The sequence below is a fragment of the Mchenga conophoros genome, linkage group LG23 (genome assembly GCF_057382185.1).
Source record: "Mchenga conophoros isolate Kocher_MC1m ecotype Shallow Benthic linkage group LG23, M_conophoros_male_GT1.1, whole genome shotgun sequence".
NCBI classification, from domain to species: domain Eukaryota; kingdom Metazoa; phylum Chordata; class Actinopteri; order Cichliformes; family Cichlidae; genus Mchenga; species Mchenga conophoros.
The window spans coordinates 40,912,058-41,054,064 of NC_140547.1; the positions used below are offsets into that span (position 1 = coordinate 40,912,058).

At 41.5% G+C, this 142,007-nt stretch overlaps 7 protein-coding genes and 12 non-coding genes across 25 annotated transcripts in view; 5 read left to right on the forward strand and 14 right to left on the reverse strand.

Moving 5' to 3' along the window:
* Nucleotides 1-3,893: 3,893 nt before the first annotated feature.
* On the forward strand, nt 3,894-12,447 carry LOC146547832 (uncharacterized). Its single transcript, XM_085265007.1, has 7 exons — nt 3,894-4,012; nt 4,168-4,255; nt 8,986-9,040; nt 9,673-9,705; nt 9,825-9,858; nt 10,360-10,555; nt 12,377-12,447. Exons 1-7 carry the CDS (start codon nt 3,894-3,896, stop codon nt 12,398-12,400), a joined length of 549 nt encoding a protein of 182 aa, XP_085121133.1. The 3' UTR covers nt 12,401-12,447.
* LOC146547833 (copper-transporting ATPase 2-like) lies at nt 12,138-41,024 on the reverse strand. 4 transcript variants are annotated; one of them, XR_014890732.1, is made up of 8 exons: nt 40,953-41,024; nt 34,873-37,040; nt 32,315-32,536; nt 32,075-32,238; nt 31,801-31,962; nt 31,619-31,711; nt 27,086-27,141; nt 26,900-26,918 (listed from the first exon to the last, which is right to left on the reverse strand). XR_014890732.1 is itself a non-coding variant. In XM_085264837.1 (7 exons), the coding sequence occupies exons 2-6, from the start codon at nt 35,321-35,323 to the stop codon at nt 31,643-31,645; spliced, it is 1,068 nt and encodes a 355-aa protein (XP_085120963.1). In that variant the 5' UTR covers nt 35,324-37,040; nt 40,953-41,024; the 3' UTR covers nt 12,138-12,832; nt 31,619-31,642. The 4 variants fall into 4 exon arrangements, 2 of the variants coding, with proteins under 2 accessions (XP_085120963.1, XP_085120962.1); XR_014890733.1 differs by having other exon boundaries at nt 26,904-26,918; nt 29,454-31,711; XM_085264837.1 differs by lacking the exons at nt 26,900-26,918; nt 27,086-27,141 and adding an exon at nt 12,138-12,832.
* LOC146547834 (interferon-induced protein 44-like) lies at nt 12,428-13,518 on the forward strand. The gene is made up of 4 exons (XM_085264838.1): nt 12,428-12,526; nt 12,619-12,791; nt 12,892-12,991; nt 13,187-13,518. The coding sequence occupies exons 1-4, from the start codon at nt 12,443-12,445 to the stop codon at nt 13,361-13,363; spliced, it is 534 nt and encodes a 177-aa protein (XP_085120964.1). The 5' UTR covers nt 12,428-12,442; the 3' UTR covers nt 13,364-13,518.
* Nucleotides 41,025-42,767: 1,743 nt separating the features above from the next.
* On the reverse strand, nt 42,768-42,840 carry trnar-ccu (transfer RNA arginine (anticodon CCU)). The gene has a single exon. It is a non-coding gene; the product is annotated as a tRNA-Arg (tRNA).
* A 677-nt stretch (nt 42,841-43,517) lies between these two features.
* Nucleotides 43,518-43,589, reverse strand: trnam-cau (transfer RNA methionine (anticodon CAU)). The gene has a single exon. It is a non-coding gene; the product is annotated as a tRNA-Met (tRNA).
* A 6-nt stretch (nt 43,590-43,595) lies between these two features.
* trnar-ccu (transfer RNA arginine (anticodon CCU)) lies at nt 43,596-43,668 on the reverse strand. The gene has a single exon. It is a non-coding gene; the product is annotated as a tRNA-Arg (tRNA).
* Nucleotides 43,669-47,631: 3,963 nt separating this feature from the next.
* On the reverse strand, nt 47,632-47,704 carry trnar-ccu (transfer RNA arginine (anticodon CCU)). The gene has a single exon. It is a non-coding gene; the product is annotated as a tRNA-Arg (tRNA).
* Nucleotides 47,705-48,374: 670 nt separating this feature from the next.
* On the reverse strand, nt 48,375-48,446 carry trnam-cau (transfer RNA methionine (anticodon CAU)). The gene has a single exon. It is a non-coding gene; the product is annotated as a tRNA-Met (tRNA).
* Nucleotides 48,447-48,452: 6 nt separating this feature from the next.
* On the reverse strand, nt 48,453-48,525 carry trnar-ccu (transfer RNA arginine (anticodon CCU)). Its single transcript has one exon. It is a non-coding gene; the product is annotated as a tRNA-Arg (tRNA).
* Nucleotides 48,526-49,202: 677 nt separating this feature from the next.
* Nucleotides 49,203-49,274, reverse strand: trnam-cau (transfer RNA methionine (anticodon CAU)). The gene has a single exon. It is a non-coding gene; the product is annotated as a tRNA-Met (tRNA).
* Nucleotides 49,275-49,280: 6 nt separating this feature from the next.
* Nucleotides 49,281-49,353, reverse strand: trnar-ccu (transfer RNA arginine (anticodon CCU)). The gene has a single exon. It is a non-coding gene; the product is annotated as a tRNA-Arg (tRNA).
* A 675-nt stretch (nt 49,354-50,028) lies between these two features.
* Nucleotides 50,029-50,100, reverse strand: trnam-cau (transfer RNA methionine (anticodon CAU)). The gene has a single exon. It is a non-coding gene; the product is annotated as a tRNA-Met (tRNA).
* Nucleotides 50,101-50,106: 6 nt separating this feature from the next.
* Nucleotides 50,107-50,179, reverse strand: trnar-ccu (transfer RNA arginine (anticodon CCU)). The gene has a single exon. It is a non-coding gene; the product is annotated as a tRNA-Arg (tRNA).
* A 678-nt stretch (nt 50,180-50,857) lies between these two features.
* trnam-cau (transfer RNA methionine (anticodon CAU)) lies at nt 50,858-50,929 on the reverse strand. The gene has a single exon. It is a non-coding gene; the product is annotated as a tRNA-Met (tRNA).
* A 6-nt stretch (nt 50,930-50,935) lies between these two features.
* Nucleotides 50,936-51,008, reverse strand: trnar-ccu (transfer RNA arginine (anticodon CCU)). Its single transcript has one exon. It is a non-coding gene; the product is annotated as a tRNA-Arg (tRNA).
* Nucleotides 51,009-73,924: 22,916 nt separating this feature from the next.
* On the reverse strand, nt 73,925-93,760 carry LOC146547847 (rho guanine nucleotide exchange factor 7-like). Of its 3 annotated transcripts, XM_085264534.1 has the most exons (22): nt 93,273-93,760; nt 91,852-91,935; nt 88,316-88,400; nt 88,060-88,184; nt 87,669-87,873; nt 85,847-85,938; nt 84,619-84,713; nt 84,022-84,117; nt 83,138-83,260; nt 82,896-83,034; nt 82,662-82,721; nt 82,237-82,383; nt 81,855-81,941; nt 81,638-81,716; nt 80,307-80,437; nt 79,970-80,191; nt 79,718-79,811; nt 79,052-79,141; nt 78,488-78,646; nt 76,898-76,994; nt 76,550-76,604; nt 73,925-75,919 (listed from the first exon to the last, which is right to left on the reverse strand). In XM_085264534.1, the coding sequence occupies exons 1-22, from the start codon at nt 93,435-93,437 to the stop codon at nt 75,797-75,799; spliced, it is 2,553 nt and encodes an 850-aa protein (XP_085120660.1). In that variant the 5' UTR covers nt 93,438-93,760; the 3' UTR covers nt 73,925-75,796. The 3 variants fall into 3 exon arrangements, with proteins under 3 accessions (XP_085120660.1, XP_085120661.1, XP_085120662.1); XM_085264535.1 differs by lacking the exon at nt 78,488-78,646 and having other exon boundaries at nt 73,926-75,919; XM_085264536.1 differs by lacking the exons at nt 91,852-91,935; nt 93,273-93,760 and adding an exon at nt 89,615-89,636 and having other exon boundaries at nt 73,926-75,919.
* Nucleotides 93,761-101,684: 7,924 nt separating this feature from the next.
* LOC146547848 (protein-tyrosine kinase 2-beta-like) lies at nt 101,685-123,540 on the forward strand. The gene is made up of 30 exons (XM_085265156.1): nt 101,685-102,196; nt 102,293-102,624; nt 103,028-103,206; nt 103,763-103,850; nt 103,923-104,002; nt 104,091-104,153; nt 104,561-104,615; nt 104,710-104,850; nt 105,074-105,145; nt 105,309-105,410; nt 105,746-105,860; nt 106,428-106,467; nt 106,732-106,763; nt 106,864-106,911; nt 109,228-109,322; nt 109,475-109,556; nt 111,006-111,106; nt 111,195-111,310; nt 111,550-111,650; nt 111,770-111,859; nt 116,004-116,208; nt 116,309-116,414; nt 116,828-116,875; nt 117,319-117,438; nt 117,605-117,637; nt 118,468-118,492; nt 118,739-118,773; nt 118,890-119,024; nt 122,664-122,744; nt 123,041-123,540. The coding sequence occupies exons 2-30, from the start codon at nt 102,421-102,423 to the stop codon at nt 123,287-123,289; spliced, it is 2,841 nt and encodes a 946-aa protein (XP_085121282.1). The 5' UTR covers nt 101,685-102,196; nt 102,293-102,420; the 3' UTR covers nt 123,290-123,540.
* Nucleotides 123,541-130,471: 6,931 nt separating this feature from the next.
* LOC146547849 (uncharacterized) lies at nt 130,472-137,498 on the forward strand. 2 transcript variants are annotated; one of them, XM_085265537.1, is made up of 8 exons: nt 130,472-130,539; nt 130,937-131,117; nt 131,227-131,406; nt 131,879-131,990; nt 132,090-132,226; nt 132,385-132,462; nt 137,073-137,189; nt 137,267-137,498. In XM_085265537.1, the coding sequence occupies exons 1-8, from the start codon at nt 130,472-130,474 to the stop codon at nt 137,417-137,419; spliced, it is 1,026 nt and encodes a 341-aa protein (XP_085121663.1). In that variant the 3' UTR covers nt 137,420-137,498. The 2 variants fall into 2 exon arrangements, with proteins under 2 accessions (XP_085121663.1, XP_085121664.1); XM_085265538.1 differs by lacking the exon at nt 137,073-137,189 and having other exon boundaries at nt 130,474-130,539.
* A 99-nt stretch (nt 137,499-137,597) lies between these two features.
* LOC146547850 (uncharacterized) overlaps nt 137,598-142,007 on the forward strand; it is a 12,159-nt gene continuing 7,749 nt past the window's right edge. Inside the window, exons 1-3 of the mRNA XM_085265541.1 lie at nt 137,598-140,248; nt 140,927-141,038; nt 141,135-141,202. Of these exons, the coding sequence (XP_085121667.1) occupies nt 140,069-140,248; nt 140,927-141,038; nt 141,135-141,202 (360 nt within the window). The 5' untranslated portion in view covers nt 137,598-140,068. The remainder of the gene's footprint in view (nt 140,249-140,926; nt 141,039-141,134; nt 141,203-142,007) is intronic.

Below are 142,007 nucleotides of genomic sequence, written 5' to 3' on the forward strand. Positions count from 1 at the left end.
GGCAAGCAGCCTCCAAATCTCCCCATTTTCACTGTTACAAAAGCAACAGTTCAACTAAGAATTTTATTTTGGCTTGACCCATTTTCACATGCACGCAGACACAGACAGACACACACAGACAGACACACACACATACACAGTCCCCCCAAAAACTAAAAAGGTGGAATGTTTGGTCAAAAAAGTGAACTTTTTGTCAAAAAAGTAAACTTTTTTTTGTCATAAATCATAAGGTGTATGTTCCTACTCTAAAGTGGAATGAAAGTGATTGGTTGAACCGGTGTTCATGATGTCTGTTCTGAGTTATCTGCACTTCCATCAGCGTAAAAAACTCAGCAGCAGATTAGAATCAAACAGAACATCTATTGGCCACATTTAATAAATCACCAAATTAATACATGCATCTGTGACAATGCTACGCACTGTTTGCCCTTCAATCAGTGATTTTAGTACAGCAGGCTCCATGCTGCTCATTTTAAACACATTCCCAAGTTTTAAACACACAAAACATGCGGTAAATAAAAGGCTGAGTGAAAACATGGCACTTCCAGCTGACTTATAATCAGTGTTGGGAAGATTACTTTTAAAATGTATTCCACTACAGATTACAGAATACATGCCCCAAAATGTATTGTGTAACGTATTCCATTACGTTACTCAATGAGAGTAACGTATTCTGAATACCTTGGATTACTTAACATATTATCATGCTTTTTTACAACTATATGAATGTACTATTACCGTGTGATTTATTAGTATTACTGAAGGTTACTCGCCATACCAATACCAACTAGATATTTAAATCTTAATATAAAATGAGTAACAGTAAGGAGGACATTAGGTAAGGCTGCACTTTTTGCAGTGATCTCGTATTGAAAACTATTGATCCTGTGCACGAGAAAATGCTAACTTCCTGGTTTGAGACCGGATGTAGGGTTGTACATTTCCTGTTGCTTTACTGGAAGCAAAGTAAAGCGGGAACACCCCCGCTGTTGTGTCATAAAAAATCGAATGATCAATTTTGACGTTTAAAGAGTTTAGATCGATCAGTTGTTTACATCACTCAACACAAGCAGAACTGCATTACTGCATGCAGAAGACACATCGTCCACATTCAGAAGCACATCTCTGTATAGTGACTGGTCTCATGATTTAAACAGGTAAATGTTCAGCACTCAAACTACAGGTGAACAATAGTCAAACCAGATGTTTCCCCCATTATGTTGAGATCAGCTAGTCAAGTACACACCTACACAGCATGTTAACAAATTGTGAAAAAAGCCACACAAAAAATGAATGATTGCTGGTAAGGGTTTCTATACATTAGTATTTAGAAGGGTATGTTGTGACTTACCTTCAAAATTACAGTGGTCCCTTGCTAATAACGCGGTTCACCTTTCACCTCGCTGTTTCACAGAATTTTTTAGTGCAAGTTTGCACGTTTTTTTTTTTACGTCACATTGTGTCCTGTGTCCTGATCGCTGTAGACGATCTCCTCCGTGACGTCTCTCCTGTACAGTACAGAATCACTGCATCGATCGCTAGAAGTGTGACTCTGAAGTGCAGTACTGGATGTCCACGATGTCCACCAAACGTTTTGCACCGTCAAAAAATAAAATTGGCTACTTGATTTCACCTATCGCTGGTTATTTTTAGAACATAACACCCGCGATAAACGAGGGACAGCTGAGAAATATAACATTTGAATCCCTTTTCTCTTTTGCTCTGAGGCGCAGGGAAAAATATCGACAAGTTGATGAACATCATTTACAGCTATATTGGGTAAATGCCCAAGACATCTATAGAAATGTAAATCGCCGCTTGATTCATTCATTTGTTTAACTTGTTTTGGACCGTAAACCAGGCGCAAATAGGACACCGGAAACAAAGCTCCCCACAGGAGTTTCCGCACCGGAAGTAGCATATGCTAACGTGCACATAGTCAATTCCGCACGTATTTAAAACAGGTCCGCGGCTCCGAACCGTAGTAAAGAGACCTATGGCTAATATGTTGGGCTCGTAGCCGAAAACTAGCTTTACTTTGTTGTCTGGGTCAATTTTGCTAGCGAGAGACAGAGAGAGGCGTTGAAAAGCTGCTCCAATGGAACTTATTGTTTCGGAGGAAAACACGAAAAATGCCGAGTCTTAATAGCTTACTTACAACTGGGCTCGTCAGGCACTCTTTTTAGCTGCAGTGGTTATTATTTACATGCTTCCAGCTCCCGTTTCTGCTCGGTGACAGCTCATACTTTTCGACTCTCCTTTTTGTTCCTCCCTGGCGCTCACAGACACATAACAGGTATGGCAGTCCATTCTCCCTGCAGCACTACTCTGCCCATAAGGCTACATTCTTTAGGGCGATGCCTGTAACACTCTGCCTATTTCCTTCATATTAAATCATTTTTAAAAATATTTCTTCAAGTCATTATGAGAAGCGAGATTGAGACACAGGCATTTGAGCCTCTTAATGCGTGTTTTGTTTGGGTTTCCACCGATGTGGAATTACCAAAATAGAGAGGGGATAGCCTCTCCTGAAACAGGAAGAGACCGCGTGTAATCCCTTTATTTCAACAAAGTAACTGTATTCTGAATACCACTTTTTTTAAACAGTAACTGTAATGGAATACAGTTACTCATATTTTGTATTTTAAATACGTAACGGCGGTACATGTATTCCGTTACTCCCCAACACTGCTTATAATGGAAACAATCAAACCTGCTCCGAAAGTTTGAGTTTGTATTCTCTCAGCTGCAGACTCGCTGCTGTTTAAAGATTTGAGAGCAAAGTTTAGACATAAAAAGAAACGTCAAACATGGGCTCAGGATATGAGGTCAGTAATTACAGTGTCTGTGTCCTGTTTTAAGATCGATGTAAAATGTATGTAAAATTGTTTTCAGCCAACATGAGAAAATTAAATAAACTTGTGCCTATGATTTTATTACTGATGCCCATCAGGGAAACACAAAGACTGTAGAGGCAGACACGCTATTTTCATCATCAACACGTTTCCATTTGTTTTGCAGTTTAGATCAGAACTGTCCATCCCACAGTGCAGTTGGAGGATAGAGGGCAAGCTGGCTCAACGTCTACTGACCCTGTGGTGTCTGGTCCCAAACCAACAACAACTGCTGCAGAAGCTACTAGTGCATCAGCCCATCTTACTGCAACTCAAAGCACAATAAGTCAGTTTATACCAAAGCAGATGACCTCAGCCAAACAGCACAGTATTGATGAGGGGTTGGCTAACATGATTGTCACTGATTTCCAGCCCTTTTCCATTATGGAGGATAAAGGTTTTAAAGGTTTTGTCAAAGCCTTAAATCCCACATACACTCTACCTAGTAGGAAAACACGGTCCCTAACAATAATCCCAAAAGTATATGGCACAGAACATGCATTATGGCAAGACAGGGTGAAAAAAAGCTCCATCGGTTTGCCTGACAACTCACTGCTGGACCTCTTGAACCACCTGCTCTTTCAAGTCTGTCACTTGCCACTTTATTGAAAATTAAAAGATGACATCTTTGTCTGCTGGACTGCTTTGACATCACTGACAGACACACTACAGAAATGTTGGTAGAGGAGCTATTAAAAGTGGAAAATGAGTGGCAAGTACAGGACAAAGTGGTGTGATGTGTGAGTGATAATGCTGCAAACATCACCAAGGCCATAAAAATTCTGAAGTGGACCCACCACCCATGTTTGGCACATACATTAAACCTGTTGATAAGAGATTCCCTGAAGGTGGTGAAAACAACCGTGGACAAGGTAAAGGCTAATGTGGAGTTTTTCCACAGAAGCACAGTAGCTGCAAAGAGGCTAAAGTCCACACAGCGCCAGATGGAGTTACCTGAACTGAGGCATTCTTGAAACAAAAGATGCCAGTATCTCCACCATGGCCCTGATCAGTGCACCTGTTGATACGTTAAGTCAAGAGGAATGGGAGCTGGTGAAAGACGTCTGCACCGTCCTGCAAACATTTGAGGAAGTGACCGTTGAGATAAGTACAGACAGGTACCTTGCACAGTTTTTTTTTCTCTACTATTCGGTCACTAATATACATTGCAGAAACAACACATATGATTGACAAAACTAAATTGAAAAATTAAATATGCCACATAATTAAAAAACAAAACTAATTTTAAAAGTTGCTGTTTTCTCTCCTTCAGCTATGTCACAGCCTCCAAAATGCTCCTGCTTAGCAAAGGTCTTCAGCCAGTGACAGCCCAACACCAACTGACAGTAACCGTGCAGAAAGTAAAGGAATTGGTTGCGGATCTTTGTTCAACCATGGATCGAAAATATCTGCGTATGGAGTTCAACACTGTCCTCTCAGAAACTGCATTACTGGATCCTAGGTTTAAAAAGCTTCCATTCAGAAATGAAAGAGCTACAGGAGATGCTACAAAGAGAAATACTACATGTTACGACCCGTAAGGGTAAACTTACTAGTTTCATGAGTAACAGTCTGGCTCTTTCTGAAAGTCAAAAGAAAATAGCTCTCAATTGCCAAGACAAAGAAAGGGACGTCTAAGTACTTTGATTGGTCGATTCCGATTGGTCTGTGTGGGGATCACACTTATCCCACATGTGCTGACAGGAGGGTTTTTAACAATTCATACATTCTATATTTCAGTTTCATTTTACATGCTAAGAGGCTGTGGTTGTTACATTCTGCCATCACCTAAGAAAGTAAACTTTGAATGATGAAAGATTAGCCTGATTCATCCATCCATCTTCTTCTGCTTATCCAACTCAGGGTCACAGAGGACTGGAGTCTCACCCAGTTATCACAGGATGGACAGGTCACAAGCTGATTGCAGGGCTAAGACGTCATTGAGGATAATTTATAAAATAAATGTGACTTCGAAGCACACCTTAAACATCAAAATGATGAGCTGTATGTAATCTGATTATTTGTTGTGAATGTATTTAGCTGAACACATTGGAGTTAGAAAGAACTTGAAATACCATAAATTGCTAATATTAGCAATGTTTTGTCCGTTTTATTAATACAATAAGTTGATTACTGAACAGATTTAATTACAGTTCTAGAAAGAAGAAATTAGCAGATCAAAATCACCACTCCTACATGCCTACATGCACAATTAGGTGCACGATCAGGTGGTGCCAGCCCAGGCCCCTAATTTGTCCCAGCTGTGTTCCCACCTGTTCCCCGTCCTCTCATTATCTTTCTGTGTACTGAAGTCTTCTGTCCTCCTTTGTTCAGGGTCAGGTTTTCTCTTGTCTTTTGCGCCATGGCTCCAATTGCAAAGTATCTTTGTATCCACGCCAAGTTTCATGTTTATTTTTAGTTTCCCCAGTTTAGGTTATTGTTTTTTCTTGTCTTTGTTTACCTTATGCATTACTCTGCATTTCTCCATCAGCCACATTAAACGGCTTGCTTTTTGCTAATTCAAGTTTTGTTCCTTCGTGTCTGCATACTGGGTCCACTATTCACACAGTCTGCTTCGGCACACTGTGACATTTGTACTACCAAATACAAGCGTGTATTTGGTAGTACAACATTAAGATCATTCAATCCTGCCTGGTACCGCACATGACCATGGCTGGAGTACTCTGTTGTGCGGGATGCATGCTTCTGTTTTGCCTGTCAGAAATAAGGCAGCACTGTTAATGAGAGGGATTTAGTTTTTACCTTAACTGGTTTTAACAACTGGAAAGCAGCACTTGAGACAAGGGGCTGCTGAGTCATGTGTCCAGCCACAACTATGTGCATGCTTCAACCATCTGGACTGAGCATAAAAGCAGAGAGGCCACAGGGGCTGCTTTGGATTCAGTGTTGGTTGGTAAACTATAACCTGGAGGAAAAAAAACATTACTATGTCTTGAGTATTGGTAGTGCTATAACGTTTCTCTGTGTAAATGAGTTGGGGCTCTGTGGGACTGCAGAACCCTTGAGATATGATGCAGGGGTTAACGATAATGACATTGCTTAAGGTATTTTTCTTAAAGTGATGGAATATACCTTAGAGAAGGATGAGGAGCTGGCAAGCATTACTAAGGGTATCCCAAAAAAAAGCAAAATACACAATTTTGGATAAGGACGTCCGAAATGAAATTATCCAATCAGTGGCTGGAGAGGTCAGGAAAAAATATGACCTCTCAGTCAGTTGGTCTGTGCAGTGTTTCTGAGGCTCTTAGTGCAGCACCTTAAAGAAACGTGAGGTTTTTCCGTGAGGATGACTGCTGGGGAGTGTCTTCTCCTGATGAGGATGAGTCACATCCAACAAAGAGAAGGAAAACAGTGAGCAAACACCTGGATCAAAGTATTGTGCTCTGAACTTTGGGCCATACAGACTCTGGTGAACTTACCATTTCTCCCCATAAGTCTCTGAAAAGATCCCTGCTCATCATCCTTGACTGGGGCCATTTCAGAAATGGAAACTAGATTTTACCATAAGAATAATGACCTGATGAGAGCCATATCTAGTCTTGCACCCAAATCTAGCACATTTCTAGACCCCACCCTGTTGCACCCTCTGGCTGTGATGGCTGGCACTGTAGCAGATGTTGTAAATCTGAAAAATGAAGTTCTTGTGGCAAAACAGATGCTGCTCAAACAATGTTCAAAGGAAACAGACCTGTCCACTGTGTGTAAAGTCCTACAGGAGTACAAGAAGCTTTTCCTGAGTTGCATAACTTGTGTGTAACAGCCCTGGTGATTGGTGTGTCTTCAGCATCATGTGAGAGTTCCTTCTCAACTTTGTCACAGGTCCTAACCTGTCACACCATGTTACATAAAAGGAAGAGGAATTGGTGATCTTGATCCATAAGAAGTCCATAATGAATAACTTTGGATGAATTTGTAAGAGTTTTTGGAAAGGGAAACAGGAGACTGTTGTTGTAGAGTGGACTGAGGAGAAAGGACAGTGGAGCTGTTCAGTTGCAAAAATCTGTTGTATTCTACAAAATAGTTTTACAGTTGTAGGGAAACATGGTGAACTGTGTTTTTTTTAAATTGCCAACCCTGTAAATATTGGCTATATTGAGAAGTCTTATTTTATTCTTACTTTATTTTGCAAATTTATTTGAGAATTAGGTCATCCAGTTAAGATAAATTTTATGTTCTTGGTTTTAAAGATCTAGATGGATATTTTATTTTATTCTGTATTTTATTTTATTTTTTTATTCTATTTTTCTGTTTGTTTGTTTTTTCAAGACTTGGTGAACTGAGTTTTTTTATAACTCAGCCTAACCCTTTTTAATTTTGTTAATATGAGCAATACTGAGAAGTGTTATTGTTGGGTTTTAATATATCTGATATCGAGTATCTCTTTGTGAGAAATTTCACTTTTGTGAGATACTGTTATCGAGCACACCACCCCTTTCCCGCCTCCATTGCCACCATGTGCCATCTTTACATTTCTGTCTGCCCCCTCATTTATGCCTGTCTAGAACCGGCCCAGAAAATTGATGTAATTGTACTTGACCCCAAAAATCTTTGAAATATGGTATATAATCAGTTGAGTACTCTGGATGGCATTACCTTGGCCTCCAGCAACACTGTGAAAAAACTTGGAGTCATTTTTGATCAGGATATCTAAAATTAAATCCTGTCTCAGGGTGACGCTGAAAAACTAGTTCATGCATTTATTGCTTCTAGTCTGGACTACTGTAATTCGTTATTATCAGGATATCCTAATAACTCACTGAAAAGGGAGAAAGATACCATCTGTACTTTTAAAATGAGGCTTTGAAGGAAATGTCAGTAAATAGTGCAGATGATCTACTGTCAATCTATAGAATTTTCTGTTTTACTAGTTTTGGAAAAGTCTGTGAAAGTCCGATAAAAAAAAAAAAATCTCCTGGCAAAAAACTAACAGGACATTTTCTTTTTTTCAATTGAATTTATTTTTACAGTTTTTAGTGCTCACTCCTTCTTAGGTTAAACTCTTTTCCCAATCTGGTGATTTGAGGAGAAAGACATGGTGCAATTGATCCAGCAATTTTTGGTTTGGCCTGGGATAGATTGGGATTGGTTGCTCTTAAAGCTTGTTTTTCACAGTCAGAGTAGGGTGGAGGTGAAGCTGTGGAAAACTTGTCCAAATCTGGCCCTGGTTTTACGTCTGATGATGTTGACCTTGCTGGTCTGTCATTTTGCTCTGGCCTTTTTTTTTAATGTGGTCTAGACTAGTGTGGACAAGAGAGGAAGGAATTCATCAAAGTGACCCAAATAAAACTGAAAGCATGCTTATATAAAACAAACTTGGTCTATATCAGTGGAGGAAACGTAAGAGAACCACTTTTTTATAGCATAATGGATATTCAGGTATGCTAATGTGTCAATATTGTAGGAAAAACAATCACTGCTGGTCTGTCATTTTGCTCTGGCCTTTTTTTTAATGTGAGTTAATTTAGCTTCACATTTTATTTCTGCAATTTTTTTATTTGTAAATTGGAAGTTTGGATTATTTTAAGTTGTACTTACTTTGAGTTCAGAACTTGGAACACATGGAGATTCTGTAGAATACATGTAGAGCAAACTGATTGAGTGGCTGATATGCAAACTCTGATCCAGAAAAAGCTGATGCTTTGATACTTTTTTTCTTCCACAACCAAAGGTTAAAAACTTACATTTAGAACCAGGTATTGTGTACACTGTGGTAATTATTAGCATTAGTCATTAATTACCACACACTAAGAAGCTACTTTTGAATCAATAATTCCATTCTAAGAAATACGTGTGTATGACACATACAAACAAAGAAGCTATAACGGACTAGTGTGGACAAGTGAGGAGGGAATTCACAGAAGTCACATGACTCAAATAAAACTGAAAGCATGCTTATATAAAACAAAGTCATACTCAGCCTACATCAGTGAAGGCAACACCAGAGAACCACTATTTTTCCATCACAATTGGATACTCAGGTATGCTAACATTGTGTTATCATTTCAGTACTGTAAGAAAAACAATTATTAAATGCAACTGGCATTTAATCAACTACCTGTTTTATTCACAGGTAGTCAGTGCAAAAAACATGAGCTTCATTAGGAAACTTATAAAATTTATTCGGGGTAAGCAGATTTTTTTTGGGTAACATTTTTATGGCTTAAATATTTGTGATGGTTTGCTTGTTTGTTTGTAGCTCTGCTTTAATAAGTTCTTAAATTTTGAGTTTTTTTGTTTGTTTGTTTTCTGTTTTTCATTTACTCCCAGTATGTTTTCATGCATATTAAGCTCTTTGGGCTTTTTCATATTGCTCTTTACAGATAAAACTTGCTTGACTTGACTTACCAAATAGCTTGATGATATTTACGTTTTGGGGGGTTTTTTTTCTGTTGTTATTTCAATTATATTTGCATGTTCGAAATAAAATTATATCTATCTATCTGTCTGTCTATCTATCTATCTACATACCTACATACCTACCTACCTACCTACCAAATAGCTTTTTGAGGTGTGTAAATCAAAGCTGCTAAAATAAGAAAATCCTCGATTCTCGTGTTATCTTGATCTGGATTAGTCATAGATGTTTGCAAAGTGATTTTATAATGCAAAAGATACCATCATGTACTTTTGTTCTGAACGTGGAAAATGGTAACATTTAATTTGACATAAGAAAATGAAATAAGTAAATTATATAAGTAACACTGAATATGGAAAAGTGTTGCAAAAATGTTGCTACATTGTCATATTTTAATTGCAGGTACTCCACCTCCCCCTCCACCTTTATCTCCTCGTAAGATATTTCAAATATAATACAAAATTGTTTAAATATTAAGATTAAATCATCACATGATTATTTTTTTAAAATTCCCTTGTGTCGTTATTCACAAAATTAACATGTTCACTTTACAGTTTTACAGAAAGAAGAAAGGAACATACCATGGATGTGAGTATTATGGGCGTGGTTCTTTTTTGTGTTCCAGAACTTTGATGTGACTCGTGTTTTTTACACATGCTTGTTATTAGATGTAAATGTCAGACCAGATTATATAATGTATAAATGTATCGGTAGAGAGTTTCAGACCTCCAATGTGCAGCTGTTCTGTTGGCAATGAATCACAGTGCTGAGTGTGCACTGAGTGCTAAAATAAATGTATTAAATTAGGAATTCAAAAGATTAATCATTTTCTGCTACTTGTTTGTCTCTTGCTGTTATACTTATTATAATCTTTAGAAATCAGCATCACATTTTCCTCTTCCGCCTCTTACAATCAGACCAATGAGTTACATGAAACATCAAATGCCTCATTTATGTAACTTCGCACACTGAGGCAGAACGCTTGAGTTATCAGTTTATTGTGTTATTTTGTGTTTGTTTATATTACTGTTGTATAATGTTAAACTGTAAGTGCACACTAAATCCTATTGTAATTTTCTTAATGAACAGTGAAAGAGAGCGAGACCTGCAGCTTGTCAGAGATTACAAGCCTCACAAAGATGGCCAGCATCTCAGAATTATGCTTTATGGACCACCAGGTGCTGGAAAGTCCAGCTTCATCAACTCTGTCGACAGTGTTTTAAGAGGCAAAATCGCAACTCGAGCTTTGGCAGCAGCAACCTCTGGTGACAGCTTCACCATTGCAGTATGTATGAGGATGTACAGTGGCTTGCAAAAGTATTCGGTCCCCAGGGCTTCTCACATTTAGTCACATTACAGCCACAAACATGAATCAATTTTATTGGAATTCCACGTGAAAGACCAATACAAAGTGGTGCACACGTGAGAAGTGGAACGAAAATCATACATGATTCCAAACATTTTTTACAAATAAATAACTGCAAAGTGGGGTGTGTGTAATTATTCAGCCCCCTGAGTCAATACTTTGTAGAACCACCTTTTGCTGCAATTCCAGCTGCCAGTCTTTTAGGGTCTGTCTCTACCAGCTTTGCACATCTACAGACTGAAATCATTGCCCATTCTTCTTTGCAAAACAACTCCAGCTCAGTCAGATTAGATGGACAGCATTTGTGAAGTTTTCAGATTTTCCCACAGATTCTCGACTGGATTTAGATCTGGACTTTGACTGGGCCGTTCTAACACATGGATATGTTTTGTTTTAAACCATCCCATTGTTGCCCTGGCTTTATGTTTAGGGTCATTGTCCTGCTGGAAGGTGAACCTCTGCCCCAGTCTCAAGTCTTTTGCAGACTCCAAGAGGTTTTCTTCCAAGATTGCCCTGTATTTGGCTCCATCCAGCTTCCCATCAACTCTGACCAGCTTCCCTGTCCCTGCTGAAGAGAAGCCCCCCCAGAGCATGATGCTGCCACCACCATATTTGACAGTGGGGATGGTGTGTTCAGACTGATGTGCAGTGTTAGTTTTCTGCCACACATAGCGTTTTGCATTTTGGCCAAAAGGTTCCAATTTGGTCTCATCTGACCAGAGCACCTTCTTCCACATGTTTGCTGTGTCCCCCACATGGCTTGTGGCAAACTGCAAACGGGACTTCTTATGGTTTTCTGTTAACAATGGCGTCCTTCTTGCCACTCTTCCATAAAGACCAACTTTGTGCAGTGCACCACTAATAGTTGTCCTATGGACAGATTCCCCCACCTGAGCTGTAGATCTCTGCAGCTCGTCCAGAGTCACCATGGGCCTCTTGGCTGCATTTCTGATCAGCGCTCTCCTTGTTCGGCCTGTGAGTTGAGGTGGACGGCCTTGTCTTGGTAGGTTTACAGTTGTGCCATACTCCTTCAATTTCTGAATGATGGCTTGATCAGTGCTCCGTGGGATGTTCAAGGCTTGGGAAATCTTTTTGCAGCCTAAGCCTGCTTTAAATTTCTCAATAACTTTATCCCTGACCTGTCTGGTGTGTTCTTTGGACTTCATGGTGTTGTTGCTCCCAATATTCTCTTAGACAACCTCTGAGGCCGTCACAGAGCAGCTGTATTTGTACTGACATTAGATTACACACAGGTGCACTCTATTTAGTCATTAGCACTCATCAGGCATGTCTATGGGCAACTGACTGCACTCAGACCAAAGGGGGCTGAATAATTACACACACCCCACTTTGCAGTTATTTATTTGTAAAAATGTTTGGAATCATGTATGATTTTTGTTCCACTTCTCACGTGTGCACCACTTTGTGTTGGTCTTTCACGTGGAATTCCAATAAAATGAATTCATGTTTGTGGCTGTAATGTGACAAAATGTGGGAAAGTTCAAGGGGGCTGAATACTTTTGCAAGCCACAGTATCTATTCTTATGGCATTTGCTGTTAGAGCATTACATGAAAAAACAGATTTTCTAGCACTACACACTGCAGTGGTAACTGCCATATAGACACTGAACTAGAAAAAGTAAGATAGTAGGTACAACTAGACTGTAAATTATTTGGTAAACTTTTTAGGGTCTCTAGTATCCTGAACTAATGTAACAACACTACATTTTTTATTTACAGTTCAGGACATATAAAATTCAGTAAGGAGAGCCAGGAACGTTTTACCCTTTTGTCTTCAATGACACCATGGGCCTTCAGTCCAGTGACAAAGGAATTCATGTGGAAGACATCAAACTTGCCATTAGAGGACATGTAAACGAAGATTACAGGGTATGAAATCTTCATTCAGATGCTTGTACACAGTGCTGTGATACAGAAACTGTATCATGCAAAAAGGTTTCAGTGACTTTGCTTTTTTCCAGTTCAATCCCACATCTCCGTTGCCTGAAACAAATTCCAGCTACAACAGTTTTCCCACTTTAGATGACAAAGTCCACATTCTGGTTTTAGTTATTCCTGCTGACACAGTGAGCATAATGAATGATGAAACTGTCAGGAAGATGAAAGATGTCAGATCAGCAGCTCGTGACAAAGGTGAGAGCAGTTGTCGTTCATATGATGTACAATTTCAAATACCTGAAAAACATGAGATAAGAATTAATCAACATACTTTATTAATCCCTAAGAAATTATGTAATCCCACAAATAGCTATCATGACTAAAATTGATGAAGCCTGTCCTGAAGTCAAAAAAGACATAAAGAACGTCTACAAGAGCAAGTACTTGAATAAGCAGGTGAAGTAACTTTCATGCATATGTAGACAGTTTACACATGAATATAACATCTCTAATTTAGCTGTACATTTCAGTATATTTGTACAGAAACCTCAGCTGGAATCAGTACAAATAGTTCAAGAAGTAATTTATAATTATGTCACTAGTGCAACAATACAGTTTCAGTTTTTAAAATGTAATTTTGTTTAAACTTAGATGGAAACAGTGAGCATGAACCTGGGTATTCCACTGAACTGCATCTTCCTCGTGAAGAACTACCACACAGAGATTGAGACGGAGAACGATGTGGATTCACTGATACTGAGTGTACTGAAAAAGATCATTGACTATGGAGAGGACTACCTGAATGATCAGGATGATCCTGACCTATAATCAGTGTGTGAGGGGGATAGAAAATGAAAATGTTATACAAAAAAGTCACACAAAAAGTTAATTTCATGAGAAATCTAATCCTACTGAATTTTTGTCTTGTTCTTGTTTTCTTTAACTTATTTTCTTTTGCAAATTAAATCCAAATAACCTTCCTGGAAAATCAATACATCTACTTTTTGTTCTTTACTGTATAATCAAAAATGTTAACTGCAGGAAGAATGACAGATATATGCATGTAACCTGTTGTCTGCTGTGTAACTCAAATAAATCATTGTAAGGCTGTCCTCTGTGAATCAGTGCATTAACACAGTGAATCCAAATTTTGCTAAGAAAATTAAAAAGCTAAAAAGATACACATGCACAGATGGAAGGTAAATGGAGGTGTGCTGATTTTGGTGGTGGTGACTGTGATCTGTTGAGTTGATTTCTTGTTTTCTGAACTGTAATTACATCTGCATCTTCTGCATCCACACCCATTTTCACACCTTGGCTCGTGTGATTAGGTAGAGGATCAATAAGGGGTCTGTTGGCTTAAATTCTGGGACCTTTACAAATGTTGACATATTACACGTGACTAACATAAACGCAACAGTTGTGTCACAAATAAACATCTTACTTTTCTAACAACATATAAAATACAAATTGCATGCTGCATTAACTTGAAGGGGTTAATCAAAACAGATCTTGCAGTGCACACTCTTTAACCACAGCTGGAAAACTTCACTGCTGTCAGGAGCCTGGGTCTCCTGACCCAGCGTTTTTAGTTCTTTGTGATTCTTGTATTTTGTACTTGTGTGATTTATTCTATGGTTTCTAGCTTTGATCCCTTGCCCTTCATGTTTCTCTGTGCCCCCTCTGTTCTGTGTACATCTGTGTCTTTGCATGTTTGAGCTTCTTGTTTTCTGTCACTCTGCAGTGGCGTGTCTAGAAAATTTTTGTTGGGGGGGCCAGGTAGGGGCACAGATTTGGAGAAGGGTGGCAGATGTAATTGTCAGATAATGTTAAAAACAATTCTACCAACCGTTAACCATAATTCAATAACCCTATAAACCTAATAACCGAATGCGCTTTTAACTCTTATTAGAATGAGATTTTAACCACTACGGTGCAAAGTTTTTAGATACTGCGTTGATAAAGTACAAGAGATACAATCAGTCAGTGTTTATTCAGCAGTCAAGGACATCAATATTTGCATAGTATTTTTACTGACATGTAGTGCACATATGTTTTGGGCAAAAACATTTTTGAATATTAAAATACGAACATTTTAACATACAATTGGCAAATTAGCCAATGCCAATGCAAAACCAATGCCTATTAAAAAAAGAAGATAATCTTCTCACAAACTGGTGTTTGATTTTGAAACAGGAAAAAAGTGTGGAAACAAATGAAAAGACTAACATTTGAATAACACCTGAAAGCAAGTAAATACTTTCTATGCTGCCTTATGGTAAACTTTGGTAATATTGATGTATAAAGAACAACACTGGCTGATGATGAAATACAGTCAGCTGGCATGGTGACACTGCCAGTATTAACCTGCAGGGCTGGACTGGGACAAAAAATTGGGCATTTTCACTACAGACCAGCCCACCAGGTATTAAAGCCATAAAGCCTTTGAATGAAAACAAACGCTGTTGTGACAGCGATGTACACTGTCTTTTTGGTATATGTATGATCTCTATACATTTTACGTCAGATAAAAACTTTGTTCGCAAGATTCAGATAATTATTTAATAAAAGCTAAATATTTGAAATGAGAATAAGAAAGAAAAGTATTTCTTTGTGCCCCCCTCTCCCTGTTAATGCCCTACCTGGCCCCCTGGCAACACTTTGCTAGATCCGCCCCTGCACAGTTACCAGCTGTCAGCTACTTAGAAAAAGGATGCTGGTGTTATTTGTCTCTCAGAAACAGTTCATAACTTCCCTTCAACTCATTCATGTCACCTAAAAGGTAAACCTGTTTCTCCATCACTGTTCTGCTCTGATGATTCAGTAAGGACATCTCCTGGTTTCATCTTCATGTTTCCCTCTCACCACATATACGACCCATAGTAAGACCACATCTGGATCCCCTTCACTTCGCTTATCAGCCTCGTCTCGGAACTGAGGACGCCATCATCTACCTGCTCAATCGTGTCTACACCCATCTGGACCAGCCGGCGAGCACTGTGAGGGTCATGTTTTTTGACTTTTCTAGTGCTTTCAACACCATCAGGCCGACCCTCCTGGGTGATAAGTTAGCAGCGATGCAGGTGGATGCTTCTCTGGTGTCCTGGATTGTTGATTACCTGACAGGAAGACCACAATATGTACGTCTCCCACAGTGTGTGTCTGACAAGGTGATTAGCAACACAGGGGCACCACAGGGGACTGTCCTCTCCCCCTTCCTCTTCACCCTCTTCACCACAGACTTCAGCCACTGCACAGAGACCTGCCATCTTCAGAAGTTTTCTGATGACTCTGCGGTGGTTGGATGCATCAGCAGATGAGACAGAGTACCGGGCTGTGGTCGACTCCTTTGTCACGTGGTGTGAGCAGAATCATCTGCAGCTCAACGTGGCAAAGACCAAGGAACTGATCGTGGACTTCAGGAAGACCAGGAAACACTTGACCCCTGTTTCAATCCAGGGGGTCAGTGTTGACATTGTGGAGGACTATAAATACCTTGGAGTACACATTGACAATAAACTGGACTGGGCTAAAAACACCACAGCACTTTACAGGAAGGGCCAGAGTGGTCTCTATTTTTTGAGGCGACTGAGGTCCTTCAACATCTGCCAGAAAATGCTGAGGATTTTCTATGAGTCTGTTGTGGCCAGTGCGATCCTCTATGCTGTTGCATGCTGGGGGAGCAGGCTGAGGGTCGCAGATGCCAACAGACTTAATAAACTGATCCGTAAGGCCAGCAATGTTGTGGGGATGGAGCTGGACTCCCTCAAGGTGGTGTCGGAGAGGCGGATGCTGTCCAAGATAAAGACAATGTTGGATAACACCTCCCACCCACTCCATGACATGTTGGTCAGTCACAGGAGCTCGTTCAGTGAGAGACTGAGATTACCGAAAAGCACCACTGAACGACACAGGAAATCATTCCTGCCTGTGGCCATCTCCCTGTACAACGCATCCACTTAACACACTGTTTGCTGCTACAGCTACACATGTTTCTTTTCCAACTATTTATTTATAAGTGACTTATGTATGTATGTATGTATATATATGTATATATTGTACTATTCTTAGTTAGCGTATTGTCTGTCTTGTCTTAATGTTGGTTTAAAATGGAGCACTGTAACAAAAAATAATTTCCCCCAGGGATCAATAAAGTATTCTGATTCTGATTCTGATACAAACCGATATCATGACCAGCAGCTTTACAGCTGTGGCTCCAGCAAACATCAGCTGATACTAGAAATTAATATTCAATAAATTCTAACAACAGCTGATCAAGCTTAAACGTGCTGCTGTTGTTTAGCGCGACATCCGCTGGTTTCCTGTTTCTGGCGCAAAGTGGGAAATAAATAAACAAGAGAGAAAAGCCGATCAGCTGATCATTGATCAGTTTCATGATCAAAGTAGCAACAGAAGAGGGAGGGAGGGGGGGGGGGGATAAGAGAAGAGGCAGCTGTGCAGCGTAAAGACAGAATAACTCCAGCTTTTTGTCTTTTCCCATTCTAGCTAAAGTACGGGACAAACTGTGTCTCTTCTCAGCTCAATACAAAACACATAATATTTTCTCTGAATGAGGGACCATTCCATTTTTTAAGGAGCCGTTGGCAACTCTACTAACTAACCTTGTGAATAAAATAAAGTTCACTATCAGTAACATCATGCTAGCTCACGCAGTACGAGTTATTGTAACTGACTGTAAAAAGTCAGCACAACGAAAATAAACTCCACCTAAACTTGGTTTATATCTGACCCAGATAGACTGCAGGTCATAACTTCTTACCTCAAGTTCAGTTCACCGCCTCCGGCCTCTGCTCCTCGTGCCTTTCCATCATCCACCTGCCAGCGTGTTGCATCTGCTGGCCTCCACCACTTGCTAATGTTACTGAATCTGTGGAAGCTCCGCAATAGCCACCACCAAACAATTGAGTTATTTTTACACATCTCCCAGCATCTGGCCAATCCACCACCTTTCAGTGTTTATACTGTTACGGGGAAAAAATGAAAAAAAAACCCATTGGCCCATAAAAACGAAAAATCACCATCGGCCCACCGGGCAAATGCCCAGTATGCCCGATGGCCAGTCCAACTATGTCCTCTGGGCTGGAGGGTGGCGGATTAAAAGCTTTGGTGCATTACCGTGAGGCGAAGGCCATCCATCACAGCTTTTTTGGGTTAGATAAATGAAAACTATGTTTTTGTAATAATTCCTGTGACTCCTCCTGCTTTTTCAACTCAGCCCATCACACGTCTATGTCTCTCCTTGTTTCGTCTTTTATTATGAAAGGGTTGTGTTTCCATGTTCAGTGTGTTTCATTTTGCTTCCCCTGTGGTGTCAGGTTCATTTGTGTCAGCTGTGTTTCCACTTGCCCTTTTATTTTCTGTGTATTTAAGTCCGCTGTCTTCCTCTGGTCAGTGCTGGTGTGTCTGTTTTCCTCCGTTCACGTTATTCCGGGTTTCAGGTTATCTCCTGATTCTGTTTAGGTCCATGTTCATGTTCATGTTTTTTCATCAGAGTTTCTCGCATGCACCTCCTCGGATTCATGTTCATGTTTTTCCTGTCATAGTTGTCATAGTCATACCGAGTTATTCCCAGTGTAGGTTTTAGTTTTAGTTGTCGCCCCTGTTTGCTGGGCCTTGTTTTGTGTTCATGTTTTTTCAACCTAATAAATGATTTGCTTTTTGTTAAGATTCAGTTCCATCTCTCCCTTGTCTGCTTCCGGGTTCATATTGCAATCACATCTGCCACCGTGACAATAAACTTATTTTGATTTTTAACTTTCTTTATTTTTTCAACAATATTATGTATATATAAACATTTTGCATCTTACAATATAAAGCCTGGATCCTGCACATATTGCACTTTGAACTTTAACTGTGTTGTCTGTTTATTGGAGATTGTACTACTTGAATTCATTATCCTGGTGATATAACACATTAATTCTCCATTTGGAATCAATATAGTATATAATACAGTATCTGTCTATCCATCTATATAGCTATTGAATTGAACTGGAGTGAATGGAAGAGAATTAAATAATGGATTTCATGTTCATGTTTATCTATGTTGTAACAGTGACGACTTGAGACATCTGTTTGGCACTATATGAAGAGAATTAAATAAAATTTGAATAAAAATAATATTAACTGTATTTATACATTTTCTTTTTTTGGATGAGACACTGTCAGTGTGCTGTTATATAACTCAGGTATTTTTAAGGCCCAGTGGCGTGTCCAGCGGGGTGGCCTGGGGGGGCACAGGCCACCCCCCCAACCAGACTGGCCACCCCAAAGGCAAAACAATAAAATTCAATCAAATATCAAATGTCCGATTATGTTTTCATGGTGAAGTTCAGATATCCGAGTGTAAGTGAATGCAGCATCGGCTTCTGCGCTATGTGCATCACGTTAGCAAAGGTAGGAGAGCCAAGCACGAAAGACGGCACCGCAGGAAACAATTTTTCGGTGAAAGAAAATGAGGACAGAATAAATGTCTCGGTAAGTAATATTAAGTTTGTTGAGTTTAGTAAACTTCGGTGAAATTAGAATACCAAGGAAAAAATAACACTTATTATTGCAGCCGTCGAATATTTCAGGCAGTATGCTACTGAGGGGAGCTAACATAAGAGTTATGAGTTATAAGATATAATCTAAGTCGTAACATTGCTGTATGGAGCTGCAGATTTGGTTGCAGGTTAACATACCTGGACTGGCCATCGGGCATACCGGGCATATGCCTGGTGACTTATTTTTTTTTGTAAGGGCATGAACAATGAGAGGTGGTGGATTGGCCAGATGCAGGTCGATGTGTAAAAATAACTCAGTTGTTTGGTGGTGGCTATGGCGGGGCTTCCACAGAGGCCAGCAGGTGGATGAGGGAAGGGGAGGCAGGAGGAGAGCCCCGAGGCAGCCGCCAGTCCGAGTGTCAGGTGAACTGAACTTGAGGTAAGAAGTTATGACCTGCAGTCTATCTGGGTCAGATATAAACCAAGTTTAGGTGGAGTTTATTTTCGTTGTGCTGACTTTTTACTGTCAGTTGCAATAACTCGTACTGCGTTCTAGCCAGCTTGACGGAGTTTCTATACAGCTGTTCTGTTGCTATGATGTTACTGATAGTGAACTTTATTTTATTCATAAGGTTAGTTAGTAGAGTTGCCAATGGCTCCTTAAAAAATGGAATGGTCCCTCATTCAGAGAAAATATTACACGTTTCGTATTGAGCTGAGAAGAGACGCAGTTTGTCCCGGACTTTAGCTAGAATGGGAAAAGACACAAAGCTGGAGTTATTCTGTCATTACGCTGCACAGCTGCCTCTTCTCACATTCTCTCCCCCTCCCTCTCCTGTTGAAACTGATCAATGATCAGCTGATCGGCTTTTCTCTCTTGTTTGTTTATCGCCCACTTTGCACCAGAAAGAGAAAACCAGCAGATGTCGCGCTAAACAACAGCAGCACGTTTAAGCTTGATCAGCTGTTGTTAGAATTTATTGAATATTAATTTCTAGTATCAGCTGATGTTTGCTGGAGCCACAGCTGTAAAGCTGCTGGTCATGATGTCGGTTTGGATATGTGGTGAGAGGGAAACATGAAGATGAAACCAGGAGATGTCCTTACTGAATCATCAGAGCTGAACAGTGATGGAGAAACAGGTTTACCTTTTAGGTGACATGAATGAGTTGAAGGGAAGTTATGAACTGTTTCTGAGAGACAAATAACACCAGCATCCTTTTTCTAAGTAGCTGACAGCTGGTAACTGTGCAGGGGCGGATCTAGCAAAGTGTTGCCAGGGGGCCAGGTAGGGCATTAACAAGGAGAGGGGGGCACAAAGAAATACTTTTCTTTCTTATTCTCATTTCAAATATTTAGCTTTTATTAAATAATTATCTGAATCTTGCGAACAAAGTTTTTATCTGACGTAAAATGTATAGAGATCATACATATACCAAAAAGACAGTGTACATCGCTGTCACAACAGCGTTTGTTTTCATTCAAAGGCTTTATGGCTTTAATACCTGGTGGGCTGGTCTGTAGTGAAAATGCCCAATTTTTTGTCCCAGTCCAGCCCTGCAGGTTAATACTGGCAGTGTCACCATGCCAGCTGACTGTATTTCATCATCAGCCAGTGTTGTTCTTTATACATCAATATTACCAAAGTTTACCATAAGGCAGCATAGAAAGTATTTACTTGCTTTCAGGTGTTATTCAAATGTTAGTCTTTTCATTTGTTTCCACACTTTTTTCCTGTTTCAAAATCAAACACCAGTTTGTGAGAAGATTATCTTCTTTTTTTAATAGGCATTGGTTTTGCATTGGCATTGGCTAATTTGCCAATTGTATGTTAAAATGTTCGTATTTTAATATTCAAAAATGTTTTTGCCCAAAACATATGTGCACTACATGTCAGTAAAAATACTATGCAAATATTGATGTCCTTGACTGCTGAATAAACACTGACTGATTGTATCTCTTGTACTTTATCAACGCAGTATCTAAAAACTTTGCACCGTAGTGGTTAAAATCTCATTCTAATAAGAGTTAAAAGCGCATTCGGTTATTAGGTTTACAGGGTTATTGAATTATGGTTAACGGTTGGTAGAATTGTTTTTAACATTATCTGACAATTACATCTGCCACCCTTCTCCAAATCTGTGCCCCTACCTGGCCCCCCCAACAAAAATTTTCTAGACACGCCACTGCTCGTTTACGGAGGGTACAAAATGCGGCAGCTTGTGTTTTAACTGGCACTCGAAGGTTTGAGCACATCTCCCCTATTTTAGCTTCACTTCACTGGCTGCCCATTTCTTTTGGCATTCATTTTAAAATTCTTTTATTTGCCTTTAAAGCTCTCCATGACCTAGCTGCATCTTAACTCTCTGAGCTGCCACAGTCTTATAAACCCACCCGCTGTCTCAGGTCAGCTGATCAGCTGTTCCTGAATGTTCCCAGGACTGAGCGCAAACTTAGAGGACATCGTGCTTTTGCTGTAGCATCTCTGAAACTGTGACACGATCTGCCTTTAGAGATTAGACAGGCTTCTTCTCTGCCTGTTCTTAAATCACTCCTGAAAACTCATCTCTTCACCCTGACCTTTGACACCTTGTAAGATGTTGGTTTTTAGTTTGAGTTTTTTAGTTTATTTTTGCTGTTTTATCTTGTTTTTAAATATAGGGCTGTTTAAATTTTTTATGTATTATGTGTTTTATTTTTTTACTGTTATGTTTTATTCTATTGTTCTTAACTCATTTACTGTACAGCACTTTGGTTTTGTCCTGGGTATTTTAAAGTACTTTCTCTATAAAGAGGGATTGGATTGGACTGGAAGATAAACACTTTAGTTTGCAGTACTGTGGTGAGTTCACAGTAAAGCACTGTGTTGGACTGGCGCACAGTGATTGTGGCGTTCATGGTCAGTGTTAGGTTACCTTAGAGCTGGGCGATATAAGATTTTTTCATATCACGATATGTTTTTTTCATTTCAGGCGATAACGATATCTATCACGATATAAGCCAAATAACTATATTTGTAAGATTTAAATGTGCCGTTGCTCACAAGTAAAATGTGAAATAATCAGCAGCTTGTTTTTATTTAAATATTTATTTCCCATAATAAGTTCAACAGGGTAGATGTACTTAAGGAACATGAGACTTTTTCAGATAAATAAAGGCAAATATTGCAAACTACACAAAAGGCAGCCGTTAAAGCGTTTAAGTTTCAAAATAGAACAAACGAAACAGACGACTAAATTGTCAATTCCACTTAGCAACAAAATATTAATTCTAAAAATAAATCTTAGTTTGTTTTACAGAAGAACAGACAAAACTCACTAACTTTTGTCAATATCAAATAAACTGAGAACTAAAAGGAAATTCTCAATCTCTCCTTGTTGTATAGCTTAGCTTTTCAAACAGTTTTAACAGTTACTTTAGTCTGACAAAAGCCGAATGACGAATTAGCGCTTCCAGTCAGAGACTGAGGCTACGTCCACACGTACACGGGTATTTTTGAAAACGGAGATTTTCAGTTTTCGTTTTAAAAAATAATCCCGTCCACACATAAAGGAAGAAATGAAGGAAAACGCTGCTATGAACATGCCAAAGCAGCAGGTGGCGCTAGATTCCTAACTGTGCAGAAATGTTGGCCAATCTGGGGCCTGTTCTTCGTACGTCGCTTACTACATCCAAGATCAAATGACACATCCAAGACCAAACCATCCCGCTAACCGTGAGCTCGCTAATCCGGTTCCCCGAACACGCCTGCTGTTGACGATTAGTACAGCTGGACGCAGTAATGTGACATCACTGGGTGTCGTAAAAGGGGCTACGCATCGATAGTAGAAACATTGATCGGCAACCCGCTGATTGGTCGGCGAAAATGTCGAAGGGGCGTGCTCGGTATTTTCCGGCAGCAGAGCAAGAACTCATGAGTGAGGGATTTCAGGAGTTTCAGAGTTTAATTAAAATGCAAGAGAACACTGCAAAGGCTGCAGAAGCAAGGAGAGAGGGCTGGCAGAAAGTTGCTGACAAATCCAACTCGTAGGTAATTTAATAATAATACTAATAATAATGGATTGGGTTCATATAGCGCTTTCCAAGGCACCCAAAGCGCTTTACGATACCACTATTCATTCACTCCAACATTCACACACTGGTGGAGGCAGCTACGGTTGTAGCCAGGCTGCCATATCGCGCCATCGGCCCCTCTGGCCAACACCAGTAGGCGGTAGGGTAGATCTATCATATGACACTATATTGTCCAATATCATATGGCATTATATTATATTATAATATGTTATATTATATCCCCTTTCACATTAGAGCCACAACAGGACCCACAAGAACATGGGAACAAGTAAAAGTGGAATACAGGAGTATTCTACAGAATGGTAATATTTATCTCTTAGATTGCTTTTCGTCTCTTGGCAAGGTAATACTGGCCTGTAATACTCTGTTAGTTTGTTCATAACAGCAACCAAGAAAAGGGCAGAGGAAAAAAAGACAGGTGGTGGTCCTGCACCCCCTCGTCAACAAGTTGGTTAAGTAAATAATACCCTCACGGGAATATCGATATCTCTCAATGAGCACACTGTCGCGCTGAGCTAAAGGATCCTGTCTATCCCGCAATATACGCTGAATTCTGAGGACTCTCCTTATCAATCTTGCACCTTCCGCAATGGGTTGGTCGCGTATACGGACAGGACATGGCTGCGACAGGCTTCCCAAATCCACTTTCGCTTTTATAGCCGTGGTCTCTCATCTTGATTACACGAAGTAATTTACAATTACTACTCTGAAATATGAATTACATCTGTAATAATCACATACATGTAATAGAATGTTAATAGTTCATTTCCCTTTTTTAGGAAATGACCTGTATGTATCTGTGTGACATCATTAAAAGGATCAAGTGCTGCATTATCTTTAGTTACATTGATGTTATTTATTTATGGTGAAACAGTGGTGGAATATCGCTGTTGCTTTCGTATAAATGAAGCGGACATACCTGCGTGGCCGCGATCTAATCCTGTTTACATAAAGTAAACCTGCTCCCGAGCAGGTTTACGCTTACGGCTCTGTTGCTATGACAGCAAGTCCCGGATGAGCTTCGGGGAACCGAACGATCTGGGATCACGCGAAATCGTCAACAATCTAATCCAGCTAACTTACTTAGCGAGGTACGAAGAACAGGCCCCTGAAGTCTAGAAGCCTCGGTGGGAAAAAGTAAACAAAGCTGGGGCATAGAAGCAGAACCGAGTCGTATGCGTGGAGGGACAGTAACTGTGTGTATATGTAAGCATTTAAACACTGCAGAGAGTAGAATTAACAGTAACAGTATTGTAGAAATTCATTTCACCCAAACAATAACGTGGCGCACAGTGTGACGTCAAAAAATGCGCACACCTTTGACGCTGCGTTTTCTCCGTTTTTCTAGTCCACACGTAAATGCAAAAACAGAGTTTTCAAAAATCTTCGTTTTCAGTGACCAAAAACGCCGTTTACGTGTGGACGAAAGGTGCAAACGCATAGAAAAATCTGCGTTTTCAAAAATACCCGGGTACGTGTGAACGTAGCGCATGCACCAGTTTATTGTATTTCCAGACTTGCTTTCGGCACAATTTACAGTGCACGCTACTCTGTTTTTTGTCAGACTTGAAATAGCCGAAATACCTTCACACTACGGAACTTCTATGGCTCTTCTGTTCGACAATCTCTCCGGCATTGGAACCATCATCTGTTTTTTCTTCGGTCACGCTCGGTTGATTTTTCTAGTCGGCACACTCATTTCCTCCATTACCCGGGGGGTACGGTGGCTGGCTGCTTCCTAAACAAATACACATGTGCGGCTTGGCACTTGTGCTGTACGTAACAAGTCACGTGACGTGACGCTGCGGCTGTGATTGGTTCGGCTCTGCGCTACTTAATTTGGATTGGCTGTTCTCTTTTTTTTTAAGAGGACAAGAGCGGCGAGGTCTATCGCGATAGTTTAATTTTTCTATCGAGAAAAAGTTATATCGCGATACATATCGTTATCGTTCTATCGCCCAGCTCTAGGTTACCTCAAGTACAGTGGATTCATTTGCATTTAAGCTGATGATGCTTAGATTAAGTCATCAAATTTCACCTTTATATCAGCTGTATAAGACAATTCTCAGGATACCGTTAGTGTAGGAAATGGAAAGACAACCAAGATATCTGTGAAACGTCTGCTTACATCTTGAATTCAGCTCCGGCGTATGTGGTAAGTTGTTAATGAGTGACTTTAATTTATTCTTTCTTCAGATGTGGCTATACACTCTACTGAGAATAAGCATACTGTCATGATATGAGTGGATCTTCAAAATAGACATCAAAATAGTTCATGGAGAAAATAAGTAGAAAAAGTAAAGATCTTCTTAGGAACAATACTGTTTGGATAATTATAACCATCATAAGCAACTGAATCATTTCAACATGTATTTGCTCAAAAATTTATTACAAACACGTATTTAATTATCAACACAAGGAAAGTCAACAGTTTCTAGAACTCCAACAGGGGCAGGACTTGGAGGTACTGGGATTTCAGGAGGCAGCAGAATGGTACACTGGTCAGTGTCATTATTATTGACCTGTGATGGTGGATGGCCTTGGGGGGAGCTGAGAGGTAACTCAGACCTCTTATCTTCAGGACACGGAAAGCAAGCATACTTCTTTTCAGCAGCTGGAGACTTAGAGACATCCCAAGTCATCAGCCTCATGCGTTTAGGCTGAGGCAAAGGTTCCTCTTCATCCTCCACAGAAAAAACGCTTGAATATCTGCGCTTTCTGCCCAGACCTAACTCTGCAATGGGTGGAGGTGTCAGAGGCAGAGGAGACATTAAAAAGGCCAAATCATCATCCAGGGATGAACAATCATATTTAAAATCTGGATGCATGATCTTGTCTGTGTCCTTTGACTGAAAGCTGGCATCAGCAGGTGGAGGAACTGAAGAAACTGGAACATCAGAACTCATCAGCCTCATGCGTTTAGACATCAAATGTTCCTCTTCATCCTCCACAGAAAAAACAGCAGAATATCTTCGCTTTCTGCAGAGACGTAACTCTGCAGTGGGTGGAGGTCTCGGAGGCAGAGGAACATCACTAGGACACATGAAATACGCCACTTCATCATCCAGGGATGAACGATCATTTTTCAAATCTGGATGAATGATCTTGTTTGTGTCCTTTGAATGAAAGCTGTCATCAGCAGGTGGAGGAACTGAAGAAACTGGAACATCAGAACTCATCAGCCTCATGCGTTTAGGCATCAAATGTTCCTCTTCATCCTCCACAGAAAAAACAGCAGAATATCTGCGCTTTCTGCAGAGACGTAACTCTGCAGTGGGTGGAGGTCTCGGAGGCAGAGGAACATCAGTAGGACACATGAAAAACGCCACTTCATCATCCAGGGATGAACGATCATTTTTCAAATCTGGATGAATGATCTTGTTTGTGTCCTTTGAATGAAAGCTGTCATCAGCAGGTGGAGGAACTGAAGAAACTGGAACATCAGAACTCATCAGCCTCATGCGTTTAGGCATCAAATGTTCCTCTTCATCCTCCACAGAAAAAACAGCAGAATATCTGCGCTTTCTGCAGAGACGTAACTCTGCAGTGGGTGGAGGTCTCGGAGGCAGAGGAACATCAGTAGGACACATGAAAAACGCCACTTCATCATCCAGGGATGAACGATCATTTTTCAAATCTGGGTGAATGATCTTGTTTGTGTCCTTTGAATGAAAGCTGGCATCAGCAGGTGGTGGACTTGGGAGCTCACATGCAGGTGCACTGATAGGTCTGAACATGAAAGCGGGAACTTCATTGTCCAGAGCACAACGGTCTCCACTGGATGAGTGTGGGAGCTTCTCCTTTGCCTGTGGAGGAGGCAGACTTTGAGCCAAAGGGATCTCGTGTTGCAGAGGAACATTCAAGTCATCTGACGTTTTGCTCTGTTACATATTATTGTTGTTGTTGTTGGATTTTTCTTTAAAAATTCACACGATTTAATGTTTAGAAACAGACACAGTGAAGGGTAACTTACCACAGCTCGAGCCATTTTAGGCGTCTGTCAAGGCAAAGACGCAGGATTTGGTTTCTCTGTGTAAGATTACAGGACAGTTGTCAGTTTCATTTTCAAGTCAGTTGGATAAATTCATATCAAACTTCTCAAACTGTATCATTAAAGCATTGTTTAGGTGGACAAATATGAAAGATATGAAGATAAAAACAGTAACAGCTGGCAATCAAGGGAAAACAACCTTATGAAAAAGGTCTTAATCATTATTGTTTAAAAGTAAATCTTTCAGTCCTTACTTCAGTGATTGTTTGAAGTCTCTGTGCTTGTTGTCAGTCGCAGATTTGTGTAAAATAGTTGCAGTTTGTGAATAAAGTTTGCAGGAGCTCCAAAGTTTGTCTGTTCAGTACCAAAGTAATGAGGAGACTGAGTGCAGGTTTGGAATCCTCAGTGACAGAAGAATGCAGCAATGTTTGAATTTGAATTTGTTATTGTTTTATTAACAACAACTACCAGGATCATGCCATAGCAACACAGTGATGCCCAGTCAAATGTCAGGTACAAGGGATAGCCCACATACACATCCAACAGCACAGTAAAGCAATGGGCACCAATGCCACCAGTCAGGCCTTAACAGTGGCGTGTCTAGAAAATTTTTGTTAGGGGGCCAGGTAGGGGCACAGATTTGGAGAAGGGTGCCAGATGTAATTGGCAGATAATGTTTAAAAAAAATTCTACCAACCGTTAACCATAATTCAATAATCTTATAAACCTAATAACCAAATGCGCTTTTAACTCTTATTAGAATGAGATTTTAACCACTATGGTGCAAAGTTTTTAGATACTGCGTTGATAAAGTACAAGAGATACAATCAGTCAGTGTTTATTCAGCAGTCAAGGACATCAATATTTGCATAGTATTTTTACTGACATGTAGTGCACATATGTTTTGGGTAAAAACATTTTTTAATATTAAAATACGAACATTTTAACATACAATTGACAAATTAGCCAATGCCAATGCAAAACCAATGCCTATTAAAAAAAGAAGATAATCTTCTCACAAACTGGTGTTTGATTTTGAAACAGGAAAAAAGTGTGGAAACAAATGAAAAGACTAACATTTGAATAACACCTGAAAGCAAGTAAATACTTTCTATGCTGCCTTATGGTAAACTTTGGTAATATTGATGTATAAAGAACAACACTGGCTGATGATGAAATACAGTCAGCTGGCATGGTGACACTGCCAGTATTAACCTGCAGGGCTGGACTGGGACAAAAAATTGGGCATTTTCACTACAGACCAGCCCACCAGGTATTAAAGCCATAAAGCCTTTGAATGAAAACAAACGCTGTTGTGACAGCGATGTACACTGTCTTTTTGGTATATGTATGATTTCTATACATTTTACGTCAGATAAAAAATTTGTTCGCAAGATTCAGATAATTATTTAATAAAAGCTAAATATTTGAAATGAGAATAAGAAAGAAAAGTATTTCCTTGTGCCCCCCTCTCCCTGTTAATGCCCTACCTGGCCCCCCTGGCAACACTTTGCTAGATCCGCCCCTGCACAGTTACCAGCTGTCAGCTACTTAGAAAAAGGATGCTGGTGTTATTTGTCTCTCAGAAACAGTTCATAACTTCCCTTCAACTCATTCATGTCACCTAAAAGGTAAACCTGTTTCTCCATCACTGTTCTGCTCTGATGATTCAGTAAGGACATCTCCTGGTTTCATCTTCATGTTTCCCTCTCACCACATATACAAACCGATATCATGACCAGCAGCTTTTTTACAGCTGTGGCTCCAGCAAACATCAGCTGATACTAGAAATTAATCTTAAATAAATTCTAACAACAGCTGATCAAGCTTAAACGTGCTGCTGTTGTTTAGCGCGACATCCGCTGGTTTCCTGTTTCTGGCGCAAAGTGGGCAATAAATAAACAAGAGAGACGATCAGCTGATCATTGATCAGTTTCATGATTAAAGTAGCAACAGAAGAGGGAGGGTGGGGGGATAAGAGAAGAGGCAGCTGTGCAGCGTATAGACAGAATAACTCCATCTTTGTGTCTTTTCCCATTCTAGCTAAAGTTCGGGACAAACTGCGTCTCTTCTCAGCTCAATACGAAACCCGTAATATTTTCTCTGAATGAGGGACCATTCCATTTTTTAAGGAGCCGTTGGCAACTCTACTAACTAACCTTATGAATAAAATAAAGTTCACTATCAGTAACATCATAGCAACCGAACAGCTGTATAGAAACTCCGTCATGCTAGCTCACGCAGTACGAGTTATTGTAACTGACTGTAAAAAGTCAGCACAACGAAAATAAACTCCACCTAAACTTGGTTTATATCTGACCCAGATAGACTGCAGGTCATAACTTCTTACCTCAAGTTCAGTTCACCTGATACTCGAACCGGCGGCCGCCTCAGGTCTCTGCTCCTCCTGCCTCCCCTTCCCTCATCCATCTGTTGCCTCTGTGGAAGCTCCCCCATAGCCACCACCAAACAACTGAGTTACTTTTACACATCGGCCAGCATCTGGCCAATCCACCACCTCTCATTGTTCATGCCGTTACAAAAAAAAAAAAAAAAAGTCATCAGCCCACTGTGCAAATGTCCGATGGCTAGTCCAGCTATGTTAACTTGTTAATCTTTCGCTGAAAAAACGTTTTCTGTGGTGCCGTCTTTCGTGCTTGGCTCTCCTACCTTTGCTAACATGATGCTCATAGTGCAGAAGCCGGTGCTGCATTCACTTACCCTCAGACATCTGAGCTTCACTGTGAAGCCATAATCGTACATTTGATATTTCATTAAATTTTATTGTTTTAGCTTCGGGGTGGCACCTGGGGTGGCCAGTCTGGTTGGGGGGGTGGCCTCTGCCCCCCAAGGCCACTCCGCTGGACACGCCACTGTAAACGAGTAACGTATGAAGCACTGATCCCTATATAAAGTGCATTACAGTAATCCAGCCGAGTGCTAACAAAGGCGTGGATAACTGTCTCAAAGTGCTGCTGTGAAATAAATGTCTTTATTTTATCAGCTGCCTGAGCTGAAAGAAGCTTGATTTTACCACTGCCTTAATCTGGCTGACAAGCTTCAGGTCAGAGTTCACTTTGACCTCCAGGTTTGTCACAGCTGGTTTAACGTACTGTGTCAAGGTATCTAAATACACATTGGGGGTCTCAGTAGGGCTGCCAAGAGATTTGAACCCTGGTGGAGGAGACCTTCTCAATAAAAAAGTGTTTAAAAAAACGTTTACAGGCTGCAGTCAGTATGTGGTGCACTAAGAACAGAGTTAATGGTTTTAAATAAAACATGCAGGTTGTGACAGTTTGATGAAATAATGTCAGATAAGTGTTGTCTTTTGGTATCTTTTACAGTTTTTTGATATTGATGCCAACAGTCCTTTAGCATCTGGAATGACACTTGTAGCTTGTTTCCATTCACGCTCAGCTCGACAGCACTCGCGTCTGACAGCCTTCAGCCAGGGGTCAGATTTAGTTTTAGGCTGCCTGGTTCTTAACGGAGCCACAGTGTCCAAAGCAATCTGGTAGGTGGAATAAAACCATGAGCTCAGTTCCTCAGTCTGGCTGCACAAAAGCTCCGGGATTTTACAGTTCTGGTTAAAAACTGTTAAAAACTGCTCAGCAGTGGACGGGTCAAAAATACGACAGCAGCGAGCAGCAGCGCGGTTTAACTGAGGTACGGGCAAGAGGAACTTGAAGCATCACAGGACTGTGGTCAGAAAACACAGCATCACAAATCTCTACGTTAAAAACAGAAACAAACAGAAGAACCATGAGATAAAACAAGATCAAGTGTGTGTCCATGTTCATGTATGGGACTGACTGAATAGCACAAAGTTAGAATGCTTAGTCTGTTTTTTAGGCTATTTCACAATATGAAAATAAATAACTTATTAAAACAGATCATATACACATCCAATAACTAAGTGAAAATGATTGTTTTTGTTTTTTTATTTGCTAATCAAAGTGTCAGTGCAGTCAACCATCGTTTTTGTCCTCGTGCATTAGTTTTGATTTAGTTATCAAGTAAAATTTAATAGTAATTTTTTTACTTTGATTTTTGGGATGTAGGATGATCATTTTCATTTCTGTCTAACGCTGTGACATCTTCTTGTTCCAGCATGATTTCTTTCTCATTGACATTTGATGGGTTTTCAAGGTGTTCCATTAACATTACATCTTATTTATTTTAATTTTATATGTGCGTGACTTGGAGCATGAACCAGAAATATGCAAGCCTCGTGGAGGTTTTTTGTCTCTAAATGATCAAAATTAAAAATTTCGGTATCATCGGGACCTCATCCATCTAGTCGAGGAGCTGACCGCGGTCTAGACTACACTAAGCAGCAGCAGTGTACTCCTAGTATGTACAATGCATCACTATGAGACATAAATGCACACTTAGTGTGATGTATTCTTAACAACTTTGAATGATGGGGTATGAAGTGAGAGGCATTTAATGAACTGGAAGTGCTTCTCTGAGCCCTCACACACCCAAGACAGATTAGGAAGAGAGGGGAACCACCTTGCTGCATGAGTAGCTACGCGGTCAGGTTGACTTCCACATGGTTTGCTGGGGACGCTGCCATGTAGCCAGCCTGGCCTCAAATCCAAGACCCTGAAATGAGGAGAAACTCCAAGGTGTGAAATTGCATGTGTAAAAAATTGTAGGTTTAAGATAGCTTTTAAAAGTCCTGTGATAAACACCTGGATGAGCTTGATAATATCCCGAGGTCCGAGCACCTCTGGGTCAAACTCAACCTGAGCTTTGTTGGTTGCCAGTGCGACCGAAGCCATGAGGATCCCTCTGGTTAAGTTGAGCTTGGACTCGATGTTGTGGACACATGATGCGCACGTCATGCCTGTTATCTGCATGTGAAATACATGTGATGTGGAATTTGCACAAAATTCTGCATTATCAATAAAGATCAATAAAGTATTCTGATTCTGATTCTGATTATATGGTGTCCCGCAGACTTACAGTGAGGTCCAGCTTTCCATGTGCTACTGCATTATCCTCAATCACTTTGGCACCAAAGCCCAAGTCTTTGATGAGCTCAGTCACTGCAGTAGCATCCAGGACATGTGAATCATACTTCACCTCTGCCTTACCGGCCATTAGCGACACCAACACTGAGAAGATTCCTGGTTAACAAACACAGTACACTTTATCAACAATCTTCATCTCAATTCAAATGCCTCATCCCTGGAAGTCGCTCACCTCTGTGTTTGAGCAGGTTCCTCTCGATGTTGGACACACAGGAGGCACAGGTCATCCCCGTAACGCAGATGAAGCATTTCTGTGCTTTTATCTCAGGCGAACTTGCAGATGGTGCCTGTGAACCCGTCCCATTGCTGACTACAGGCCTGTTTGTTGACATGTCAGAAAGTCCAAAGCTTACAGGCTGGGACTTTTCATGACTCTGAACACTCTTTATAGGTTCTGAAAGGACAAAAAAATATGGAGGCGCCATATAAGTTTGTAGCTCTACAGATTTATGAGGCTCAACTTAGAATCTTCAATCACCATAGTCCAACTAGAAATTTTAAAAACTCATCCTATTCTCTTCCTGAAGGGAGGGAGGATATAATCTCTTTCATTCATTTTTTTTGTCTGTTTGTTAGCAGTGTGGCAACCAGAGTTTTCGAATTTTGTGTGATGGTAGATAGCAATAACCAATAGATACCAATAACAGCTCAAGGTGATTAAATTTTCAAGAAAATCGGTCAAAGTCAAGGTCATACCAGATGTGAAAGTTAGTAAAATCTTTATATCACCCATAATTTTTCAGATTTCACAGCAATACACTAGGCCCTGTGGGACATGAGTACCTAGGTTGGCTAAGTATTTAACATTGACATTTATTGTTTAAGGTCAAAGTTGACCTTGGAAAAAACACTTCAAGGAATAATATCAAGTAATATATCCTGTGAAAAGGCCTGGAGAGGCATCACAGTGACGCCATAAAGTTTTGCAAAATCACGCATGCATGAATATATCTTAAAATGTCAAACTTTCACAACTTATAGAAGACAAGGGTAAAGATATAAAACTTTAGTATGTAATGCTTCAAGGTCAACGGTCAGGTTCACACAAATTAGGAAAAAGCCTTATTTTCCATGGGTCATCTCCAAACTTTAAAGCAATAGGAACATAAGTTACTTGTTTGCTTGAACTCTTTAAAACATTGTATGCCTTCACAGTGAAACAAATGGATTAATGGATTGGATAACATGGTAGGAACTAACAACTCGGTCGTCAGAGAACATCTGCAGGTGGCATGATTCCCTGTTGTACTGGAAATATAAGGCGCACAAAGTAAACAGGAATGATTTTTGATTGTTTAATTCTCATATAGCTTCAAAGCACAGAATTGGAAACGAGCATGAATGGCATTTCTAAAGCAAGCTGGATTTATTTTATTTTTTTTACTTTAAGTCCACAATCTTCTCCCACACCTTCTGCTAAACAGATAATGCAGAAGAGAAAATAACCAAGCATTTGCTTAGTTTGAGAAATTTGGATAGACTTTTTTACAGCTCACTGGCATATGATATACAACCACATGATATATAACTTCTATCCCAATAAGAGGCCAATAGAGGCCAATAAAACCTGACACTGAGAGCTGAGCAAGATAAAGAGAAATTAAAGAATTTGTTCATAATCTGCCTGCATTAATCCCTCATCTTGGCAGGCTGTTTCTGCAATTAAAGCCCTGGTAAGGATAAGGGCTCTCAGAGTTTCACTGAGGAGTACAGTTGTCTGGTTCCCAGAGTAACCGTTGAGTTTCTGGTTTACTCTAAACAACATACCTCTTCTAAGAAACCCTTTAGATAGCATGTACACGATTTTACGGTTAATGGCAGACATTTCCTAAATGAAAGCAAACCCCTCCAAGGACATCAAACAATGAGTGCTTTTATACCTCGGGTGTAAAAACTAGTTCAAAGATACTTGAGTTCCCAACTCACTCCTTGCCTGACAGAAATACCAGATGAAGAGATGAGGTGCCACTGAGGCATGAGAGTTGTTTTTCATGTTCATCCCATTGGTCTGTGTATGCCTTTAATAATAATAATAATTATAATTATTATTATTATTATTATTAATTATTATTATTATTATTATTATTATTATTATTATTATTATTATTATATTGCATAAAATGTAGACTTTACTTTTTTACTTTTTACCTCTTGTTTCTGTCTTGCCCTGACACCTGAGATCAGCCAATACAGCAGTGGGCCATAACAAATTAAAAATTGGTCAGATGATCCAGCTGTGCTACTGTTCTTGCATCTCTGGTGAGAGGCACTGAGACCAGATGAGAGGATTTGGGGAAATGATGTACAAACTCAGAAATGGAAAGATAGGGATAGGGAAAAAATGCACCAACCTGTGCCAAATTCTACCCAAAATAAATTAAAATGCACAACTTCTTGTCCAAACCTGATCAGCTGGAGTCAAGCTAACACCTGCTACCATGTGAACTAATGGGTAAGGTATCTAGTTCCTGAGTGTTTGTGTCCCTTTATGTTGGAGAAGTTTTGGGATCTTTAGGTTGTGATCTGGACCAAGTGCTGCGGAGCTCAAGTAAGATGTTAAAGAAAAACAGGATGGCAAAAACAAATGCTAACTGTTCCCTGGATGTTCAGTCAGTTGTCACCCTCACTATTTATTAAGATTTGACACACTGAAAAAGAAAACTGAAATAATCCTAAAATAATATATTTTTTAAAAGCTTCATTAAGCAAACATTTATTTTTGTTACCTACCTTTAAGTGAGGCGTCAAAGCCCATGTCCTCAATAGCTGCCCTGAGCTGCTCTGGCTCTGTCAAATAGGGATCAAAGGTTATTGTTCCCTTTTCCGCCTCCAGGGACACCGCTATGAACCGCACTCCAGTCATCTGAGAGATCCTCCCTTCTATTGTCTGCACACAAGAGCTGCAAGTCATCCCTCCAATCAAAATGGTTACAGTCTGGGTGGAGGCATCCACCTCCTTTTTCTGCCAGAAACTTAAATCTTCTACTGATGGGTCCTCAGATAACAAAGCAGTATCAAAGCCCATGTCCTCAATTTTGTCTCTCAGCTCTTCATGTGTGACTAGAAGAGGCTGAAAAACAATCAGCGCTGCTTTGTCCTGAAGAGACACCTGAATATGTGAAACCCCCTGCAGCTCCCCGATCTGTCCCTGAATGGACTGCACACAGGACTGGCAGTGCATACCATCCACCCTGATCTGCACCACAGACTCCACGCTGTATCCCAAGGTCTGTAGTTCCAGGGCGATCTCTTTGGTTGGAATAACTGAAGCATCATAGTCCACCTTGGCCAAACTGTTGGGTACAGACCATGTGACAGTAGAGCTGGGCGATAGAACGATAACGATATGTATCGCGATATAACTTTTACTCGATAGAGAAATTAAGCTATCGCGATAGACCTCGCTGCTCTTGTCCTCTTAAAAAAAAAAAAAAAAAAAAAAAGGTCAGCCGATCCAAATTCAGTAGCGCAGAGCTGAACCAATCACAGCCGCATCGTCACGTCGCGTGACTTGCTACGTACAGCACAAGTGCCAAGCCGCACGTGTGTTTGTTTGGGAAGCAGCCAGCGGGTAATGAAGCCAGCGCATAATGGAGGAAATGAGTGTGCCGACTAGAAAAATCAACCGAGCGTGACCGAAGAGAAAACAGATGATGGTTCCAATGCCGGAGAGATTGTCGAACGGAAGAGCCAAAGAAGTTCCGTAGTGTGAAGGTATTTCGGCTATTTCAAGTCTGACAAGTAGCGTGCACTGTAAATTGTGCTGAATGCAAGTCTGGAAATACAATAAACTGGTGCATGCGTCACACTGTGCGCCACGTTATTGTTTCGGTGAAATGAATTTCTACAATACTGTTACTGTTAATTCTACTCTCTGCAGTGTTTAAATGCTTACATATACACACAGTTACTGTCCCTCCACACATACGACTCGGTTCTGCTTCTATGCCCCAGCTTTGTTTACTTTTTCCCACCGAGGCTTCTAGACTTCTGATTGGCCAACATTTCTGCACGGTTAGGAATCTAGCGCCACCTGCTGCTTTGGCATGTTCATAGCAGCGTTTTCCTTCATTTCTGCCTTTATGTGTGGACGGGATTATTTTTTAAAACGAAAACGGAAAATCTCAGTTTTCAAAAATACCCGTGTACGCGTGGACGTAGCCTCAGTCTCTGACTGGAAGCGCTAATTCGTCATTCGGCTTTTGTCAGACTAAAGTAACTGTTAAAACTGTTTGAAAAGCTAAGCTATACAACAAGGAGAGATTGAGAATTTCCTTTTAGTTCTCAGTTTATTTGATATTGACAAAAGTTAGTCAGTTTTGTCTGTTCTTCTGTAAAACAAACTAAGATTTATTTTTAGAATTTATATTTTGTTTCTAAGTGGAATTGACAATTTAGTCTGTTTCGTTTGTTCTATTTTGAAACTTAAACGCTTTAGCGGCTGCCTTTTGTGTAGTTTGCAATATTTGCCTTTATTTATCTGAAAAAGTCTCATGTTCCTTAAGTACATCTACCCTGTTGAACTTATTATGGGAAATAAATATTTAAAAACAAGCTGCTGATTATTTCACATTTTACTTGTGAGCAACGGCACATTTAAATCTTACAAATATAGTTATTTGGCTTATATCGTGATAGATATCGTTATCGCCTGAAATGAAAAAAACATATCGTGATATGAAAAAATCTCATATCGCCCAGCTCTATGTGACAGCAATTATTCCATTCAGGCTGCAGATTCTGGTTTGGATGATGTGGACCTCATGCTCAGAGGTGATCCGCTGAAGTTTAAAAGATGCTCTTGAGGCAGCTTTAGGTGGAGGGCAGAGCTCAGTTTGGCTCCCATACTCGTAGGCCAGGTTTTCAAAGCCTTGTTTCTCAATGTCATGGTCATTCTCCTGGAAGGACAACAGAAGAGCATATCAATTCAGCATTTTTTTTATTTTTGGAAATGTAGGGAAAATAATTATTACAATTTATCTTAAAATTACAATATCTTAGGTCATATTTTAAGAATAAAGGCCATCTTTACAGAATGTTATTATTAAGATATGTAGTAAGACAGAAGGATAAGATCCAGAAACCGTAGTGTAAGGTAATTCTATCAGGCTTCTGCTATTTGACGTCTGTGAGCATCTGAACTGGAACATCACAGCAACTCTGACCTAAATTATTCAGATGACACAAAGCTCTACATATAAGCGTCACCACACATTTAAAAGCCCCTAAAAAGTGCTTTGCACATATCAGTTATGTATGTATATATATATATATATATATATATATATATATATATATATATATATATATTAGGGGTGCAACGATACACAAAATTCACGGTTCGGTTCGGTTCGATACTTTGGTGTCACGGTTCGATATTTTTTCGATACAAAAAAATGTTCATGCATTTTTAATTTGTCATTTATTAAAATTATAAATATATATTTTAACTCAAAAGTACAGTTTTTAAATTTAACCCTAACCCTTGTGCGTGTTTTTTATTTTGACAGCGAATGCGCACCTGCGGACCACTTATGTGCAGCCCTGGTTATTTAGCTCGTCATATTGCAGCCACAGAAATTATTTTGTCCATGAAACCATAAAGCTGCACTTTCTTTTTGCCTTATAGTCTGATTTGTCATAACTTCTCCGTTTTGTGGTAAGCTTTTCTTTGGCTGTCACTTCTTCACCCTGACCTGTCTTGTTTGGCTCAGCAGAACTGAAATGCTTTTACACACTCACTCACATAAGCTCAGCGATTCTCTGCGCGATCAACCTCTCACATGTTTAAGCTTGCTGCGGGAGATTTCACTTGTCATGTTTGCATAGTAAGCTAACGATTAATAAGACGATGTCAGAGGAATTGGTGCACAAATTATCATCACTCACAGATCAGTGCTGTCGCTCTCTATACACAGTTCGCACGATTGCAAAGTGAAAGCAAAAAAACAAGCGCAAATTCAAACGCGATTTCAATATGTCACATATTGACAGTGGCTCACCGATGCCAATGACATAATTACCCAGCTACATTTCTGAAAGAATGCAAAAGCATTGACATATATTTTTCCTACAATAGCCCGACGGGCAGGGAAGAGAAAGATTTTGGTAGCCCGACTGAAAAAATCGCTAGCTCCGGGACGTCGGGCTAGCGATATTGCAAGCCCTGTATCTGATTGAGGAATCACTCATCTTTGGAAAAGAGAGTTTATTACAGAGAAATGTCTCTTTCCAAAATAAAAGCTATACTATCCGCTTCTTCTGGGCTATATTCTCAGCAGCATAAGGAGAATCATGTGCTAACAGCTGTCTAAATGACTCGGCTAAAGTTAGTAGCATGCTTGTTGTTTTTGTCTTTGCACTAGGATGATGTCGGCGTAAATGTGCAGTCATATTCGTTGTGTTCCCACTAGTGCTTTCAGGTTAATCTCGTTGAAATGACCTTAACACCACAACACGGCAAATCTCCGTTAACGAGCTACCGCCGATCGCCCCGTGCATGGGGCTAGACGGCCAACACGTTAACGAGCTAACTGCGCTAACACACTAGTTCCCACCCATGTAATTGAGCATTGCATGGCACATCCAACATACTGTTTTACTTTAGTCCATGACTCGCTTACCTTCAGGGTCATACGTCACATGAAAACCAAAATAATTCCAAACGCCAGATCTGAATGAGGGTGGGGGAGGTGCCCTGCGCTCTTCCTTCTGACTATGCTGTCTGTGTGGAGCACTCAGTGGATCTGCGCTCGACAGTGCAGCCTAGGCGGAGTAGTCGAACGCAGATTCACTGAGCGCACAGACAGCATCGTCAGAAGGAAAGTTGATAAAATAAATTACAAATGTTGTATTGTTCGATACATATGCGTACCGAACCGAAAGCACTGTATCGAACGGTTCAATATCGATACGAATATCGTTGCACCCCTATAATATATATATATACATCCATCCATCCATGGACCACTTCTACTTTTAATGCTACTGCAAATAACCACAAACCCACAATCCCTGGCTTACTTTGTCCATTAGATCACTGGGGCCACACATTAAGCCACATTGCTGGGCATTGTTCAGTACACAGCTTATACATTGCAGAATGTGGGGAAATACCAACTGTTTTCCAACTGTCATGAGATTCTTGTTGGAACTTGTCTTGTTGTTCTTTCTTGGGATATAGATTTTCTCAGATAAAGTGAACTCATCAAGTATTTAATAAGTATTAACCACATTATATTAAGCTGCATTTTGCATTTGGTTTGTTGACATGCCACATTTATGTTAAATTCCTTGGTGCTTCATGTTGCATATTCATGTTGCTGTTGTGACTGTATTAGTGGCTCAAGAACAAAGACTTCACAAGACCTCAAATACACTTGTAAGTATGACAACCCTGTTTCTGCTAGTCTTTTAAGTCCTCAGCTGAGAAACAACATGAATTTTTACTTAGCTTTACAGTTCCTAAAGCCAGCCACTGTTTAATCCTATGAAAAGCCCCTGTCTGACCCCAGTAAGCTAACAGAAATTATTTACAGGGTAAGACCCTAAAAGCAAAGTTTTATTTATATGAGTTTGACTAAAAGCCTTGGACCCTGACCTGGTGTATTTTGTACTTTTTTAACTACAATCTTAACATTGTAGTGAAAACCAACAACCACAGAATTAATTTGTAGTCCTATTGTTAGTCACGTTGTGCATTCAGATTGTGGCCATGTCAGAAAAGAGTCAACAACTTTCCAAAAGCAAATATGTGAGTCAATGTTTAATCCTGGGTGAATTGGCTTCTTCTTTACACAGAAAACTGCTTTAAAATAAAAGTTTTTGGTACCTCTCAAGTGCAATCTAAGACATTTATGGATTGAAAAATGAGATGCTAGATAGATGGCTCAGACACTACTGGACACTTTAAATCCACTATAAGGCTGTCATGTCAGGAGACCACATGATTGGCCCTTCACCTAAGCCTCCCAGCATGACTCTGCTTAAAGACATCTCATTGAACTGAGGGGAAAAGCCAACCCTTATAAAAAAGAAAATTAAGCAGAGTTGCACTTGCATTAACATCATTTTATCCATTTCATCACAAACACAATGCACAACAATTTCTATTACAACACAACAGATGTCTCTGATTTAGAGAATAATCAGTGGGAATCTGTGCATTGAGTTCAACTTCTATTTTGTGTTAAAGCAAAAGCAAACACTGCAATGTTGACTCATGATCAAAGTGCAGCAGCACTGAAATAAATCACACAGGAGAAATTTTACAAATTTCACACCATCTTTTACATTTCCAGTGTTCTCATACCAGTCCATTACTGTATACATGCTGCAAAAAATATACAAGTGCATTTGTATCACAGTCTACTTAAGCTCAATGCAAAGCTCACTGCCTGGTAAATATAGAGAATTTAACTGACTAAACTGACATGTTGTCATCCTTTTCACATGCTACATAACTACTCTTTGTAAATAGGCCTACATACTAACTGCATCATACGGAAGACTATTTGAACGTTGACACTGAGGATTGGAAAATGTTATTCCCATGTTAACCTTGATTCTGTGATATTTAAATGAGAAGTTAATAAACAATAATCAGATGTAAGTACATTCAAGCAGAAATAAGAACCTCCAAGTACCTGTTAAACTGTGTTATTTGTCAAATGACAATTTTTAAAAAATCTTTAATCAAAAATAAATAAATAGGTGATTCTACCCTTTGGGAAAAGGCAAGCATTTTACCCTTATTTAAGTGAATAAGCTTAAATAAACTAACATTCCAAAATGCACAATCTGCTGCCTACCTGCATCATGAGCACCTGCGTCACGCCGTAACTGCATGTTATGTAAATATGTTCTTTCAGGTGTCATGGTCTTATACCAGACTTTTTTTTTTTTGGGTTTTTTTTTAACAGGCACTATTGACTCGGTAGATGTTGCACCAATCAGATCCATCAACTGAGGTAATCTACCTGTTAACATCAGGCTCATGTCATTGATTGGTTTTAGGTTTAATATTAAGGTACGGGGACTGGAAATGTTTGTTAGTGCAGTAATCAAAAGGGCCAGTTTAGTAGAAAGTGATTAATATATTGCAGTTATTAACAAGAATGCAAGAGGAGCATTGGTTTCTTTTTTATTTATTTTTTTTAGTAATTTAATTAATACTTCAGTTTGAAATTCATAAAGCTCATGTCCATCAAACATATAACACCATTACCATTTGAGAAATGAAAAACGCAACATTGTTGCCATTAAGCATGACAAGTATCTAGCTGACAGGATAAAGGTATGTTTATTTATCTACAGTTCTGTTATTTTAATTACTTTTAGTTCCACTAAAAGAGGGGGAGTAGCAGGAGTATGTGTGACGTGCTCAAACACAGCTGGATCAAATGCCTGAATTAGCTCTTCAGCATGGCATCAAGTTTGGCAAAGGCCTGACAACAAGCCATTCATTTGATTCAGGTGTGTCAGAACAAGGATGCGTCTAAAAGCTAAAGAAAAAAAAGAAGTTCTCCAGGACTGGAGCTGGAGTCCCTGTGCTAGGCTCTATGTACACATAAGGAGTCGCCTTTGGTGATCGGGCGCAGTTATCGTACATGACTGACTCACTCGGTGGCTGTACTACAGGGTAACTTGTCTGCGTTTTTGGGGAAAAGGACCTGACTGTCGCCTGTTTTTGGACACAGTTCAGAGAATCGGGCCATCCAAAACACATAGCAGAGGATGGTTTCGATCCATCGACCTCTGGGTTATGGGCCCAGCACACTTCCGCTGCGCCACTCTGCTGGACAGCACCCTAGATGGGACTCGAACCCACAATCCCTGGCTTAGGAGGCCAGTGCCTTATCCATTAGGCCACCGGGGAAGATGAGCGCTTGACTTCCTTTCTTTGGAGGTTGTTTCGGGGTTCGAGTGAGAGCCATGGTTTCAAGCTGGTTTTTAGTTCAAAGATGAAGCTGTATTTATGAACATTTGAGAAACGCTGAGAAAATAAATTACACTCTGGGCAACTCAGTGTCCAGAACTCTGGCCAGCCAACACGCTGTGCTTATTGCTCCACTTTATTTGGGGGCGTTTATGTTGTCTGTTGAGACTTGTGAAAACACATGAAGACCAGAGAGTACCAACGATTTGAATCACTGAATCTAGTTCCACTAAAAGAGGGGGAGTAGCAGGAGCATGTGTGACGTGCTCAAACACAGCTGGATCAAATGCCTGAATTAGCTCTTCAGCATGGCATCAAGTTTGACAAAGGCCTGACAACAAGCCATTCATTTGATTCAGGTGTGTCAGAACAAGGATGCGTCTAAAAGCTAAAGAAAAAAAGTAGTTCTCCAGGACTGGAGCTGGAGTCCCTGTGCTAGGCTCTATGTACACATAAGGAGTTGCCTTTGGTGATCGGGGGCAGTTATCGTACATGACTGACTCATTCGGTGCCTGTACTACAGGGTTACTTGTCTGCATTTTTGGGGAACAGGACCTGAGTGTCGTCTGTTTTTGGACACAGTTCAGAGAATCGGGCCATCCAAAACACATAGCAGAGGATGGTTTCGATCCATCGACCTCTGGGTTATGGGTCAAGCACGCTTCCGCTGCGCCACTCTGCTGGACAGCACCCCAGATGGGACTCGAACCCACAATCCCTGGCTTAGGAGGCCAGTGCCTTATCCATTAGGCCACCGGGGCAGATGAGTGCTTGACTTCCTTTCTTTGGAGGTTGTTTCGGGGTTCGAGTGAGAGCCATGGTTTCAAGCTGGTTTTTAGTTCAAAGATGAAGCTGTATTTAAGAACATTTGAGAAACGCTGAGAAAATAAATTACACTCTGGGCAACTCAGTGTCCAGAACTATGGCCAGCCAACACGCTGTGCTCATTGCTCCACTTTATTTGGGGGCGTTTATGTTGTCTGTTGAGACTTGTGAAAACACATGAAGACCAGAGAGTACCAACGATTTGAATCACTGAATCTAGTTCCACTAAAAGAGGGGGAGTAGCAGGAGCATGTGTGACGTGCTCAAACACAGCTGGATCAAATGCCTGAATTAGCTCTTCAGCATGGCATCAAGTTTGGCAAAGGCCTGACAACAAGCCATTCATTTGATTCAGGTGTGTCAGAACAAGGATGCGTCTAAAAGCTAAAGAAAAAAAGAACAGTGCCTCTCCAGGACTGGACTTGGAATCCCTGTGCTAGGCTCTATGTAGACATAAGAAGTGGCCTTTGGTGATCGGGGGCAGTTATGGTACATGACTGACTCACTCGGTGCCTGTACTACAGGGTTACTTGTCTGCATTTTTGGGGGGAACAGGACCTGACTGTCGTCTGTTTTTGGACACAGTTCAGAGAATCGGGCCATCCAAAACACATAGCAGAGGATGGTTTCGATCCATCGACCTCTGGGTTATGGGCCCAGCACGCTTCCGCTGCGCCACTCTGCTGGACAGCACCCCAGATGGGACTCGAACCCACAATCCCTGGCTTAGGAGGCCAGTGCCTTATCCATTAGGACACCGGGGCAGATGAGCGCTTGACTTCCTTTCTTTGGAGGTTGTTTCGGGGTTCGAGTGAGAGCCATGGTTTCAAGCTGGTTTTTAGTTCAAAGATGAAGCTGTATTTAAGAACATTTGAGAAACGCTGAGAAAATAAATTACACTCTGGGCAACTCAGTGTCCAGAATGCTGGCCAGCCAACACGCTGTACTTATTGCTCCACTTTATTTGGGGGCGTTTATGTTGTCTGTTGAGACTTGTGAAACCACATGAAGACCAGAGAGTACCAACGATTTGAATCACTGAATCTAGTTCCACTAAAAGAGGGGGAGTAGCAGGAGCATATGTGACGTGCTCAAACACAGCTGGATCAAATGCCTGAATTAGCTCTTCAGCATGGCATCAAGTTTGGCAAAGGCCTGACAACAAGCCATTCATTTGATTCAGGTGGTTAACAGGCTTTCAAGATGGCGGCGCACGTAGTTGCAGCAGCTCAGTGTTCTACCGATCGATGCTATGTTTGGATAATTTTGTACGCCTTATGTTTGTTTTTGTGTTCTACCAGCCAAGCGAATAACATCTATAGCCGACATGATCTCCTCAAGATTGGAGTAAGCTACCGCGAGAGCGTGACTAGCAAATTTGTCCGCTTACACAAGATACCGGTGGAAATAGCGAGGAGTCCGGGCTCCCCATGGATTGTTATCCCTTCGGGGTGGAGGCGCAGGCGGCGTCGAGAGAGAAGGAGACGGCGAGGCTGCAGGGCCGGCGCGCTAGCCAGGCTACGGAGGCAGCCACTCAAACCACCGCTCCCCAGCCTATTCATCACAAATGCCAGATCCCTCGCGAACAAGTTGGACGAATTGAGATTGCAAATAGCAGCAAATAACTTCATCAAAGACTCATGCATCCTTCTTATCACTGAATCCTGGCTACATCAATCCATTCCAGACTCTGCTATTGAGCTAGCAGGCTATACCACACAGCGACATGACCGAACCGTGGACTCCGGTAAGCGCAAAGGAGGGGGGCTCTGTATGTATGTGAACAACAGCTGGTGTACCAACACAGTGATAATAGACCGTCACTGTTCACCGGACATTGAATATCTGACTGTTAAATGCAGGCCCATCTACCTACCTAGGGAGTTCACCGTTGTCATAATAACAGCTGTTTACATACCACCAGATGCTAATGCTAACTCTGCGATCGCACTCCTGCATACAAACATCAATAATAAACAGAGCACTTACCCTGACGCTGTACATATCGTAGCAGGGGACTTCAATCACGCAGACTTAAAAAGAGCAATCCCCAAATTCCACCAGCACGTCAAGTGTGCCACTAGGGGTGACAAGATTCTGGACAAAGTTTATTCCAACATCAAAATGGGCTACAGGGCCAGACCTTTGCCACATCTGGGTCAGTCTGACCACTTGTCACTGTTTCTAATCCCTGCATATGCCCCCCTCAAGAAAACTGCTCTTACCATCACAAAGAATATTACCATATGGCCAGAGGGTGCCTCTCAGCAGCTGCAGGACTGTTTTGACAGGACTAACTGGGATATCTTTGAACATCAGGACTTGGAAATGTTCACAGACGGTGTCCTCTGCTATATAAAACACTGCATAGACACTGTTACAGCAGTCAAACGGATCCGGGCTTATCCCAACCAAAAGCCCTGGATGACCCGGGAGGTCAGGCAGCTGCTGAAGGAGAGGAACATTGCGTTCAGGTCTGGCAACAGGGATTACTACACCACAGCCCGATCCAACCTGAAGAGAGGCATCAGAGAGGCAAAGGGGGACTATAGGAGGAGGATCGAGGACCATTTGAAGAGTAATACCAGCCGGCAGGTGTGGCAAGGCATCCAGCACCTAACCAACTATAAGATCAATCTCGGAGCTGCGGACGGTGACCTGGAGCTGGCAGAGGAGCTGAATATCTTCTTTGCCCGCTTTGAGACCAGGGTACCGGAGGTATTGGAGCCACAGCAGCAACACGCCACCCATAGCAGCACCACCCTCACCCTGGAAGAGCACGAGGTGAGGCGTATGCTGCAGGCTGTTAACCCGAGGAAGGCGGCGGGTCCTGATGGTGTGCCAGGTCGAATATTGAGGGATTGTGCAGGACAGCTGGCTGGGATCTTCACCAGGATTTTCAACAAATCCCTCGCACAGGCGACTGTCCCACTCTGCCTGAAGTCCTCCACCATAGTCCCCTTGCCTAAGAAGCCCCACATCACCGGCCTGAATGACTACAGACCGGTGGCACTCACCCCAGTGGTAATGAAATGCTTTGAGAAGCTGGTCCGCAGACACATCACAGCAGCCCTGCCCCGCAGCCTGGATCCACACCAGTTTGCCTACAGAGCAAACCGATCCACGGAAGACGCTGTAGCCACAGCACTCCATGCTGCATTAACTCACCTGGAAGAGCATGGTAGCTATGTGCGGATGCTCTTCGTGGATTACTGCTCAGCTTTTAACACCATCCTTCCACACAAACTGGTGGCCAAGCTACAAGACCTGGGGCTTCCATACAGCACCTGCATGTGGATCAATGGCTTCCTCTCGGGCCGTAGACAGAGAGTCAGAGTTGGCCATCACACATCCTCAGCCCTGAGTCTCAGCACTGGCTCACCCCAGGGCTGTGTGCTCAGTCCACTGCTCTACTCTCTCTACACACACGACTGCACTCCTCGCCACCACAGCAACATCTTTGTGAAATTTGCAGATGACACCACAGTGGTGGGGCTCATTTCCAAGGGAGACGAGTCTACGTACAGAGACGAGGTGGAGCAGCTGACGTCATGGTGTAAGGCCAATAACCTCCTCCTCAACACTTCAAAAACCAAAGAACTCATAATAGACTTCAGAAGGAAAAAGGCAGAGATCCAACCACTATTCATAAATGGGGACTGTGTAGAAAGGGTGGCAAGCTTCCGCTTCCTGGGAGTCAATATAGAGGAGAACCTTTCCTGGAGTGTGAACACCTCCGAGCTGCTGAAAAAGGCCCAACAGAGACTGTACTTCCTGAGAATTCTCAGGAGGAATAACATCACACAGAGACTGCTGGTGTCCTTCTACAGAGCCACCATTGAGAGTGTTCTAACTTACTGCATATGCATCTGGTACACTAGCTGCAAAGGGGCTCAGAGGAAAGCACTCCAAGGGATCATTAACACCGCCCAAAAGATCACTGGCTGCCCTCTCCCCACACTGGAAGTTCTACACAACGCCCACTGTTTTAAAAAGGCCCAAAACATCATAAAAGACACCTCACATCCTGGCCACTCCCTGTTCGAACTGTTGCCCTCAGGCAGACGGTACAGGGCAATCAGAGCAAGGACTAATAGACTCAAACACAGCTGTTATCCAACTGCAATAACACATCTGAATACTACAAAAAAATGTCCATCACGCCACTCTTGTGTTAATCTATGCACGGTCTGAAGCATGTGTGTGGGAATGTATGTGAATGTTTTACTGTTATATCTTATTAGTATTTTAAGTATTCTATCTATTTTATTTATTGAATTTTATTGTTTTATTTATATTTTGATATTGCTAGGGATGATGCAATGATCGGGGACCATTCTTAATTTCGTTGTTCTCATGACAATGACAATAAAGTTTCTGATTCTGATTCTGTGTGTCAGAACAAGGATGCGTCTAAAAGCTAAAGAAAAAAAGAACAGTGCCTCTCCAGGACTGGACTTGGAATCCCTGTGCTAGGCTCTATGTAGACATAAGAAGTGGCCTTTGGTGATCGGGGGCAGTTATGGTACATGACTGACTCACTCGGTGCCTGTACTACAGGGTTACTTGTCTGCATTTTTGGGGGGAACAGGACCTGACTGTCGTCTGTTTTTGGACACAGTTCAGAGAATCGGGCCATCCAAAACACATAGCAGAGGATGGTTTCGATCCATCGACCTCTGGGTTATGGGCCTAGCACGCTTCCGCTGCGCCACTCTGCTGGACAGCACCCCAGATGGGACTCGAACCCACAATCCCTGGCTTAGGAGGCCAGTGCCTTATCCATTAGGCCACCGGGGCAGATGATTCCTTAACTTCCTTTCTTTGGAGGTTGTTTCGGGGTTCGAGTGAGAGCCATGGTTTCAAGCTGGTTTTTAGTTCAAAGATGAAGCTGTATTTAAGAACATTTGAGAAACGCTGAGAAAATAAATTACACTCTGGGCAACTCAGTGTCCAGAACGCTGGCCAGCCAACACGCTGTGCTTATTGCTCCACTTTATTTGGGGGCGTTTATGTTGTCTGTTGAGACTTGTGAAACCACATGAAGACCAGAGAGTACCAACGATTTGAATCACTGAATCTAGTTCCACTAAAAGAGGGGGAGTAGCAGGAGCATGTGTGACGTGCTCAAACACAGCTGGATCAAATGCTTGAATTAGCTCTTCAGCATGGCATTAAGTTTGACAAAGGCCTGACAACAAGCCATTCATTTGATTCAGGTGTGTCAGAACAAGGATGCGTCTAAAAGCTAAAGAAAAAAAGTAGTTCTCCAGGACTGGAGTTGGAGTCCCTGTGCTAGGCTCTATGTACACATAAGGAGTCGCCTTTGGTGATCGGGGGCAGTTATCGTACATGACTGACTCATTCGGTGCCTGTACTACAGGGTTACTTGTCTGCATTTTTGGGGAACAGGACCTGAGTGTTGTCTGTTTTTGGACACAGTTCAGAGAATCGGGCCATCCAAAACACATAGCAGAGGATGGTTTCGATCCATCGACCTCTGGGTTATGGGCCCAGCACGCTTCCGCTGCGCCACTCTGCTGGACAGCACCCCAGATGGGACTCGAACCCACAATCCCTGGCTTAGGAGGCCAGTGCCTTATCCATTAGGACACCGGGGCAGATGAGTGCTTGACTTCCTTTCTTTGTAGGTTGTTTCGGGGTTCGAGTGAGAGCCATGGTTTCAAGCTGGTTTTTAGTTCAAAGATGAAGCTGTATTTAAGAACATTTGAGAAACGCTGAGAAAATAAATTACACTCTGGGCAACTCAGTGTCCAGAACGCTGGCCAGCCAACACGCTGTACTTATTGCTCCACTTTATTTGGGGGCGTTTATGTTGTCTGTTGAGACTTGTGAAACCACATGAAGACCAGAGAGTACCAACGATTTGAATCACTGAATCTAGTTCCACTAAAAGAGGGGGAGTAGCAGGAGCATGTGTGACGTGCTCAAACACAGCTGGATCAAATGCTTGAATTAGCTCTTCAGCATGGCATCAAGTTTGGCAAAGGCCTGACAACAAGCCATTCATTTGATTCAGGTGTGTCAGAACAAGGATGCGTCTAAAAGCTAAAGAAAAAAAGAACAGTGCCTCTCCAGGACTGGACTTGGAATCCCTGTGCTAGGCTCTATGTAGACATAAGAAGTGGCCTTTGGTGATCGGGGGCAGTTATGGTACATGACTGACTCACTCAGTGCCTGTACTACAGGGTTACTTGTCTGCATTTTTGGGGGGAACAGGACCTGAGTGTTGTCTGTTTTTGGACACAGTTCAGAGAATCGGGCCATCCAAAACACATAGCAGAGGATGGTTTCGATCCATCGACCTCTGGGTTATGGGCCCAGCACGCTTCCGCTGCGCCACTCTGCTGGACAGCACCCCAGATGGGACTCGAACCCACAATCCCTGGCTTAGGAGGCCAGTGCCTTATCCATTAGGACACCGGGGCAGATGAGTGCTTGACTTCCTTTCTTTGGAGGTTGTTTCGGGGTTCGAGTGAGAGCCATGGTTTCAAGCTGGTTTTTAGTTCAAAGATGAAGCTGTATTTAAGAACATTTGAGAAACGCTGAGAAAATAAATTACACTCTGGGCAACTCAGTGTCCAGAACTATGGCCAGCCAACACGCTGTACTTATTGCTCCACTTTATTTGGGGGCGTTTATGTTGTCTGTTGAGACTTGTGAAACCACATGAAGACCAGAGAGTACCAACGATTTGAATCACTGAATCTAGTTCCACTAAAAGAGGGGGATTAGCAGGAGCATGTGTGACGTGCTCAAACACAGCTGGATCAAATGCTTGAATTAGCTCTTCAGCATGGCATCAAGTTTGGCAAAGGCCTGACAACAAGCCATTCATTTGATTCAGGTGTGTCAGAACAAGGATGCATCTAAAAGCTAAATAAAAAAAGAACAGTGCCTCTCCAGGACTGGACTTGGAATCCCTGTGCTAGGCTCTATGTAGACATAAGAAGTGGCCTTTGGTGATCGGGGGCAGTTATGGTACATGACTGACTCACTCGGTGCCTGTACTACAGGGTTACTTGTCTGCATTTTTGGGGAACAGGACCTGAGTGTTGTCTGTTTTTGGACACAGTTCAGAGAATCGGGCCATCCAAAACACATAGCAGAGGATGGTTTCGATCCATCGACCTCTGGGTTATGGGCCCAGCACGCTTCCGCTGCGCCACTCTGCTGGACAGCACCCCAGATGGGACTCGAACCCACAATCCCTGGCTTAGGAGGCCAGTGCCTTATCCATTAGGACACCGGGGCAGATGAGTGCTTGACTTCCTTTCTTTGGAGGTTGTTTCGGGGTTCGAGTGAGAGCCATGGTTTCAAGCTGGTTTTTAGTTCAAAGATGAAGCTGTATTTAAGAACATTTGAGAAACGCTGAGAAAATAAATTACACTCTGGGCAACTCAGTGTCCAGAACTATGGCCAGCCAACACCCTGTACTTATTGCTCCACTTTATTTGGGGGCGTTTATGTTGTCTGTTGAGACTTGTGAAACCACATGAAGACCAGAGAGTACCAACGATTTGAATCACTGAATCTAGTTCCACTAAAAGAGGGGGAGTAGCAGGAGCATGTGTGACGTGCTCAAACACAGCTGGATCAAATGCTTGAATTAGCTCTTCAGCATGGCATCAAGTTTGGCAAAGGCCTGACAACAAGCCATTCATTTGATTCAGGTGTGTCAGAACAAGGATGCGTCTAAAAGCTAAAGGAAAAAAAGAACAGTGCCTCTCCAGGACTGGACTTGGAATCCCTGTGCTAGGCTCTATGTAGACATAAGAAGTGGCCTTTGTTGATCGGGGGCAGTTATCGTACATGACTGACTCACTCGGTGCCTGTACTACAGGGTTACTTGTCTGCATTTTTGGGGGGAACAGGACCTGACTGTCGTCTGTTTTTGGACACAGTTCAGAGAATCGGGCCATCCAAAACACATAGCAGAGGATGGTTTCGATCCATCGACCTCTGGGTTATGGGCCCAGCACGCTTCCGCTGCGCCACTCTGCTGGACAGCACCCCAGATGGGACTCGAACCCACAATCCCTGGCTTAGGAGGCCAGTGCCTTATCCATTAGGCCACCGGGGCAGATGAGCTCTTGACTTCCTTTCTTTGGAGGTTGTTTCGGGGTTCGAGTGAGAGCCATGGTTTCAAGCTGGTTTTTAGTTCAAAGATGAAGCTGTATTTAAAAGCGAGACATTTTAAATAAGAATAAGAAAGAAAAGTATTTCCTTGTGACCCCCTCTCCCTGTTAATGCCCTACCTGGCCCCTGGCAACACTTTGCTAGACCCGCCCCTGCACAGTTACCAGCTGTCAGCTACATAAAAAAAGGATCTTGGTGTTATTTGTCTCTCAGAAACAGTTCATAACTTCCCTTCAACTCATTCCTGTCACCTAAAAGGTAAACCTGTTTCTCCATCACTGTTCAGCTCTGATGATTCAGTAAGGACATCTCCTGGTTTCATCTTCATGTTTCCCTCTCACCATATATACAAACCGATATCATGACCAGCAGCTTTACAGCTGTGGCTCCAGCAAACATCAACTGATACTAGAAATTAATATTAAATAAATTCTAACAATAGCTGATCAAGCTTAAACGTGCTGCTGTTGTTTAGCGTGACATCCGCTGGTTTCCTGTTTCTGGCGCAAAGTGGGAGATAAAAAAACAACAGACAAAAGCCGATCAGCTGATCATTGATCAGTTTCATGATTAAAGTAGCAACAGAAGAGGGGGGGGGGATAAGAGAAGAGGCAGCTGTGCAGCGTAAAAACAGAATAACTCCAGCTTTTTGTCTTTTCCCATTCTAGCTAAAGTACGGGACAAACTGCGTCTCTTCTCAGCTCAGTACAAAACACGTAATATTTTCTCTGAATGAGGGACCATTCCACTTTTTAAGGAGCCGTTGGCAACTCTACTAACTAACCTTATGAATAAAATAAAGTTTACTATCTGTCACGGTCTGGCTGGCAGACCGTGGGGATGTGTGGTGAAGGAGGACCCAGGCGCGGTGCTCTATGTATAAACAGTGTATTTATTTACAGTGTGCAACAAAGTAACAATAAATCCCCGTGTTTTCCCAGACTCCCGTGTTGTGTCTCTCCGTGAATAGTCCGTGTCTTTGTGCTCTCCGCTCCCGTGTCAGCACCCCCCGGTGCTCGCTGCTCTCGTGTCTTCCACGCTCCTCCTGCGGGAAACAATAGACGCAGCCGTCAGGACACATACAACTGCGGGCATACACGCACACTAACTTAACTGAACAGAAGACTAACGTGGAGTCTCATGCAATGATCCCGCGTCGGTGGGAGCTCCAAGACTCTCTTAAGTAGCTCCCCCGACGAGGCCTGATCAGCAGCAGGTGTGTGGCTTCGGGTGTGGCCAGTCCCCTTGCAGGGCCACACCCTCCAGGCCTGACGCCGCCTATAAACAAGTGCTCAGCCACCCACACACACATATACACAAGCACAGGGAAGGGGGAGCAACACCAAAATACACAACAATAATAATAATAATATAATACATAACTGCTCAGGGACCCTGGGCCACTCAGTCCCAAGGACCCTGACACTATCAGTAACATCATAGCAACCGAACAGCTGTATAGAAACTCCGTCATGCTAGCTCACGCAGTACCAGTTATTGTAACTGACTGTAAAAAGTCAGCACAACGAAAATAAACTGCACCTAAACTTGGTTTATATCTGACCCAGATAGACTGCAGGGCCCTGTTTCAGGAAGCCGGTTTGGAAAACTCAGAGTGAAAAACGACACTCACGGTTGAGTAACCCCGAACTGTCCAACTCGGAATATTCCGTTTCAGAAAGGCTGATAACAATTAGTTCAGTCAACGCGGAGTTGCTTTAACCCCAAGTGAAGCGCGCGGACGAGGATACATAAAGCCCTGATAAGCGGAGCACAGATTAAGCGAGTCACCATGGAGACGGAGGGAAAGAAGGCGCGGTCAATGTATTTCACAGCGCTTGAGGCCGAAATTCTGATGGCAGCATATGCCGATAACATGCAAATTCCGCGGAAAAAAGTAACACAGCCACAGCTGCAAAAGAAAGGGAGCATGCATGGCAAAACATAGCCGACAGAGTCAATGCGTGAGTGTTAATTTAAACATTGATCTAGGGATTTCCACCCATTTAACACGTTATTTTATCATATGTTATTTTATTTGTTATTTTATACATTTTATTTTGTGATGTGATGTGAGCGCAGGTGCAACCCAACAGGCCCCAAACGTGCCTGGCAGCAAGTAAAAATGAAATATAAAAATATAGTCCAAACAGGTAAGGTACAATTGTATTATGAGCCATAGTGCTTGGTCTGTTTGTCCCATGTAAATCAATTGCAGTTAGAGGCTACATTAATTTTCTTTCTGTAAGGACTTATTGAAATTATCTGAGCACATTACAAGTACATATTTGCTTACTCTGTATGCTCAAATGTGGCCCGTTATAGCCAACAGAAAAAAAGCGGAGGCCCGAAAAACAGGTGGGGGTCCTCCACCACCACCACTCACAGAGGCTGAGCAGTTGCCCTCAGCCAAAACAGTGGGCGCCCTGTGGCCGAAGGCATCTCTGCGGGGACATCCTCTGAGTCAATAACCCCGCAAGACACAAGTGCCTACATAGGGGGTAAATTCAAAATAATACATGATGTGCATACATCCTTTCTTCACAGTCACCTTTGCAGTGCTACTCATTCATTTGATAAACTCTTTACCATAATGGATTATTTTGTAGTGAAGTTATTTTCCTACTGATTTTGCCTTCCCTCAGTCTTGGTTGTCTTTGAGAGCATAATGACAATGAAGTGTAAGGTGATTGGTATGTTTGTTAATTGCCATTTGGTCCCTTGTAAGTTATAAGTGACCTGTATAAACCTCATATTCTATCAGTTGATGGTGATGGTGTACTGCATCTGGTGCAGCCTCCTCTTGAGCCAGACCAACATGCAGTTGTGAGTAATACTCCACAGATTATATGAGTTTACAGTAGAACAGCAATGTTGTTTATTTCTTTACTACAGGAAAATAATGAAGAAACATTGACAGCTGTTACAGAGGAGGAAGCAACAGAGACACTTTATGAGGTTTACATCTTTTAATACTTTGTGTACAGGAAATACAGGCGACCAATAAAGCCAGTTGAACAAAAAATCTGTTTATTCTTCTTTCAACATGTTGAGGTGATGGGTCAAAGGAAATGATTGTGACATATGGTGTCTCTGACTGCGCTTCCATCTTGTATGTCCGTGGGAGGGTCAGGATGTTCATGGTTTGGATCACTGCTGATGTTTGGTTCAGAAGGACAGTGTTCTCCTCTAATTGTGGCAATGTTGTGAAGAATCACACATGCCACAATAATGTCACATGCCCTTTCTGGGGTGACCCTGAGTCTTTGCAGGCACTGGAACCGGGCCTTAAGCATTCCGATAGTCATTTCAATTCTGGCTCTTGTCCTGCAATTAGCCAGATTATATCGCTGCTGTGGGCCCGGTTCAGGGTCAGGGTAAGGGGTAAGCAAATAGGGTAAACATGGATACCCCCTATCACCAAGCAAGTAGCCAGTGAACTCTCCTAAGACAGAAGGGTACACTTCAGTTCAAATGTCCCTGAAGCAATTGGTCTTTATATATTTTAAAGTATTCTCAACTCACCATGTCTAAATTTTGTGCTCAGTGTACATTCACAGAATATTTGTGAGTCATGGACAGAGCCTGGCCACTTGGCTTCCACATTTGTGATAATGTTGGCAGCATCACATATGATCTTCACAGTGCAGAGAACACAAATTAGCATCCATTACTATAATGAAATAATTTGTTAGTTTGACATGCTACAGGGAACTATGTACCTGTACATTAATGCTGTGGAAAGACTTCCTGTTCACATAGTCTCCTTCATTTAGTGAAGGAACAATGATTGGAATGTGAGTACCATCTATACAGCCAATCACGCCTGGGAACCCTGAAAATAAATGTGCAATTTAAGTAGTAGTTCAAGTATCACCACATCATACATTAAGTTTTGGTCATCCTGATACCTGCAATTTTGTGGAATCCCTCTTTGATAAATCTTGTGGGTCTATGACCGGGGAACACCACAAACGAGTGCAGGAGACGTTTCAGTGCAACTGTAACATTCCTGACTGCCCGACAGACGGTAGCCTTGGAAACGTGCTCAGCGTCATCAATATTATACAGAAAGCTCCCGTTTGCAAGAAACCGAAGTGCAATACAAATAATATGCAATGAACTGAGAGCATGTCCGCGATGTGTCACATGCGTAATATATGGCCTGAGGATGTTATCCAAATAAATTATAGATTGTGCTGAAAAACGGTAACGTTCGCACAGACAATCATCAGGAAATGATAAAATGTCCAAACGCGCTCTGATCACTCTCTCCCGGCGGAGAGCTCTGCGGAGAATTTGGGCTTCACGATCTACTGGCTCTTCAAGGAAGTGGCACGCCATGTCCGACACTTCCTACTGTCAGGTTTCCGACAAAGGGGCGGAGACAGTCAGGGTTAGTTGTAGTAAACCTGCTAGGGGGCAGGTTAGCTTCACGGAGTGTGTCGTCATAGTGACTCACTCAGGCTGCAGCTGAACTCGCTTTGTGAAACCGAAAACCCAGAGTTTTCGTTAACTCAGGGTATACTTACTCAGTTTTTCCACTAAACCGGCTTCCTGAAACAGGGCCCAGGTCATAACTTCTTACCTGAAGTTCAGTTCACCGCCTCCGGCCTCTGCTCCTCCTGCCTTTCCATCATCCACCTGCCAGCGTGTTGCATCTGCTGGCCTCCACCACTTGCTAATGTTACTGAATCTGTGGAAGCTCCGCAATAGCCACCACCAAACAATTGAGTTATTTTTACACATCTCCCAGCATCTGGCCAATCCACCACCTTTCAGTGTTTATACTGTTACGGGGAAAAAAAACAAAAAAAACATCGGCCCATAAAAACGAAAAATCACCATCGGCCCACCGGGCAAATGCCCGGTGTATGGGCAGAAATCTGTGCCATCAGAAACTGAATTTGAATAAGTTAAATTTGAATTTGAATTGCTCAGATTGAATCTGAATTGTAACTTGAATAAATGCTTTTGAAAACTGAATTTGAATTAGTCTAATTTGAAATTGAATTTATGGTTTGAAAATGATCATCACTAAATTGAAATTGAATTTTATATTTTGAAAATGAATTGATTTGCTTTGAAACTGCATTTTATCCTTTAAAAATTCAGCTCTCGAATAATTTCAGTTTCACTTCTCACCATTCAGTTTCAGTTCTACAATTCAATTTCAGTTCCAAAATTCAGTTTTTTGGAACTTACATCCGGTTCCGGTTCAAGCGCAGATTAATAGAACTACGTTTTACTAGCGGACCGAAAGTGTTACTGACGGGAATCTACAGCATCTTGAGCTGAATTAAGACTTCAGAAGTCATTCATCATGTTGAATGACCAGCGGATAAACTCTCAGGTTGGTAATAAATGTATTACATGTATAAGAACAAGCGTCATGTTAACAAATGATAGCCGTAAGGTAACTTTTATGCTTATTGTAGCTGCTAGCTAAAAACGCTAATTTAGCGTAGTTTGCCCTGAATTCAGCTTTGACAAACAAATATGATCGACTGTTTCTAGTAGAATTCCAAAGTTGTCATCTTGTACCCTCTCAGAGTGCCCCTCTGTATGCTTGCAGAGACCCCTACAGTAGGGAAACATGCAAAACGCTGTCCAAACCTTTGTATTTTAGCTTTATTTATGTCTTACACAGCATCCCAACTCTTTAGCTAACTTAATAACTTTAGCTAAAGTGAATAGTTAGTCTAATTCATTAGTGCAGCATTACTGGATCACCTCTGTTTGAAGTGATATAATGTGATATTCAACTATCACTGAAACAGCAAACTTTGTAAATAAGCAAACAACACTTCTCATTCTCTAAATGTTTGGCCACAGCTGTAGATTACACTATCAGTGCTTGTTCACTCTTGACAATAATTACATTTCAAAATTTACTTTGTGCATCTACAGGTAAACAATATCTAATATTTTATCTAAATGACTGCTTTGTCTTTGAAAAGGGTGAAGAGCCTGAGGCCGGTGACAGTCCAGTTCTACTCTAAGTACATCCTTACAGTGGCTCACAGGACAAGGCTACATTCCTGTCCTGCCAGAAGAGAAGAGAAACTTCAGAGTCTTCATGCAGTTCAACCACACCTGTCATATTCCATATGACAGGGGTCTCAAACTCCAGTCCTCAAGGGCCAGTGTCATGCAACTTTTCCATGTCCTCGAGGACTGGAGTTTGAGACCCCTGCCGTATGGTGTTCATGCTGTTTTCTACCCCACAGTTACAGCATGTCTGACTGCCTGTTCAGCATATGCAAAAAATATATGATGAGTTTAAGCATGTGATGACTAAGGCCTTCCATTATGGTGTTTGTCATCACATGTCACAGACATCTGGATGATCATTTGGAATAAACAAAAAAACTAAAAACTTGTTACTTCATCTTTATTATTATTGTTGTTCTTATTTTACATTGTTAATGCCCTACCTGGCCCCCTGGCAACACTTTGCTAGATCCGCCCCTGCACAGTTACCAGCTGTCAGCTACTTAGAAAAAGGATCCTGGTGTTATTTGTCTCTCAGAAAGAGTTCATAACTTCCCTTCAACTCATTCATGTCACCTAAAAGGTAAACCTGTTTCTCCATCACTGTTCTGCTCTGATGATTCAGTAAGGACATCTCCTGGTTTCATCTTCATGTTTCCCTCTCACCACATATACAAACCGATATCATGACCAGCAGCTTTACAGCTGTGGCTCCAGCAAACATCAATTGATACTAGAAATTAATATTAAATAAATTCTAACAACAGCTGATCAAGCTTAAACGTGCTGCTGTTGTTTAGCGTGACATCCGCTGGTTTCCTGTTTCTGGCGCAAAGTGGGCAATAAATAAACAAGAGAGACGATCAGCTGATCATTGATCAGTTTCATGATTAAAGTAGCAACAGAAGAGGGAGGGGGGGGGATAAGAGAAGAGGCAGCTGTGCAGCGTATAGACAGAATAACTCCATCTTTGTGTCTTTTCCCATTCTAGCTAAAGTTCGGGACAAACTGCGTCTCTTCTCAGCTCAATACGAAACCCGTAATATTTTCTCTGAATGAGGGACCATTCCACTTTTTAAGGAGCCGTTGGCAACTCTACTAACTAACCTTATGAATAAAATAAAGTTCACTATCAGTAACATCATAGCAACCGAACAGCTGTATAGAAACTCCGTCATGCTAGCTCACGCAGTACGAGTTATTGTAACTGACTGTAAAAAGTCAGCACAACGAAAATAAACTCCACCTAAACTTGGTTTATATCTGACCCAGATAGACTGCAGGTCATAACTTCTTACCTGAAGTTCAGTTCACCTGATACTCGAACCGGCGGCTGCCTCAGGTCTCTGCTCCTCCTGCCTCCCCTTCCCTCATCCACCTGTTGCCTCTGTGGAAGCTCCCCCATAGCCACCACCAAACAACTGAGTTATTTTTACACATCGGCCAGCATCTGGCCAATCCACCACCTCTCATTGTTCATGCCATTACAAAAAAAATAAAAAAAATAAGTCATCAGCCCACTGTGCAAATGTCCGATGGCTAGTCCAGCTATGTTAACTTGTTAATCTTTCGCTGAAAAAATGTTTTCTGTGGTGCCGTCTTTCGTGCTTGGCTCTCCTACCTTTGCTAACATGATGCTCATAGTGCAGGAGCCAGTGCTGCATTCACTTACCCTCGGACATCTGAGCTTCACTGTGAAGCCATAATCGTACATTTGATATTTCATTAAATTTTATTGTTTTAGCTTCGGGGTGGCACCTGGGGTGGCCAGTCTGGTTGGGGGGGTGGCCTGTGCCCCCCAAGGCCACCCCGCTGGACACGCCACTCTCACTCTGTATTGTGAATTATGTTCTCATGGTTGGTCTTTTGTTACTCCCTCGAGTCTAGTTTCTTGTGTTCCAAGCTTAGTATTTCCCTGTGTGTATTTTGGTTCTTAGAGTCCTCTGCCTTATGGTTTATGTCTGTATTTCTTAGGTGCTGTCTCCACCGTGTCAAATGGAGACAGCACCTATGTGTTATACTTCCTGTTTTACTTTGAAGGTCCGTGTCTTATGTGAATGTGTCCTGCTTTGCTTCCTTGTCTCATCAGTTCTGATTTCTCCCAGCTGTGCCCTCCTTCTGTGTCTCATCCCCCTCGTTACTTCCCAGTGTATTTAAACCCCGTGTTTCTCTGAGTCAGTGTCGTGTTGTCCCTCAAGCGGTGTTTTTCCTCGTGTGCCTCTCTGTAAAGTGTGAGTTTATATTTTCTTAGTTTAGTATGCTTTTCTAGTGATGGGCAGATGAAGCTTCATGAAGCACTGAAGCTTTTCATCCAATTGGTTCACCCCAGCACAAAGCTTCTTGAAGCTTCATTTGCTCTAGCAGGACACCTACTGGACGTAAAAATATTAGTTGGCATGAATTTGAAGAGTGTGGCCTTTTGCACACAGCCTGTAAATGTCAACAACAAAAGGAGTGTGTAAAACATGTATATTGTAGTGATGGCAGTATACTGTGTATATTTATACTGGCAGTATGGAAAATGATTATTTGGAAATGCTTAAAATGGAAATGATCATTTACTGTGAGGTGAGGTGTGGTTAGGTGTGGACAGTGGTTGTGCTCTTTAATGTTGAGGTATGGACAGCTACACACTGAGGCCTCAGTCCTGCCCATATTTTATTCAGTAAAAACTAAATATTCACTGCTTTTATAACCTTTAGTGGGGAGAACATAGCTAGGATTTAATGATTTAACAAATCTTTTGAATCCTTTCCTCCACAATGCTAAATGGCTGGGAGTCCTCAATCACCATGCTAACCAGGTCTTCATCTATTTGAGATTGTTCTCCTGAGGAAAGACAATAAAGACAAAGCACAAATATAAATATCACACACGTAACTTATTACAGCTGTATAATATTGTTATATCATTTAGTAACATTACTGCATGCTATATTATCATGGCATTTGATAGCTCACCTGGTCTTGCTCCACAATCGCTGTTCCCCTTATTCTCATGCAAAGCTCTGTAGTGCCTAAGCATGGATGAGGTGTTGTTGTTATATCCCAGCTCCCTGGCACATAGCAAACACTTCACCTTGTACAAAAGTAAAGCCGCGTAACATAAATTGTATTGCACCATCAGTGTTATGAAAATACATCTTCTGTAGAAATTTACATACCTTGTTGGGAGGAATAAAATCAAAATGTTCCCACACAGGTGAGGACATCCTCCTCTTCTTAGCTGCCTCCATTCTCTCCTGACTTTCTCTCCTCACTCTCATAAACCTCCAAACTGTCTCCAAACTCTCACTAACCGCAACTCTCCATCAAACACCCACATTTTGATTGAAGTCTGAGGGGTTTGTATCGCTGTCATAGCTCGCGGCAAAGTTCGAACCGCTTTATGAACCAGTCACGTGGTACAGCCGGGCAGCGAGGCTTCGGACATCATCATTTTCAGCTCCTCCCATAAATGAAGCAAGCCTCGATACGCGCGTCGCGGAAACGCCCCCTCAATTACTCGACACACGCTTCGAAGCCTCGATACAGAACTATGCTTTTCCCCTGTCAGCAAATAAAGCTGAGTTTTTTGAGTTTTTTGAGTTTTTTGAGTTCATCCCTCGAGTCTGCCTGCATCTTGGGTCCAACTCCTGCCTGCCACACAGTGATTCATGACAACTGCATGTGTCTGCAACTCTCTACCACCAACTGAGAGAGGAAAGCATGCTGCCCTTTACCAAATGTAGCGTGTAACTGAAAATATCGTCAACCCTAAACTACAGACTGGTTGTTTAGGGTTGACGATTGGTTGGTTCCACCCTGGAAACATTTTGTAGAACCTTTAAATGTGTGTTTTAAACCCAACAATGTGTACATTAAATCAGATTTATTAAAAATAAAGTATTTTACCATATTGTATTATTGCAACTTAAAACCATGAAATTACCTTAAACTGCATAACTGCTGCTGACAGCAGCCACAGAATGCAATGTGAACACTGTCTCCAGATGGAAACCAGAGGAGTAATGTTGGTGTGGTCTTTGTAGCGAACCCCCCCGAATGAAGGATGACACTTTACTGATGACGTTTTGAAGGTTTAATGGCAGTAAACCATCAATCTCACCATAAGAGCTGGGGATGTATACATAGAAACAGCGTGTAAGCAAAATAATCCACACTCTTACAATCAAATGTAGCGACTGTCACAAAAACATCTAAACGTCTCCTTATTTACATCATAACCATACCTTGTGCCTCTATCAAGGGGGCTGCTAATGACAAAAGAAATCACCATAGGCTCCGTTAAGCCATCACTTTTCTAAACTCCCGCGACTGCTGCTGAAAACTGCGCCAAAAACAGTTTTACAGGAAATTGTCCCATCAAAATAAAAGCTTCTACACACGGACAGGAAGTTGGTAGTAGAAAACAGGAATGAGTGCCAAAATAAGGTGCAAGGAAAGGCATTCAGGGTTATTTACACTCCCACCAAAATTACGAATAATTGGTTTACATAAGAACCAAAATGAATCATTTTCCCAAACAAAATAACCCATGTAGGAGTTACCTTAGGAACTTTCTAACAACAATACAAGTTTTTGTACTGGACGCTCAACAACTGATAGTTTAGAAGAGCGTTGACCTTTATTATTGAGTCTCTTTTCTCCAAGTGAGATCTTTACCCTTCGCACAAGTCCATCTTTTCCACTGACAGTCTCTACAACTCTTGCAAGTCTCCATTCCCCTCTGGGTGCCAGTTCATCCATTTCCAACACAACATCACCTACTTTTAGATTCCTCTTTGGTGAGTGCCACTTTTGCCTTGAAATGATGTTGTGAATGTATTCTCGTCTCCAGCGGCTCCAGAACTGCTCTGCAAGGAACTGCACGCGGCGCCACCTCTTCTTGCTGTACAGGTCCTCATTTGAAAAGGCACCAGGTGGGGGCAACGGTGCATTGGATTTCATGTGCAGCAGATGATTGGGCGTGAGCGGTTCTAGGCTGTTGGGGCTGTTCAAGTTATCTATAGTCAGAGGTCTGCTATTGACTTCATAGAATAACGTCCGTAATGAAGCATCATTGAGTCTGTCATGAGCCAGTGACAGAGTGGTATTCAGCACACTTCTGACAGTCTTTATCTGACATTCCCACACTCCCCCTGTATGACTAGCATGGGGTGCGTTCATCACAAAGTCACATTGTTTTTCAGTCAAGTATGTATTTAGTCTCTGAGTGTCTAGCTAATTTAAAGCTGCTTTAACCCTTTACAGCCGATCGGAGCGGGCACGCTCTGTTTTGCGTAACTATTTTTAAATCCCAGTAGCTCTGCAACCACGTAAGCTAGCGCAATCATTTTTTTTGCATATGAAACCGGAGGAGTTGTACTTACATCTTATGCCATCAGCTTGTCCTAGGTCACGGTTTCCTTCCACATATAGCTTTGCAAAAACTGCATAAAAATCACTTGCAGCAACAAAAACATAATATTCTAGAAACACGCTTCGCCGATCCGATCAGCTGTTTGTAACACTTCCTACGTCCATCAGGCGAACTATCACATGACCGCATGACCTGCCCGAAACCGGAAGTGACGTCATTTTGCGGAAATGTAGTTTTTTACGATCGGGGCCTTATGAGCCTATACTTGTGTTTTAAAAAGTTATGTTTGAGTTTATGACTTTCTGTGTCGTTTCTGGGATGCTTAGGACTCATATTGCACTGCTGGAAATAGTTTATTATGATGCATATGCTGTTATTTTGCAAATTTGCACTATAATATTTATTTTCGTTTTTCCTGCAGTATATAAAAATTGGTGTATTTCAAAAATAAAACTATGAAGACACTCAAAATAAATTTCCTGTGGTGGGAAACTAGTTTGTGCAACTTTTTTGTATTTACAGTTTTGGGGGATGAGCCTCTTAAATTTCTCTAACTAGAAATATATGTTAAAAAAACAAAAACGATTTTCAATTTTTTTGTAGTTTATTGCACTTTTTTGCAATTTATGTAATTACTATGCACCTAATGCAGACATATTATTAAAGTTTGGGCTATAATGGTTGTATTGATGTATAGCAACTTGAAATGCTCCCAAAAATGGCTCCACAGCATGTAAAAATATAATATAAGCTCTGGCGGACTTGGTTCTATGGTAGGTCTTAAAGGGTTAAACTCATTCTGAGCACCAACAAAGTTCGTTCCCTGGTCACATTGGATGTGTCAAACTTCACCTCTGATTGAAACGAAACATCTTAATGCATTAATAAATGCATCAGTAGACAAGTCCTCTAAGAACTCGATGTGAATGGCACGAGAACAAAAGCAAGTAAGTAGGAGTCCATACCGTTTGTGTTGTTTTCTTCCCTCTGTTGTCACGAATGGACCAAAACAGTCCATGCCGCAGTGTGTGAAGGGAGGAGAGGGCTCTAAGCGATGTGGAGGTAGGTCACTCATCCTCTGACCCTCTGGAGCTTTGCGGAGTCTGCGGCAGATCACACATTGTCGGATGAATGAGGCAACTGTTTTACTCATTCCAGGAATCCAGTAGCCACTGGATCTGATTTCATTTATGGTGAATCCCTTTCCTTGGTGTTTTACTTTGTCATGACAGTGAGATATTATGAGTTTGGCTGCACAATGTTCTTTTGGGATCACGATCGGGTGTTTGAAGGTGTCACTCGTTGCATGCTGGAGTCTCCCTCCCACCTTGAGGAGACCATCTGTATCCATGAAAATGTCCAATTTAAACAGTTTGTTATGATGTGGGAGCTGTTCTCCTTTCTTCAGCTGTTTTATTTCCTGTTCATACGCTTGACTTTGTACATGTCGAATGATCACAAGTTCAGCATTTTTCTGCTCACTCACTGTAGCTGATGCATTTGACTTGATGTGTCTAGCCCTTCTTATGAGACGTGCTACAGCCTTAATTGCTTTGGACCAGGAGGAGAACTTACTTAGACATTCAGCAAGACTTACAGTGTCTGTGACTTTGGTTAACATTGTCTGTACTTTTCTGACTTCTGGATCTCCTATGGTCAGATCCAGCTCGACAGGTTGTGCTGTGGGCAGTTCATTTTTCCACAAAAAGGAGGGGCCAGTGAACCAGATAGACTTATTTAACTCACTGACAGTTACACCTCTCGAAGCACCGTCAGCTGGATTCAGTTCTGATGGCACGTAAAACCACTGCTGAGGGCTTGTACTTTCCCTGATCCTCTGAACCCTGTTAGCTACAAAGGTGTGGAAACGACGTGCATCATTGTTTATGTAGCCCAGCACCACCTTTGAATCAGTCCAGAAGTACTCCTTTGCACCATAACACAGTTCTTCCCGTAACATGTTGCTGACTGAGACTGAAACTACAGCTGCTGTTAGTTCAAGTCTGGGGATTGTGGTCAGTTTAGTTGGAGAAACTCGAGCCTTTGCTATTACCAGAGAGCAGTGAACTTCACCTTTAGCGTTCTTTGCCCTCAGATAGCTACATTGTCCATAACCACTTGAGCTTGCATCCGAAAAGTGGTGCAACTCTATTTCTTTAGTTTCACCAAAGTTAGCAGGCAGGTAACAGCGAGGTATGTTTAGCTTGTCTAGATTTACAAAGTCACTTTGCCAACTCACCCACCTTGGCTTGAGTGCATTAGGTATGGGGTCGTCCCACCCGACACCATGCTGACACATTTCTTGCAAGATTTTCTTTCCATTCAGCACATATGGCGCTAAAAATCCAAGTGGGTCGTAGATTGACGCGACAGTGGATAGAATACCTCTGCGTGTGGCTGGCTGGACTTTCAGTGTGTTGTCAAATTTGAAACAGTCCTTTTCAATGCTCCACTGGATGCCTAGTGCTCTTTCTTGAGGCATGTCTTTGAATGTCAAGTCTCTTATGTTAATGTTTACAGCACACTCTGATGCAGGTATACTTTGCAAAACAGTGTGATTGTTAGAAACAAACTTGTGGAGACGCAGGTTACCTTTGTGGCAGATTTCTCTGGCTTCTTGTGCCAACTGCATTGCTTCTTTCACTGTGTTTGTGCTCGTAACTCCATCATCGACATAAAAGTCTTTCTCAATGAACTGTGAACCTGCTGGGTGCGAGTGGCAGTGCTCTTTGGCTAAGTACTTCAGTCCATAATTTGCACAGCCTGGAGATGATGACGCACCAAAAAGGTGTACCTTCATTCTGTATGTTTGAGGTTGTGTGCTTGCATCACCGTTTTTCCACCAGAGGAAACGTAGATAGTCCCGGTCCCTCTCACTGACGTGGAACTGGTGGAACATCTTTTCTGTATCGCACATTAAGGCAATAGGATGTTGCCGGAATCTCAAGAGAATGCCAGTCAGATTGTTTATTAAGTCTGGCCCTTGGAGGAGATGATCATTGAGACTTGTTCCATTGTGTTTGGCTGAACAGTCAAATACGACACGCAGTTTTGTGGGCTTTTTGGGGTGGTAAATCCCATGATGGGGGATGTACCATTGTTCACCTTGTGTTCCTTCGTTGTGTACTTCTTCCACGTCTCCTCTTTCAATTATGTCATTCATGTATGCAACATAATCATTTTTGTAGTTCTCATCCTTGTTCAACCTTCTCCTTAAGTGTTCCAGTCTGATCTCTGCAAGCCTTTTGTTGTCTGGTAAGTTTGGCCTTTGCTTGAATGGAAGAGGCATCTCACAGTATCCTTGTTCATTTTTCTTTATCCCTTCCTTAAGTTTTTCCAGAAAAACGAGATCCTCTTGTGAGACCGTTTTGTCACATGCCTTTGTGTCCTTGAAATCTGATTCAAGAACATTGATCATGTCCATTGGTGTTACAGCAGGCATTTCCTTTACCATGACCCTATGGCACAGACTTGTTTCAGTTTCATTTGACTCTGATGAGCCACCAACAATGCTCCACCCTAGGTCTGTCTGTATGGCAAATGGCTCATTGTCTTTTCCGAGTAGAACCTGTTTTGGAGCTAGAGTTCTGGGACAGTTAAATCCAATGAGTGGTCCAACATCAAAACTCAGGAGAGGGGGTATCTGATCAGCGATCTCTGACAGATGGGGCCATTGCCTTGCAGTTTCATTTGTGGGTATGTTGTCATAGTTAAATGGGATGTAGTCCTTTGTGTAGGAGGGTGGAAGGTCAATGTGAACATCTGAATTATAACCTCTCACACGTAACCCCGCTACTCTCTGACTTTTGACTGTCATGTGAACTCCCAGCATCGTGGTTAGTTTTAGCTTAACTGGATGGGATGCTGCTTGTAACTGGTTAGTTATCTCCTCACTGACAAATGTGTTGTCACTTTGTGTGTCTAATAAAGCGTACACAAGCTGCTCTTTAGATGGACTCTGAGTAGTGGAAACCCACACAGGAACAATCATGGAGGTACTACCTGATTGACCCACCTTAGTAACATTCAGAGCTGTGGCTGCCATGGTATCATTTTCTGTGGTTGAAGCGACGTTTGTAGAGCTCTGAGGCCTTTCATTTGCCATGTGACTCTCATTGTGCAAACAGGTGGGGTGTCGTCCTTTGCAAGTGTCACATTTGTGGCGATGACGACAGTCTCTGGCATTGTGGCCCACCTTTAAGCACCCGTAGCACAGTTTATTTTCCTTCACAAATGTCCGTTTGTGGTCTAGTGACTTCTCTGAGAAGCTTGGGCACTTTGACAACTGATGACTTTCATCTTTGCAGAACATGCAGGCCACCTTTAACCTTGTGTCATTTGACTTAGTTTTTTCTCCTTGTACTGTGGCTTGTGTAGTGAAGACTTGAGTCACAGATCTGTTTGGTTTGGTCTCCCTTACGTATCTTTTCTCCAAGGATGAGCTGCATGAATAGAGTGCATATGAAGAAGTCACAGGATTACATGCAATTTCTGCCTCGAGTGCTACAAACTCTGCAAAATCCTTGAAAGAGGGAAAATCTTTGCCTTTCATGAGAGCAACTGTGACTTGACGATTCCAACGCGTTGCAAGCCATTCTGGAATCTTATGCAATAACTTTTGGTTTTCCTCACAGTCACTTTGTATCTCTAAGCCCTTTACATGTGGTGTTGCCTGCAGACAAGTTGTGAGAAAATCAGAAAAGGCCTGTAGACCTTCTGCATCTTTTGAGTGGATTTTAGGCCACTTTGACAGTTTGTCTCTGAATGCCTTTTGAACAACAAATGGCTGACCGTAGCGTTGGTCAAGTCTTTTCCATGCATCTTTGTATGCCTCTTCATCACTGCGGTAGAACGTGCCCTCAAGACACTTAAGAGCAGGACCAGTGATATACCTTTTTAACAAATGCAGTTTTTCAGCTGGAGATATACCTTTGTGGCCCACCAGTGAGATGAAGGAAGCCTTCCATTCGATGTAGGTGATGGGATCTCCGCTGAACACGATGGGCACAGGCACTGGAATTCTGCTTACTGCTATGCTGTCTTGAATAGCTTTAGCCAGCTGCAATACATCTGTGGGAGGCGATGGAGTGACAATTTGTGAGTGCAGTTGTTGTAGAGGATTATTGACAGGGATGGATGCATATTGTTCCACATGTGGGTGATATGAACCTGTAGAGAGCTCTGAGGCTGGTTGTGCAAAGCTTTGGTTGATAACAGACATCCCGTTGCTCTGTAACATTAACTGACTGTCCATATCAACTTTAAACTCTTTGTCATAAATCTCTAATTTTGCATGTGCTGCTTGCCTTTCCTTTTCTGCTTGTAAACGCTCTAGTTCAGACCTTTGTGCATCCAATTCCCTCCTGTGTTTCTCTTTCATTTCTCTTATTTTTTGTTTTTGTTTTATTTCCTCTTGTGTGATTTTATACTGAGCTTCTTTTGCAGCTAATTCTGCAACAGCATCAATTCTTTTGGCTGCAATGCTTGCTTCAGATTGGTAACTTGACTGTGATGCAGTACCAAATATGGACTTAGCATGTTCATATGCTAAGAGCTGATGGAGGTGCTGCCTTTCTCTATCTGCATCATACTCGTCTATAGCTGCTAAACGCTCAGATATGATTTTCATAATGTCCTTTGTCACTGATTCACAAGAGTCCATTTTGCGCCTTATGACATGGGATGGTTCATTACGCTCTCTATATTCACTGTATGCTCTTGTCATATCATTTACTGTCCTTTCAATATCATCAGCCATTTCTGCTAACCGTGAATCTGATAAATCAATTTTCAGGTCTTCTCTGTATACTCTGACCTGACTTTTCCAATGTTCATAAATGGTTAGCAGTTTCTTCTCTCTTTTATTCTGTTCATCCCTTTGATATAAAAGCATTTTCTCTGTGGGCGCACTGGGCCGTTCTGACCGCCTTGGGAACGTTTCATTAGCTGTTTCATCAGCTTCGCATGTTAATTCCTTTCGTTGTTCCTTTTCGTTTAACTGACCTCCTTCTATATTTTCCATTTTGAGAGCAATTGCTTGTTACCGGACCGCTGCTGTAGCTTGCTGCTCCGTGCCGTGCCGTGCCATTACCGTTCCGATCGCAGGAAGCTCTCTCTCTCGCTGCTCCCGGAGGCAAGCTCTTACTGCTCCCGGAGGTAAGCTCTTACTGCTCCCGGAGGTAAGCTCTTACTGTAGCGAACCCCCCCGAATGAAGGATGACACTTTACTGATGACGTTTTGAAGGTTTAATGGCAGTAAACCATCAATCTCACCATAAGAGCTGGGGATGTATACATAGAAACAGCGTGTAAGCAAAATAATCCACACTCTTACAATCGTAAACCTTATAACATGAAGTTCGTTTCAACGTAACATTTAACAAATGTAGCGACTGTCACAAAAACATCTAAACGTCTCCTTATTTACATCATAACCATACCTTGTGCCTCTATCAAGGGGGCTGCTAATGACAAAAGAAATCACCATAGGCTCCGTTAAGCCATCACTTTTCTAAACTCCCGCGACTGCTGCTGAAAACTGCGCCAAAAACAGTTTTACAGGAAATCGTCCCATCAAAATAAAAGCTTCTACACACGGACAGGAAGTTGGTAGTAGAAAACAGGAATGAGTGCCAAAATAAGGTGCAAGGAAAGGCATTCAGGGTTATTTACAGTCTTTCTCCTCCGTCTTGTGGAGGACAAACAAATTTTGTCATCTTATTGTGACATCTGACTGTTCTCTCATTTTCGTTATACTAGCATTTTAAAATGGTTGTACCAAAAAAAAATATGCCAGATGCAGTGGCTGCATTTTTAGTAAACAAGTGAGATATTTACCAACCTGTCTGTGCTGGATTACTTCCTGCATTATTTCTCCTCTGTTGCAATATCTCTGATCACCTCTCCCGGTCACCTCCAGTTTTCCCTGTCGCTGTGTCCCCACACTTGGATCTCTTTTCCTGATATCTAGCTTTAGCGTAAATGCCATAGCATCTTGCCCTAGAACCATAGCTCTGTCTCATGGTCTGTGATAGTGTAAATAATCACAGCATCTTGTTGTATGATAATCTATTTTCACAGAGTGACTTAGTGTTTAGCAGCGCACAGACATAGATGTAACATTGTGTAGATAGATTTAGGAAATAAGTGCTTAAGTTTTTAAAACATGTTTAGTGGCATCTTGTGTCAGTACAGAATGTGACTTCATTGGGTGAGTAGGTGGGTTGGTTGCAGTCAAGACTTACTATAGCTTTAGCTAATTAGCATTAGCATGTTACATATTGGCTAACTAATAGCAGAACCAATAACTCAGGGGAAAATAAAGAAAAACTAATAATCAGTTTAAAGGCGTAATTTTGCCCTGAGATTTATGTTAAAAAGTCAGATTTTTCCTCGTGTGGCCAGATGTACTGAGCGGTGCAATCTGTGATATTTTATGGAATAAATTAATCTCTCTTTTCCTAAGCACACAGGAGTTAGTGCGTGAGGTTGAGAGGTACCGGCTAGATATAGTTGGGCTCTGGAACCAGTCTCCTGGAGAGGGGCTGGACTCTGTCTCAGTCTGGAGTTGCCCCTGGTGAGAGGCGGTGGGCTGGGGTGGGTATTCTAATATCCCCTCGGCTTTCTGCCGGTACGTTGGGGTTCTTCCCGGTGGATGAGAGGGTTTGTTCCCTGCGCCTTAGGGTCGGGAAACGGGTCCTGACTGTCATCTGTGCTGGAAGGTCCTCCACCTGTTGTCCTACTGGGAGACATCAATCCTCATGTGGGTAACGACAGCAAGACCTGGAGGGGCGTGATTAGGAGGAACGGCCTCCCTGAGCGGAACCCGATAGTTTTGCTATTGGACTTCTGTGCAAATCACAGTTTGGCCATAACGAACACCTTGTTCGAACATAAGAGTGTCCATAAGTGCACGTGGCACCAGGACGCTCTAGGCCACAGGTCGATGATGGATTTTGTAATCGTATCACCAGACCTGCGACCATATGTTCTGGATACTCAGGTAAAGAGAGGGGCTGAGCTGTCAACTGATCACCACCTGGTGGTGAGTTGGATCAGGTGGCGGGGGAGGACGCTGGACAGACCCAGTGCACCTAAATGCATAGTGAGGGTGTGCTGGGAATGCCTAGCAGAGGTCCCAGTCCGCGAGATCTTCAACACACACCTCTGGCAGAGCTTCAACAGCATTCCGAGGGAGACTGGGGACATTGAGTCCGAATGGACAATCTCCATTGCCGAAGCTGCTCCATTGAGCTCTGGCCGCAAGGTGGTTGGTGCCTGTCATGGTGGTAATCCCCGAACCAAATGGTGGACACCAGAGGTGAAGGGAGCCACCAAGCTGAAAAAGGAGTCCTATCGGGCTTGGTTAGCCTGTGGGACTTCGGAGGCAGCTGACAGGTATCGACAGGCCAAGCGTAATGTGGCTCGGGCAGTGGCTGAAGCAAAAACTCGAGTTTGGGAGGAGTTCGGAGAGGCCATGGAAAAAGTATAGATCTGGTATAGCGCTGCTGACGTCGACTGAGAAAATTGTCGGGCGGTGGAAGGAATACTTCGAGGACCTCCTTAATCCCACTGACACGTCTTCCGAGGAGGAAGCAGAGTCTTTGGATGAAGGGGATTACCCGCCAATTTCCGGGGGCAAGGTCACTGAGGCAGTTAAACAACTCCTTGGTGGCAGAGCCCCTGGTGTGGATGACATCCGCCCCGAGTTCCTGAAGGCTCTGGACGTTGTAGGGCTGTCCTGGTTGACATGCCTCTACAATGTTGTGTGGAGATCAGGGGCAGTACGCCTGGACTGGCAGACTGGGGTGGTGGTCTCCATCTTTAAGAAGGGGGCTGGAGGGTGTGTTCCAACTACTGGGGATCACACTCCTCAGCCTCCCTGGGAAAGTCTATGCCAGGGTGCTGGAAAGGAGAGTTTGTCTGCTAGTCGAACCTCAGATACAGGTGGAACAATGCGGTTTTCGTTCTGGTCACGGAACACTGGACCAGCTCTTTATCCTCTCGACGATACTTGAGGGTGCATGGGAGTTTGCCCAACCAGTCTACATGTGTTTTGTGGACTTGGAGAAGGCATTCGACCGTGTCCCTCGGGGTGTCCTGTGGGAGGTGCTGCAGGAGTATGGGGTGTGTGGCCCATTGCTACGGGCCATTCGATCCCTATACAGCTGTTGCAAGAGCTTGGTTCACATTGCCGGCAATAAGTCGGACTCGTTCCCAGTGGGTGATGGGCTCCGCCAGCGCTACCCTTTGTCACCGATTCTGTTCATAATTTTTATGGACAGGATTTCTAGGCGCAGCCAAGTGGCGGAGGACTTTAACTTCGGTAGCCTCAGAATCTCATCTTTGCTTTTTGCGGATGATGTGGTTCTGTTGGCTTCATCGGGCGATGGCCTCCAGCTCGCACTGGAACGGTTCGCAGCCAAGTGTGAAGCAGCGGGAATGAGGATCAGCACCTCCAAATCTGAGGCCATGGTTCTCAGCCGGAAAAGGGTGGAGTGCCCACTCCGGGTCGGTGATGAGTTCCTGCCCCAAGTGGAGGAGTTCAAGTATCTTGGGGTCTTGTTCATGAGTGATGGGAGAAGGGAGCGGGAGATTGGACAGACGGATTGGTGCTGCGGCCGCAGTGACGCGGACGCTGTACCGGTCCGTCGTGGTGAAGAGCAGAGATGGGCAGTAACGCGTTACTGTAATCTGATTACTTTTTTCAAGTAACAAGTAAAGTAAGGGATTACTATTGCAAAAACGGTAATTAGATTACCGTTACTTTCCCGTAGGAACGCTGCGTTACTGCGTTACTAAAACCGTGAGTTTTTTGCGAGAATGTCTCATGACAGTGACGTAAGCGAGTGCGACATTCGTGACAACAGCTGTGTGCAGATCAACAATGGATCATATGAGTGCGGGAGAGAGTATGAGCGTGCAGCTTTTAAAGCGTGGAAGTACTGACCTTACTTTGAGTTTGATTCCATAAAAAGTGACAAAAACATTAGTGTCCGTTGTGCGTGGGAAGAAAACTTCTTTTTACAGCGAAAAAAACCTCTAAACTTCCGAGTAAGCACTGAGTGCGCTGCGATGTAATGGGAAATTCACAGAGAAACTCTGGGATTCTTCAACTGACCGCGGCACACCTGCACCAGGGTAAACCTCCGCCTACCCAAGTCCTGCTTTACAGGTGAAAATAGAGCAACAGGACCGCTGAGTCTTTGACTTTATTTTCTGCTGTGTTTTACTTGCATCTATTTGAAAGACTGAGTGTAAACACAAAAAAAATTTATTTTATGTGCTGGAATGTGCAGAAAATAGGTTTAAATGTTAAACTAATTTATTCAAGTCAGAGAATGTTGCATATAATTTAATTTTTGCTTGATGCATAAAGTTAAAAGATTAAAACTGATAAAACAAGTTAAAAAAAGAGACTTTTCCATTTGATTACATTTTGTATGATGGATTATGCAGAAAAAGTAGAATTGGGCTGAAAGAAAGCTGAAAGAAAGCTTTATCACCTATTCAGGTTGTAAATCGTGTTTTTAAAAAGTAACTAAGTAACTAAGTAATTAATTATTTTGAAAATAAGTAATCAGTAAAGTAACGGGATTACTTTTTGGGGAAGTAATCAGTAATTAGTTACTGATTACTTTTTTCAAGTAACTTGACCAACACTGGTGAAGAGGGAGCTGGGTGAAAAAGCGAAGATCTCAATTTACCGGTCGATCTACATCCCTACCCTCACCTATGGCCACGAGCTGTGGGTAGTGACCGAAAGAACAAGATCGCAGATACAAGTGGCGGAAATGAGCTTCCTCCGAAGGGTGGCTGACCTCTCCCTTAGAGATAGGGTGAGAAGCTCAGCCATCCGTGAGGGGCTCAGAGTAGAGCTGCTGCTCCTCTACATCGAAAGTAGCCAGCTGAGGTGGTTCGGGCATCTGACAAGGATGCCTCCTGGGTGAGGGGTTCCGGGCATGTCCCTCTGGGAGGAGGCCCCGGGGCAGACGCAGGACATGCTGGAGAGATTATATCTCTTGGCTGGCCTGGGAACGCCTTGGTGTTCCCCCGGATAAGCTGGAGAGGGTTGGTTGGGGAGAGGGAGGTCTGGGCTTCTCTGCTTAGGCTGCTGCCCCCGGATAAAGCGGAAGAAGATGGATGGATGGATGGATGGATGGAGTTTCACATTTATGTTTTAGGTTTTTGAAGACCTTATTATGAAATGATGCTATATTTATAATTTAGTTTAAACCATCTTTCCTTTTTGATCATCTGTCCCTTACTGTAGTATAACTGTGTTAGGAAGATGTCACAACATGCCCAGCATGGGGCTCCTAAAAAACATAAAACTGTTCAACAAAAGAAATATTAATGTGGTGCTGGCCTTACACAGGAAGGCATTCATCAAAATGCGAACAGCAGAAAAACATCAGCGCACAACAGGCAAAGAAACAGCAATCAATCACAATCAATGATAGAACTTATTATGGAGACTGAGATCCACGATTGGTTCAATATTTTATTCACTCAGAGAAATGGGTGAAATAAATAGGGGGGGGGGGGGGGGGGGGTGATTGTTGTCACAGTAACTACTGTAATCGTCTTCACTGCTATAACATCTGAACACACAATGCATTTACATTAATCACGTTCAGTTAAATACATTAGCTAGCGCCAAAAAATGGCATACTGTATTACATAGCTTACATTAATGTGGTTCTGGTTTCAGTAATATGTCATTTGTAAGTGAAGTTTTAAAGATAAAAGCTTTAACAAAAGATTTTTTTCTCCCAATGGCACGAGAAAAGCGTAGCTTTTCTGTACAAATCACCTTTAGCGTGATCGACGAGGTCAAGTAGAAAACAACGAGTGTTACAAATCAAAGCCAGAATAAAAACATAACATCAAACATATATATGTATATATATAAAAAAAACATTGTACAATAAGTTGCGTACTGACATCATAAAAAAGATTTTCCAGTGTTGTATTGCTTTGCCTTTGGTATTGATAAAGAAGGAGTGCAGATCCGTCACTCTGAGTGTTTCGTTTACCTCTGAAAAAATTGTTAGAACTGCATGAAAACGAATGTGGGAGCTTTTCTGAGCATCGTTTTAGTGTACCGGCGCTTATGTGGAATAAAATAAAAACCTAATTGTTTTCTTAGTGTTCATATTGTTACATGGTTTCTGTTGATATTTTGAATTACATTGGGGGTTTTTAGGGTTAGACTATTTCCTACACTCTGGACTGTTCCCTGACATTTTTATTACTTTTATTTTACAGTGTACATATGATAAATAATGTGTTGCCACAAGTTAAGATGTGTTTTTAAAGGTAGCTTATACATTTTATTAATTTCACAACCATAAGATTGATCAGGAGCAAAATGCTGTTTCTTTACTTCAATGCTATCATCTCACTTTTTCCTTTTATTTTATCATTACAAAAAAAATGAGTAACCCTGCATTACAATTTCAAATCAATTTTTTTGAGATATTGCTTTGGATGTGAAATTTGAAATGGACGTGAATCTGGAACTCCCTGATGGTCATCTTAATTCCTGAGAAACCTTTTGACATTAACTACTGTTGATTTATTTTCAGCAACTACCCTTTTCTATGATTTCTTGTTTATTATTTGACAAGTTTAAGCACAATTGTCTAAACCCAGAGGTGGATAAACTGACACAGTAGGTCCAAGCAAATATTAGTAAGGCTATGCACTTATATGGATCATTTTTGTATTAACACGACACTAAAAATGCAATTTAATCCCGTAAAACCTGTGAGGTCTCTTATAAGTGCTGGTAGACTTAGATTGCATTTAAAAAGTTTGTAGTTTTTTTAAGTTCAGAAATCAGTGAACCAAAGTGATTATATTAAAATCAGAAAATGAGAAATAAAATGTGGAGTGTGGGAATAAAATTCAAGTTTCAAGGAGGAGTTTCGTCCACACAGCTCAAATATCTGTGAAATATATATGCCCATGTAGAGCTAGTGTTCATGCCCAAGGCCAGTCAGTAAAATAATTTCCTAGCAATTGTGAAATGTTGCACTAAAAAGGAATGAGAGAGAAGTACACAAGTACAGGAAAAAAAAAAGTCTTGATTCTCGTGTCAGTGTTTCAAAGATGGCTAATCAGCTCGCCTGCAGGCTAGTATGGCTTCACAGCTTTAAGGTCAGTTGGGACAGCTTTGCCAACAGCTGGCAGGTGTTTTACATTGGTCCACAGTTTGGCACACAGGTCACTGTGAAGGTCAAAGCTAGTGGAAATGGAGACATGCTGCAGTGGAATTAACTATGAGCAGCTTGTTGTCCACACAGGTTCAATGATTTCCAAGTCATTAAAAAGTCAGGAACTAATCTCATCCTTCAGTGTCTGACACAAATCTCAGAGGTTTGTTTCGTCCCAGGTCGGGTCGTTCATGTTCTTCAGAACTCTCCTCACAATCCTCTCCAGCTCTTTCCTTGCCCGCTGTTCCTCTTCTAGCGTCCTCTTCATCCTCTTGTTGTCCTGGAGGAAGGGTGAAAGGATAAGGAGAAAAAAATAGATGAAAATAAATCAAAAGAGAGACAATAGATATCAAATTCATCGCCAAAAATAAAGTGAACCTGCAAAGGCAGAAACAGGCAGAGAAAAGGTCAGGTCAAAGCCACCACAGTGATCTAGGTCATAAATAGCATCGATGCACAGAAAAGGCTTCTTTCAGTTGCTCCGTTACACCAATATGGAACTTTTGTCTTGAAACCAAAGTAAAAAACCCATGACACTGCGCTGTGCTCCACACTAAGTATATTTTTACTCATTCAGGACCTGATCTCTGTTTAGAAACAGCCTCCATCCCTACTTTGTAGCTACTACAAAAATACTCCAAAGTATTAATGATCTGCAGTAATTCTGTCAGTAGAACCAAAACCCTAATTTCTTTTATTTGTATCAGGATAAAGGATCTGCCAGTACAGCATGTGTCCTTAATTAAACATGCAGGCATGCATTCAAACACACTGCCAGCAACTTCTTGGAGACCATCTGTGTTCTTGGACCTAATTTTGAACCTTTTATGTAAAACACGAGCAATAAACTGGTTACAGTAAGAAGATCTTGGCAGCAATAACTTTGTTTCTAAAAGAACTGGAGACAGACCTGTTTGAGTTCCTGGACTTCGTCTCTGAGGCTGTACACAGTGTCCACCAGACTCCTGCAGGCACAGAAAACAGTTCTTATTTATTTAGCTTCACCAGCACTGACTGAATATGCACAGTTTCACATGTTTAAGTCTCTGCATGAGTGTTGATGTAGGATTTATATACTTTGAGATTCTGTTTAGTATCCTCCACTTTCATTAAGCATATTTATGCCTTCGATTTTTAAAACGTTTCTTTTTATTTATTGCCATAATAACTGCATGCCCACAGGGATGACAAAGGCAGTATCAGTTTTCTGTATGTAAGCATTATAGCAAACATTAAAAAAAACATCTTTGTCTCTCACCTCTCCTCTACTACAGTCTGTCCATTGCTCCTTGTTTCCTCCACTATAATCTTCTCCTCTTCTGGGAACAACACCTGGACGTCCTTCCTACTGGAACCTGATTCGACATCGACAACAGTCAGGTTATTATAAAAAATATAACCTGTGTGACAAATGCACAAACCTCTTATCATTTCAACTTGTAAACATACAGTTCAAAGAACAATATCAGAGGCTTTAACAGGTGATGCCTTACAAACTACAAGCAAGCAAATGATATAATATTACCTTCACTGCTGGCAGATATAAGATAATGAAATGTGGCACTTTCAAACACAAACCTCTGACAGACGTCTGTTCCATAAGTGCACACTGAGAAATCTGTTTCATTTTACCTGGAGCCTGACTGAGGCTATATGCACTTAATCTCCTAGGACTTGGCATACACATATGTGGACGTCACATTTTGGGTTGTCTAGAGTCCAAAATACTAAATTTTGCTCTACAAGGGAGTGATATCCACTTACGAGGACATTATACTGTCTCTGTTTTATCGAAATCTAAAAAGAATATCCTCATATGTGGCTCTCATTTTTCTTAGAAACAAAAATCAGATAAAAAAAAAAAGATAATCTGGTGATTCCTTGTTTTTACATTCACTGGGTCATAATATGCCCAAATATCAAAGAGAAATTAAAAATGCATGCCATAGAAGAGTTCAGGTCTTAGGAGGTTAAACCTGCAGTGAAAGGCAATCTGTATGGTTGTCATGAACGTATCACCAGTTATTATGTTACTGTACTTGTCTACTTGCTTGTTTTGTTTGTATACATTTCAAACAGCAATAAACATACTTTACTATCAGGTATATTAGCAGACTGCTGTATGCTAATGAGAATACACACAGGGTAATACACAGAGATAACTACTGTGTACATATTATACAGCACAGATACACAGTACACAGGTATACGGACAGCAAGGGGAAGGTTTGAATCACTACACTAATATATAAAATGCTTTGAAGAAATATCTGCCCCCTTCCTGATTTCTTAGTGTTGTCCATATTTGTCACATTTAAATATTTCTGATTATCAAACAAATTGTAATATTAGACACAGATAATGAAAGTAAACACAAAAAATCTAAACTTAAATCCGATTGAGATGCTTTGCCATGACCTTAAAGAGGCAGTACATGCTTGAAACCCTCCAGTGTGGCTGAATTAACATGAATCTACAAAGACGAGTGGGCCAAGATTCCTCCACACTGATGTAAAAGACCAATTTCCAGTTATCACAAATGCTGGATTGTAGTCCTTTCTACCAAGAGGGGAAACAATCAGTTTTTACGGGGCAATTCGTTTTGGACACAGGGCCAAGAAGGGTTTGAATAAAAAAAATTTTACCATTTAAAAACTGCATTTTGTAGCTACTCGGATTATCTTTGTCTAAAATGTGTTTTATGATATGAAACGTAAGTGTGACAAATATGCAAAAACCTGGAAATCAGGAAGTGGGCAAATACTTTTCCACAACACTGTACATATCGATCACTATGTAAACCAGCTGGTTCAGCATCATGTCGGGGTTTGCAACATCGATATCTTACGGGAAAATGAGGCAGTCCTGTAACTATGGGCAGTCCAGATACTGTCATAATCCGAGTCCTCTGATTGGTCAGAACACGGAGGGTTGCCAGGCAAGCCAGCCACTGTGAGGCTGTTGTCAGCGAGTACGTGGTTGTGCATGAGGTCAGTTCCTTGCCAGGCTTTACAGAACCAGCAATGGACGGCATTTGAAAAACCAAATTGAATGTTTGGGGGATGAAGGAAGGAATATAAACCAAAGTGAAAGTGTAACCGATAATTTATAAAACCAGAAAACCAGGTTGTATGGGATAAAAAATATAAACATAGTGATGACAAAATTAACAAAATAAATGGATGATGTTAATAAAACCCAGTAGCACAATGTGTATGTTAACAGTTAATACAATAATTGGAGCATGAGGAAAACAGAGGAAGTGAGGTAAGACATAAAAGGAGAAGAGAGAAAAAACTGTTAGAGCCAAAAGCAGAAAACAAACAATGGTTTCCAATAAGACACAGCAACTATGTAGTTCTACGCATGATGCGTTTACATATGTTGCGCTGATGGATGTGTGCGTACTCACTGGAGTTAAGAGTCTGTCGTGTCTTGGCACTGGTACAATAAGCTTCAATGACTTTGAGTATCTGAGCATCCTCCTCTAGAGCTGCTGTACCTGAGAGACAAGGGCAGACCAGGGAACTGAGCTGATGAGACTGCACCTACACGCCCTCTAGTGGACATTTCTTCACTGTACAGCTTTCTAAAAGATTCAATAAAGGCTGACTCCAACTTCAACCACATATCAAAGTTAAAGTGATCACCAAAGAAAATCTACACAATTTGGATTTCAGCAGAGGTGAGGACTATGCATTGTTTTTATTAAAAACTGGGTTTCTGCTAATGAAATGAATATGCTGGTTTACTCTCTTAGAGAGAACTCCTTCCATTCATAAAATCTGATAGAAATGTACTTAATGGGCTGTCACAATGGACGAGTTACTTTCTTGAGTCTAAGACACTTCAAAAACTATTCCAGTTTTATTCAGTGTTACACTGCTGTCCAGCTGGAAGTTTAGCAAAATGCGTGACTCTGACAGATTAAAGATTATAGTACTTAAACATTATCTAATAGAAGCAACTGAAGAAATTTAGATTCACTACTAATAATATTATTAGTTATGTTGCTATGAAGTAATAGAAGTCCCCATGGCAACATTTTATAGTTGAAAGTTCAAGTTTCTGTTCTTACTTTTTCTGACAGTGAAGTCCTCTTCTGATGGTTTCCTCTCTGGCTTCCTCTTCGGGAGGAGCTTCTTCATATTCTTAGGACTCCTACTCATGTCCTTCAAAAAAAGATAAAAAATAAAATTCAGATTTCACTTTTTCAGTCAAGTCTTGGATTATATCACGCAATACAACAGAAGTGAATTTAGAAAAATGTTTGCAAATAAAGGACACCAAAAGCAATATCTATTCTGTAATAAACTATAAAATCGAGCACCTCCTTGTAGCAGAGAGCAGCAGAGGGCCGGAGTGGAGGAGCAGGGCGAAGGCAGCTTAAGCTCCAGGGTTTGGGGGTACTCGGTGGCTCCAGGGGTCCCCACATAGGGCTGCTGATTCCCATTCCATGCAAGGAGACATGGGGAAGGGTGTGGTAAGTGCTCACACTGCTCCCTCCACGAGACTCCGAGTTTCTAGAGGGAGTGACAGGGTGAGAGGGCAGCTGGGAGGAGGTGGGTGAAGTGGAAAAAGAGGAGGAATCAGAGGAGAGGAAATTAGAAGGAAATGACGTGGATGAGCTGTAATTCATTTATTTTGTAGAAAATGTGCCGACTTACTGTGTGACAGACAGACAGAGTCTTGTGTGTGGATGCAGCCGGAGCGTGGGTGTGTTTAGTGAGAAGGTCCAGCCATTCCTGCAGATCGTGCTGACTGTTACATGCTACCTGGATGCGCTCACCCTGGCTGCCTGCACAATGACCCACACAAAGTGGAAGATGTTAATATTGCAGACAAGCACACACATCATACAAATACAAAAGAAACCTGACCTTCCTCTCCCCAGTCAGTCATTCTTATATTTTCCAAATTATGCTGAATGTGCTACTTGTGTTTTGTACGACAGCCCTTACTTTTTATCCATAAGCAAAACTGACTATTTTTTACTATATACAGATCAGTTCAAATCAAGGCTTTGTGCAGGCCAGTCTGTAACATTCATTTTGGGTTTCTGGCGGGAGGCGTGTTGGATGACAAAGCGAAGAACCAGACTCAGTTTTGCTTTCTTGAGGGTTTCTTTCAGAATCTTCACAAATCCGTCGTTCTTCATGATTCCTTCCATATTGACGAGATTCTCAGCAGCAGATGCACTGAAGCATTCTCACAGCATAATACTCCCACCACTGTTTGGCCTTTGGGTTGTACACCTCTTCCTGCTTTCTCCAAACATAAGCAACGTCTCTGCCCTAGAGCCCTAGTTTTGTCTCATCTGACCAAAGGACGCAGTTCCAGTGTGAACGACTGTGTGACGACTTCTCCAGGTCGTCTTTAGCATATTTCAGTCTAGCTTGAAGCTGTCTTTTCTGTAGAAGTGTTTTTGTTTTCTTGGACTGCAAACTTGCAACCAACTCCTGTGCAGGATTCTAACAATTACAATACCAGACTTGGCTGACTCATTCATGGGTGTCCTGATAGTTGTTCTGGATAGATCTCTCAGTAGTTTAATTTCCATAGTCTTTGGAATAATATTGTTTCACAAAAAAGCAGAAGTGTAGGTAAAACATAATAAAAAAAATTCTGAATTTTCTAAAATATTTTGTGAAGATAGTTTGTATACATGTTAAATTTTTAGCAAGCAAATTATACTTGAGGGTTAAACTGCAACAGTAATCACTTTATGCTTTTCAGCATGTCCTGCAAGGAGTGTATCTTCTGGGTTCTTATTATTAATGAATTTATGCAAAAACAATCCCTGAATCTCAGAGTTTTGGCGAAAATGCCCGGACTCCCAGTGTTCCTGCTTAATGTAAATATGAGATCATCAGGAGCAAACTGTCTGTGAAACCCCATATTTGAAACAGGCCATGAGTGTAAAGATGCTGAAATCAAGTGAGATTCTATAAAAGAGCTAAGCTGAAATGTCTTGTAGTAAATGAAGAAAGGGGCTGACCAGATATTTCAAAAGCATTCTTCAAGTTTTCTCCATCCTCTATCCTGGAAATAAGCATTCCTGATAATGGTATCCGCCCCTGCAGACACAACCAGAAACAGTGTTCATCAGTGCACCAGATAAGCTAGTAATGTTTGACACCTCAAAGAAATACATGCATGTTAGTGACAGGAACATTACTGTGGAAATTACAGCGATCAAATCAAGTGTGCCATACCTGATAGATGAATCCACTCATTCTCAGGCTGGCAGAGACCATGAGCAGAGTGTGATGGAAGAGAAGGAGGTAGCATTCATTTGACTCCTGAAAAATAGGATGTTTTATTGGATTATTGCAGGGGTTTACCTTGCACTATAAAAGTGCCAAGTGCTGTATAAATAAAATTGAATTGAACTGTGAACTCAATGGTGTTCATTGTGGGAGTGAATATAAATTTCTGGTACATTCACACGGCACAGTTTGTGTAAACGCTAAGTTTAACAAGTATGCTCAGGTTTTTCTGGCTAATCAGTAGCTGGCCTGTGAGTATGCCTTTCATTTCAGAAAGACAACAACAGGTTCTGTGTGTTGTTAAGCTCTTGCAGGTCGTGATAAGTACCGGACAGTTCTGTGAGTGAACTGCGGCCTGGGACATGTGAAGGACAGGGCCAAGAGTTCGGATATCATCTCCCTCCCAGTTTCTGATCGGCTCTGTTAAAATCTGCAACACCAGTTCCTTCTTCTTCCTGATTTCCTTACACTGAGCCTGAGGACACAGAAACACAGAACAGGCATTCAAAAGCTCCGTGACATCATTTCTGATTGATACAGTGAAACAGAGGTTAAATGTACAAAAAACAGGTCATAAAATTACACTCAAACTCAAAAAATGTAACATAAGACACCATTAGTCGCCTCTTATGGGTTACTTTCTGCAGGTTGAGTAGTTTGATACACTTTGTACCCCTCATTTCTGGGCTACATTAGCATGCACATTACGTTTGACTAGCTTAATGTTTAAGGACTGATAAGCATGTGTCTTACAGAGAGGTTTTTAAAGGCTGTCATAGAAGCCTGTAGATCAGCTCTGTCAGGGTGTTGGTCCTAAAAGACAGACAAGATTCAAGATTTAAGCACATGAAAACAAATAACCTTTTTCCCTCTTGTCAACATTCTCTGCCCCAGTTATCATCATTCGATAAAATGATTCAATTAAAGTTTGCAGGACTTGAGTATACTAGCAGAGATGCAGAAAGACAGGGAGCAATTCAAGCTTACTTCCATATGTCTGTCCAGTTCTTTCAGCAGGGTTGGGTATCTATCCAGTCTGATGAAGGGTTTACTTAGGCTAGTGGTCAGTGCCAAGATCCCAGGGGGGGGTGCTCCTTTTGACTCCATGTACTCTTTCAGCTCCTCACTGTGATACACACACACAGACAAAATATACAAAATACAGCACATGAGCTTACTCTTTCGGGATAGAAAGTTTTTTTCTGTGGATTAAAATGATCAGACAGTACCTGTGTTGTGTCAGTACATTGACAGCAGAAGGGTGATTAGAGCAGTAGGTCAAATAGATTTTCTTCATCTGGGGGATCAGGCCCAGGAAGAACCCTCCAATCCTCTGCTGGCTCTCAGGAAGTCTACACACACAAATGACATGACAATACCAGTCTGGATAAAAGCAGAATCCTAGTATACTTGCTGCACATAAAGATAAAAGTTTCACTCTGTGGTAATTATGGGTGTTAGCCAGCCTTCAGCCTTAACATAAAACAGAAGTGAAAACTGATGGGAAAACAACATTTCAAGACCAAACTTTAAAACTATAATGTCTTCTGTTAAAGAGATCATTTAGTGACACACAACCAATCGTCATCTATACGAATGAAACACAGGCTCAGCTGCTGTTGTTCATCAGGTTTAAGATTTTTATTACCCCCCAAAAAATCATTATCATCATTGTGTACTTGTCCAAACTGGAAAAACCGGTTGTATGACTTCATATGACCAATAGATGTCGCTGTTGTTACAATAATCGCCAACATGAAGGTCCATTCAGGACAGCTGCTGGTCTGAGTAATCTTAGTGCAACAGGATGTGAACATGGGAAGCTCATCTGAGTATTGTGCATGTTTTAGAAAGGCTATAGAGAAGTTATATGATAGTCAAAGTTCAGAAAAACATATACTACATGTGTAATTAACAACCTGCAAATACAGCAGTCAAACTTTATTCAGTAAAGCAAGCAAGGTTCAGAGAAGAAAGAAATGTCTGTCACTAACAAACTGACCAGTCAGTCCAAACTCCATCCATGCATCCATCCAGTCTATCACAGGTCATCAGTCAAAACTCAAAAATATTACATGCACAGTAAAGACTAAGAAAATAAATATATACTGACTTGGTGTGCTCTTCCAAAGACTGAACCAGCATTTGCTGAAAGGTTGAAATGTCTTCCAGGTTTGCCTGAATGTGACCGATGTCAACACTGCTGAGTCTGCAGAAGAGAGGAGAGAGCAGAGCATTAACTCTGATGGTGTGTCAGAAAATATCTAACACACAAGTGTGACACACCACACTGTGTATATACAGACAGATATACAGATAACCTGTCAGATCGATCCAACTATTTCATGAATTATATTCAGCCAAGTACTGTTAAAACCTGACTTGTAATTTCAAACATTTATACCCTATAAGGATAATACAGAAAAAGTATATTAAGGAAAATGTATTCAAGGTAAAGGCACTGTAATTTAAAGTACATGTCTGATGTGGATCTACCTGAAATATATAATAACAGTATGCCTGGCTCCAGAATGTACAGGGACAGCAAATAATATATTCTGTCATATGTGTGTGTAAATATTAGATATATGTGTATACATATTCAATTTAGATTTACGACAGTGTAATAGATATGCCTGTGTGCGTTTCCTCCCCCTCTAAAATCTGACTCTGTTGAATAAAACAACGAAAGGTGTAAAAATAACTCTACCTGTCTGTGGGATGAAGTGGGCGAAGGTATGAACCCAAGAGACTCTGTAACTCCCTTGAATATTCAGTCTCTGCTTCCAGGATGTTCTGTAGGACCTGAAAAAGCCATCACACACACACACACACACACACACAACATTTTCCATTACTTATGTTAAGTGATACTATTAAAATATAAAAGAAAAGAGTGAAAGAGTGAAAAAGTGCCAGGCCATTGAGTTTCCTATCACTGTAAACGTCTATCTTCAGGTTTTGGATAATTGTACAGCGTTATATGAGTTTATAAGGAAACAGCTTTTCAGTGGGAAGTGCATTTGCCACAAACTAACAGGGAAAGTCACTGGAGCCTTCGGGAACTGTAGTGTTGTCCTGGCTCGATTAGCTTTCCAAGGGTCTGACTCCGCAGGCTAACTGGCTAATCTCGCCATGACATCAGAAACCTCACAGTAATGAGGTTAATGAATTGCACGGTGACAGATAAGACAGCGCTGTGTCTCCCCTCAGGCCAGGAGCCAGTATATGTTTACCAGCATTTTAAGCAACTGTAAATTATATTTTTGTATATATTATTTTATATATTATATTTTTTTTATTTAAAAATGATCTATAAGAGGAGATGGAGACGATGCCAGTGTGCAACCAATCATGAAAAAGCACACAAACAGATGAAAAGCATGCATCTTCTACTTTAAAAGCTTCTGTTCTAAGGCTTTGGGGGATTCTTTTATGAGAAAAAACACAATAACTTTTATCTATGTCTTCGTGTTTTTGAATTTCTTTTTTAGGAACAGCTTTGACTTCAGGCACGTCTGTGTGTGCGTGTGTGTGTGAGACACACTCAGGTAAACCACCCAATGATGGATAGTCTTGTGAGGTTTTGCAGCTTGTTGCATTATTGAAACACTCACAAACACTCACGCAAGCATCAGCAGTAGCCAACCCTGAGGCAAGGCTGCCCCAGAAACCAGTGGAATGGAAGAAATAACCTACATTACATCTGCGCCACACTCACACACACACACATGCACGTACACACAAGGATGACACACGTAGGGGTGCTATGCAAGCTCCACAATTACATGCTACACAATCATTAAATAGATGTGTGGAAAAGAACAGATTGCAACAGTCCACAAAAGCCCACACACTTAAGAAATCCATCCATTGGCACAATGTAGGTGAGCAAACACTCACACACAAATAGAATTTCTTAAGATTGTGATACTTACCACATTGTAATAGGTCTTGTTGATGATAGTGGTATCAAAGCCTTTAGGCGGACTTTTGAGCGTCCCAGACTTTGGCTTGTCTAACGTTTTGTCTAAAAATATCAACAAAAGAAAAAAAAATGGAGAAAGAGGGTCACTGGCTTTAAAATAGAGATAAAAACAAAATACAAGCTACATACAAATTTTGTCAAATAAAAATAAAAGTGATGTGCTCATATAACAACACAACACATTCTTAAGTCACTGTGTGTTTTACTTTACCAACTTAACTCCCTACAGTTTTCTTTCTAAGAATTTAAGACAAACTTGATCAAAAGGCAAAGGTCAACAACCAAAAAGTAACAGTTCTGATCGCTCACACAGCAACTAAAGCAATAAATCTTCCTTTCACTGTGGCGCACTGATACCGAACGTCTCATCTAGTAAAAAAAGATCAACAGTCGCTGCACAAGAGCACCCAGAAAATCTCCCTCAGAAAATGTCACATAGAAACAAATTTTTTGGGATGAAAGCTCCAACATTCTCCAACTGCAGGACAATGTTGTGGCTGATCCAGTATGTAGGTCAACCAGTGATTGAATGCTATAACTCATTGACTCGACAATGTCATGTCATTTCATTGTCCAGGCCACTGTTATTACAGCCCTGGGTGGCCCATAACAGAAACCTTCTCGTATTCTTCTCTTCACTATTTGTAGACACTGCAAAGTAAGGCAAGACGAGCGACAACAGCACAAAAGTATGTTCCAGATAATGGTCGCCTTAATGCACTTTTTAAACTCACCCGACAGACTGCAGAAACTAAAGAGCAACCTAAGGAAGCTATGAAAGACACTTTCCTAGATCTTGGTTCATTGCTCTCAAAAAGAATGCTTTATGTCATCGCTGTTGACTCTACAAACAGGCACAGCAATCACAAGTATAAGCCTGCTATCTCACACATCAAACAACTCCCACTGGACATTTGGATTTACTGCCATTCCTCAGAGTGCTGTTATCACGGTTGAAGTTTTCTGCTGTGATGTTAAAGTCAGGAAGTTTCTTTTTATACAGCAGTTCTGGAACTTCCTTTCTTTGTGTTATTGCAAAGCTTTCTTCCTTCTGTCCTGCCTTTCCTCCCCCAAAAGCAACAAAACTAACCAACAAATTTAACCTAAGATGTCAAAAGAAGAAACACCATGTTAGTATTAAAATAAAGGCAGAAAAAGCTCATATATGTTGATTATTGTTGAATTCCAGGGTGAAGAAACCTAACTATGCAACTATGTTAAAGAACGGCGAGGAATGAGGGGAATTTCTGAACAAAACAAACAAACCCAAAAAGAAACATGACATATGAAATAAATCTCAATTACAGTACATGCCAAGGATATCTTGTCCAGTCCTTGAGAAATCATTCAACTAAAAGAGGTCAGGAAGTTATAATCAGTAAGAACAGACATGCAGGAAGTCTGTTTGTGTGTATCTGGTTGTGTGTCTTTGCTGCTGCTTTGGGGGAAACAACCCTCACTTTAAATTGATATTAGCAGTGTTTTTTTTTTTCAATTCCAATGTTTATTTTACTGCATTTTAGAACTTGAAACTGTCATATAATATTAATGGCTCATATCGTGCATGATGGAAGCAAAATGTTCAAAATATTTTATAAGCAAGCTGCTCTAAATCTGCTGACAGGCTTGAAGATGGGAATATGTAAAGTCAAACATCTTAACATGAGGCCCATGTGCAGAAAGGTATCAAACTGTCCTCTGTGACCAAAGCAATAAGGAGTTATTTCTCCTCAGTGGTGCACAACATCTGAAGCAGTAATAGTTTAACCCACCATTTCCTTTCAGCTCCCGTACATAGTTACTGGGGAACCACCCAGTCTTGTCCTTCAGCGTGCCTTCCCACCAGCCCCCCTCCTCCTGCCTGGTCACAATAATGAGGTCACCCTTGGAGAAAGACAGTTCGTCCTCATTGGTCTGCTGGAAGGGGAAGCGTGCCCTGACCAACAGCTGGCCACACCCACTGCCCTCTGACATGTCCTGTGAACGAGAGGAGCGGAAAACAACGTGAAAACAGAAAGCTGTTATTTATTAGTCGTGTTCAGGCAGGCACCACCTTCAGGGGACTTTAGAGGATTAAACTTTTTCACAACACAATAATATTTCTAACCCTGTTGCTGTTTGTTTGCTGTTATTACCGTTCTTATCTTTGACGTGGTTACTCACCAGGCTGCGGTACTGAGGCTGCAGCAGTTTCAAGGAGCGACTCTGAGTGTTCAGAGAGTCAAAGGACTTGATCCTTGAGGTTGAGGAGTGTGCCACACATACGGTGTCCCCAGAAACACTCAAATCTGCAAATGCATGATGCAACTGAATACATCTTAAATTCATGTGGTGGCCAAACAGGAAGATGCTCCAAAAAAGTCCAAATGTTTGCAGAGATGGAATAAATACTGCTCTCACACACACACAGTGATCTTACCTTCAGTAGCTTTGTTGAGGGCAACCAAGGAGTTTAGCACCTTAGAGAAGTTCAGTCCCTGCAGCAGGTCATTGACCTCGAAAGGCTTCAAGGAGAGAAAACCAAATAAAGAATATGAAGGGAATTTTAGAACAGCAATAAACCATAGAGAGGTTTGACGTAAAGTGGGGAAAATACACATTCATAATAAATTCATAGAGCATGACATCAAGAATCACACAAACTGCCTTCCTGAAATAGCTGTGCATGTATCTCACATAGAAATGTGGAAGCAAATAAAAGGGGTTTGAAAAACAAAGGGCAACAAAAAACAAGACTACAAGAAAATATCTTCTTCCTATTTGGTTCACTTCAATAATTGCAAATGTACATAATGAAGAAGTATGTCTGCCTAAAAAATTAAGAAACACAAGTAGTTAGTGGGGGGCTTACATCCCTACTCCAACTACAGTCTGGACCAGGATTACTTAAAGTCTGAGCCCCCCCCCCCCTCATTAATCTCCACATTACACACACAGACACACAAAACCATAATCAACATACTTGTGAGGCTCCTAATCTTGTGTACACCACACACACTGAATGACTTCTAAATTCCCAAGCCGTGAAGGTGGGGCGATACTGAGGCATAAAAGTCAGCTTTGGAAAATAGAGCTATTTAAAAAGAAAGAACATCTGTAATCTTCATTCTCTGTTTCTGCGCAGACTGAGTCGCTTTGATCTAATAAATAAAACCACACTGTCCTTTTATGTTGCCTTTTTCGGAAAGTGCTCTGGTTTGATTTATGCATACAAGCTTGACTGGTAGTCAAGAGCAGCGTGGACCCAAAAGTTAATTCACACGTTCACCTCTCCTACTGGCACTGGCCCAAGACACAAAATGAGACTTAGCAACAGTGCTACAGCTGCATGTGAACACATTTTAGCAGTTTAATGCAGGCCCCTGATCAATCTGACACCTGACACAAAAAAAGCACTTTAACTAATGAAGGAAAATGCATTTGACACAGACATCCTACGTGTTACATTTGGCAGTTACTGACAAATGTTCTTACTTCTGTCCAACCAGAGTCCTAAGATTTAGGCTAGGATTACTTTAGCTCCACTGAAGCATATTAGGCTGAAAGAAAAAATGTACTACAATTACAAATTCAGACAATCCTTAAAAAAAAAAAATCAAGCATGCAATATGCTTGTCTTACACTTTGCCCTGTAGATTTTCTCACCTGCATCTGTAGACGAGCACCTACCGTCACAACTCACTTACAACAAACACCTGTCATAGGTCAAACAGCTTACCTGATTATAGGCAGCACTTGATCTACTGTTGCAGCGAAGGCACTCAAAATGCACAGGATCACTGTCCCACCCTGGTCAAGTTTAATTAACAGCAGACGCCAATCTATGATCACGACTGTTTTTTGGGGGGGTTTTTATTAACTGTGCAGCTCTTCTTAATCACGTTCAGCGTTCGTCCACGCTCAAGCCGGCACTTATTGCCCGCTCTCTAATCCTCTTGTGCTGGACACACACAGTCTGGCTCGCCCTCTTCTTGTCCCGAGGACTGTCTGAGAGAATTACAATGCTGATGTCAGTCAGACTGCTAGTAATGGAGACCTTGGCTTCCAGCAACATGGCTGGCATGCCTCTAATCAAGCTGATTGGAAAACCCACTGGCTCGGGCTGCCTGGCGTGCAGCATTACATCAGCCCACTCTTTTACTCTCCTTCATTTCATCTTTTCATGCTCCTTCCATTCCTCTTCTAAAAGCCCACAGTTGTTTTCCAAGTCCTGAGCGAAACCACGCTACACGTCTAGAACCTTGACTCTTGTGTTGCGTAATCTACTCTTCTCAATTATGACCCCATGGCTTTTTCCACGGCTAAGATCAATAGTGTGTACATGGGTGTGTGTGTGTCACATCATACACTATTTACTAGCTTTCTCTTCACACTCACTGTGAGCCAGGATATAACCTGGCTCCTGGGCCTGCCGTTGTGCAAACACAGACAGAAGCACACATCCTAATATGCGATTCTGAACACTGAGAGCGGTATGGATATTTTTAGCACAGCATTTTATAACAAATTCAATATCCAGCTTCATACTTAACCCTTTCTTTGCCAAACAACTGCTTATTCATTCCCAAATATTAACGGCAGTAGTTGAAACAGCATTCAGATCAGCAGAAAAGTCTGCTCCACCTCCAACAACACACTCCCTTTGACTTAAAGCACGCCCCAAATGAGAACTATGGTAATGATCAAGTCACACATTAACTACCTGTGTTTTTCTCTTATTCCAAATGGGATCACCCACAACTCAATGGTATCGACCAGCAACGCACCAATATAACCGACAGACATTGATGTCATTCTCTGTCATTATAAAGGATATTAACCTGTGGTGATGGCCTGTGTTTAGCTGTTGTGTCCCACGTGGAAGCAAAGAATAAACAAGTGATAAGAAAAATGACAAATAAATAAAAAAACATAAAAATGGATCACTCCTAGCATCAGCTCTTTTTATTTTAGACCCTAGTATGGGCCCAGAATTTCACATTTGGTGCATCTTTAGTCTGGACTATAGTCATCCTGAAAACAAACATACCCAATTATTGATCTGTTGTGCAGTCTGAATACTGCTGCCAAGTCAGAAATGAAAACAGAGCATCCACGCTTATCTCTGCTTCTTGTTTCCATAACTACAAATGGTCTACAGGCAGCAACAGCCATACAAGCCTGTGGGCTCGAAACATCTTTGAGACAGACTGAAAATCAACTCATTTTGGCCTACTTTTACTGGCTCTGCTCCTCACAGTCAACACCACAGCTGGTGCTTTTCAGCATGGGTAGAGGAGTGTATCATATGAGGATACGCCCACCTTGTCTAAATAAAAGCAAAACTGTGCAACTTTTATATAAAGCACCACGCATGTAGGCGTTTGCTAAAGACTTTATCAATGACTAACTAGTAAAAACTATAACTTTCGAGTTTATTTTTATGAAAAATCATTCCCAAGTTTGCCTGGACCACATGAACATCACATAAACCGCACACCTGATGATATAAAGCCTCATATTTACAGATTATTATACAGTAATAAAGCTTAAAAGTGTCTGAATACCCCAAAATGGCTCATATAGGTATGTACAAAGCTTTAGTAAGCATTAATAAAGCTGAAAAGGGCTTCCATTAGGATCTATTTCTTATGAGGTCACCTTCTTCCAGTGTTTTTCAGTGTTTATAAATATGTAATTAACGAATTGAATTAAAACAAGTGGACACAATTGTGTCGTTGTGTTTTAATGCTTCCTCGAGGAGAAATAGCCACAGGTATTCACTCATTAACGACACACTTTCAGCTCGTGAGTACTGTCTCGTGCCATTAGCAGCTACTATAACAAATGCATTTTTTAAGTAAAAAAAAAAAAAGAGGGTCCATTCAAACAATGAAACTCTCTGTGAAACCACAGGACACGCTGCACCCGAGGCTTCCCGCAGTTAATGGGCACATTACGGGTGCATTAACTCACCTCCACACCGAAAGCCCCGCAGCCTTTAACAAACTCGGTTATGTTCCTCTGACACTCGCTGTCGCCCCTCGGCTCCTGGAAAAACTGTGCACGAAGAAAAAAACACAACAACACCAAATTAGCCCAAATTGTCAACTCATAATAGACACAGAAGAGTTCCTGAAGGTGTCTAAGGTTTCGTCCGCTTGAAAACAATCTTATTCCAGTCGTTTGCTGCCTATGCACTTGCTGCTTTCCAGGATCAAGCCAGCTCGGGTAATCAGTCAAACTTCCGGGTTTAACTTTCAGAGTAAAAGCATTATTTTCATACCTTTAACTGCCTGCTTTCGTTAAACAATAATAAGAAAGTAGCCAACAAATACACAGAGCTTGTACTATAATGTAATTTTTCAGCTAGTTCATCGGGTTTTAATGTTATCATCATACACTACTTATCACAAAATGTGCTTAACAGAAATAAAAAAAACAACATTCTAACTTAAAATAAGCGCATAGTCTTCACCGAAGACAACTAGCTATGAGCTATCCTCCTAAATAAGAAAAATAATAATAATAATTCTAATGAGCAACAAGCCGTAGATAATGACATGGTTCGTGCCTTTATTTTGATAGGACGACTCCCTCCCTGTGCGCAGGTTACTTTGGTTGGATAAGTAGGATATGACGTTGACTGGTTCATGGTCCACTGTGTGTGTGTGTGTGTGTGTGTGTGTGTGTGTGTGTGTGTGTGTGTGTGTGTGTGATGAGCTGATAAGCCTGTACATTAAAGCAGTAAGCTTCCTAAACTCTAGAACTGGCTCTGACTTCCTATGAAGCAAAACACATGTAGTGTCATAGTTGAATAATGATGATATAAGTAGCGTGCATTAAGTATAATTGGCAGTTAGAAGTATTTCTGCTGGTATTAGGTGCGTTTCAGTAAAATATTATATTATTAATGCAGAAGTCGGGTCACATTTACATATAACTTCACAAGCTGCCTCCTGCTTTTATATTCCCATAGACATGAATATTTTTTTAATTGTGAAATGAAAATAACACTTGAGGGGAAAAAAGAAGCCTGTACTGCAGTGGTGAGTATCAAATTGTCGTATTTTCAAGTAGCAAGAACTGATTTTAGATTTTCCTCACAATCAACTAAAAAAAAATGTAAGAGAAAAAAATCTTATATTCTGCAAAGTGATTGGGGTGGGGTTTTTTTGTTTTTGTTTTTTAAGATTGTTATTTTTAAACCCTACACATCCAGGGATATTTAATTCCGCAGGATGAAGCTTAATTGGTCTCATGTAATATTTATCATGAAGCTCTTATCATGAACACTTTTAACACAGTTTTCCTTTCTTTTGCTTCCCCATATTATATCGATTTCACTGGGTTATTATTAGTCAGTTGTACCTCTTTCTCCCCTTGCATTTACTTACTTTGTCCACCGTCCCGGGTCTGAGTCGCTCCAGCAGCCTGCACAGCACCGCTCCATCCTGCAGGGACGCCTGGAGGAAAGCCTCTGGATCCGAGATGCTTTTCTTGGGAGACTCCAGGACTCCGAGCGTTATGAGCCACGTTACCGTCTGTTCGGCTGAATTCATGCTTGACTTTCAGATGTCATAAAAAACAACAAAAGCAGCGGCGGGGGGTAGCAGCAGCACTCTCCCCTGTTAGTGTCTGCGCTAACCTACTTGTGGTTTGTCCAAAATCAGACGGCGGCGTCAGCCCCGCCTTGTTTTGAACACTACAATCAGCGCGCACTGGCTGGATCCTCTGCGCTGTTTTTTCCTGCTATAGAAAAAATAAGGTGGAAGTGAGAAATACCGCTTTTCCTTCCTCTAACAGCCCCTCATTGTCTGCGCTCTGGCTCTCCCTCAGCGGATGTTGGCATCACCTTTGCTCAAACACAACTGTAGCAGCGGCATTATTGTCAAACCAGCTGCTCCAAGAAGCAACTTCCTTTAATGGTTTACAAATTAAAAGTCTAACGCAACAACAACAAAATGAATCTGATACAAAGTAACTACAGGGCCAGTATTGCTTATACCGATACTGATCCCGATACTTTTAATCTATAAAAGCAGCTTATTTAGGGGAGCTCAGTGTTTCATAACTTTTCGAGGAATCAATTTTTGGGGGAAAGCTGGACTCTTTGCACTTAGGGTCAGTATCTGTTGTTTAAAAATTCTATAGGTAATAAAAAAATACAATTGACAGTCAACACAAAAGAATTCAAACATTTTTTTTAGAATTCATGTTTGATTTATACTTTTTTATTTACAAAATTTAATTTACTGTCGATATTTGGCAACAAGACACAGGCTGAGCTGGCTGACATAATAGTGTGCATGTGGTATTGCTAAAGCAGCATTTCTGTATAGTACCACTGAAAATTCAGTTTAGAGGACACAGTAAAGTGTCAAGTCTGTTGTTTAATTAGAGAAAGCACTAAGACAGAATGAGGCCATGGTCTTTTCCATGGTGGAGTGACTTTTCGTTTGGTTCTTGGCAAAGGCGGCCGCACGTTTCTCCTCTCCTCCTTTCCCTTATCTTCCCTGCTTAGCTTCTTGTGTCCTTGTCTTGTCTTGTGTTTTTTGTATTACTTTTCCCTGGAACACTCTCTCACAGTCTGTTCTCTAAAACCTAAAGAGAATTATGGATTTGATCAACTGGTCTCTGAATGCTATTGACACCCTTTTCTCAACGAGAACTCTGGGCTCGGGAGAGCCCGAGTGCCCTGGAGGTACTTACCCTGGACGTACACGATGGACGGGTGGCAGAAATGGAGGATCGTGTGCCTGGCGGGACTGTCGATCAAGGACGCTGAAGATATCTACCTATTTGGAACCATGATAACAGGGTTCTTGCTGATTGGAGCTGGCTTGGCCCTGGCTTATCGAAGAATTAAGAAAGCGGAACCGGCTGGAGAGACGGCGCAGTGGCATGACAGCCCGTTCTCACTCCCGAGGCATAACATGTCGACGTTTTGTCATGTCCCGCTGCGTTCCTGAGGAACGCGAAAGGAGACCTTCGGCGTTCTTATGGTACGCGGCGGGTTATGGCTGGAATCCAGTGCAATGACGCTCCCGCGGTAATAGACGTTCCAGCCCTGTTTTCCAGCCCTAAACCTAACCTTATTCCTGATCTTAACCAGGACTATAATGATGTTAAATAGCGTGTTTCTAAGCGATTTGAAGAAAAAGAGCGAACATGTGTAGATGGAGTCCAGAGGGTTCTCATATTTCCTCTTTTTTTCCGAGGTCGTCATTTAGGAACGTGGTGGGTAGCCGAAAACGTAATATGTTGACGATTTGTCACCTAGCGTAAAATGTTACGCTTTGGGAGTGAGAACGTGTTGGGCAGGATGGCTGCTGTGTTTGTCTAGGATTACTCCTCACCCCCTACCAACCCTGTTGCTGGTCACGTGCTCCATAATGTTATACTGTGGACATTTATGTGCTTTCTGTGCAGAGGAGTTTTTGTTTCCTGTTCTCATGGTGTCCTCCCATAGGAGCCCAGCATGAGTAGAGGTCTCTTTTTTCCTCTTGTACTTTCCCATTGTAGTGTATATTTCAGTGGTTTTCTGTAATGCAACCGTTCACTGACTTGTATCCCCATGTGATGTCTGTGTCGTGTGTGTAAGGTCAGGGGGCGGGTTCATTCCACTGCAGGGCAACCTGCATGTGGCGAATAAAATTTGAACTTGAACTTGAACTTGAACTTGCCCACTCAGGGCACGAGACCCTGCCCCAAGTGGATGAGTTTAAGTATCTCGGGGTCTTTTTCACGATTGGTGCAGCAGCCGCAGTGACGCGGACGCTATACCAGTCTGTTGTGGTGAAGAGCGAGCTGAGTGTAAAAGCGAAGCTCTCAATTTACCAGTCGATCTACGCCCCTACCCTCACCTATGGTTGCGAGCTGTGGGTAGTGACCGAAAGAACAAGATCGCGAATACAAGCGGCAGAAATGGGCTTCCTCTGAAGGGTGGCTGGCCTCTCCCTTAGAGATAGGGTGAGAAGTTCGGCCATTCGGGAGGGGCTCAGAGTAGAGCCACTGCTCCTCCACATCAAAAGGAGCCAGTTGAGGTGGTTTGGGCATCTGGCAAGGATGCCTCCTGGGCGCCTCCTGGGCGAGGTTTTCCAGGCATGTCCGACTGGGAGGAGGCAGACCCAGGACACGCTAGAGAGATTATATCTCTCAGCTGGCCTGGGAACGCCGTGGTGTTCCCCCGGACAAGCTGGAGGAGGTGGCTGGGGAGAGGGAGGCCTGGGCTTCTCTGCTTAGGGTGCTGCCCCCGCGACCGGGCCCCGGATAAGTGGAAGAAAATGGATGGATGGACTAAGACAGAATACATAAAGGATGGGTGTAAATTTACTTTATATTTTCTTTATATTTACACCCAAAAAGATGTCATAAATGCTGTCATTTTGTTTTAGTAAACAAATCAGAAAGTGGAAATAAATCTATTTTAATCACTGATGTTAAGGGCCAAGCTGTCTTAATTTACCTGCTAGACAGAAATTTTTTAATTATTTTTTTTCTTGGTGTACCCTTTATTTTGAAGGTAAACTCTCCTGACTTCCGTTTTAACCTTTACCCTCCTCCAGTGTTTTGACAGCTGCACGTCACAGGACCGTCCCATTGATGACTAACAAGCTAATTAAAGCACACAGAGCAGATTCCCCGCGTTGTTGACAGATACGTGCAGATGTGGTGATTTATCCACGCGGTAACGTACTCATAAAATATTGTGTCTTCATTGTATGGCCTTAAATGACTAGCTGGCTTTTACAGCGACAATTTTGTAAGAGGCTTGACTGTCATCAGTTAGCAGTTAAGGAAATGCACTTAATGCTCATCAGTCAGTAATGAACCATAACTCGACTGGGAAAACCCTTTCCCATTAACTGCGCTAAACTGGACTCTGTCGCCTCCTGCCGGACAGCATGGTTCATGGGTTATTTCTGATTCCTAACTGCTGTTTGTTTATAAATAAACAATAGAATCTAAATTCCTGCAATAACAGCAGCTACACGGTGGCTTTAAAACACAATGGCATAGGAAAATGTAATTATATTGTCACATAGCTATCTGACTCTTTGGAGGAATTATGCATGAATTAATGAGTATCTTGTAAAACTCAAACAGAAAGCTGTCAAACGTTTGACAGCTAATTGTGCTAAACTGTTTGCATTTGTATTTAAAGTTTAAAAGTTTTACAATAGCTTCATTTTCAACCTCAGTGCCTCCTCATTACAAATGACCCCGTGTTGCAAACCAGGAAGGACCGCTGTGTCCAAACCCTATTCTACTTTAAGCCCAGAGAGGCTATTAGATAAGATAGATAAAAATAATATACAGAAGAAAATTGATTCATAGCATAATTAAGTAACAAGTGTTCACTTTAGATTAATTATGAACACAATACAAATTACTACAGGAAAAATCCATTTGGAAATGTTGCATATGCATAGCAACTCCATGAAATTTTCAGGAGACTCACCTACAAACAGCACTAATAAACAAACGCCTAAACTTTTGGTAAATATAATCCCAAACATAACGTTAGACAAAGTGAAAGCTGCTTTCAACCTGGGTCACACATACACATTACAAACGCCAAACGTACACGGCTCATAGCAATTAAAGGAACATTTGCACAAGGCACGCAGTAGTTTGTATGGCCCCCACATGCTTGTATGCCTCCCTGCTAACATCAGAGCCTGCTCTTAATGAGATGACTGATGGTTTCCTGGACGATTGGATGGAAACATAATGTCCCAGAGGTGTTCTGTTGGATTTAGTTATGTCGCTATATGGATATGCCCCCCACAGACCATCACTGACTTACCACCAAACTGGTCATGCTGAATGATGTTACAGACAGCGTAACATTCTCCACAGCTTCTTCAGATCCTTTCACGTCTGTCAGATGTGCTTAGGGTGAATCACAGGGCACCAGTGGTGGTCCTTCCAGTTCTGGTATTCGATGGTAAGTCCCAGTCGGGCTCCACGGTGCTGGGCTGGGAGCACAAAGCCTACTAGAGAACACCAGGCCCTCAGGCCACACTCATGAAGTCTGATTGTTTGGTCAGAGACATTCACGCCAACGTCCTGCTGGAGGTCATTTTGTAGCTCTGGCAGTGCTCGTCCTGTTCCTCCTTGCACAAAGGAGCAGATACCGGTCCTGCTGATGGGTTCATGACCTTCTACGGCCCTGGTTAGCTCTCCCACAGTAACTGTCTCCTGGAAACTCCTCTATTTTCTTGGAGACATAGCAAACCTTGTGGCAATGGGACATATTGATGTGCCATCCTAGAGGAGTTGGACTACCTGTGCAACCTCTGTTGGGACCAGGTAAATGGTAAATGACTGGTTCTTATAGTGCTTTTCTCTTTTAACTGAGCACTCAAAAGGCTTTATATAACATGCTTCATTCACCCATTCATACAAGCACTTTTTTCTTTGCTTAAGTGTTCAGAGAGGAACTTGAGGTTAGTATCTTGACCAAGGATATTTGACATACAGGCTGGAACAGCCAGGGCTAAAACCTGTAGATGACCTGCTCTACCACATCACCTCATGCTACCAGTAGTGACACTGGCCTTAGTCAGATAAAAAACTAGTGGAAAAAACAGTCAGAAAAGATGTGGAGGGAAAAAATATCTGTAAAACCATTCCTGTTTTGAGGGTTGTCTCATTGTTGCCCTTCTAGTGCACCTCTTGTTAGTTTCATTAACACCAAAGCCAGATTAATATCCCACAACTTTATCTGACTGCATCTCTGCGTTTTCATCTGCAAAAACAGCATCTTGTAGTTTAATGATCGATAACTAATTGTTTCAAATAAAGTGTAAAATGTTAAATGACTGCACCTCTAGAAAAGTGTGACACAAATGCACTGATCTTAGACTTCAAAGCAAACTGGGCTGGGTCATGTTGGGTGTGAAAAAGAAAATTGACAGATCACGCTAAACAGGATGTCACACTAAGAATTTATATATTCCAAAAGCTTTAAGTTGCTTCAATGTGTGACTTTTTTCTGCCGCTGCCAGTAGCTGATGATATTTACAACTCGCATGTCTTCGATTCATTTGAATTTTATTTTGTTGCTGCACAAGCCTTCATTTCATCTGTTATTATGAGTCCCACGCAGGGTCTGAGCAGAATGCCACTAGCTACCATCCTCCATAAAGTAAACCCCAGATCTCAGTGACCAGCCAGGCCAGAGCTGATAGTCAGCATGCTGACTTACTGCTTCTGAGTCTGCAGAGGAGAAAACACAGGCACAGATGCTGAGCACGACACACCCAGTCTGAAAAAAGTAACAGAATCTTCCATCTTCCATCCCCCTATTTTTATAAATATGTTATAAATTATGTTCAAATACATAATTTAAAAATGTAGATTATGTAAATTACTCCATATTGTGAGACTATTCAGTGCATGATGTTCTTAAAGCTGCTGGCCTACAGTCAAATTCCACTTGGCATATTCCTTTGGCTTGGCTGCTGTACAGATAGAAGGCATTTCTACTGATTAAGTAATTAACAGACTAAAGAAGAAAATCAAAATCAAACAAGTAGGGAAACAAATGCAAGTTGAATAGTTGGAATATCATAAAAATCACCTGATAAAGGTTAACCTGGTACAACATGGCGAGCTTCATCACCAACAAAACGCCAACTGATATCTTTTGGAAGATGTTGTCTACATCCACAGATCCATCTCTCCAATCGGTTGGGTGTGATTTTCAGGTTGTTGTGCAGTTCACTGTGGAGATGATTTCACATCAAAAAACTGTAGAACTAGCACCGCCTACTCTGCCTTTAAGCTGATTGGCTGTCTCTGGCAAACAGAAGGCTTAAACAGCAGGTGGGCGGGGCTTCTGTGCTTGAGATGACCATATTGAGTGTATCCGCTATCTAAGATATCACTTAGAATCAAGAGCAAACACAAATGTCAGCAGTCTGACCTGGGCCTACTTAAGACACTGCTTGGAGTTATAGTAAATTCACCGTGCCAAATTTCTTAAGTGTTCCCGAGGTATCACTCAAACTTATCACTTTATTATTTATTACCTCATCCGCTCTGTCCAACTCTGCTTGGATAAGCAGCTGCTTGTTGTTTTTGTAACACTGCCAAAAGAGAAGTTGGTGAATAAACTATGCAAAGTCAACACTCATAACACGTTATCTTTTTTCAACTGCTGTAAATGTAGATACCAATAGATAGGCAAATAGTTAATGTCAACCAGTCAACATCGGGCAGAAATATGCACTTTATGTAGCTTTTCAAGAAGTATTATAAGACAATGTCAGACAAATGTACATTTTCTTGTGTACTTTGTGTACTTTGTGTTGGCGTCTGCTAGAAAATGCAAAAAGGTTACACTCGTACTTGCATGTACATATTCCATATGCATATGTGATCCAACCCACACACGTCCATATACTCATTTAGAGAACCACCTAATTCATTCTCAAAGTCAACAGAGGTAAAGCAAAACCACTGAGGTAGAACCTGAAACCAGGAGGCTAAAGAATTTTCCATCATGGCCACCACAGGGTACGCCTTGCCTCTAAACACATTTGCAAACTGTCCAGTTGCATCTTTAAATAAATCCTCTATTTAGGACAAACATTTTTGTTATGTAAAACAAGAGAACTCCATAGATAAGCTGAACCTCTTATAACAGGATGAGATATACAAAACTGTCAGATGTACTTTTGGTCATTTTAAGGTGGACAGCTCTTAGTGTACTCCACAGTAAGTTAGAAGTTCAATAAAAACCTATGCTAAAATGGTGACTTACAGCAGGTTCAGATATGCTGACACTAAACATAGTGCAGTTTAAGCTTAATTACTGCTCACAGAAATGATGACCTTTTGATGGTGCTAGATAAAACATTAAGACACCATCACGGTTATCCAAGTTTTTTTGTCCCTAAAGTCAAGCTGGTGATTTAAGCAGTTTAAAGGGACGTATTCTGTTCATTCTAACACTGATTCTATTACAGTAGCTTTGAATGATTCATAGTTAAAAAAAATAAAATCCTTATTTATCTTACACTGGCCCTTTTTGTAGCCCCAAAATACAGCTGGGGCTGTGAGCACTTCTACATACAGGGCTGTGCAAAAGTCTTGAGCTATATTTAATTTCTTTATATTTTGCAGAAAAATCAAAAGTTGGTGCCCCTATTTATTAAAATATGTGAAAACATATATGGAAGTACAATATATAAGGCAAAAAGACTGTTTGTACAACCACCTTTATTCTTCAGCATAGTCTAATCTGACATTGCTTTAAGTAGTCTTCAGGAATAGTTATCCAGGCTTCTTGAAGGACATCCCAAGCTCTTCTTTGGATGTTGGCTGCTTATCTTCTGTTCTCTATCAAGATAATCCCACATTGCTTCAATGTTGAGTCACAGACTCTGGGGAGACCAATCTGCGACTGATAGTGTTCCACTCTGTGCTTTGCTATGTGCTTCTTTGTCAGGTCTTTGTCTGACTTTTTCCCGTTTCTTAAGGACACGACTTTCAGATACTGTTGATCTGCTGAATAGAGTATTTAAGCCTGCCATTTCTTCTTTTGTCCTCCACTTGTCCAGTTTCCTCACATTTTTCAAGGATACACTGCACACCATGCTAAGATATGTGGGGATCATCTTTTTTGTATCTTTGTATCTTTTCATATATTCAACCAAAGAAATGGGAAGGAGTTATGTGTTTTTGTGACAGGCTGTCACCAGAAAAGTTCCTAAAAAAACAATTGAAAATGGTTCTTTTGCTGATTTATCCCTTGAGATAGATGCTTTTTCTATTTTTAGCTTGCTTAACAAGTGGAGGAAAAAAGAATTGGTAGCCATATCTACATATGTGTCTAGATTTAAAATTCATGCAAGTTGTTCCTTTTACATATCGCCTGTTTAGTAATCAGGCCACACTTTCCAATTTCACCTGCGAGGTACTTTTGCTGACTTTTTGAAGAGGAAGCAAATGTCCCGTGGGCTATGCCACTTTTGCACAGCAGTGACTTGCGGTTGTGGACTGTGCCATTGCATGTAAGATGGGGGGTGACACCGCGGTTTCATCAGTCCTGTCAGTTTTTCTGTAGCTGCACTTCAACTTCCTCATTGGCTCGTCAGTGCTGTTTCCTCTTTCGCGAACTGATATGATTCTTGTTCAGCAGACAACTTCTTATAGGTCTGCTCTTTTAATCTCCAGAAGAACACAAACAACACAAACCTTTGCTTTACAAAGTAATAGGTGTGCGCTCTGTCGCTGGGTTTGAATAGTCTTCGTTTTTCAAAGGCCGCATGAACATTGAGCCGTACGTGAAGCTTGTGCAAGACTGGTGAGTACAGAGACATCGCAGCAGAATTTAAGCCATTTACTGACACATGAAAGCTCTTTAAGTCTAACAACACGGTGATCTCTTACATGTCCCCAGCTTCAATGCGCCCCTACCTGTTTTCTGTGTGAGGGAGAAAGAAGCAGCAGACTGAAAACTTGGACAGTCATGGATGTCTAAGTGCAGTAGCTGTTTGTGTGTCTGTGTGTGTGTCGAGTGAGTGCGTGATGTCAGGAGACACCAGCACCCTTTCCTGGAGGAGCATGTCTCTGACCAGCCAGTCAGATTCCTCGGACCTGTCTCCAACAGCGGGTGTCCACAGGGATGTCCTCTCCCAGGTGAAGATCATCAAAGTGTGTTTCCTCAGCAACAGCCCCAACCTGGGCAAGAACTTCAAACTCATCCGCTGTGAGGAGGGATGGACTGTCAAGGTAGACCTTTTTTTACTCTTACTTCATACTCTACTCTAAAACTATAAAAGCTTTACTCTGCTGTGCTTATCAGATAGACTGAAATGCTTTAATAATGTTCTGCCGCCCTGCTTTCAGCTACTCTTCTCTAAGTTTTCCTGACTTTATTGGCATCACTGCACTCAGATGTATTCTTCATACCTTCTTCTAAGACAACAAGGAAGTCTGTTTTGGATTTCTGATAACAGGATGCACACACTGATAAACAAGCCTTGCGCTGGCATTTAGCCTTCGCTTGAGTTCTCTAAACCTACATCAGAACGGAATTTATTCACATGACACAGCACGCGTTGTAAAGTTGATATCAAGCTTATACTGGAAAGCTAAAATTCAATATGCTTCTCTGTAATTATTTCAATCCCAGAATCTGATCAGCACGGTGCTGTCCAGCGGCTGCGTTGGTCCAGAGATAAAATACACCCAATGCTACGGCCTCCTTCTCAAACACCTCAAATCCTCAGAGATACACTGGCTGCACCCTGATCTCACTGTGGCTGAGCTCACCCACCGCTACGAGCAACAGCACCTAGAAGCTGAGTGGAGGTTGGTAAACCTGTCACATCGCTGAATATTTTGTTTTGACTGGTTTTGACTGGGCGGTACACTCAAAAACACAAAAAAAGGATTCTTCGGCAAACATGAAGCGATATTTTTGAGTAAAATGCAGCTGAAATGTATAAAATCAAAACTTTATTTATTCATATGATTAATCATTAAAGAAATGTGCTTGGTATGTACAATCTTAAAATACAGTAAAGATATTTTTTTTTAGCCTTTTTTGGATAGGGACAGCTTAGAGAGACAGGAAAGTGGGGAGAGAGAGAGGGGAAGACAAGTGGCAAAAGTCCACAGGTCAGACTTGAAGGCAGGCCTCTCCAGCCATACAGCATTTGGTCGCCTGTGCACCCACTGAGCTAAGCATCCCACACTGAAAATATTCAAATAAAGTGTACTCTGTCTATCTAAATCTAACAAAAGTATCGATACTAAGCCAGGAATCTGATCTCTCACAAATAACCAGCTGACATTATTGCTATTTGTGATATCTCAAAAATAATATAAAGTTTATGACCGTGAACTGTGATCTTTATTTATTCAGATATGACTTGAGGATCAGATACATCCCATCAGACTTTATGAAAAAATTCCAAGATGACAGAACCACCATGCTCTACTTTTACCAGCAGGTCAGTAAAATTGTCAGTGTTTTTGCACCTTCGTCTTAGCGGTTTAATTTAGGTTTACACGTTTACCCTCAGGTACGAAGTGATTATATGCAGCAGTATGCCTCAAAAGTAAGCGATGGAATGGCTCTACAGCTTGGCTGTCTGGAAATCAGGTAACATCTCATGGACAAAAGAAAAACTGGGCAATAATTGTGCATACTTTCATGGAAAACTGATGAATGGTACTGTTACTACTTACAGGAGGTTCTGCAAAGACATGAATCCAAACGGATTGGAGAAAAAGTCAAACTTTGAATTTCTGGAGTAAGTTTAGCATGCATAACCTTCCTACTTCTCATGCTACTGCCTGTTTACCTTTTACCTCAGGCCTTTCATGCCTTTGTGGTACATGCGTGTGTACCACTTTATTGTTTTTGTTAGTTGTTTTTTTTTAAATAGGCCTGCGCCACCTATTTAATCAGCATTTCTCAGAAATAGAAGGGCTTTCTATTTCTGAGAAATGATATGTGGATATGTGGTGAAAGGTGGATGAAAAGGAAGAGTAAAAATGACCAGATGCAGTCTCCGGTTAACACAAAAAGCTACATAAAGTGCATATTTCTAAAAGTGAAAGTTTCACATTACATATTGTTCTAAACTAGAGAGATGCGGGGTTGCATCAAGTTTTTGTTTCATTATAGCTGTCTGACTTCCCTTTATTCCTCCATTAGGAAGGAGATAGGACTCGACCTCTTCTTCCCCAAAGAGCTCATTGACAGCATGAAGGTATGGAGCCAGAACATTTCGATACAATTTCTGCCTAAAGTTACAGGATGAAATAAAATGTGCCTGATTGTCTCCATCTGCATCTGTGTATCAGCCCAAGCAGCTGCGTCGCATGATCCAGCAGACATTTCAGGGCTACTCGGCTCTGAATCAGGACCAGTGCATGGCGAAGTTCTTCACCACTCTGTCTCAGTGCTGGTGCTTCACACAGGAAAGCTTCGCCTGCCAACTAGTGGTGTGTATTTGATGTGTGCACTGGTTGTCACGTATACTGGCACTGAATAAAACAAGTGGTGACTGAATTCTAACAGTAAAAACTTGTTTTGTTTGAAGATAAAACGCAGTGCAGTGCTTTATATATTTATGTTTTTCATTTCTTTGTGTTCACAAAAATGGGATCTCTTCTCTTCTCAGAGAGGTTTCAAAATTATTAATGTGTGTGCTTTGTGTCTCTGTAGCAAGGCTGGAGCTTAACAATAGACTTAGTTATTGACCCTGATGGGATTAGTCAGCACACTGAGAACTCAACGGTGAGTTTGAACTTTCTCTTACTTCTATTAATTTTTGTTTGATCTCTTAAAACAAATCTGTCATGGTGTGTGTGTGTGTGTGTGTGTGTGTGTGTGTGTGTGTGTGTGTGTGTGTGTCTATTTATATATAAATATATTGTCTAAATCTTTTAAATCTTTTCAGCCCATCTGTTTGGCCAAGTTCTCTCAGGTCCGCAGCATCTCCTGTACTGCAGAGAGTGATGGGCGAGCTCTGCTCAAAGCGCACATTGAGGGAGCCAAACAGGTAGCACTGAACTTCCTGATTTGTTTAACTGCTGTGTTTTGTTTCATTTCTACCTTTTTCATCACTTCCCTGGAGGCGTCAAATCGTCAAAGACTTCCAGGGAAGTAATGAAAAAGAACTGATGAAATTTTGAAGTACAGTAGGTATCGGTATCATTGTCCCCATCACCGGGGGAGAGTGATAGGGTTTATGATCTGGATTTTTTTTTTTTTTAAATCACACTGCTTTTACAAGCAGTAGTTGTGTTGTAGAAGTCGCATTAACTATATCTTAATGCACCCAGTGTTTTTTAGTTCTTAGTGCAGATTAAATATCATGTATCTTCCACCCTCCAGCCGCTGTCAGTGAACACCTCCTCCCTGGCAGTAGCAGAAAACCTGGCTGACCTGATTGATGGCTACTGCCGACTGGAAGGCGCTGAACGTTCACTTATTGTCAGCCCCAACAAAGGTAAAAGTAATGTCCATCCATGCAAAAAGTAAGGGTCTTGAGATTAAAAAATGTCTTTTACAAGCGTGCCCTGGCCAGAAAAACAGCTGTATAATGGAGTTGCATAAGCTGGTATCACATGCATACTGGAGACTTTACGAGATATTCATTCTGCAGCTCATTCCAGGGGGAAGGAATGCCTTTCCACCCATCTTCTTAACCACTTATCTAGCTAAGAGTTGTGGGAGGGCTCAAGTACGTCCAAGCTATCATAGATTGACAGGTCGGGTATAGTTTGGACAGAGTGCCAGTCTATTGCACTCTTTTTTTCTTTTTTTTTTACATGATAACATGTGACATTTCCATGTAACCCACTCATCCTGCTTAATCCTGGCACTTACTTTTGGCCTCTTGGCTCTCACTTTCCATGAATTTGATATTATATTTGACATTAAAAAATAAAATTAAGCCATGTTTTTCCCACTTATTGCAGTAAGGTTTAGTATAACAGAGCATGAGACTGTGGAAAGAACCTTTAATTGCCTATTCCTGCCACCTATGCCTTAACCAGATATCTGACTCTTACAGGGAGAGATACGCGAATGAAACTTCCTGACATCCCAAAATGGTGAGCGTGATGAGTCAATTTGGAAAGTTGTGGGTTTTTTTTAAATGTTATTAAAGGTGACACATTGTTTTCCCTCGGTGGGGATAATTTAGTAGAAGCATAACGTATGTGGGTGTAGTTTATTTTAAGATCTTCCTCCTCTTTGTTCATTTTTTCATATGTCTACCGCTCACAGCTGATATGTCACAGATGTTTGCTGAAACGTTTGCTTGTATACAAAATGTTACAGAAAGAAAGAAACATTTTTCTCTCTTCTTCTTCCAGTGCTGGTTCCAGTGCTCACAGTAAAGGTTTCAGTAAGTACTAATCCAGCCTCTAGAATTTTACTTTTAACTTTAAAAGCAATGTATGTATGTATACTAATAATGTGTTTTTCTTTTATTCGTTTAACTTTAGATTCTGATATTTATGCTGAAATCCCTGAAGACGGAGCTGACATTAGTGGTGAGTAGCATTTTACTTTAAATCAAAATTTATCCTGAAGCTCACGCAGATTGTATCGCTACCAATGAGCCAAAACCATCTGTCAGTTAAGGTGTTTGTGTTATTGCGATGGCCAGTTGTGGGGATTTTGTTATATAATCCCCTGCTGCTCTCTTCCTTATTGAGAAAGAATGAAAATGTTAAAACACTGTTGCAAAACAGCAAACTAAGAAAAGCTGGAGTATTCAAAGTGAGTAAGTGGAAAGTTAAAAATGTACATGTAAAAACTTCCCCGGGTTTAACCAAAATTATACAGTACTGTGCAAAAGTCTTGAGCCGCCCTCATTTCTGTATATTTCCCTTCCAAAAAGACTGAATCTAGTTTTGTTTTTTTTTAAGGCTTTTTTAACGTAACCTTGAGCTTCCTGAAAGTCTTTTAATGTTTTTCCTTGGACATTGACTGCTCTATACCAGTTCTATAACTTGGTTTGGGGTTTTTGTTTGCTTCTTTGTTGTTAAGGTACTTCAAACTTATGAATCATTCAAACATAAAAAGGCACCTAACTCAAGGGATGAGCCAGTGTTCTGTTTTCACATAATAACTTGGCAAAGAACCAATTTCTTTAGTTGAATCTATTAAAAATTATTTAGATAACACAGTTTGGCAGACAGGCACCGGGAGGGGCTCAGAGTAGAGCAGCTGCTGCTCCACATCGAAAGGAGCCAGCTGAGGTGGTTCGGGCATCTGGCAAGGATGCCCCCTGGGCGCCTCCTGGGTGAGGTGTTCCAGGTATGTCCCACCGGGAGGAGGCCCCGGGGCAGACCCAGGACACGCTGGAGAGATGATATCTCTCGGCTGGCCTGGGAACGCCTTGGTATTCCCCCGGATAAGCTGGAGGAGGTGGCTGGGGAGAGGGAGGTCTGGGCCTCTTTGCTTAGGCTGCTGCCCCCGCGACCCGGCCTCGGATAAAGCGGATGAAGATGGATAGATGGATGGATGGATGGATGGATGGATGGATGGATGGATGGATGGATGGCAGACATACAAATAATATTTATGAACCAGTGAGGTGATCCCCAAAGAGCTGTAAGATGAAAGTTTGGGATTTCTCAACATTGTGTGCAGCATGTCCTTAAAAAATCTGAAGAAACTGGACAAATGGAGGATAAAAAGAATAAATGGCAGGTGTGGGAGATGCATCTGGCTATTGATGGGTTGATCGATGTGTTCGCTGGAGCCTCATCAGAAATGGTCTTGGTTCAATGGCCAGCTGGTGTCAACAAGTACCATCAAATTTTGATCCACTATGAAATACTATCTGAAAAGCAACTGGTCGACAACTGCTTCATTTTTCAGCATGTCAGTGATCTCAAACACACTGCCAATTGTAAAGCTGCCTTTAGACTATGATGAAGAATAAAGGTGGTCATACCAAATATTGAATTGGAATTGTACAAACTCTGTTTTTGACTTACAGTATTTTTATATAGGTGCGCAGATGTTTCAATAAATAGCTGCACCTATTTTCCTGGTGGTATATTTTTGGCAAGACTTTTACATAGTACTGTATATTTATTTTGGTTTACACCTACGCAGGGAGTTTATTAGATGACAGCTGCAGTGAGGAGTTTACACCTTCTGGGTACTTGTAGTGGTGTGTATGCGGTACCTTTGGTGCAGGCTCTCTGTGGCTGGTGTCAAATACTTTCGAGTTGTAACATGGTCTGTTTCACCTCTTATCCATGTCCAGTTCCACCTCCATACTTTGGATGTCACTATTAAACACAGATATCAGGGCTTTATATATTTATAGAAGTACATTGACTGATAAATAATTTAGGGCATTTAGATCTTATTTACTTGTTTTCTTGGTGCACTACTAAAAACAAAGGTAGCTTTTCCTTTTTTTTTCTTTTATACTTGCTTGCTATGTTCCTTTAAATATCCAGGAGATGTGGGTAAGTAACAAAAAGTGCCTGGGTTGGAGAAAATTTTGCAATTAAATTAAGGTTATTATTATTAATATTTACATCAAATTATATGCATTAGCTGTTATCACAGCTCACATTGTAGTTTCACTTTATATGACTCAGAAAATGAACATACTGCTGCAAAGTGTGACACAGAGGATGTAAACGTGTCCCAGTAACATGTAAAGGAAGGAAGTACAAATAGTGGCAAACCACACATCCTGTTGTGTGTAGGCTTTTCTTTTTGTTTTTTTGTTTTGTTGTCTTGTCTTGTTTGAACAGCTTTACATTTACAGCATATCACCTACCTTTTAAAAGAGGGAAACGTGGAGTTTTCTCAACCTGTGCCTTTGTTTCTGTGTGCAGAAAGGCACAAGATCTCCAAGGAGGATTTCGTTGTGGGACGGATCCTGGGCGAGGGATTCTTTGGAGAGGTTCACGATGGAGTTTATAAAAGCCCAGTGAGTCCATCTGTTGTGTTGACTAACTAGCCTCATGCTAAGGCTCAGACATGCTTGATAAGAACATCCCACAAATATCCATCAAACCCAAAGCTGAAAATATGAAAAAGGTTTGCAAATGTAAACCACTGTGCGTGTGTGTTTGTCTGCAGACAGGGGAGAGGATCCGAGTGGCCATCAAAACATGTAAGGACTGTTCGGCTGATGTAAAGGAAAAGTTTCTCAGTGAAGCCGGTGAGTGCATTGCAGCTGCAGTGATTGTTTCCTTTTCTTTTGCACTACACATGTCAGCCAGCATGTGCAGGGGTTTGTGACGCAACTGCAGCACGTAGGAATTTATACAAAAAAAGCACTTTAGGGCCAAGTTGGGTCTTATATGGGTGGGTTCTTATACACTTGAAAATGAAAGTGTTGGCTAATTTTTGCTTAAAGAAGTAATGAGTAAAGTGTGACAAGCCAAGAGTGAAATGTGCTAGTTTAGATCATTTGAAGGTTTTTGCACCAGTAACGAGGCTGATGTAGTGAACTTCCTGTTGTCTGCTTGTGGTTTCATGTAATAACTCCGACGGCTAAATGTGGGAGTCTGGAAGCCGCAGGTTTTATCATCCATTGCAAAAACATTAAAGCTTGAGACGTAACAAACTTTGATGTTTTCTGTTCTGAGATAGACAAAACATTCCTGAGGTCCGGACCTTTGCTGATGGTTAAACTGTTTAAATCAAGCGTTACATTTTGAAATTTCATGGTCACAGGACGAAATAGCCGACATTTTTGTTACGCTTTTCCCCCAGAAATGCCCTGCTTCTTCTTCCATGATCATCAGCAACACTCTTCTTATTTTCTTTGTTTAATCCAGCATTCACATTTGCATTTCTATGTAGCACTCGTTTTGGTCTCAACCTTGTCCTGTTGCACTCATCACGCTTCACTAGCTGCAAATTCACCAGCTAGCCGCACGTTTCTTTGCTGGGCATGCAGTGGGTGTTAAAACAAAATGAGCAACAGAAACTCCTCTGGAATCAGGTTTTTAGAGTTAATCAAACATGCACTTTTGGGTGAAAACTGTATGACAGTAAAATATATAATAACATTCAATTAAAGAGCTGTGGGGTCTTTTAGGGGATGCCACATGATGGCTCTCCTCTGTAAAGTAAAGTTGAACATGTTTTATTTTTAAGCCTATCAAACATGAGCAATTGCCCGTGCTCATCTGATAGGAGGGGCTTAGAAAAGAGAGGGGAGAACTATCGATTTTGCTTCTGAAGAAAATAATTATAATCTTCCTCATAAAGTATGAACAAGACTTGCACGAAAAGCAGAAGTCAAATGTATTTTTAGATAAAGAGCTTAGGTTAGGCACAGTGGTGTGATGGTTAGCACCATTGCCTCATAGTGGGGAGGTCCTGGGTTTGAATCCACCACCTGCCTGGGGCCTTTCTGTGAGGAGATCGCATGCTTCCGGTGTTCTCTCTGAAGCCATGCAGTCAGTAGGTTTAGGTTAATCTGTGTAGTTGTCTGTCTGCCTAGGCTGGAGTAATGCTAAAAAAAATGTAAGCAGGACTTTGGGGCTAGTATGGTTTTTGTTATCTATAAACAAAAAGCCATAATATAACCAAGAACCATTGCTGCATGTAATCTCTGTCTGTCTCTACATTAATAAAGTCTGAATTCTCTCTGTTAAAGACTTGATGAAAAATCTGGATCACCCCCACATCGTGCGTCTGATTGGAGTCATTGAGGCCGATCCTGTCTGGATTGTCATGGAGCTCTATGAACACGGAGAGGTATGTTTTTGTGTTTTTATTCTAATGGTAAACCTAAAGTATCACAACCTAAACCGTGACTTGCAACTGTGCCTTGTTTCGCTCACAGTTGGGGAACTACCTCATAGAGAACCAGTACAGCCTGAGCACAGCGACGCTTGTCCTCTACTGTCTACAGATATGCAAAGCTTTGGCTTACCTAGAAGGTCTCAACATGGTGCACAGGTAGCACATTTTCCACAAGTAGTGTGCTTTCATTACCTGCAGTGTATTTTAAGAAAGAAGCTCAGCAGGACTGAATAAAAACATTTTTATTTTGCAGAAACTTTAAAGCCTCTCTGCATGTTGTGCAGATATTAAGTGAAAATGGTTTGCATGCTGATTTCTTTTGGTGTGATGTTTCTTTATTCTTCGCGTCATCTTGTGGTTTCTATTTTCTCTGTCTGTCTGTCTGCGGGCCATAGAGACATAGCGGTGAGAAACATCTTGGTGGCGTCTCCAGAATGCGTCAAACTTGGTGACTTCGGCCTCTCTCGCTACGTAGACGACCAAGAGTATTATAAAGGTGCACACATCGACAAGTTTCGAATGTTTGTAGAAGTCAAAATAAATGTCATGTTTTTGCTTTGCCCGTTTAACTGCACCCATTAACTTATTGAATCTCAATTTCTCCTCTGTGTGCAGCTTCAGTGAGTCGTTTACCAATCAAATGGATGGCGCCAGAATCCATCAACTTTAGACGTTTCACCACAGCCAGTGATGTCTGGATGTTCGGTGAGAAAAAACAACAACAAAAAAATTCATTCTCTCAGTTACACATGTAGGTCTTTACTCCGTCTGAACACAATACAGGCTTTTATTAAACCAGGAACAGAAACAAGTAGTGCTTAAAGTTAGTTTCACCGCGGTACAGCTTGAGGTTTTCACTCAGTTGATTTGTAATTCCTCAGGCTGTAGACTGATGTGAACCATGTTATTTAGTCCTTCCATCTCTCATAGCACACAGTTTTTGGGCTGATGTTAATGCTTGAGGAGTCCACTTCAATTTTTTTTTTTAATTTAGAGCCAAATCACAACAACAGCCGTTTCACAGGAGCTGTTGTTTTGGCATCTTGAGGCATGTGAGGCTCTGCAGCTAGTGAGTCAGCCAAACGTTGGGAGTTTTTAAAGATAACCCACCTCAGCACTCAGCGACCCATCTGTGCAACATAATGTGGTCTGCCGCTTCATGCCTGAGTTACTGTGGTTCCCAAATGCTTTCTCTTTGCAGTAATACCTCTTACAGCTGGTCATGAAATATCGAGGGGGGAAGAAATTTCATGAACTGAGTTCATAAAGATGCAGATTGATTTCTGTAAAAGCAGACTGTGCCTGATTTTACACACCTATGTTGGGCTACAGCTATCGATTTTAGTGATCAAGTGTTCTACCGATTATTCCATTAATTAATCGAGTAATACCCAACAAATACTTATGTCTTATTAACTACTAAAACCAAGTATTCAAAAGAGAAAGAGGCAGGTCTTTAAAAACAGCTCATAGGTTTCCAACCTAAAATAAGTCATAAATTAAATGGGTTTAAGTCCTCTGAGAAGGCTTTCTTATGCTAGGCTTACACTGTGCGATTTTTGGCCCATTTTGAGCCGATTTTCCAGTCGTGCGACCGTTTTGGTGATCGGCCCGATTTTGGCCTTCATCGTACGTCGTGCATCATGTAGTATACGTGGGGTAACGAGAAGCGATTAACACCTCACGACCAGCTCCCAATCATCAATCGCTTGGTCGGGAGGAGGGTGTCACCGCAGCTGCTCACACTGCGCACGCGCAAACACATAAACGTCGGTGAGCACGGCAGTGCAGCATGTGATCTGGACACAAGCGATGGAGGCACTTGTAGAACTTTGGAAAGCTCATCCGAACCTTTTCGATGTGGCCTCACAAAATCATCACAACCACAACAACCGTGACAATAGTTGGATTTACACTGCTGCTCAATCACAGCTGCTTGATCAATGTTTTTCGTTAGCAATTTAGCAAAGTTGATGGTGGTGTGTGTGTGTCTGTGTGAGTGAAAGACAGAGAGGGTGAGTGAGCGACAGATTTTCTGTTATAACCTTCATTTTTATGGACGCACAGTGTGAGCACTCAGGTCGCATCAGAGCATCGGGCGGTATAGTGTGAGACCCTGCAGACCCAGTTTGAGCAGGAGCGGAATCGCGCGACTGAAAAAATCGCACAGTGTATGCCCAGCTTAAGTATGTGTGTCTGTGTGCGTGTGTGTGCATATGAGCAAGTGTGAAAATGTGATTGAGTATGTTTGTCTGTAAGCCTTTGAAAGAGCATGTGGCAGCTACAATGAAGAAAAGTGAGCATATCAACTTCCTCAGAAGTGAGCACTTTGATGCAACGCTTCCTGCTGCCGAAAACAGGCGTGCTGGTGTTTGCAGCTGTCAGTAATTATTGTTAATAATATTTAAGTGACCCACCTAAAAAACCCAAGTCAGAGGCTCAGACTTTCCTGGAACATGTACACATTTTTGAAAAATATTTTTTTAAAATATTAAAATATTATCAATACAATACAATACTACGGAGCCCCGCAGGGGACATGGGAGAAAAAAAATTAAGACGGACTTTTGCGAGATCTCGCAAAACTATCTCGGGATCTCGCAAAAGTTTTGCGAGATCTCGCAAAACTTTTAGCCGCATTCTTCGGACGCTGGCTCGAAGCTGACCGGGAGGTCGAGGCACGATGTGCCGGGAAAGCGGTGTTCCTCCCGGCTGTAGTAGATCTCGACCTCCCGTTAGCTTCGAGCTAACGGGAAGAATGTTTTATATTAATCATTTGTAAATCAGTGAAACAAGTGAACCAGCCATCATCATTTTACATTGTGGGCTACAAAAAGCCCATAAGTGGGCCATACCAGACCACTGAAACTACGTTATGAATCGTAAAATCACCAAAAAAAGAAAATGCTCCTTGTTAAAAAAAACTGTAATTCCTGTAGTAGATGGTGTCAAAATAGGAATGTGTTTTTCATCGTTTATCTACCAATTAATTAAATAGATGTAGATTGAGGTGCTTTATATGGGACATAAAGACCGTACAATAATACAAATCAATCAGTAAGAAGAAAAGCTGTAAAACTTAAAGGTAAAAATCTATGCACTTCTTCACATTTTCCAAAGCTGTCCAATGTCCCACATTCTGGCCCCGGACCGTATGTTTGCTGTAAACTAATGTTACTAAAGCCTAGAATTGAATATAATTTAGTATGCATGCTGCATATTATGGGGCGCCGTTTTTAAAGTGAAACATGCTGAAATTAACGTCAACATTTTTTCACATTTAGCTCAAAACCTTACAAAAACATGTTTTTTCAAGTAATTTTTTACAACATTTAGTAAAATGTTTGTAACTTTTCATCAAATGTTAAATATTAAATCTAAATATTATATTTAAATCTAAATGTTAAATGTTAAATGTTAAATCTAAATGTTAAATGTTAAATCTAAATGTTAAATGTTAAATCTAAATATTATATTTAAATCTAAATGTTAAATGTTAAATCTAAATGTTAAATGTTAAATTTAAATATTATATTTCAATCTAAATGTTAAATTTGCATGTTAGCCTAAACATTTAGATTTAACATTTAACATTTAGATTTAGCATTTAACATTTAGAATTAACATTTAGATTTAGATTTAAATATAATATTTCGACTTAACATTTAGATTTAACATTTAAAATTGTGTTTTAACTATGAAAAGTTACAAATATTTTACTAAATGTTGTAAAAAAGGACTCGTTTTGAGCTAAATGTGGAAAAATGTTGCCGTTAATTTCAGCATGTTTCACTTTACAAACGGCGCCCCATAGCATGTTACTAGTAACAAGCGCTGCAGTTTTGGACATTTCCTGAGCTTGCCAGTAACAGCTACAGCTCCGGTAACAGTGTGCGTAGACAGACTCCTCTTTATTCTATTACAGCGTCATCTTCACTGCTGCTGTTGTTTCTCATGAGTCTTTTTGTTGAGATAAGTAGGGGCTGCTTGAGCTTAATGGTGTAAGACATTTTATTCACACGCGTGCTCCTAAATACATTTGTACTGGTTTTAGTCACAAATTTAGGTGAAAGGCTCACAACTGTGCAGTGGTCAGTGGCAGCTGAGTGCTGCATAGTCGTGGTTTAACAAAGCATCACAGTAAGTAGGGATTTTTTTAGTAATCAAGTCTCTCAGTGAATAATTGCAGCCCCACACCTATGGGACTGAAGACATGCTCAGTACTTTTGTTCATGTGATGCAGAGATGTCAAACATACGCGGGCACCAGATTTGGTTGGGCAAAGACTCCAATCTGGGCCAATGGACAGCTTGAAAAATGTGACAGAATGCATAAATTTTCACATGCATTTTCATAAATTTTACAGCTTTTCTGATTAATAAAGACCCCTCCCTGCCACTGAAATTTATACTGCACCAAAGTAATTAAGTAGCAGATAAATGATGACAATAACGCTCCTGTTTTTAAAATATCTACTATAGAAATTAAATTGTTTTTCCCATTTTTTACAGTCAGGTCACAGGAAAAAGCATGATACAAAATTATTAATTTTGTTTCAAATCACCTTGTTTGATTTGAAACAAAATTAAAAGTGTCTAAACATCATGAGTGTGTCTCTCTAAAATCTGATGTTCAAGCTTAAATCAAGTTTCATGTCTGAAATAATAGTTTAGTTGGGAATCATCTTAGAGACAAATCTGCTGATGTATTTATAAACCGCATTTGCGTGATGAAAGTGTAAGTGCCAGTCTCAGTGTGAATAGATAAACATAGATTATTTTTAATATAGCTAATCGTGTGTGTGTGTGTGTGTGTGTGTGTGTGTGTGTGTGTGTGTGTGTTCAACCAGCTGTTTGTGTGTGGGAGATCTTCTCAATGGCCCAGCAGCCGTTCTTCTGGTTGGAGAACGGGCAGGTGATCACCCAGCTGGAAGCGGGCGTTCGACTCCACAAACCGCAGCTCTGCCCGCCCATCATCTACTCGCTGCTTACCCGCTGCTGGGCCTATGAGCCCAGTGGCCGTCCCAGCTTTGGCCAGCTTGCCTGCTCCCTCAGGTGCACACTCACCTAACTGAACACATGACCCCCAGTACATGCAGAAGAACTGATCCCACTATTCAAAGTTATATAAACTGATGATGCCTGTGTTTAATAGTGACGTCCACAGAATGGAGGTGGAGCTGGAGAAAGATGAGAGGCGAAACAAACCACGGTCCAACTCGATAGCATTTGATCCCAACCACACGGAGCCTCCACCAAAGGTACCAAAGGTGGCTCAAGACTTGCACAGCACTGCACACACATATATTTTTGTTGCGTTACAACGCATCTTGAAAGTGAAATACACCAGAATTTCTGCTTATTAAATGTGTCAAACTTTTCACTTTGGTCTCATAAATGAAGCTGCATCTGCAGATGCTACATGCTAGTTCCTTCATATTCAGGTTCCTAGAAAGCTGGAGATAGTGTGGAAGTAAATGGGGAAAATCCAGTCTTTCATTAACTCACACAGATCACTTTCTTTTTCACAAGCAATTTTCAACCATTTATCTTTTCTATACGCTTATTGTGATTTTTAAAATGTCTTTTTTCATGTGTATGCAGTTTAAAGTTATGTGCAGAATGAATTATGTAAATGTTTTAACCTACATATTGTCCTCTTTCTTTCTCTTAGCCTTCCAGATCAGCAGGCAGCACCCTTCCCCAAGGCTCACACATACAGGTATCTAAACACACTTACACACACAGATATACAATAGTGTACACATACATGTATATTAGTGTCTAAATTCAGATTCAGTTGCGCGCGTCCCCTTACCCAGGAAACACATATTCAGTGAATGTTAATACAGTTTTGAAATTTTACCTTCACAAAACCGCTTCTTATCAGCAATTGCATTATTGATCTTTTCATATTGCTTAGAGTCACGTTCGTCGGTGGAAGCGCTTCTGCTAAAGGGGTTAAAATTGGATGACTGGAGGATATAGTGGAGGAAACAGAACACGTGACAAAATCATTGAAGGGGAAAAACTGTTTTACATAAGCAACTGAGAAAAAGTTACAAAAAACACATGAGGTTTTAAATAGCTATCTGCGCTGTATAATAAAATTAGTAACATGTCAAGGACGTGTGTGTGTCTGTGTGTGTGTTTGTGCATGTGTAGGTACCTCCAAAGGATAGCATCCCAGCATGGGAGAAAGAGAGAGTGGAAGAAACTTTGGAAAGACAAAGAAGAGAAATGATGATGGACAAAAAGTGGCTGGAGCAGGAAGAGAAACATCTGGTGAGAGATCACACACACAAACACACACATAATGCAGCCAGGTTTGAACCACAGGAGTTTAGCAGTGTAACAAAATGAAGTGATACATGTCTGATATTATTTCATGGGACTATAATTGATTACACATAAAGCAATAAAGCTTCTTTTTAAATGTGTTTTCCTGTAGGGTCCTGTTGTGGGACGAGATACACAGATCGAGGTACTTTCTTCTTCTTTTCCTCTTGTGCAAATCATGCTTTGATCAGCGCGAGGCAGAAACCCAGTTGAAAATACAGCTGCTCGGCCATGCAAACCCATGCCGTGAAGCTCCTGATGCACAGTTTTTGTGCTGATGTTAATACCAGAGGAGATTTGGAGCTCTGCAGTGTTTGAGTCATTACAGTACTAGCTATAGCTATGCAACCACCTCAGCAGTGAGTAAACCCACTGTGCAACTTTAAGTGATTTCCCACTTCCTGGCGGAGTTACCATGATTCCTAAATGCTTCAGATTTTCTGGAATACTGCCAACATTTGATCGTGAAATATCTAGGTGGGAAGAAATTTCATGAACTTACTTCCAAGGTGCGAGGAGAAGGACAGAGATCTGGTGACAGATCTTCCTTAATGCTTCAGCAACACATGAAGCATTAAGGAACAACTTTATTGGTTGACCAGCGTGTTTCAGCTTATGGCTTTCATCGTGGTCACAAGTCGAAACACGTTGGTCTTTTGTCCATATAGTGTAAAACTATAAATGTTAAATTGATCTTCCATCTACAGTTCGAGCTGACAAAAATTCAGTGGTGACTTGTTTTCATCAACAGAGTTTAAACTTTTAAGACACAAACCTTGTTGTCCCTTAAATAACTCATGTGGTTAGCTTAATGAGGAAGTTGATTTACTCAAAAATGTGGTAATGGTGTGGGGGTTGGGAGGGTGATTGGTTTAAACATATTAGTTTCCAAAGATTATTTAAATGCTGCTGGCTAACCGTACTCTGTTAAGTTGATAAAGAGTATCTGTGTCACTGTTTCTCTGTTATTTGCAGCTTCCTCACAACAGCTCAAAAAACGGTGAGTCCACTTTAAATTTTTAGGTGTCTTCAGCGTACATACACTTTTCTTAACTGCAGTGTAACGTACAAAATTAATTAATTAATTAACTAATTAGTACCTTTCAAATTTACTCCAACATTTATAATCCTTTTTTTTTTAAACTGTTAAGCATCAGCTGTTCATGGAGTGTGCAAAATCCTGTGCTGTTGGCATTACTAGTCTGATACATGGCTTTGATTTATTAGATTCTCTTCTGTGTTTCAGGTCCTCCACAGAAACCTCCAATGCCAGCTGCACAGGTAAAAGTGCACAATAAAGTTTTCATCGAAAATAGTTAAGAAAGGGTTGAAAATGTGGACATTTTAAAGCTTAAATGAAGCTACGTGTCAGTAAGAGCTTTCTTGTACTGCTGCAGCCTCGTCCCACAGCTGAGCTGGACCGATCAGGTGATCAGGTTTACACCAGCGTCATGGCGATGGTGAAACAGGTGGTCCAGCTGAAGAATGATGTCAACACACTGCCGGCTTCTGAGTATCCCAATGCTGTCAAGGTAGGTCTATGTTAGTATCTATGATACACTGAGGATCACCTTTTTTCAGAGCACACAGTACTGACAGCAGAGGGCGCCATTGGTTTAGCTCAAGCAGACATAAAGCTTTCTATCAGGTGTAGGAGAGTTTATACAACTAAACATAAGTTCCAGCATTTAAAACATGGGACATTTGTAGTGTTATTAAAATTAACAACAGGTGCACTAGAGGGGCAACAATGAGACAACCAATGTTCCCTCTAAGCTGCGCGCGTGCGCAATTGCGCACTGCTGGCATGGTCTCTGCGCACAGAAAATCTGTGTTGCGCACAAAAAAATCTAACCTGAATTGAAATTAAAACTAAAACTTTAACATTCCTGTTTTTCAGTGTTAGTCAGTAAGTGACTGGCTGCTCCCGTATGGGAATAGAACGATGCCACCTTATCCCATAGTCCAGCCAATGATGCGATTCACATTCGTATACACGCAGTAAATCAACGTCGTTGACAGGCTATGACAGTGTCCTTATGCGCCGACACCGGTGTTTTAGCTAGCAAAGCGGGCTGATGTGGAGTGAAGCCACGTTAATGACAACGTGTACAACCATTGGAGATGTGAGCAGGACAGACGGAACAATTGACGGAAAAAGTGTGGACTTTATACCAGTTTTTAAATTGTGTTGATCGGCCACGTAAAACCAGAGTTATGATAAAAATATATGCAATGTTTGGTTTTCTTCCTGAATACTGTCGTTGTTTATATTTACTGCGGGAAGTAGTGATGTGTCGGTCGGCTCTTAGAGCCGGATCTTTGATGTGAACGACGCGAGCCGTGGGGTTTTTTTTCTTTCTCTCACCCTCTCTCTCGCATAAAAACTGCAAAACACGTAAAAACTCAAAACACGTACAAAATACAACAGAAGTGCTCCAGGATGCTAGGGGCAGTGTTGAACTTTTGTTACCTAGAGGCTACACAAGCCAGCAAGTACCAAAGACCAGATTTGGTGTGTGGTAGTAACAGGTAAATGAACATTTTTTAAAATTATTTAAATATATATGAGTGCTTGTGTATAAATACACAAACAATACACATATGCTTTCAATTGTGTAATTTAAGTGATCTAAGTAGCTCTGTTTTGGAAGTTCAGTTAATGCTAGTGTGTTTTGGAGTTTGTACGTGCTTTGTCTCTAGGGGCCACCGCATATATTTATATATATACATATATAAATAAATTCCTTTTGTGCATAATTTTATATTATTGTTAATAATAAATTAATTAAAGCAACAAAACAACCTGAAGAGCCTGTTCGGAGCCGAAAGAGCCGGTTCTCTAAAAAGAGCCGGAAATCCCATCACTAGCGGGAAGAAACAGTAAAAACTGCGAGAGTGCGTCACTCTCCGCCTATCAGCAAAAACAACACCAACCCCCCCCCCCCCCCCCCCTTCCTATTGGTGGAAAAATGTACCATGTCGACCAATCAAAAAACTATATATGGTAACAGATGTTTAGGAACGGGGAAGTTTTAGGAGTGACGGCGGTGTTTTGAGATGTGAGAGATTTGCGACATTTAGCGCAAATCTTGTGTAGTTAGTGTGTAGTGTAGTGAGTAGTTTTGTTGTGTGTGTCAGAACAATGAGGCGACTGCTGAATATTACAGGTGTTACAGGAGTGATACATCTCCTGCTGTCAGGCCTGCAGGTATCAGGCTGTTGTTCTCCTTTATCTCATAGTGGACAGAAATTATTTTTTGGAGTGGCACAAATAATTTTTGTGACATCAGATTTGATGCAGAACAGCTGATTGTTCTGTAAATAGTTTGAAATGTATATTTAAAAAAAACACCTTGGCTTAGGGCTGGGCGATATGACCCAAAATTCATATCTCGATATTTTTTAGCTGGATGGCGATATAAGATATATATCTCGATATATCTTTTTTTAAAGCCATAAAGTAAGAACAAAAAGAGAGTTCTTAGTCAAAGCTGTGTCCCAGATGTCACACAGGCACTTTTATTAACATAGAGCAGATGTACATAAAATTTACTCAAAAATAAATTATGAGCATTTATTAAATAATAATGCTCCATAAATAAAAGAAAACAATGTTGTTTTTGTGCATAACAAAAAGCTCACAAATGTGCAGTCAAAATGTAAAGTAAAAGACGAGCACTATAACAAAGACAGATTTCACAGCTGCTCTGTTCCCAACTTGTACTGCGTGACTGACAGCCTGGAGTTTGTAATCCGCTTCGCAACCACGTCTCTTAACAGGTGCCATTTATGGTCCTTATACACAGTAAGGTAATATTACGTTGAAGCACAGTACGTATCACTCCGCGAGGCTCAGCCGTAATGCTCCGACAATCCATCAAGCGGTGCAGCTCCGTAGCTTACCAAAGTCGTACTAAAACATTTTTTGACAGATTGCTGAGCGCCGTGTTCCACATAAAATCGGTTCGCGGCCATCAAGCACAACCAGAATTCATACATAAGGCGCGCTGTCAACTTTTGAGAAAATGAAAGGATTTTAGGCTGTGCAGCACCTCTGGGCTGCATGGCGTTAGCGTGGTTAGCTCGTTAGCGTGGTTAGCTAGCTAACACGTTGACGCCGTCCAGCCCCACGCACGGGGCGATGCGCAGTAACTCGTTAACGGAGATTTGCCGTGTCCATCTTGTCGCTTCCTGCAGGTGAAGCGATGGGGGAGGAGGGGGAGTTGTGTTCAGTGAAGGAGAGGCGAGGCCGAGTAACGTTGCGTAAAGACGAAAGTGGACGAAAGAAAGGCAAACTTGCGGCTCCGCAAGTATAATTATAACGTAACATAGACTATATCGATATAAAGGATATGGTCACATCTTATATCTCGTATAAAAATATATCGATATTTTTTAAAAACTCGATATATCGCCCAGCTCTACCTTGGCTTCATTTTTAGGTAAACAGCTGCAAAAAACTTAGTTTTTTGCATAATCCAGTAACTTTTTTGAAGAAGTAACTATATAATTAATTGCCCAACGTTGGTCATTATATACTGTATTTTGCAGACAGAGAGTTACAGGACTCTCTCCCAGACCACAGACTCAGACTCATAATACAAGTCAGAGCTTTACAGAAAATAAAAACAAAGTTTAACTTATTTTAATTTTTAAGTCTTTTTAATTTTCATTGTAAGTGGGCTAAAGCAGTTAATTTAAAGTGGTCTAACATAAATGTAAATGCTGTAATTTGATTATTTTAATAAACCATGTAACTTGGATGGATTCGATGCTGGTGTGACCACAGTGCAAACGTCTGCTGCTGTCCAAGGGACCGCTCAGGGCGTTTGTGTGTTCGCTCAGACACGTGAAAAATTAGAGGGAACATTGGAGACAACTCCCAAACTCATCATGTCCATCATTAGTGCTGTAACTGTACGATACACGGACCTTTTTTCAGGAATAGTTTGAGCCACTGACAGTAGAGGGCGCTGTTGTTTTAGCTCATGCACACATAAAGCTCACTATCACGTAATGGAGAGTTTACACAACTAAACATGAGTTCCAGCTTTTAAAACAAGGAAGACTGTTTGTATTTGAGTAATTGATCATTTTATCCTTCCTCGTCCTTACTTCCACATCTCTCACTCCATTCATCTTCGCTTTTCTCCATCATCCACCTGCAGGCAGTGGGTATCTCTCTCCGGACCCTGATTCAAAGTGTTGATGAGATCCTGCCCTCTCTGCACTCCTCTGTCACCTCAGAGGTAGGTTTCAAATATTGTCTGCCTTATGTTTTGTGACAGTGTATGCATATCAGCCAGCAGACCAGATGCAGAGGGATTTTCTTTGAAGATTCACATAAACAGAAGTTATGTTGTGAAACAACGTTAAATACTCAGTGCAAAAAGGCTTTTTGGCTTCTATGTGTGTCAATATAGAGATTATTACCATTTGACACTTTATGCCATATATAAGCATACTAGATCATCTTTTCAGTCTTTATACTTTTTTTTACCTCCTGTTGTCTGTATGATCTGATCTTCCTTCTGGTCCATCCTAGATTGAGGGCACGAAGAAACTGCTGAACAAGGATTTGGCAGAGCTGATCAATAAGATGCGACTGGCCCAGCAGAACTCCATAACATCACTAAAGGAGGAGTGCCAGAAGCAGATGTTAGCTGCTGCTCACACTCTTGCTCTTGACTCCAAAAACCTCCTGGATGCTGTGGACCAGGCTCGAGTCAGGGCCAACCTTGCCAAGCCTAAACATGACTCAGAAGATGAAGAAGATTCTGGGGAAGACACATAGGTTCCCTGCTGATCAAACGAACTTGAAATTTGGCTTTAGTTATGAAAGGATCAGTTCTTTTCTTGAGGACATGTGGAGGCTATGTCCTTATGGTGCAGCTCTGTCCCGAGGGGACAGGGGTGTATCAGCTAATGAAAGATGTCATACTGTATTTGTATATGCGCTTAAACAACTGAACTGAAACGCTGAATGTATTAATAATATTTGTAGTGTTTATTCTATATTTTTACTATTAAAAATTATGACCTTTCTGTGTTGCAGTGGTCATTTTATGATATAAATTAATGATACATGATACACCTGTGGTATTAATGTAAAAATTCTATGTTGCTTTGTTCTCAAGTTATTGCATTCACACCTGTGACCTTGATCTTTAGGTCCAGATCACTTCAGTTTGAAGTCATTCAAAAAATTTTATTTTATTTAAATTTTGGTATCAATTTGAAAAACCTACATCGCCTCGTTCTGGAGTTATCCCAGTCACAAACTTGCTTGTCCACGCTGGCTACCCGCCCAGCAGTTTGACAACAATACATCTGAAAGGTAAAAAACTACACTGAAATGATGTACTAAAGTTTGTTCATGTGCTCATGTGGTTACCGCAGCAAGCCATCAGCACACCCTTGAATATTGTACTTTTAACATCAGTCCTGTTAAATGGCTGTGGGGTAAACTCTCTAGCAGGTAATTTGCATAGCTGTTATTGTGCAATGACAACCTCGGGCAGCCTTGGGTGGGCTGTACAGACTTGAACTGCATTTATTCACAGTCGTTCACAGTAAAGAAAAAAGAAGACTATATTGTTGCTTCTAAGGAAAGTGGCCAACTAGAAATACTGTTTTTGACAAAACAGTTTAAAACTTTTTATTTTTCCTGTTTGTAATGTGAATAAATTGTTAAAATGTTAATATGTGTTGTTTCTCCAGACTTTAATCGTGAAATCCAACAAATGACACGAAACAGGTGTCGATAGCAGAACAAGCTGTTTGGCATTGACAGGGAAGATTTTATGAGTGGGCTTTAGGGACGTTGTTACTGAAACGCTCTCACACACTCTACTGAATATTTCACACACATTACTAAAACACTTTCACACACACACACACACACACACTAATGAAAACTGAGAAGATTTCAGTTGAACAGGAAGTTGAGAAAAACAAACAGTACATTTCAATACCGCGAAAACCACGCTGATGTCTACTCAACAGCTTGTTAGCAGCATAAGAGAACAATTTTTTGGCCTTGGTAGTGACCATCCGAACACTGTTGTAGGATAGCAACAAGTCTAGACCTCCTGGCCATGCTAAGTTGCACCATGCTAGCTGCACCTACAATCTGAAAAGAGGACTGTGTGACGGTACCTCAACTACAATGAAATTTTATCTGATACCCTGAATTTTTCACATGCATTCTTTGAGATAAGAGGCAATGAAGAGGATGTCGTAAAAATGTTTCACTTGTGCCCTGCAATGTATTGAGTCTTTCAAAACAAAAATCCAGACAATTTTAGACAAGAGGGAGTGCTAGATGATTATACACAAACTCTATTGGGATTTCTTGTTTCTGGTGTCTGATGTCCAGATGCCAAAGTGTGACTATTCAGCACATCCACACTTATACTTACAGCAGGTTGATGCTCCATGGCTGTCACATTTTAAAGAGTTCTGATGGTCTCTTTTAAGACTAATATATTTCACTTTCAGGCTGTTGAGCAGACATTAATGTAATGTTATCTGTATTTTGAAATGTGTTCTCACTGGTCACTGTCCTGTTCACCCAAAACACCTTCCTATTCAGTTTAAACGGCTTCCTTTTCACCTGAAACAGCTTGGTTTTCAGTAGTGAGAACCTTTCAGAGTTTTTATTAGGTGTAACCCACATATTCAACTCTACTCAACCCCAAAATACATTTCCTAGACAAACTTGGTACCACTATAGGGGAAATTGGGGCTTTTCAGTGGTATAAGATTTAATGCCAAGAAGCATCATTACAACTTAGAGATAATAGACAAATTTCCTTACTTTTTTGTAGGCTGACACGCACTCATCCAAATCTTTTAATAAGTAGTGCTGAAATTTTGTACTTGTCAAGTTTTATTAACTTGACAAGTCCAAGGCCTATTAACTTTTCTTAACTTGCCTTAGTTATCCTGACTCTTGCTAGCATAAAAAATGATTTATTACACAAAATTCACTGGACTGAACAATTATCAGAGTCCCAGATATGTAGATTTCCACAAGTTTGACCAATTTGCCAAGGTCTGGAGGAAGTCCCAAACCATCACCCTCAGGAAATTCGTTAGGTCTGCCCAGGGACCACTAAGGCTCAAACCTGCCATGAATTGGAAATTGCTGGAACACTAGCAGCACTGTCCACAGTGTTTTGCAACATTATTGACTGAGAGGGTGCCAATAAAGAAAGAAGCTCCTGCTCCAAATCAACACCTTTGAGCTCAGCTGCAATTTCCAGTTTACCAGATGGACAAGCCAAATACCTTCTGGAGAAAAGCTTTATGGTCAGACCAGTCAAAGATTGAGCTGTTTTGACACATTTACAAGAGGTATGTTTTGGGGTAGTAAAGGTGAGGCTTTCAAACATAAGAACACTGTCCCAGGTGTCAAGCATGGTGGTGGTAGCATCATGCTTTGTGGGAGTTTTGCTCCCAGTGGTACTGTTACATTTGTAAGTGGACAGAATAATGAAGAAGGAGAACTACTACCAAATTCTTGAAGGCAGAATTATGCCAGGAACTTGTAGATGGCTACCAAAAGATTTTGGTTAGATGCTTTTGGAAGCTTTTGCTTAGGGACAATCAAATATTAGTGGTGGGGTTTTCTGTATATATTTGATTTATTTATATAAAGACATGGCTGTACAATCATTACACACTGGAAAAAGAACAGTTCAAAGAAATCATTAAAAGCTTAAAATTACACTGGTGGCCATGATGAGTGTATATAAACCTCTGACCAGAATTAACAATGTCTTTACACGGACTTTTGAAAAAGAAGGTTTTCACAGGAATCTGATTTGTGAAAAACTAAGCTTATCCCACAGTAACTCAGAGGCTAAGAAGCAGCCAAGTGTTGCCATAATTATCTTGTTGGTGGAAAGGCTGCCAGGAAAAGAAAATGTCAGGTTTGTAAAGTTTCATCTGAACAAGTTACAACTCTCTGGAACAATATCCTTTAAACAGAAGAGACCAAAGTGGAGATGTCTGACCATAATCCATCCATCCATCCAGCTTCATCCGCTTTATCCGAGGCCGGGTCGCGGGGGCAGCAGCCTAAGCAGAGAGGCCCAGACCTCCCTCTCCTGAGCCACCTCCTCCAGCTTATCCGGGGGAACACCAAGGCGTTCCCAGGCCAGCCGAGAGATGTAATCTCTCCAGCGTGTCCTGGGTCTGCCCCGGGGCCTCCTCCTGGTGGGACATGCCCGGAACACCACACCCAGGACACCCACGAAGGACACGGTCGAATGCCTTCTCCAAGTCCACAAAACACATGTAGACTGGTTGGGCAAACTCCCATGCACCCTCAAGTATCCTTGAGAGGATAAAGAGCTGGTCCAGTGTTCCGCAACCAGGACGAAAACTGCATTGTTCCTCCTGTATCCGAGGTTTGACTAGCGGACGAAGTCTCCTTTCCAGCACCCTGGCATAGACCTTTCCAGGGAGGCTGAGGAGTGTGATCCCCCTGTAGTTGGAACACACCCTCCGGTCTGCCTTCTTAAAGATGGGGACCACCACCCAGGTCTGCCAGTCCACGGGTACTGCCCCTGATCTCCACGCAACATTGTAGAGGCATGCCAACCAGGACAGCCCTACAACGTCCAGAGCCTTCAGGAACTCGGGGCGGACCTCATCAACACCAGGGGCTCTGCCACCAAGGAGTTGTTTAACTGCCTCAGTGACCTCGCCCCCGGAAATTGGCGGGTCATTCCCCTCATCCCCAGACTCTGCTTCCTCCTCGGAAGATGTGTCAGTGGGATTAAGGAGGTCCTCGAAGTATTCCTTCTACCGCCCGACAATTTTCTCAGTCGACGTCAGCAGCGCTCCGCCAGCACTGTACACAGTGCAGTTAGAGCACCGCTTTCCCCTCCTGAGACGCCTGACGGTTTGCCAGAATCTCTTCGAGGCAGTCTAAAAGTCTTTTTCCATGGCCTCTCCGAACTCCTCCCACACCCGAGTTTTTGCTTCAGCCACTGCCCGAGCCACATTCCGCTTGGCCTGTCGATACCTGTCGGCTGCCTCCGGAGTCCCACAGGCTAACCAAGCCCGATAGGACTCCTTCTTCAGCCTGGTGGCTCCCTTCACCTCTGGTGTCCACCATTTGGTTCGGGGATTACTACCACGGCAGGCACCAACCACCTTGCGGCCGAAGCTCAATGCAGCAGCTTCGGCAATGGAGACGCTGAACATGGTCCATTTGGACTCAATGTCCCCAGTCTCCCTCGGAATGCTGTTGAAGCTCTGCCGGAGGTGTGCGTTGAAGATCTCGCGGACTGGGGCCTCTGCTAGACGTTCCCAGCACACCCTCACTACGCATTTAGGTGCACTGGGTCTGTCCAGCGTCCTCCCCCACCATCTGATCCAACTCACCACCAGGTGGTGATCAGTTGACAGCTCAGCCCCTCTCTTTACCCGAGTGTCCAGAACATATGGTCGCAGGTCTGGTGGTACGATTACAAAATCGATCATCGACCTGCGGCCTAGAGCGTCCTGGTGCCACGTGCACTTATGGACACTCTTATGTTCGAACAAGGTGTTCATTATGGCCAAACTGTGATTTGCACAGAAGTCCAATAACAAAACACCGCTCAGGTTCAGATCAGGGAGGCCGTTCCTCCTAATCACGCCCCTCCAGGTCTCGCTGTCGTTACCCACGTGAGCATTGAAGTCTCCCAGCAGGACAACAGAGCACCTTCCAGCATTCCAACATTCCATGTCCCTATTGCCAGTCTTGGCAGCCAGGGATCAGTCCGCAAGGGCCTCCGCTCCTGGCCGCCACCCGGCACACAATGCACCCGACCCCTATGGCGCCTCCTGCGGGTGGTGGGCCTGCGGGACGATGGGCCCATGTCTCCTCTTCGGGCTGTGCCCGGTCGGGCCCAATGAACTAAGGCCCGGCCACCAGACGCTCGCCCTCGGGCACCCTCCCCGGGCCTGGCTCCAGCACCCGGCCCCGGTAATCCTATCCCAGGCAGGGTAAACTGTTCCCTCGATGTTCTCTTCATAAGGGTCTTCTGAATCGCTCTTTGTCTGGTCCCTCACCCAGGACCAATTTGCCATGGGAGACCCTACCAGTGGGCTAAAGCCCCCAGACAACATAGCCCCTGGGATCCCTGGGACACACAAACTCCTCCACCACAATAAGGTAGTGATTCACGGAGAGGGTCTGACCATAATGCACAACAAAATGTTTTACAGAAACCAGTCAAGCCAAATCACCCCAAACACCTCATACCAACTGTCAAGTACTGTGGTGTAGGGGTAATGATTGGGACTTTGCTTTGCAGCCGCAGGACCTTGGTGTTTTTCAGTCACTGAGTTAAACATGAACTCTTCTGTATATCAAAGTATTCTAGATCTGTCCAACAGCTGAAGTTTGGCTTAAAGCTGGGTCATTCAACAGTGATCCCATGCATTGCAGCAAATCTACCACAGAATGGCTGAAAACAGAGAACAGTCAAGGTTTTTACAGTGTTAAAGTGAAAGTACAGACCTCAACACAAATGCCTGCAAACATAAATGAAATAAAGCAATGCTGTACATAGCAGTGGACCAAAATTCCTCTGCAATAATGTGAGAGACAGATAAAGTCAAACAGAGTGACGTGAAAACTTTCATGAATGTCTATTGTCATTTCCAAGGGAAATAAGGCTTTGATACCAACTTCTGCAAGCCAGTAAAAACTGAGGTTATCATCATGCAGTCAAAAAGTTTAACACATGTTTGCATGATCAACACATCTCACACCACATATGTAGAATTTCTGACTTAATAGTTTCATTAAACTAGTTAAGCCGACTACAATAACAGCAAGGTATGTTGCAAACACAGTACAGAGGTGATATATGCTACCTGATTAAGTCAATTGTTAAGAATGCAGAGCTTTGACATACCCTTTAATCATAAGATAATAGATCTTTTCACAACCAATGTTTCAGCCCTGCAGCAGATTCGTCTTTAACACAAGTTTCCACAAAGGTAATGTCACAGGCTTGCCAAGCAGACACATCAAATCTGATTTCGTTTCACTTTTCTTTCTCATGAGAGGAAAGAAATTTGCTTTTTAAGCAAGTGAAGCCTTAAAGAGGCTTTGTGAAGTCACGAATACCCTTAAACTCTATAGCGGAGAGGTTATAAAGGAATTTCGGAGTTAGCCAAGAGCTTATCCAGCTTATCCTCTTTATAAAATTCTACCGTCTTCACGTGTAAACTGTATGCAGACTTTATAAAAGAAATGTCTTATTTAAATTAACCATGCTGCAAGCACGTCTGCAGAAACGTGAATTACATTAGATGCAAATTGTTTAGTCACAAATCATATGAGAAAATGAACACATGCACTAAAGGTGTTTCTTTCAAAATAAAAGTCTTCTTACAGAGGATAAAGACATCCATTATTTGACGGCACTGGATACAGGTTACACATTAAAAATCTGTGCACTGGCTGGATGCAGGTTTCTCTAGAGTAGCTGTTTTAAGATGGCTATAAAATTCCTTCTTTTCAATACATTTCTACCATATTTGGGTTTAATGAAAATCCTTCAAGAATGTAATTATGTAATTAATTATTTCTATTGTCCACTTTCTAGATCAAGAGTTTATCTTAAGATAGAGAAACTGAATGGTTTGTTTTTCTTTTTTAAAGTGTATTTGTTTTAACTGAAAAGCCTTCAGTAGCCCCTTTAATTCTAGACACCTGTAGCTGAACAATATTATTTTAACAATGTCAGACAATTCTAGTTATTACACAGTTTGAACCCCCGTCCCCTCTATATTATTATTAAATGTTGTTCTTTCCAAAAAAAGCATGCAGTTATTTCATTTTACAAAAGACAACAAAAAGGCGGACAAACCCAAGTTTGGGGTAGATTTATAACACCTAGAGAAAATCCCCTGAGGTGGAGTTAGCTATGTGTTTATGCAACACCTCCCTATATAATTCTGCCCAATGTTCAGTTTACGCATTCAGCTGCGGACGCTTATATCATTAAGCTGTAAACAGAATCCATTCACCAGGTGAGTATTTTACATTTAAGTAATTTTACTTTAGAATGAACCTTAGAATACCATAAGAATTTAATTCTGAACACTAATTACTGCATATGCATTTAAACATTGGAAACCCTCCTAAAGGTGATGCTGTAAAAAGTATCTAAATATCAATAAAAAAAAACGCTGTGTTTCATTTTTTTTTCATTTTTGTAGTTTTCTCTCTCTCTGTGTGATAGATAGACTGGTGGTCCGTGCAGAGTGTACCCTGTTTCCCTCCCTCTGACAGCTCAGATAGGCTCCAGTTAGAAAAGCCGTTAAAAAAAATGGAGGGATACGTGGTTCCAGATCATATTAGAGGAATGAAGTTTGCATTATTAGAAACAATATCTCTTCAGGTTTTTAATGCTGTGGTTGAACACAGGATGAAGAAGAAGCTCATCATTGATGTGGACACTGGGGTGGATGACGCTATGGCCATCATGGTGGCCCTCGCCAACCCTGATGTGGAGATTTTGGGGATCACCTGCTGCCATGGCAATACACCCCTGGAGAACGTCCTCAAGAACACGCTGCGTGTCCTGAAAGTCTGCAATAGGCTGGATGTAAGTTTTGAGCAGAGTGTGGGAGAGTCTTATACATGGATATGGTGACAGATCTGACTGCATGGTTGCATGCTGGATGACCTGCTATTAAATGCAACCTACAATACAGATTCCAGTGTATCGTGGCTGCTCAAAGCCTCTGCTGGCCCGCAAACAGCATGCGGGTGATTACCACGGGAAAGACGGGCTGGGGGATGTCCCGGATCCAGATGCTCCAGGCTTGGATCTGCTGCAGAAGAAGAAAGCTGTGCAGGCCATGATCAAGCTTGTGAAAGACAATGCTGGAGAGGTGAGTGCTTTGTTAAACATGTTGCTAATGTACTGTAAATAAAATTTAAGAGCAAAATTTTTCTGTGTATGCATGTGTTCTATGCATACCAGAATTATTATAGTTTTTGGATTCTCTTTATTTATTTTAATTTTTGTTTTTAATTCAGTTTAGTTCGGCTTAGTTTCTAGAGCGGATTTGCTCATTTCAGTTCAGTTGTTATTAAGTTTTATGTATCTAAAACACAACTCAATGACAACATTGTTTCACTACATGTGCCTTGAATTTGGGATTTTCTTGAAATGGTTTATTTATTTTAAAAAAAAGGTAAACATAAAGGTTTACTCTATGTAAATGATCTATTGAATTTCACTAAAAAAGTAAATTTCTAGATAAAAAACCTTTATTTGTAGGGGTTTTGTTCATCCCAAAGCTATGTTATGAATAACAAGAGCACTCCAGTCATCAACACAAATTAGTCTTCTGCCTTCAGGTGATCCTCGTAGCCACTGCCCCCCTCACTAATTTGGCTGTCGCAGTGCAGTTGGACCCTTCCTTGCCAAAAAAGCTGAAGGCGCTCTACATCATGGGGGGAAACACTGAATGTAGGCTTTTATTTACTCTGATGTACTTATTCTCTGATTTATGATTTTTTTTTCTATATTAATAATAACAAGAATTGCATTAATAATGTCTGTGTGCAGCCAGAGGTAACACCACAGTGTGTGGAGAGTTTAACTTTGTAGCCGACCCAGAGGCGGCTTACATCGTGTTGGACCGCTACACCTGCCCAACCTACATGGCTACATGGGAGTTCACCTGCAGGAACAGCCTTCCGTGGGTAAGGAAACAGACAAGTTGTACAGCAAGCTGTATGGCTTTACACTAACTGAAATTACATTTAGAATAATATTTGAATATTTGTAATAATGCTGTTTTTGGCTTGACTGATAATTTCACAGTGATTTAAATTTGCACCCTCAATTTTTCCTCCTGTAGTCTTTCTGTGACACCTGGCTTGCCGAATCTACACAGAAAGCAGACTTCATGAAAAAGATTTCAAGTCTTTCAAGGATGGTAAGAGTGTGCAAATGATATTATTACAATAATTAGAATCCCATCCCCAGAAAGTGTGACAAATTTATATCTTAATACATTTTTGCAAGAAAATATGTTGCAAGAAGCACTGGATCCCCAGGTGCTGCGAATGATGAGGAATTTCTGTTAAACAATTTTGAAGTTTTTTCACCTTTATTAGATAGGCCATGGGAAAAATGAGACAGAACAGCAGAAAGAGAGTGGGGGAAGACAGGCCAAGAGAGCCTCGGATCAAACTAAACCTCAGACTGGTATCGTGTCATGTGTTCACCAGCTCAGCCCAGTGAGCTAAACTGCCACTCCTCCCAGATTAACTTGTCTAAGCAGGATCTTAGTGCTGTGACACAATAATGCCAGGCTTCAACACACTGTGCTGCCAAAAGAATGTTATGACACTTACATACATGTCGTTACACATCCTTGTTCTTTAATTTATAATTTGCTGAAAGGGGGGAGAAGCATAATACATAAGAAACAAAAACTGTCGCACTGATAAAATGATTGAATGATTGCAGCTTTTCTCACAGGGAGTGGTGTAATTCTCACATCAGAAAGGTCACTCTCCTGATTCAGGTTGTGGGGCAGAAGCCTGAACAGAGAAGCATAGATTTTCCTACGATCACCACCAATGTTCCCTCTAATTTTTCACGTGTCTGAGCGAACACACAAACCTCCTGAGCGTCCCTTGGACCACTGTGAGCAACAGCAGACGTGTGCACTGTGGTCACGCCAGCATCGAATCCATCCAAATTACATGGTTTATTAAAATAATCAAATTACAGCATTTACATTTATGTTAGACTACTTTTAATTAAGTGCTTTAACCCACTTACAATGAAAATTAAAAAAGAATCTTGTTCATGACTTGTGTAGCATGTTAACACTGTTGGAAGTAAAAAGAACTTGAACTCCAATTTTGAAAACACAACTTTCTATTTTATGATTTTTTTTTAAAGCTCTGACTTGTATTATGAGTATGAGTCTGTGGTCTGGGAGAGAGTCCTGTAACTCTCTGTCTGCAAAATACAGTATATAATGACCAACGTTGGGCAATTAATTATATAGTTACTTCTTCAAAATAGTTACTGGATTATGCAAACAACAAAGTTTTTTGCAGCTGTTTACCTAAAAATGCAGCCAGGGCGTTTTTTTTTAAATATACATTTCAAACTATTTACAGAACAATCAGCTGTTCTGCATCAAATCTGATGCCACACAAATTAGTGTGCCACTCCAAAAAATTATCTCTGTCCACTATGAGATAAACGAGAACAACAGCCTGATACCTGCAGGCCTGACAACAGGAGATGTATCACTCCTGTAACACCTGTAACATTCAGCAGTCGCCTCATTGTTCTGACACACACAACAAAACTACTGACTACACTACACACTAACTATACAAGATTTGCCCTAAACATCGCAAATCTCTCACATCTCAAAACACGTCACTCCTAAAACCTCCCCCCTTCCTAAACATCTGTTGCCATATAATTTTTTGATTGGTTGACATGGTACATTTTTCCACCAATAGGAAAGGGTGGTGGGTTTTTGGTTTTGTTTTTGCTCACAGGCTTTCCAGCGTTTTCCTTATAAAACACCGTTTCTTCCCGCAGTAAATATAAACAACGACAGTATTCAGGAAGAAAACCAAACATTACATATATTTTTTTATCATAACTCTGGTTTTACGTGGCCGATCAACACAATTTAAAAACTGGTATAAAGTCCACACTTTTTCCGTCAATTGTTCTGTCTGTCCTGCTCACATCTCCAATGGTTGTACACGTTGTCATTAACGTGGCTTCCCTCCACATCAGCCACGCCTCTTTGCTAGCTAAAGCACCGGTGTTGGCGCATAAGGACGCGCATAATGACGCAACCACAGGCTTATGGTTGACACGTATAAGCCTGTCAACCACGTTGATTAGCTGCGTATATACGAATGTGAATGGCATTATTGGCTGGACTATGGGATAAGGTGGCATCGTTCTAATCCCATACGGGAGCAGCCAGTCACTTACTGACTAACCCTGCAAAACAGAAATGTTAAAGTATTAATTTTAATTTCAATTCAGGTTAGATTTTTTTTCTGTGTGCAACACAGATTTTCTGTGCGCAGAGACTGTGCCAGCAGTGCGCAATTGCGCACGCACGCAGCTTAGAGGGAACATTGATCAACACCATAGGAAACCAAACTACCATTGTATACAGTGTGAGAAGAGCACAACTTACCCCTCTTGAGTTGTCTGATGGTTCGCTTTGAACCTGACCAAAATTCTCATTCAATTTTTATCTTCCATGCACTCCTGGCTGGTACAGCCTTCCACCCATCCAGGTCACACTGCTCTCCAAATAAGTGGTTAAATCCCCCAGCAGAGCAATTAAGTCCCTAGATGTAACACTCTTCAACCCAACCAGTGACTCCAAGAAATCTGGGTTACTCTACTGGCTTGTGGCACATAGCCAGATTGACGTGCCAGGACGTCCACTTCCAAATTCTAAACTGACATTTAAATGGTGTTAATAAGCTAACAAGACCAAAGGTTTTGCATTATACTCCCCAAGGTCTCTCAACTATACAAGGGTAACCACAGAGTGTGAAAAGAGGAGTCTACAGGTGTTGGTTGAAGCCCTCTAGTGGCAACTTTTTTTGTTTAGACCTAGGTCCTCCACTGGCTTACAGATAATCACCAGTGTTGGGTAAGTTACTTTAAATTAGTAACTTAGTTACATTACTAGTTCAAAAGTAACTCAGTTACTTCAAGTTACTCGTTACTTTCAAAGTAACTAGTTACTAGGGAAAGTAACTTTGGTTTTACTCAGAATTCTCTTGTTAATGTGTTGCTTCCGTAACTGGATACCCAGCAAGATTGTCAGTCCTCTAGCTTGCTTACTTGCCACAAGTGCACTGTGCCACGTACCAATAGAAAGGAAAAAATAATGTGCATATTTCCACGAGAGAAATCCCACGCCTGGACCGTCGTTGACCGCCGCCATGATTCTAGCCTACTAGGGACGGGTGGAAACTCTAATAATTAACCTTATGAACAAAATAAAGTTCAACATCAACATCATAGCACCCCCCAGCTGTATAGAAACTCCGTCATGCTAGCTAGTACCCAGTACAAAAAAGTCAGCATAACTAAAATAAACTCCACCTTAACTTGGTTTATATCTGACCCAGATAGACTGCAGGTCATAACTTCTTACCTGAAGGTCATTTCACCTGACACTCGGACCGGCGGCCACCTCGGGTCTCTGCTCCTCTTGCCTCCCCTTTCCCTCAACCACCTGCTGGCCTCCACCACTTGCTAATGTTACTGAATCTGTTGAAGCTCCACGATAGCCACCGCAAGAAGTAACGAATAACGACCCTATCTAAATCCCAGTAACGATTAACGCGTTCCTGATTTTGGCATAATAACTAGTTACCATGCTCGTTACCACAATAATAACGTAGTTACTGTAACGCGTTACTTAATAACGTGTTAGTCCCTACTAGGGATGGGTGTTGATAAGATTTTCACCATTCCGATTCCATTTTCAATTCTGTTTAACGATTCGATTCTTTATCGATTCTCTAATCGATTCTTATTTTTTAAAAAAGGAGAACACTAAGGTCGATTAGCTTAGAACTTTGTTTTATATCTTCTCTTTGAACAAGATAGAAATTTAGGAGTAACATGGCCTTACAAACCCAACAGTGAGATCTTAAGAGATCCACAGCCTATGGCTCTTCCATGGGGTGTCACAGGGTCCCCAGGAAAAAAAATTGTAAATGTAAAATAATAAAATAAATATTCTTCTGTAGCAATAACAAAGTATAACAAATTATTCTGTAGCAATTACACAAGAATTCCCAGTAATGTTCCTGCCTACAATTAAACACATTCACTTACCAAAAATCGGGGGCATCTGCTGTGGCAAATGGGTGCAAGCCTTTTACCACAAACTTAGTCACTGCTCGGTGACATTCGTCTATCCTGGCCTGAAAGGAGACGCTACCGGTAGACTGCAGTGAGAACTGCCAGCATCTGAGCCACCACAGTAATGGCAGGTTTTGTAATAAGGCAGATCGTGCTAACATAATATGCACTGGTAGTTGATTATTTACCTGCCGCATTAACGGGAGAGGACGTGGAAATGTTACCGCTGCTGCTGGGTTGAGATTCACGAGTCCGGAGCGGAATTAAAAACACGACATTCATTTAAGGTCATCGCGTGTTTTGTGAGCAAATGCTTTTGCATATTCGTAGTGTTTCCTCCCTTAAATGAAATTCTACTTTACAAGTATTGCAAGTTGCCCTGTTGTCATCCGTTCTCGTAAAGTATGACCAAACTTTTGAGCGTTTGAGCCGCTTAGGCGCCATGTTTTCTGCCAGGTAAATGACGCTCCGCAACGTGGTGACGTCATTCGGGGCGACTGGAATCGATAAGGGAATCGTTTGCAAAAATGGCAAACAATTCCAAGGAATTGAAACAGTTTGAACCGGTTCTCAACAAGAACCGGGTTTCGATACCCATCCCTAGTCCCTACACTGATAATCACAAAGTGTCTAAATACCTCTGATGTACTGATTTGACAGAAAGCCCAATCAGCTGACTATAAGAAGGAGATTACTGCAGGAACTGGTTTCAATTCCTGTGACGTCTATGCCTTAGCTGCTGCCATCGATGATACATTGATAACTGAGAGCGAAGAGGTAAGCAACTCCTGATTTTTATCAGGTTAAGTAAAATTTCAAGTATTGTTTAACAGTTTCTTGTGTTTCTCCTTCAGGTTGCGGTGGCAGTGGAGTTAGAGGGGACCTACACCCGAGGCATGATGGTGGTGGACTACATCCAGAAGCTGAAGAAAGACCATAAGGCCATCATCATGAAGAAAGTTGACTTGGAAAAGTTAAAGAAAATGTTGACCAATGCACTCAAATAGAATGTTTCTATGCATGCTGAATGCGTGAGTTTGGTTCATAACAAGAAATAAAAACTGATTTTTTTCTCTTTGAAAAAGAGCACACCAAGTTGCTGGTGCCTAAAAGCTGCTGGGAATTGATTTTCCAGGTCGCTCACTATAACCCCACGGTGAATAATGGTCCAGTTTTCATGGCTTATGTGTCTGTGGTGTGAGCTGTTGAACCAGCCAGCCATTCCAAAAGTGCCTTTATGCCTATTGCTGTTAATGGAGGTCCCGTTTGAGTTCACTGACATGGACCTTATCGGGCCATTTTATCAGAGTGCACAAGGATATCACTTTGTATTTGTTCTAGTCGATTATGCGGCATATTATGCGGATATCCAGAGGCAGTGCTGCTGCGCACCATTTCTGCAAAGAGTGCGGCGCAGGCACTTTTCAGGTCATCTCCCACATCGGCATCCTGAAAGATATACTGACTGACCGGAGAACTTTATTCATGTCCCACACACTGAAAGAGCTATACAAATTACTGGGCATTAATCTGTTCAGACCAGCATCTACCACCTTGAGATTGATGGATTGGTGGAGCGGCTGAATAAGACTTTAAAGTCCAGTCCTCCACTCATGAGGATGAACACAATTGGGATCTCTGGTTAGACCCTCTGTTGTTTGCAGTGTAGGAGGTGCCCCATGCCTCCACGGAATTTTCTCACTTTGAGTTGTTGTTCAACAGGAAGCCACGAGGCTTGTTGGACTTGAATAAAGAAAACTGGGAGGAAGGTCTGAGCCCACCTAATAATTAGATTCAATAGGTTCTGGGCCTGACAGCAAAGCTGCACATGTTGGGGAGGTAATCACGAGAGAATTTGCTCCAGGCCCAGGAATGACAGCAGCACAACAGAGGTGCTATTCATAGACAATTTTCACCGGAAGATGCTTGTATTGCTAACTTTTTTTCAGCGCAAAGTTACTTGCAAAGTGGCAAGAACCCTTCATGGTCACAGGGTGAGTGGGGGACGTAGACTATGAAGTGGTACGGTCGGACAGGGGAGGAGCCACCCAAATATATCACCTTAACCTTCTTAAAGCGTGGAAAGAAGCTAAAACCAATTCTCTGGTGAGTCTGGTTAAGGAGAGATGAGTGGGGGGTAGAGGCGCCAAATTCAACCATTCCCACCTACCTCCCCACCTGGGCGGCACATGTGCGGTCCTGGATTACCTTTGGCCAATGAAATCTGACGTGTTTTCAAAGTGTTTCTTTTATTTCTTTTAATCGCTCTATATCTAAATATCGACCTCATTAGTATTATAAGAAACTTCATATATAAAGTTTTTTATAAAAGGGCTTGGATATAATTTCACCATATATAAACATACTTGATCACCTTTTCACTCTTCATAATTTGTTCAGTTTGCTTCACATGATCTGATCTTCTTTCCTCTCCATCTTAGATTGAGGGCACAAAGAGACCACTCATCAGGGATTTAGCAGAGCTGATCAATAAGATGTGACTGGCCCAGCAGAACTCCATAATATCACTAAAAGAGGAGTGCCAGAAGCAGATGTTAGCTGCTGCTAACATTGTTGCTCTTAACTCCATAGACCTCCTGAATGCTGTGAATTAGGCTCGGGTCAGGGCTAGCGTCACCAAGCCCAAACCTGTCTCACAAGATGTAAAAGATTTTGGTCAAACTGTGCAATCCTCAAAAACACTGTTAAGCGCCAGGAGCTACATCTCAGATTCTACAGGCCTCAGTTAGTATGTTGAATGTTAAACTTCATGACAGTATAATTAGAAAACAACCAAACAATTGTCTTTTATAGAAGGATTACGAGAAAAAAAAACTTTTCTCTAAAAAGAGCATGGCAGCATAGCTTACGTTTCTTCTTGAACAATGTGCTCTGCACAGATGGAACCAGATTGGAGACGTTTGGCCATTATGCACAGAGTCAAATAAAAAACAATCCAAACATATCAGCACAAATAACTCATGTCAACAGTCAAGAATGGTGATAGAGGGGTAATGACCTTCGCTTATTTTGCAGCCACAGGACCTGAGTATCTTACAGTCGGTGAGTTAAACATTATTCTAGAGTCAAGACACAAGTTTCTATAAAGTGAGAGTAATTGGCTTCCCAAATACTTGGCAAGCACAGATACATCAATTATGATCTTCAAGTTTTTTCTTCCTTCTCATGAGAAGCGGAATTACAATTTAAGGGCTCTACACCGCAGAGGTTATGAAGGAATTCCCACCTCCCACTGGGCAGAGTTAGCCAAAAGCTAATGCAGCCTCTCTCTAAGTAATTCTATCCACTCTTCAGATCACAGCATTCAGCTGCAGTGGCTCATATCAGTAAGCTGTAAACATCTGTCAGAATCCATTCACCAGGTGAGCATTATACATTTTATTGTTACTTCAGGTCAACTTAGAGTAACATTAGAATGCAATTCTGAACACTGAATAGTGCATACATTATAGCACTGAAAACTAGCCTAAAGGCAAAGCTGTAAAAGGGATCTAAAGTATATTCTCGTACCTTGGCCGTAAAACCCGTTGAAGGAGTCTTTCATTGGTTTTTCATGTTCATATTTTGGAATTACTATAAACATAAGGTTGTTCTACAAGTAAAAGCTTATGACAATGTGAAAAGAAAAACACAGGATGAAGAAGAAACTCATCATTGATGTGGACACTGGGGTGGATGACGCAATGGCCATCATGGTGGCCCTCGCCAACCCTGATGTGGAGATTTTGGGGATCACCTGCTGCCATGGCAATACACCCCTGGAGAACGTCCTCAAGAACACGCTGCGTGTCCTGAAAATCTGCAATAGGCTGGATGTAAGTTTTGAGCAGAGTGTGGGAGAGCCTTATACATGGATATGGTGACAGATCTGACTGCATGGTTGCATGCTGGATGACCTGCTATTAAATGCAACCTACAATACAGATTCCAGTGTATCGTGGCTGCTCAAAGCCTCTGCTGGCCCGCAAACAGCATGCGGGTGATTACCATGGGAAAGACGGGCTGGGGGATGTCCCGGATCCAGATGCTCTAGGCTTGGATCTGCTGTTAGATGGCTTTGTCAAACCTGTCTGGGGAAGTGGAATGGCTTTATTATCTAAATGCATCTATCAGACTCATATTCTGTAAATGTTTTGTGGCTTGGTTCAGTGACAACATTGTGTCAATAGAGGTGCCTCGACGTTTCCATTTTCTTAAAATGGTGTAATGGTGATGTGGCGTTCAAATTAATTGAACTCTAACACATGAAATCACATCACCTGACCAATAGTAAGCTGCCTTCATTGATGGTACATTTGCTTCCTCTTTACATATGCACACGAAAAATTCTATATAAACTTTCATCTTAGTAAAGCACAAATTTCTCCGACTGAAAAATTGTCTCAACACATTTTTATTTAAAAAAAGAAGATGCATATGTTATAATGTTATAATTATGTCATAAATAACAAGAGCACACCAGTTATCAACACAACTCTGTCTTCTGCCTTCAGGTGATCCTCGTAGCCACTGCCCCCCTCACTAACCTGGCTGTCACAGTGCAGTTGGACCCTTCCTTGCCAAAAAAGCTTAAGGCACTCTACATCATGGGGGGAAACACTGAATGTAGGCTTTTATTTACTCTGTTGTATCTTTTAAGTGATTTATGTGTTTATGTATCTATTTTAATAATAACAAGAACTGTAAAATGTTTGTGTGCAGCCAGAGGTAACACCTGCCCAATCTACATCTCCACCTGGGAGTTCACCTGCAGGAACAGCCTGTCATGGGTGAGGAGAGAAACAAACTGAACAGAACTTAAGCATACTTCCCGTATGCTTAAGTTCTGTTACAATCAACAATTATACCGTTTTAAAGGTTTGACACTGACAGAAATGACATTTAAAATAATATTTGAATGGATGCAATGACAGTATTTCTGACTGGGTAAGCAGAATGTTGCACAGGCAGACTGCATGGCTAGATGCTTGTTCTTATACAGCCATGGAAAATAGTGGCCCATGGTGGTGATGGGGTTATGGACAATGAACATGAGTGCATTTTATTGTTGGCATTTTGAATGCACAGAGATACCGTGTCGAGATCCTTGAGACCATTGTTGTGCCATTTATCCATGACCATAACCTCACGTTACAGCATGATAATGCATGGCCCCATATTGCAAGAATATGCACACAATTCCTTGGAAGCTGAAAACATCCCATACTTGCATGGCCAGCATACTCACCAGACATGTCACCCATTGAGCATGTTTGGGACGCTCGGCGTATATGACAGTGTGTTCCAGTTCCTCCCAATATTCAGCAACTTTGCACAAGTATTGAAGAGGAGTGGACCTACGTTCCACAGCACACAATCAACAACCTGATCAACTCTATGCCCATTGCACACCATTTACCTCACAAGGTGCAACACATCTCCATTAGATGTGTTGCACCTTGTGAGGCAAATGGTGGTCACACCAGATACTGACTGGTTTTGCGACATCTGCAGCATTGTGCTGTGTGATCAAACTGCATATTTCAGAGTGGCCTTTTATTGTGGGCAGTCTAAGGCAGCGGTCCCCAACCTTTT

Coding starts and splice junctions, on each gene's coding strand:
- LOC146547848 (XM_085265156.1), top strand. CDS start 102,421: ATGTCAGGAGACACCAGCACCCTTTCCTGGAGGAGCATGTCTCTGACC. Junction 105,861..106,427: donor TATTGTCAGCCCCAACAAAG/GTAAAAGTAATG, acceptor TGACTCTTACAG/GGAGAGATACGCGAATGAAA. Junction 118,774..118,889: donor CTCCAATGCCAGCTGCACAG/GTAAAAGTGCAC, acceptor GTACTGCTGCAG/CCTCGTCCCACAGCTGAGCT.
- LOC146547833 (XM_085264837.1), bottom strand. CDS start 35,323: ATGCACTGCCAGTCCTGTGTGCAGTCCATTCAGGGACAGATCGGGGAG. Junction 32,239..32,314: donor GAACCTGCTCAAACACAGAG/GTGAGCGACTTC, acceptor TTTGTTAACCAG/GAATCTTCTCAGTGTTGGTG. Junction 31,963..32,074: donor ATGGAAAGCTGGACCTCACT/GTAAGTCTGCGG, acceptor TTTCACATGCAG/ATAACAGGCATGACGTGCGC.
- LOC146547849 (XM_085265537.1), top strand. CDS start 130,472: ATGTTCAGTTTACGCATTCAGCTGCGGACGCTTATATCATTAAGCTGT. Junction 131,118..131,226: donor AAGTCTGCAATAGGCTGGAT/GTAAGTTTTGAG, acceptor CCTACAATACAG/ATTCCAGTGTATCGTGGCTG. Junction 131,407..131,878: donor TGAAAGACAATGCTGGAGAG/GTGAGTGCTTTG, acceptor TTCTGCCTTCAG/GTGATCCTCGTAGCCACTGC.
- LOC146547847 (XM_085264534.1), bottom strand. CDS start 93,437: ATGAATTCAGCCGAACAGACGGTAACGTGGCTCATAACGCTCGGAGTC. Junction 82,384..82,661: donor CAGCCTTTAAAAACCTCTCT/GTAAGACACATG, acceptor CTGTGTCCTCAG/GCTCAGTGTAAGGAAATCAG. Junction 75,920..76,549: donor AAGTCCAGGAACTCAAACAG/GTCTGTCTCCAG, acceptor CCCTTCCTCCAG/GACAACAAGAGGATGAAGAG.
- LOC146547834 (XM_085264838.1), top strand. CDS start 12,443: ATGGGCCTTCAGTCCAGTGACAAAGGAATTCATGTGGAAGACATCAAA. Junction 12,792..12,891: donor TCAGCAGCTCGTGACAAAGG/TGAGAGCAGTTG, acceptor AAGAAATTATGT/AATCCCACAAATAGCTATCA. Junction 12,992..13,186: donor GCAAGTACTTGAATAAGCAG/GTGAAGTAACTT, acceptor GTTTAAACTTAG/ATGGAAACAGTGAGCATGAA.
- LOC146547832 (XM_085265007.1), top strand. CDS start 3,894: ATGGCCCTGATCAGTGCACCTGTTGATACGTTAAGTCAAGAGGAATGG. Junction 9,041..9,672: donor ACTTATAAAATTTATTCGGG/GTAAGCAGATTT, acceptor TTTTAATTGCAG/GTACTCCACCTCCCCCTCCA. Junction 10,556..12,376: donor GTGACAGCTTCACCATTGCA/GTATGTATGAGG, acceptor TTTTATTTACAG/TTCAGGACATATAAAATTCA.